The sequence below is a fragment of the Pezoporus wallicus genome, unplaced genomic scaffold (genome assembly GCF_028554395.1).
Source record: "Pezoporus wallicus isolate ANWC-B61680 ecotype Strahan unplaced genomic scaffold, APGP_CSIRO_Pwel_v1 contig_13859, whole genome shotgun sequence".
Classification (NCBI taxonomy): domain Eukaryota; kingdom Metazoa; phylum Chordata; class Aves; order Psittaciformes; family Psittacidae; genus Pezoporus; species Pezoporus wallicus.
The window spans coordinates 13963-158141 of NW_026637614.1; the positions used below are offsets into that span (position 1 = coordinate 13963).

The following is a 144179-nucleotide window of genomic DNA, read 5'->3' on the forward strand; positions in this document are numbered from 1 at the left end:
CTGATAGTATCTTCTACTGTCACAGTCTTTACTTTGTGACTATGAATAACTCTGGAAAGACTCAGGCACATTACTGACCTATTGCTGGTTATGGGTCACATTAGGAACACAACCAGTGTGTCCTATCTGGGGCTTTCCAGTTCAGAAAAGACACTGGCATGCTGGAGTGGGTGCACCAGGATGGTTGAGGAAGCTAGATCACAAGTTATACAAAGGGAAGCTTAGACAGGAATGCTTGTTCAGACAAAAGGTGGAGGGAGATATTATGGTCGGAAACTACCTAAAGGGAGGAGGTAGAGAATATGAATCCCAACTCTCCTCCACCCAGCAAATGAATGAGAGGTGGCAAACTGAAGCTGTGGCAAGGAGCACACAGTTAAAGTAAATTGAGTCTGGGGGGGAAACACTTCATGTTGGGGATGATCAAACACTCTAACAGGTTATCCACAGAGATTGTAGAGTCTCCTTTCTTGGACCTATTAAAAACTGGACTGGAAAAGTCATTGTGTGGCCTGAACTGCTTGGCCTTGCTTGGAGCAGGGTTTTGGACTAGATGTCTCAAAAGGTGAACCAAGTTTTATGTAGAGCTCTCCATCTGAACTAGTCACTAAAAGCTTCCTTTAGAGATAATGAATGTTGGATTTTGGACATAAAATCCACTGGCTGCACTGGACAGCCCTCCATTTTTGGGAACTTAAGATGTTTAGCTCAAACAGAGGCAGAAAGGCTATACGGTAACCACCAAATACTACAGAAAAAAACCTCATCCTCTATTTCTGTTCTCCATTCTCCCTATTTTCTATTCTGCCATCCTTCACTTTTTCAGGGATTCACAGCAACCTCTCCCTCCTTATTCTGTCCCACAATCTTTCCCTGCTCCACAGAAGCACTTAAAATCTTCCTGGCCCAGTGTTTATCAGTGTTTTGGTTTTAGGGTCCAGTGCATGTGCTCATGAAGGTTAAACATTAGTTTGTGCCACTACTGCTGTCTCCTGGGATGATTTCACTACAGCAATAGTTGGAACAATTAATGTAAAAACATTTATTATCCATTTGCTTCTGTCACTCTGCTCATCTCATGATGACTTTTCATCTATATAGATGGAGAAACAGTGTCCACTATGAGGGGACAGAAGGAGAAAAAACTCTGCTCTGAAACTCCATCCAGGGTGAGTATGTGAGGAGGGTGAAATGCCTGAAATAGATACTTCCCTATCTGCCTAATCTTAGCCAGACTTGGGGTATTCTCCCAACTACTCATTTCAAGCCATGAAGCCACAACAGAGGAAAGCTATAACATGCTGAACTCCTTCTCCTAGTACTGACTACGTTGGCATTTTTCTTTAACCAATGATTTAGAGATTAATAAATGTTATTAATCTCTACTTACTACTAAGAAACTGAGGCACAAAGAGTGGGAATCATCTGTGCAGCTCTGCGTGTCTGTAACTTAGTTGTCTTCATTTGGCTAAATGTCTTCATTCTCATAGTTAAAGATAACCCAGTCAATGAAATGAATGGAGTTTAAGGTGTGAATCACCTGACAATGTGCATGTCTAGTTTAGGATGATCTAGATCTCTACAGAGTGACTGCGATTTGATTGCCCAGGCACCAACGTTTACTGAAGCTTTAGGCAATGTCTTATACGTCTACAAGAAATCTGGAGAGGGGCTTTTTTACAAGGGCATGTAGAGACAGGACAAGGGGGAATGACTTTAAATAGAAAGATGGGAGATTTAGATTAGATACAAAGAAAAAAAATCTTCACTGTGAGGGTGGGCAGACATTGGCAGAGTGCCCAGAGAAGCTGTGGCTGCCCCATCTCTGGCAGTGTTCAAGGCCAGGTTGGATGGGGCTTGGAGCAACCTGCTCTAGTGGTAGGTGTCCCTGTCCTTTAATTCTACATATTGCTGGTCAACAGGACAGAGAACCAAGAGGAAACCCATTCCCGCCTGAAACCCATGCAAGACAGTTTGAAACACCTATCATAGTGGCAGGAACCTATGATCAGGTCAACTGACTCAGTAGACTACTTCTACAGTGATGATAAAGAGCCCTGGGAGCTTAGCTCAAAGGAAAACCTCCCAGATTTTCATGCCATAACTTTGCTCAAGCTAACTCCAGTACCAAAAGAGACTTAAACCATGTCTTCCTAAGGAAGCTGTGAATGTTCCATCCCTGGCAGTGTTAAAGGCCAGGTTGGATGGAGTCTTGGGTAACATGGTTTAGTGTGAGGTGTCCCTGCCCATGGCAAGGGGGTTGGAACTGGATGATCATAAGGTCCTTTCCAACCCTAACTATTCTATGATTCTGTGATTCTACCACAGAGTGTACTATGCTATTCACTGGTCCCTGTGATACTTGAAGGGTCTCTGAAAAGAGGGGTATACATCTGAAAAAGGAATTGCCCACCCCTTCACTTCATCACTCATTACTACAATTGGGTAGGAAGATTGAAAGAGCAAAACTGCTCAAAAGCTTCCAGGTTTCTGGCAGGCTGTCACTCAGTGTGTGGCTGTCTAGACTGCTAGCACAAGGCACTTGGATGTCTGTTTATTTGTATTATTTATTAAGCAAATGATTTCTATGCATGACATCTGGAAACACGGCATAAATAAAACACAACAGAGCCTTAAATTTAACTGCTACTCACAGACAGCCATACAAATGTCCCTCACATTTCCCTGCGCTGCCACAGCTTACCTCTGTAAATAACATGCAGAGTTTACAATCAGTGCCAAAGGACAGATGAATTGCAGAGCAAGTTCTGCATCCTGCCACCGTCTGAAGGAGGCTGAGAAGAAGTAACTGATGCCAAAACCCCAACTTTGCACCTCCAGGAAAACCTTTATAATAATGAGTGGTGTACATGAAGAGTAGATGTTACCTTCTGTGGGGATTGAGCAGATGACCTCTTAAGACAAGTGCCATCTATCTTGGCCTATCTTATAAATGGCATTGAGCAACGCTCTGAAAGTAAACTTTTCAGATAGGGGCAATTTCCTAAGGAACCAAAATCTGTATGCACACCAGGTTCAGGTCCAGACTGAAGTCCAGGCTCATTTGCTCTGCACCAGCATTGACTGGAGTATTTCACAATCAGAGCAAGGAAGGTCCCCAGAAGGGGGAGATTTTGAATAGGTTTCAGTCCCATCAGATGAGCCTAAGTTCATTTATAGTCTTGATGAACCAATAGGAGCCAAGCAGACTGCAGGCTAGTTCATCCTAAGCTGTGCTTCATAAGAGTTCAGGTGATGTTCCCAAGGTGTAGAAGTCAATCCTCTGCCCTAGTATATTGTTTGAGTGAATCAACTAACCAGCTACCCTGCCCTAGACAATTCTAGGGTATGATATGGGTGAAGGAAGTTTGTACAAAATCACTTTGGGCTTTGGCATAAGGTCACTGTATGTCAGTGGTCCTTAAAGCCGGAGAACAGAACTGGCTTAATAGAACAGCCCAAGTGTAACCTCTAAGCCTGAGCAACTGTGGCTGACACCCCAGATATATGGGCGAAAATGGAAATATTATGTCAAGGCTTAAAACAGCTCTGAAAACCATTCCTCAACTTATAATGGAGCCCAGAAGATACAGATCCAAGAAGGGTGACCTGACCCAAGGGGAAATAACGACAAGAGAGTTTGTTGTTCAATGGGCAAATTCTTCAGAAGTTTTGGACCTATAACATGACAGAAGAGACAAGCATAGAACCATAGACTGGCTTGGGTTGGAAAGGACTTCCAGATTGTCTAGTGACGGCCCCCTGCCATGGGCAGGGACACCTCACACTAGACCATGGCACCCAAAGCTCCGTTCAGCCTGGCCTTGAACACTGATGGCGATGGAGCACTCACCACTTCTTTGGGCACCCTCTCCCAGCGCCTCAGCACCCTCACAGTAAAGAACTCCTTCCTTATACCTAACCTGATCTTTCCCTGTTTCAGTTGAAACCCATAATTTATGGCACAAATAGCATGCCACGTTTCACCTGTCAGTGCAGCAGAAGGCCTGGGTGAGAAAAGGGATGCTCCAGGGACTTTATGCATCAGCCCTCTGCCACAGCAGTTATGCACAAAGCCAAAACGTGATGTTGACTGGAGCCGTGAATCTAGTAGCTCCAGGCTCTGTGGGACAGGCACTCTGCAACAGGTACTTTAATAAACCCTGATAATCCACTAGGACACCTGTTCTGTCCTCTCATAGTCGCACTTTCTTCTGAACTGGGATTGCTGTTGTGTGGCTCATCCCCTTCCACTACCCCTCCTCTCCTCCCAGCCGTAGCCCCAGGGAGGCATTGCTCATTCCTGAGCTCATTATGTCCAGGTATAGTTCAATAGGCTCAATAATTAACAGCCCTCTGAGGAACCAGGACTGCAGTCAGACTGAGGCTTCTACTCAGTGCAGGAGTACCACGGCTTGAAGTGAAAGGACCCGTAATTAATGTCCTCTAAAACATGCAAATGAGGTTTCCTTGCCCTTAGACCAAAGGCAACTGAATTAGTCAAACAAAAAGGGAAGAACAGGAGACAGAGTTTAAATTAGAGAACAGAGTGAGGATGATGCTTTTATTCCACAGCAATTTAGATTGCAAATCCACTCTCCCCTGGACCAGTGAGCATTTCTGTCTGCTCAGTTGCCTAATTTGTGCTTGGCTCAAAAAAGAGAATGTTATTTTGCTAAGTTTTTTTCTTCTCCTCTACAGCTTGGAATAGAGGCAGCTCTGGGAAGGAATAGCCAGGTTCAGAAAGCAAAGTAAGACAGCAGAGCAGTAATCAGTGAGGTGATCTCTAGAAGAAAACAGGAGCTCCTGGGATTCCTTCAATTAGGTGGATTGGGGAAAATCTTTGAGTAGAGGTAAAAAAGCATCTTTTGCAGTTGAATTAATTCTCTTTGTTCAAAAATCATTACAGGGGGATCAAGAATGGAGTAAGTAATCACCTGAGCAGGAAAAAAAAAGAGGATGCATACACTAAAGCCATCAGAAAGGGAGGGAGAGTATTTAGAGATACTCAGAGATAAAAGAAGACAAAAAAAGAAAGACAAGGATGTAAAATCCACACAGTGGGGTCCTTGAAGAAGGAAACTGGGCCTCTCTCACTTCATTGCATTACTTTACCATTGGTTTTGTCCTTTACGTCTTCAGAAGTCTGCAAAACTATGCTAAGAATAAGGTTCAACTCACGGCATCAGGCTGAGGCTCTTCTCGTCTACTCCACTGCAAAACGTTGGAGGACCACAGACCTGCAAATCCATCCTGCATTCAGCAATATTCCATCTACTGAGGTCAGGAAACAGTCCAATAAAATATAGCAGGTAACTATGCTAAAGCTTGCAAAGATCTTAAGCTAGTAGGTCTGAATGCTCTGGTCCATTGAGATGGGTTTCATCTGGCCAGATGTTGACACATTCACCCATATAAATGGCTAGAGGTGGGTATTTTTTAAGGAAATGGAGAGAAATAGGCGCTTTTGGGAAATGAACACCTCATGCTAAGGAAATTGTCTAAACTAGAGCCCATTAATCTAAAATGGTTTTTAACTATAGCAAGCGCAAGGTCCTACACCTGGGTTGGAGCAATCCCAGGCACAGCTACAGGTCGGGCAGAGAAGAGATTCAGAGCAGCCCTGTGGAGAAGGACCTGGGGGTGTTGGTCCATGAGAAAATGAACATGAGCCGGCTTCAGTGTGTGCTCGCAGCCCAGAAAACGACTGTATCCTGGGCTGCATTAAAGGAAGCATGACCAGCAGGTCCAGGGAGGTGATCCTGCCCCTCTACTCTGCTCTCATGAGACCTCACTTGGAGTATTGTGTGCAGTTCTGGTGTCCTCAACATAAAAAGGACATGGAACTGTTGGAACAAGTCCAGAGGAGGCCACGAGGATGATCAGGGGACTGGAGCACCTCCTGTATGGAGACAGGGTGAGAAAGTTGGGGCTGTTGAGCCTGGAGAAGGCTGCGTGGAGACCTCAGAGCAGCCTTCCAATATCTGAAGGGGGCCTATAGGGATGCTGGGGAGGGACTCTTCATCAGGGACTGGAGTGATAGGACAAGGGGTGATGAGTTAAAACTCAAACAGGGGAAGTTTAGATTGGATATAAGGAGGAAGTTCTTTACTGTGGGGGTGGTGAGGCACTGGAACAGGTTTCCCAAGGAAGTTGTGAATGCTCCATCCCTGGCAGGGCTCAAGGCCAGGTTGGACAGAACCTTGGGTGACATGGTTTGGTGTGAGGTGTCCCTGCCCATGGCAGGGAGGTTGGAACTGGATGATCTTAAGGTCCTTTCCAGTCCAAACTATTCTATGATTCTAGAAAGCTATGAGTGGGCAACCCATATTAGTTCTTTACAATCTAATGTCCAATGGAGAAACATTGCACCCTTTGGTCCAATGTCACACTTTGCCTGTAAGGTAACACTGCTGGTTTTTGTCTCTGGTTATGTAAAATAGGTCCATATGTCTCTCTTAGAACATTTTCTTCTTTTTTTTTCATTTGTGGGTGATATTCTTGTTCAGAGAGCTCAGTTTTCCTTCCAAGCCTGTTTCCACTTGAAGTCATTACTGAGGTTGTAACTCCTTCAACAGAACAAAACCTGCTTTTCTGTTTGTATGTTTGGGGGGGTTCGGTTAGTTTTGGGTTTTTCTTCTTCTTTTTTTCCTGGGGATCCATATAATTCTCCTTTAATCCCATGCCTGTTTTTCTCTGGGCCCACTTTATTCTGTGTTTTTCAAAGGATTCCTCTCTTCACAAGTGACCATGCCTGGCTTGCCCACTAGGTGTCATGAAACCATGAGCTCTCAAAGCAGTGTGAGAAGGGGACTTTCAGCTGCTTCGTGGTGAATTGCTGGAGTTCCTCCTTGGCCATCTGCTTTCTGGAGGTAGCCCACTCAGTTAGGAACTGTGAGCAAAAGCATCAGCTGCTGCCAGCATCGGCCTATTTTCAGCTCCAAGGAATCACGATTGTTGGCTCTGCTGCCAGGAACAGAAGCTCTTGGCATTTTCTGTGTGTCGGCGGGTAAAGGAGCAAACCCAGAGAGAGATGGGTTTGGCTTCATCTGACCCAACGGTAGACATGGACAGTTCTGCATCCCTTCCGAGTCTTCATATCTGCTGCAGGAAGAAATTTGCTCCCCTCATTTGCAAATTGCTTGAAGAAGCAAGTGTGCTGGAAGAAAAGAAGTTGTTCTTGGGGCTGGTGAAGAAAACCTTGCCTGGAAAGGCACATTTGACTCAGAGAGAAGAAATATTAAGTTTGCAAGCTGGGGACATGACTCATACTCAGATTAATGCAGGCTCTATACAGTTTCATATACAAAGGTCTTCAGAGTCTAAGCGTTTCTTAATAGGTTTTGGAATCTTCCCATATTTTTCAGAACTGACATTTCATTTTTCTTTCATTTTTCATGTGATCAGTTACCATTTATTCACTTGCTTCTCTTCTCTTTTAAAGAGCTATCTTCTCTTTTAACTTGCGTTCATTCAGAGGCTTGAAGAGTGCATAGGGTGCTTCATATTGGTTGCTTGGCTTAAGAGAAAATGATTTCAGGCTGGATATAAGGAAGATGTTCTTTACTGTGAGGTGGTGAGGCGCTGGCACAGGGTGCCCAGAGAAGTGGTAAAAGCTCCATCCCTGGCAGTGCTCAAGTCCAGGCTGGACAGAGCCTTGGGTGACATGGTTTAGTGTGAGGTGTCCCTGCCCATGGCAAGAAGTTGGAACTGAATGATCATCAGGTCCTTCCTAACTCAAACCATTCTGTGAATCTATGATTCTATGATTTAATCAAGTTGCCTTCCATAGAGGTAAGCTTTGTGAAGGTGAAAGCCAGGTTTGTGAAGGTTTGGGCATCACCATACTAACATGAGGGATAGACAGCCAATGGATAACCTGTCACCACAGCAGGACGCTTTGCCCCTTTCCTCATGCTGTATCGGTGTACCACTTCAACTTAGTCTCTTGGATGAGGCCACTTGGTTGGGAAGATCCTCTTCCAAAGATGATGGCATGTAAGCTAGAGAGCAAGCACATCTTCCAAGATACTCATGTTAACAGTTCAGCAAATGTGTGATGTTTCTGAGCCAACAGTTTGTCAGACCCAAGTAAGATTTCCACATTTCCTCTTCCAGTGTTGGAAGCAAATCTCTCAGGATGTTCTGAAGAGTTTTTGCCTTCCCAGCCTCTCTCTGTTGGTGCTCTGGCCTAGTTTATAAGTTAGCTCAGGCCAGAGATAAGTCCCAAGAGGTGCTAAGGATGTGAGGCCCTGATTTGAGGGTGAAATAGAAGGGGAGAGTTTGTCCCTCTTGACTAAATCTCTGTTAAGACACTGGTTCAGGAATTGAGAACAGATGCCAGCTCTTCATTTGATCTTTTGACCTTGGCCTGAGGTTGTAGGGATTCAGCAACAAGGGAGGAGAAACCCAGAGAGGAAAAGAGACATGTTCTAGGGCAGAGAGTGGTTTCTAAATCCGATGCTGCAAGCTTGTGCAGTCATTATGAAGCCCCACTGCCTGACTTCAAGCAAGGCTGTGCAAGGTGAAAGTGTTTTTGATGAGGAACCACCTGCAGCCCCTGTTCCCCTCTCTAGGAGGACGCTGGGAGACCACTACAGACAGATCCTGCCATCCTTGCAGTGACCAAACCACTGGGAAGCAAGAGCTGGTGGGCAGGTACCCAGTGACTGTGATGTATTTGGATGAGCATCTTCAGGCAGAGCGGATGAGACGATTTGTGAGATGAGCAGCAGCAGGCAGCATCTCCCATCTGCCCTGCATCCCTGCACACCCTGCAGCCACCTGCATCCCTCCTGAGCAGATTTCCTCTGGTTTTATTTGCTTCGAAGCCAGGAGAGGGCAGCAATGCTCATAGACAGCCAAAGCAGTCCCAGTGCTGTCCCTCGATCCTCTGCATGCCTCACAGTAGCGTCCCAGCACCCTGGGCATTTTCGGATGGGCAGCAGTGTAGAAAGGTGCCTCTGGCCTTTCTAGCTCAGGTGGAGCAGTGTGGTAGAAGCCCCTTTTTATTTCAAAGGGAAACTTCTCCTCTTCAGCCTTGTTTTCATAAATCTGTGATTTAAAGACCCCATCCAACATTACAGGCTGTGGCCAAGCAGCCTCTCTCCTGTCTTTTCATGCAGGTAAGGCTCTGGAGATGTCTTAACAAGTGTCTTTGACTTAATTACACTTCTTGATGAGCACTTAAAGTCCTCTACCCACACCCAAATAATGAATGAAATAAAGTTTTTCTCTTAATAAGTGTTAACTAATTAGAGACACGTATCTCTGCCTAGCAGCGGGAGAATGATTTGAATGAAGACTTACCAGAAGGAAGATCCATCTTACAAAGAGACCTGGGCAAGCTGGAAGAGTGGGTAAGTTAGAACTGTATGAAGTTTAACATACAAGTGCAAGCTCATATGCATGAGCTATAACCAGTGCAGCTGGGAGCAGCCTTGCTGAAAGGGACCTGCTAATCCTAGTGGACAACAAGCTGAATGTGAGTGAGCAGTGCACTGCTGAGGCAAGAAAGGTAAATTGGATCTTAGGCTGCATCTGCAGGATATTGCTAGCAAGGATGGAGGTGCGATCATCCCGAACTATTCAGTGCTCGTCCAGTTGTGGTCCCCATAATTCAAGACATGGGCAGTCTGGAGAGGGTCCAAAGGAAGATAATGAAGGTGATCAAAGGGCTGGAGAACTTGCCCTGTAAAGAAAGACTGAAGGCGTTAGGTTTATCCTCCCTGAAGAAGGCTAGAGGGAACCTAGTATTTGTATCACAGTATTTCACTACTTAAAGAGCAACTATAAAGAAGATGGAGGCTCTCTCTTCACAAGGAGTCACATAGAGAAGACAGGAGGCAACAGGAACAGGTTGCACCAGGACAGGTTTCATCTTGATATAAGAAAGAGTTTCTTAAAGCGAGAACAATCAGCCACTGGAACAATCTCCCCAGAGATGTGGTGGAGTTTTTAAGATGCAGTTGACAGGGTGTTAGATGATCATCTAATTCCCTTCCTCACAACAAGCTGGACCAAAAGATCTTCCAAAGTCCCTCCCAAACTGGGCTTTTCTATGGTTTTATGATTCCATTAATATGGCAAAAAACTTCCATAGGAGCTGCAGCTCACAAATGGTCCTTGGACCTGTCATCACCAAATTGGCTTCTTTTGACTCATTCATCATTGGCTTCCTACTTGCAGTTGAGTAGCTAAGATACTTCCCGTGTAGAAATAGGATATTTTTGATCAGTAAGATTAGTTTGAGGACCAGAACACATCTGTGTTATCTTCGTGTAATGCTGGGGGTTCCTACAAAAGTAAAATTCAATAGACCCTACCCCTAAAAAGGTAGCTTCTTGCTTGAACCTTCCCAAGCTGATAGAAGGTAACAGTCTGACACTCTCAGACTTACAAAGTCCTGGTCATCAAAGGAGAACCCCAGCTCCAGCCAGCATGGATCTCACACAGGATATGAGAGCTGTGGCCTCTCTCTTGATTTAAGGTCCCTCCTGCTGGACATGGGATGAGTATTTAAAACATACTCTATATTCTCCTTTGATTGATGTCACACATAGGACCCTGGACCTCTGAATGTCATACACAGGACCCTTGAACTCTGAATGAGTGCCTCTTTGTGAAGGAGTTCTCCTCCAAGGTGCCTGACCTTAAACTTCATCTCTGCCCTTGCACTTGGTAGGTGGCGGCTGCTTTTACCCTCTAAACCCTTCTGAGTTTAAGCCTCATCTGCCAGCATAGGCACCAGAAACTTCCCTCCCTCCTCTCCTTTCTCCAGCCAGGATGAGCCAATGTAACATTAGCTTTCATGATCAAGCAAGAGAGATGCATAGGCATAAAACCTGAGCTGTGGAGCTGTGCCAATCCAAAGGTGGGCAAGGTCAGAGGGAAATGGCAAATGCCTCACTGATTTCAAAGCTGCTGCACGATGCTGCTTGTGAGCATGTGAAGCTGTTATAAAACCAGAAGAGTAATGCTTTAAAAGAACATAGTGTTGACAGGAAGTTGGCAGGTTGTTTATTCTCATGCAAACAATACAAATGTAGACTGGTTACCCAATGGAAACTCCTTGGCATTGTATTTGCTACTCTGAGCCTCACACAGATCATTCCTTTCCAGCTGGAGCTCTGCAAAACACCTTTTTGAGTCACCAGTGTTCCCCCACATCCAGATGCCACCAGTCCTCTCAGTGCTTGAGGAGCATGGGTTGAGGAGCACAAAAGTCAGCATCTAGGGCCACTGACTTGACTTGCCCTCCTGCTCTTTTACTCCTTATCTGTATCTAACAAAATGCAGAAGGAACATTGTTTTGGTGTTATGTTAGTACTCAGTTCCCTGGTGTTTGAATCCTTTCTCTGGCACCGTTGTCGCCCATGACAACAGGTTATATCATTAAGGCCATATCCCTGTGATGGGCAGTGGTAAAACAACGCTTTGAATACATCAAAAGCACAAAGCTGTGCACTTCCAGTACCAGCTTTGAACAAATCTCCTCTGTCTCTCAACACAACTCATTAACCAAGGCTCAAGACCATATGAACCAAGCCATGTAACAGCTTTTCCTCAGCCAGGAATGTGGGCAGAAGCAGCTGACAATTAGACATCCTGAACCTGTTTCCTTACCAGTCTGGAGAATTCTTTAGCAGGATAAAGTTATTAATGATGCTGAAATGTTCCTTTATAATAGTATGACTATAAATCCTCTGTAATGGTGTGTATATATGTATATATATATATTTATACATGTATATAAAACTAATCAGGTGAGGAATAAGAAAGGACCCAGGCTATATCAGACTACCTCCAAACCTTCAGCCATGCCCCTATAACTCCTTAGCACCTCAAGTCTTTCCTTGTCTCTCAGCTCCTCTCTTTTGGGCTCTGCTTTTGGGCTGAGATCCTCAGGGTGGCCATGCTTAACTCCCAGCCCTCTTACCCTCTGCCTTGAATTCCCTTCTTTAAACATTACCTCTCCTTGAACCAGCCTGTGAAGAACCTCATCAGTACCAAGGACCATGCAATAGCTTGTTATCACTGAATCTCCTCAAAATAAGATGCATAAAGAGGAAAACTTATTTTGCACGACTTTTTCCTTTCTCAGATATACTTTATTGGCCACTCTTCTTGCTCTCAAAGACTTATTGCTTATTTCAATTTCTCTGTGTATAAACCCTCTTACTTCATGTATTTCCTTAGCTCCCTTTCTGGTCCCACCTCAGCTCTGCCATTCCTCTGCTGCCTCTCCCAAAGACAATAGATGGTCTTCCTCAGAGCATCTGTGAGGAGTTGCTCCCAGCTGCACTAACCTTTAGGTGAGAGGAAAGCCACCTTGCTTCACACAGACATCAGCTCATGCATATGTCAGTGTCAATTCATCCAGACTGTTGGAAAAATTCCAGCATTTTATGTAGGGAGAAGAAAAAATGGGGGCGAAAAAAAAGAAAGAAAGAAAGAAAAGGAAGTGACAAGAGTAAAAGAAGATGCCAATTTTTGGTTGTGTTTTTTTTTCTTACTCTACTGGTTCTTTTTATTCTCCTTCATTGTGTCAGTTTGTGGTTAAGCCACGCTAACCTAGTTACTCATCTATTCTGCCATGTACTGATGGGTTAGCAAGCAGAGGACTGCCAGCCTTAAACCAGCCTTGCAGAGCTCTCATCACTGGCTTCATCACTGAATTCACACAGCCAGCACATAACAGTTCAGGCTGTTTCTTGTTAACCAGGCAAACTGCAGAAGAGAGCTCTAGCTGCCCAAGGAAGTGGTCTTGAAGGACACTCCTGATGCAAGACAACTTGCTACCCTCCTATTGTTCCCAGTGACATGACAGGAAATGAAGCACAGAAGTCATCTTCAGGTCTAAACAAGACAACAGGGCGAAAATGCAGCATAGAATAGTTAGGGTTGGAAAGGACCTTAAGATCATCCAGTTCCAACCCCCCTGCCATGGACAGGGACGCCTCCCACTAAACCATGTCACCCAAGGCTTCATACAACCTGGCCTTGAACACCGCCAGGGATGGAACATTCACAACCTCCCTGGGCAGTAAAGAACTTCTTCCTTATATCTAATCTAAACTTCCCCTGTTTGAGTTTTAACTCATCACCCCTTGTCCTATCACTACAGTCCCTGATGAAGAGTCCCTTCTCCAGCATCCTTGGAGCCCCCTTCAGACACTGGAAGCTGCTCTGAGGTCTCCATGCAGCTTCTCTTCTCCAGGCTCAACAGCCCCAATGTTCTCAGCCCCTTTTCATACAGGAGGTGCTCCAGCCCCTGAATATCCTCATGGCCTCTTCTGGACTTACTCCAGCAAATCCATGTCCTTCTTATGTTGAAATTATTGAAAACATTGCACAGATTTACCTGGCTAAGCTGAGACATGGGAAGTGGCCACATACACATTCATTGGAAAGGGAAGTACAAATAGGTAACTTAAACCATACTAAAGGTTTTCTTTCTGATGTAAAGGACAACCAGTGTTGACCCAAACACTGCGTCTTTGGTGAAGCATGGTAACCAGCTGAGTACTGACCACTCAGAGTTACAAGCTCCTCGTGGTCATAGTTTTTCACCTTTGCAATCAAATCCCAGGTATTAGATTTCTTTCACCATGCATTATAAAAACCAGTACCAAACCTGTGAGACCCCTGTACCTCCCAGAAAAAGTAAGGAGTCCATCAAAGAAGTGTTCACTGCTGTGTAAACACAGCATGGAAAAACAGTTTGTCTTGAAAGGCAAAGGAACTGCATTGGATGAATCATCCCATCTTTACTTTCTTAATAAGTACAATGCAGCACACTCTGTGCAGGCTGTGTCCATCCCCTATTACATGGCATTACTGAAGAAACTTTTATGCTGAGGGGAAGGATAAAAAGACAGAGCCGCTATTAGGAGAGTGGTGATTCTCATTCTTTGAGTTAAAAAAATACTTATTTTAGAATCTTAGAATCATAAAATGGTTTGGGTTGGAAAGGACCTTAAGATTATCCAGTTCCAACCCCCCTGCCATGGGCAGGGACACCTCACACTAGACCATGTCACCCAAGGCTATGTCCAGCCTGGCCTTGAACACTGCCAGGGATGGAGCATTCACAGCTCCCTTGGGTAACCCATTCCAGTGCCTCACCACCCTTACAGTAAAGAACTTCCTGCATATATCCAATCTAAACTTTCCCTGTTTAAGTTTTAACCCGTTGCCCCTTGTCCTGTCACTACAGTCCCTGGTGAAGAGTCCCTCTCCAGCATCCTTACAAGCCCCTTCAGATACTGGAAGGCTGCTCTGAGGTCTCCATGCAGCTTCTCTTCTCCAGGTTCAACAGCCCCAATTTTCTCAGCCTATATTTATACAGGAGGTGCTCCAGCCCCTGATCATCCTCTTGGCCTCCTCTGGACTTGTTCCAACAGTTCCATGTCCTTTTTATGTTGAGGACACCAGAACTGCACACAATGCTCCAGGTGAGGTCTCATGAGAGCAGAGTAGAGGGGCAGGATCACCTCCCTGGACCTGCTGGTCACGCTCCTTTTGATGCAGCCCAGGATACGGTTGCTTTCTGGGCTGCAAGCACACACTGAAGCTGGCTCATGTTCGTTTTCTCGTCGACCAACACCCCCAAGTCCTTCTCCGCAGGGCTGCTCTGAATCTCTTCTCTGCTCAACCTGTAGCTGTTCCTGGGATTGCTCCAACCCAAGTGTAGGACCTTGCACTTGGCATGGTTAAACCTCATGAGGTTGGCATCAGCCCACCTCACAAGCATGTCGAGGTCCCTCTGGATGGCATTCCTTCCCTCCAGGGTATCAACCAAAACACACAGCTTGGTGTCATCGGCAAACTTGCTGAGGGCACACTCAATCCCACTGTCCATGTCACCGACAAAGATGTTAAACAAGACCGGTCCCAGCGCCAATCCCTGAGGGACACCACTCATTACTGGTCTCCAGCTGGGCACTGAGCCATTGACCACAACTCTTTGATGGATGGACCAGTCAGTGGATAAAGAACTGGCTGGATGGCTGCACACAAATTGATGTCATTCCAATTTAGAGACAAGGATGTCACGTGGGACAGTGTCGAATGCTTTGCACAAGTCCAGGTAGATGACATCAACTGCTCTACCCCTGTCCATCAGGTCTGTAACCCCATCATAGAAGGCCACCAAATTGGTCAGGCAGGATTTCCCCTCAGTGAAGCCATGCTGGCTGTCACCAAGCACCTTGTTGATTTTCATGTGCCTTAACATGCCTTCCAGGAGAATCTGCTCCAAGATTTTGCCAGGCACAGAGGTGAGACTGACTGGTCTGTAATTCCCCGGGTCATCCATTTTCCCCTTCTTGAAAATGGGGGTTATATTTCCCTTTTTCCAGTCGTCGGGAACTTCACCTGACTGCCATGATTTTTCCAATATGATGGCCAGCGGCTTAGCAACTTCATTCGCCAGCTCCTTCAGGACCCACGGATGGATTTCATCAGGTCCTATGGACTTGTGCACTTTCAGGTTCTTAAGATGGTCACAAACCAGATCCCAGAATAGTGCTGTTGTCCATGCTTTCTTATCTGATGACACATCCAGACTCACTGCACTCACCTATTTTCAAAGAGAGAGGTCAGGTCGATCCATTGATGCCCCCATTGCAGATGTCTTCATTTGAACACCAGCTCTTTGAGAAGAGCAACTTATGCCCCAAGCCTTGTCTCTATTTTGAGATGCAACTGCAACAGCATTCTCAAAATCATAGGCTTTGGTGGACCAGAGATACATGTCCCAAAATAGAAAGGACTGAGTGTATGGGTGTCATCAGACTCCCACTATGGAATCATGCTAGTTCTGAGCATCCAAATGCCAAGCAAGCATTGGTAAACTGCAAAAGATGCTGTAGAACAACTAGAGTTACTTAAAAAGTCAGGAGGGACATGAGATTAAAAGGAAACAATACGCACAATTTGTCTAATCTGTGACTAAGGGGACCTGAGCTGCCTACAGGCATTTGCAGAATGCAAAAACAACGAAGAATTAGAAAGATGGGTTTAGAGTGAAACAAAGAATATTATTAGGAGCAGTGGGAAGTGAAAGAAATCATAGCCTGAATTCTGTAATAGTTTAATGTATTCCGCTGTAGACATTCTTATTGTATAATGGTCTTTTTAAATACTTTATCTTTTTTTTTTTCATGGAGAACTTTGGCCTTTTCCAGAAATATCTGAGGCTTTTTAAGAATCACAATTCATCATTTCCCCCCCTCCCCTTGTTTAGATAGAAATAATAAAAGAATAATTCTGCTTTTGAGTAGATGACTTATAAAGCAACACCATCTGTAGTCTTATTTTTAAGAAGAGGGATTATATAGTAAAAGGCTTTCAGCTGGAGCCCACTCTGCTGCCTGTGTTGCTGTAAAGGCAGGAGGGCTCCACGAGCTCCTTTGGACACATTGAGTCAGTTTTAGGGACACCTCAGAAACAGGACGATAAAGAACAAATGCCAGGGAGTTAATGGCAGAGAAGGAAATGGGTTGAATTCCCCAGAGCAACATTTGCTGCCAGAGAAATCCATCCTCCCAAAAATCTATTCAGTGCCTTACTGACTTTATATATATGTGTATATATATGTATGTAAGTGTACATGGGAATCATAGAGTCATAAAACCATAGAACCATCTAAGTTGGAACAGACCTTTAAGATCATCAAGTCCAACCATTACGCCAGGATTGCCAAGACCACCACTAAACTATATCGATGAATATATATATACATAAAGACACACATATATAGATGCATATTTATACATACACACACATAAATACATATATATGTACATATATATAGGGAACTGGTGTTTCTACATGAAGTTTTATAGAAAATTAATACCATACTTGATAAAACTGGGCTGCAGGAGGTTGGATGCTTTAATTTCTGATGATACGAAGTTCCCACAACAAGCTGATGCAAAATGTTCCAGAAGGCTCTCTGAAGCTCTTGAGGAAAGAGATGTATAGATAGGAAGGTATGTAGGTAGGCAGGTACACAGATAGATAGACAGACAGATGGACTCTGCTTCTTCCAACACCTTTTAAATGGAAATCACCTTGAAATGCTTCATAGAATAAGTTGTTCTTTTTTTTTGATTAGCTTTAACATTTGGATTCACAGGACACCTTTTAAATGGAAATCACCTTGAAATGCTTCATAGAATAAGTTGTTCTTTTTTTGATTAGCTTTAACATTTGGATTCACAGGAATTTTGTGGATTACCTAACAGTGTAATCTCAGCATCTGATACCTGCAGTATGGCCAGAGTACTGTGACTGCTCAAAATACACTGAAAGAGGTATCCCTTCTTAGCCAAAAGACTTCAGGACAGCCTTGTGTCCAAACAAAGTTCATTTAATGGTCTGGTTTTCTTACTTAAAATGATCTAGTTAGCATACAACATGAACATGTTTATCTTAAAACACTGAGCGCTGAGATAATACTTGAGACTATCTTTACCAGGCAGTCAGAGCCCTGTAATGACCAACAAACCAGCTTCTCTCCCCTGAAGGCATGATAACATCCTTAAACCAGCTGAAGTTAATAGTACTCTTCCAATACAATGGTCATCCAGAAAGTAGGTAATGCTGAAGGGTGTAAATAGCATAGATTTTAGGTATTTACAGTGCAGGCGTTGTTTGAACCAGTTGTCCAGACAGTCAAGGGGAGTTCACATGGTCTGCCTGACCACGTCTGCTTGCGCCTTTCTGCCTTACAGGACCTGTTCCCTTAACTCTCTGTGGTGGTATCCATCTAGATTACCTCCCACAGATACTGACTAATTCCTGTTCTTTGCCCAATTACCACATACCAATTCTCCAAGCAAAAGCAAAGCATCTGCACCCACTGAAATGATGGCCATGAACTGAATCCAGAATGTGTCTCCTATTTCCAGTTCTCCTTGTAGTAAATTTGTGCTAGTCAGAGCTGTGCTTTCCTATGCAAGCATATAATCAAACAAGAGATGACAATAAACACACCCAAATGTGCTCCATGTGGAGCAGAGGAGCTGACACAAGAAAGCCAAAGTGATTTCAGTCTCAAGGTTTATTATATGCCCTGTTTAATTGCTTATAATTCACATGAAGAAAACAATAATTTCTCCTTTCTTTCTTAATTGCACTCAAATATGAAGAATCCAACTGCATTTTCCCCTCTTTCAATCATTAGACCACACTGGTATTATGACAGAGGTTTTTCAGTATTATTCTGCTGTTGATTTGCATGGTGGATGGTTTATATTGCTAATTAGCATCTATTAAAGCCATTATCTCATTCAAGCCTTGATGAATGGAGATGAAAAGGAATAAGGCATCAGAATAAATCAGAGCATGAGAAACTGAGTTCTCTTTTTACTGCCCATTGGGAAATCTCTCAATGTTGAACTTGAATGTGTTTGTAGTCTGCATGTGAATATAATATATGCACTTGTACCATTGTTATTATGGTAAATAACATGTCTCTCAAGCATGTCACCCAAGGTATGGATGCTACAGTACATAAAAGACATCATTCTGGGTTCATCTGGAAGGATTTTAGGGGGCTGAAGCGTTCAGACTTTGCTGTCTTCCTCAAATAAACACAACAGTCAAAGCCACTAAAAGATTTGACTGCAAAGAAGATGCACACAGAGGAGTTGGATGATCTTGGCAATCACATGTTTATTTAGTATGTTACAATGAAAACTGCTCTTTCACATGTAACCAGGGTGTGAATCTCCCTTCTACCGGATGTCTGTGGTCAAGATGTCACCAAAGCTTTGACCCGCTGGATGCTGATACCAGCAACCAATGATTCTAAAGCCAAAATTACACTTAACATGGCTTTAGGTAATGCTATTAAACCTCTTTCTTTCTCATAAACCTATTTCAGGCTCATATCAGCATTTTGGAGTTGAAGTAGTGCCCCATAACTACCATTCACAAGGATGCTTTCATCTTCTTGCCAAAGCCTTGCAATTTGAATTTCAGTGAGGGAACTTAATGGTCATCACGGGCAATGCCTGTAGAAAACAGTACCAGAGGAGGAATAGATGATGCACTAAGATCATTGCTTTTTATGTGAACATGGCTGTCTGCTCATCTGTCTTTTAACACTGTTTGCAAACTACTTTGTGCAGGAGCAATCTGTTCATTCAGTCCTTACAGCAGTGGAGTTTTGCTCCAAGTCTGGATGCTTCTGTAACTAAAAGGACATTCATTCCAAATCAGAATAATTTGTAGATTGCAGATTCCAAGGGGTTGAAGTGCTAAATTTAAAAGACAATGAATGACCCACTGGAGATGGCTATCTTTTGATGAATACAGAGAGATCTTGGACAGCCCTACATTGCTGTTTGTACTGACAATCTCCAGTAACTGATTGTCATGTACATGAGAACATCAGATTATAGATGTTTCGATCTAGATCCAAATCCCTTCAGTTTTGTATTACTACAATCCTGGATACTCTGGCAACTACAGCAAACCACAGCTCAGATACCCTTGTGAAAGACAGGCAGAGCAGGAGGCTATCTTTGCTCATAGCCTGCTCCAAGTATGTTCTTTAAGTCCATTACTGAGGGTCTGATCTACCCTAAACTGGTTTGAACTGGATTTCCTATGGGTTGACGTGGTTGTTCTGTGTGTGTGTTGCCTATTCTGATTGTCTTCCTTTTGTGCTCACTGTCTCAATTAAAACCAACCTGGCAAAAGAGCAGAAATCTCAAAGGTTCTCGGAGGTTGTATTTCCACATGCTTCAAAATCAACGTGACATAAGTCTATAAGGAAATACGCTTCATTAATTTTGATACTCATGATACCACTGTTTTACTCTTGGCTAAAAGGTGTGTAAGATCATTTACCCCTTCAAATAAGGATAACAAGTCCTATTTTACACTCTGCCAGTCAAAGAATAGGAGAGTAAAGCTCTGACCGCTAATCTCGGTACTATTCAGTGAAGGACTAAGAACTGTATTTTCTTTGACATACGTTTTCCTGAGATGAAATGCAAGTCTCTAGTCTCTTCTTGCAGGTCCTAGTAGGAACCTAAGTGCATAGTGAGGGTAATGCACATGTTTATGAATGTAAGAGCAGATAGTTTCTAGGTGTGGATGATTGGTTGATCCAGGCTGATCCAACCTGTGGTGTGTACTCTGCAAAGAACTGAAATGGTACGTGGGAAATGGTTGAAAGAAAGCCCATAAATGAGGAGAAAGGATGATACACCATTCTGTATGACTGAATAAGCCAAAACTGAGGGTGTATAAACCAGTATGTGGATAGTTAATAGACAGGCTCAGTTTTAGGTGTCTGAAAGCCAAAAACCACTGCAGCAACACCATGCAAAATTCGTTCTGAAAAACTAGCTGGCTGTTCTGTTACAAAAGGGTATGACTCCCTGGAGTGAAAGAGCAACTCCTGTGTTCCTTTGTTCACGGGGCTTTTGCTTCTTTGAGAGTTTTGTGCAGAGAAACAGGGAGAAAACCAGTTTGTGTGACTAATCCTTGCTGGACAATCTGTCAAAGGAACCTTCCAGTTCCACTGTGCATTGAAAACAAAGATAAAACAGCAGAGACCTGGCCAGGTGGGAAAGTCAAGAACAGCAAAAAACTAAGAAACTCACAGAAATATGTGACCAAGCCTCATGAAGTATGGAAAAAAAAAAGGCTTCTCCATAGGGACCCCAAAATGCAGTTCTGTTGCAATCCAGAAGGTACTGGAAACTGCTGAAATAATGATAGGAGGAAAGGATCTGTTTTCTAAGACAACAATCAAAAGACGTAGTATGGTTACAGGTGGAAAGGACCTTAAGATCTAGTTACAACCCCCTGCCATGGGCAGGGACACCTCCCAATAGACCAGGTTCCTCAAAGCCCCATCCAACCTTCTCCAATGAAGCATTCACAACTTCCTTGAAGATATTTTTGTTTTCAAATCTAAATTTTCCCAGTAAATCCAAAGGTCATGGAATAGTTCATAGAATCATAGAATAGTTAGGGTTGGAAAGGACCTTAAGATCAGCCACTTTAAGCCCCCAAATCTTTGTTTGACACATTTATCTAGCTTGAGTTCAAGAAAGCATACATTTAGAGATGCAAAGACAGCTTAATGCTTATTTCTGTGTTCACTTTAATTCAAGTTTCAGGAAGATCCACTTCAAAACTCTATCTGACTCTAAGAGTCATCATATTGGCACTGAAGAGCATCTCCAAGCTCTTCTAGCTGTCTTGTCACCAGTTCTAACATGTCCTATAGATCATCATCAGGTTGCCTCTCCTTGCTCAGCTGGACAAGTCCCATGCTCTGAGATGTTACCAGCATGATACTATTCAAGTCAACTGTGCCAAGGTTGTTCTTTGTAAGCCTGGGACAAAGGGCAAAACAGGAGGTATAGAGGAGTTTTAAGTGTCAGGATAGGAATGCAATTTTGGTAGCTCAAGGATAACTCCCAACATTGTGGAGTAGGGAAGATGGAGGGATAGCTGGAAAAGCCTGCAGGGATAGTGTTGATACAGATACTAGACTGTGCCTTAAAGTTTGTAGGAAAAGCTATATGTTTGTGAGTTTATTTCTATGACTATCTCCATAGACCCCAAATAACTTTGTACAATTGTGTTGACTCTTCATTGGTAGATTTTGTGGGCTTTGCTTTTTCTTTCTTTAATTTCTATTGTGTTGTAATAGAGACTCATCTGTTACATGATCCAGCTTATGCAAGATGCCAGCAGGTGAAATCTGCCCTTTGGTCTAATGCAAAGCTAATGTTTCACTGGAGTAATTGTTTTAGTTCCTGCAGTATTATAGAAACAGCCTTTCCTTTCAACCATAAATCTTCTCTCCCCTTCTCTCTTCCCCCCCTTCTCTCTTCCCCCCCCCCTTCCTCCTTTCCTTTCCTTTCCTTTCCTTTCCTTTCCTTTCCTTTCCTTTCCTTTCCTTTCCTTTCCTTTCCTTTCCTTTCCTTTCCTTTCCTTTCCTTTCCTTTCCTTTCCTTTCCTTTCCTTTCCTTTCCTTTCCTTTCCTTTCCTTTCCTTTCCTTTCCTTTCCTTTCCTTTCCTTTCCTTTCCTTTCCTTTCCTTTCCTTTCCTTTCCTTTCCTTTCCTCTCCTCTCCTCTCCTCTCCTCTCCTCTCCTCTCCTCTCCTCTCCTCTCCTCTCCTTCCTCAGCATCCCCTCTTCAGAAACCCCCTGAAACCAAACCTAAGTCATTGCTTGTGTCAGGGTTTTGGGAACTGGAAAAGATTATTTAGTCTTAGGAAGTGCAAGTAACAGAGATAAGATAATGCATTCCTGTAAAGGAGACCTCTCCCTGTAAACCAGAGCATTGCGATGTGCAGGTGATGGCATCCCTGCAGCAGGCAAATGAGAATGACTGTAGATAAAGTTTTTAAGTGGTGGCATACATGCCATATCCAGGCTATGTTAAATAACCAAATCATCTGATGAAGCATTGTACATATGGAGGACAAACATACGGAAGGGGGAGACTACTTGTACTTCTGAACATGAGATTATATCTACCAGAATTCCTTCTCAGTCCCAAATGGCACTCCTTAGGTAGCTTCTGTGTGTATTCCCAAACACTTTTCCTCCCTAAAGAAGGTGGCTATATCCAAACCATCTACTGGACATAGTCCTTAGCCTGTGCTGTTCCCCAAACCATACCTTGGGTTGTCCTGGGTGATCTCTAGATGCTTTTAGCACAGACCAAAGCATCCCAGAATGGAACAGGATGGACCATCACAGGCCAGTAGTTGTTTATCCTGGGTTCAGCTGTAGCAGTTATTTTTCTCCTTGCTTGTAGCTGGTGAAGGGCTGAGTTACTGGCTGGGCTTAAATTGCATTGTTCTTATGTGCACCTCTCTGTGTTGAGATCACACAAAGCGTTCTGTGGAGCTGTTCATAGTCTAGATTGGTTTCAGTGAGCACAAATAGTGTTCAAAGAGCTCTCTTCTCCATGTTCATTATTGTAACAAGTCTAACATTACTGTAGTTTGACAACCAAAGATCATATCCAAGAGTACTGATTACTCTCACAGTACTGTGTGCCTAAAGATGCACATTCAAAAGTGACTGCTTAGAGAAAACAACATTATTGTAACGAGTCTAACAGTACTGTATTTTGACAACCAAGGATCATATCCAAGAGTAATTCACACAAGTAACAGGACATACTTGGCTCAAAGAAGCATCTATTTCTTATGCTCTCATCTTGCTGCATCTAAGCATGCCCTCTGTCAAAATAAGCAGCAATGTTCCTACTCCAATTTCATTCTACTCCTTCACTGGTCTAGCAAAACAAACAGAAATACCCACATGGTTGCTTTGCACAAAAGACTAAAAAGGATGATATTTTCAGAGACTTGGTATGTCCTTCCTACAAAGAAATCTGGAATTTATCAGATACTGCTATTTTCAATGATCCCAATTCTGTTTCTCCTTCTTTGTGAGTCTTTGACACCAATGGGTCGCTATCGAGTGGCAATTGTGGCTGTGTGCACAGCAGCATAAAACATATGACCATGGTAACTGCTGTACCTCAAGATGTTTTGATTTACCCACTCTATATGTATGTATTTGATTACTCTCACAGTACTCAGTGTACCCAAAGATGCACATACAAAAGAGGCTGATAACAGAAAATAACCTGTATTTCCCTTAGTGGCTTGATGCTTTATGGACTTCTCTGTTTTATGCCAGGGAATTGAAACAGAACAGCCTGAATTAAACATAGATGGTCTAGGAAATGTGTCAGCTAATAAACACTACAGTAAACAGGGAATCCCACCTGCTTGCAGGTGTCTCTCTTGATCTGTGGGACAAGAGCAATATGTTTGGGACTATTATACCATTATAAGTCATTTCAATGAATTCCTGAAGTAGAAAACTGCCATGGTGCAATAGACGTTGGCACAGATTTCTCCCAGTAGAGTTCAAAGTGGAATAGAAGGGTATGAATCAATGTGCATAGAAGCTAAGAAAGTCGGGTTACATTGTTCTTTGAAATAGAATCATAGAATTCAGCATACAAGAAATCACATTCCCTGAAACTTCACATGAGCCAGCTTCAGTGTGCGCTTGCAGCCCAGAAAGCCAACCGTATCCTGGACTGCATCAAAGGAAGCGTGACCAGCAGGTTGAAGGAGGTGATCCTGCCCTCCTACTCTGCTCTTGTGAGACCTCACTTAGAGCACTGTGTGCAGTTCTGGTGTCCTCAACATAGAAAGGACATGGAGCTGTTGGAACAAGTCCAGAGGAGGCCACGAGGATGATCAGGGGACTGGAGCACCTCCCGTATGGAGACAGGCTGAGGAAGTTGGGGCTGTTCAGCCTGGAGAAGAGAAGCTGCATGGAGACCTCATAGCAGCCTTCCACTATCTGAAAGCGGCCTATAAGGATGCTGGGGAGGGACTCTTCATCAGGGACTGTAGTGATAGGACAAGGGGTAATGGGTTCAAACTTGAAAAGGGAAGTTTAGGTTGGATATAAGGAGGAATTTCTTTACTGTGAGGGTGGTGAGGCACTGGAACAGGTTGCCCAAGGAAGTTGTGAATGCTCCATCCCTGGCAGTGCTCAAGGTCAGGTTGGACAGAGCCTTGGACAACACAGTGTAGTGTGAGGTGTCCCTGCCCATGTCAGGGGGTTGAAACTGGATGATCTTAAGGTTCTTTCCAACCCAAACCATTTCATGATTCTATGATTTTAGCCAATTTTTTTCCACTGTTAATAAAAAGCCTCCCAAAACATAAGCATGTTTATTCTTAACAACTTTGAGGGAGATATGGAAGGAGTGTTGCTCACTCGCCACCAGATTTTAAGAAAACAAGAAATAAAAACCAATTTGGTTTAGGAAACTTCACATTTTTTTCTAGTTATTTCCAGCTACCTGTAGTTACCTGGGAGAATTTCAGGGATGATCTGAAAGCAGTTCAGTCTGGAAATCAAAAGTTGTAAGTACTGATACTAGGAAATAATAACACCTTTGAGAGAGAGAACTAGCAGGCAGTAGAAATCTTATTGATGGTGGATGCACTAACCTAAAACATTGTAACTGCAACAAGCACCTACCATTTGTTAATGGAAGGAAGACATGTTAATATTTTCCATATATGGGTTATTGATTTCCTAAGCTGGGAGAGCTAAAAACATGAAGCGTTTTAGCTCAGTTATACCACTGTGATTGCTCTGCTTTCTTATGTACTGCACTCACTTACAGTGACTTTTTGTTCAGGCAGAAGACTGGATTCCTTTGCCTGGACAAAAAAACAGCTCAAGGCAAAAAAAAAATCCATAATTCAGAGCCTCTGGGCAAAAAACCCCAAACCCATAATTAAGTACCATCACCAGTTTTGGTGAGGAAAACAGGCCTTGCTGCGTGCCAATAGGGCCTTCTGTACCTATCAGCTCTACACTGGGATGAGGAAATTAAATCTCAGCTCTTATAGGCGTGCAGTATAGAAAAGTATTTTGGAAGACTGAGACTATTTAAAGCTCCACGGAAACCAAGGATAGGATTTGATAATAAAATTCACAGAGATGGAAAGGACTTCCTGAAGTCAAGTTATTCCAGGCTTTGCCATGAGGCATGGTCAGTTCCACCTTGATCTACTTGTGTAGGATGTGCTGTCATTCTTCCCAAACTAAGCACTTCTCACCCTTTCCACCAGTCAATCCCTGTGCTTCATTATTCTTCCTGATAAAAGGATTTTGATAACTTGCAAGCTTATGTCCCATGTTTGTATGTAGTCTTTCATTCCCTGGGCCATCTCCCACAGACCTGCACTCTGGACTATTCCCTTTGTCCCAGCAAAATAATTTTAGATACCTAAAGACTCTTTTATCAGCTCCTTTTATTAAGCCTCACCACTAATGACACATTGGAAAGTTCTCCTGTTCATATTTATTGGCTAGGATTTGTGTGAGGCTTTGAACTGCAGATGATGGTGTGTGAGCAGTTAGCACAGCCCGCAGTACACTTGTTACAGGCCTGGAAATTCGGCTTGCGTCTCACTTTCAGATAATGTAAATAGTGTGTGCTGGGCATTCAAAGGAATGTAGACCTTTTAATAGCCTTTGGTGGCATACAATAAAAAGTCTGGGCCATCGGTCCCCGAATCATACACTCATTTCAGAGAATCATAGAATGGTTTGGGTTAGGAAGGACCTTAAGAGTATCCAGTTCCAACCCCCCACCCCCCCAAGTAAGACAAGTGGATTAGAAAAGTCCCTGTAATAAGGAAAGTGGATTTCAGAGAAGTGCAAACACTTTCCTTCCTTCCCTCTGGAAAGCGCAATCCATCACTCAGTGATCCCCTTTGATCAACCGAGGTCAACTTCAGTGTCTACAAGCTCCTCCTGCAGAGTTTTCTTTCTTCCTGACCCAAAGGATTATCCCCAGCATGATCCACAACTCCTTGGGCTGCCTGTCGTGCTGTATTACATTGCTCATCCTTCCCTACAGAATCAAACTCCCCTTTTCCGCTGGGACCTCTTTTCTGCACACTGGTTACTCAAAACCAACAAACCCCTTCTCCTCCTTCCTACTACTTTTTCCTGATGAACAGGCTCTGTGATACATCCTTCAGACAGCACCATCCCATCATTCTTGACCAGGATAACATCACCCAGCTCCCTTCTGACTCATTACCCAGCCATTCATCCAGCTTGTCTCTCACTTCTTGCTCAACTTCAGATTCACACTGAGGCCATAAATAGTCTCTCTGTACATATATGTATATATATACCAGGTCCTCCCTCCTTCCTCTACCCAAAGCTGTGCATAAGTGTGGGAAAACAAGCCTGACCTTTGATTGACTGATTTCCATCACACTGATGAATCACAGTGATGGGTAAGCACAAGGAATCCTAATACTTCTGATTATTCCTCAAATTGGAGCTTAAGAAGCTGTCCTATTCTGTTTCTTCTTTCTCACAGTCACAATTTCCCTCTTGCCTCTCAGGAGAGCAGTGCTGCAGGACCTGGTGCCCTATGGTAAAGCTCAAAGCATCCATAGGCATCCGTACTGATCCTATAAACCTTCCTTCAACTTTCTCTTTGTAGCCTGTTTGGTATTTAAGACATTTTTAATACTTTCACTATTCAGAAAACTCCTTCTCGCTCTTTTGAGAGAGGATTTCTCTTCCATTGTGATTTTCAGGCACTTCACATTAATACCCCACCATAATTCTCTTGAATGACAATGTGCATAGAGCGACATTTCATCATGAAAGCTCTTCATTAACACAGAGATTGTTAAAGTCCTAATTAGGAGCCAGAAGAGTGATTCATTACAGTCCTTTCAGGACTCCCCTTCTCTCACAACTTCTGCTGTTACACCTTTCCCTCTTCCATTTTATCCAGCACAAGTACATGACATCAGCTTTTCCCAATATCCTTATTTTCAGAGTTTATGTGGTATGGAGGTATCTACCTACATTTTCCACATGATGAGGAAGTGAAAGGTGTCAGGTCAAAGAATGAGTGTGATGCTTGAATGACAGTGATGTCCACAGCTGCACATCAGACCTTATTTTCTGATGTGCCATCATTTCCACAGTCCCTGGGAGTTATTTTCCATGGTCTTGAAGCACTTCTCATCTTGGCTATTTCTTCTTATATAAGAAGTAGAAACTCCAGCAACACAGGGAAACTGGAAATGGGATACCTGCCGTTTTCCTCAAGCTTAAACACTAATGCATCTTATATCATGTAAGATGCTGCGATGGCTGGAGCAGCTCTGCTCTGGAGGCAGGCTGAGAGTGCTGGGCTGGTTCAGCCTGGGGAAGAGAAGGATCCTTAAGGGGGGATGTTAGAGCAGCTCCAGTGCTGCACAGAGCAACCTGTGCCAGCACCTCCCCACCCTCACAGTAAAGAACTTCTTCCTTATATCTAACCTGAACTTCCTCTATATCAGTTTGAACCCATCACCCCTTGTCCTACCACACCAGTCCCTGATGAAGAGTCCCTCTCCAGCATCCTTGTAGCCCCCTTCAGACACTGGAAGCTGCTCTGAGGTCTCCACACAGCTTCTCCAGGCTGAACAGCCCCAGTTGTCTCAGCCTGTCTTCATATGGGAGATGCTGTAATAGGTTCTAGGTAGATAGGAGGTACTCCTCTAGATAGGAGGGGCTGCGTATCAGCTTGGCATAATATGGCAGGGGGACAGATGGCACATCCAGAAACCACCCATTCCTGTTGCCTTCTCTCCTCTTCCGGGGAGTTGAATGGGGCACATAGGGCTACAGAAAGAGATGGATGCAGGGAAGCTGGTGAGTGAGTTAGAATGAACTGTATGAAAGCTTAACCAAAGCATAACTTCAGCCTATGGTGTTAAATGGTTTTCCCTGGGTGATAGGTGGGTCAGTAAACCTCCAATGGCTCAGGTAGGTCTTGCACTTGCAGTTCAAACCAGATCTCATTATTTCTTTCAGAAAAGTGACTGCTTTGGCTGGTTTAAAGGAGTGATATTTCTCTGTGAAATGTCTCCTTCCAGGGGATTTGTCTTTTTTAATAAACAACAAAACCCATCCTTCCTTCCCCTTCACTCCAATCCCAAACCATCACTTGACATTTTTCAGTCTCCTACCAAAGCCCTTTACATTTTACATTTCATCTGAAAAAGGTGCCTGGTCTGAAGAAACTCTGAAATCTTTTAAGAGATACAGAAAGAAATAATGCAACTATTTTCCATGCAGTCTTGCTTGTTCCTTTAGGCTCTGTTATAATAAAACACATGAGTTTTTCTTGGTCAGATTCTTAGAGAATCTTAATGATGTGGCCAGCAGGAAATCAATTCCCCACTCGAGTCTGCTGAACAGCTTTGTGTTGGCCTTACCACTGTTGCTCCTCACTTGTACCACTGAGAGAAGAGTCAGACGCTGAGGTTTTGGCAGGGGGTTGGAACTGGATGATCTTAAGGTCCTTTCCAACCTTAACTATTGTATGATTCTATGATCATGGTGGTCTTGGAGTGACAGGGACTGCCACTATGGGATCTGCAAGGCTGTTAGTATGTGAGCACATGTGTGGGTGCACATGTGTGTTATTCTGTGATTTCACGTAAGCGTGTGGCCTTGCTTGTGCATATCAGTGATCATGCTGCTTTCACACAGCTCCATGTATGCTTATATCTGTTAATGGAGATGAGTGTCTGAACCTCTGTGAACATGTATCCCCACATGTAATTTTGGAAGGTTAAAATTGTCATGCTATGTACATAGACCTCAGAGCAGCTTCCAGTATCTGAAGGGGGCTACAGGGATGTTGGAGAGGGACTCTTCATCAGGGACTGGAGTGATAGGACAAAGGGCGACGGGTTCAAACTGAAGCAGGGGAAGTTCAGGTTGGAGATAAGGAAGAAGTTCTTTACTGTGAGGGTGCTGAGGCACTGGAATGGGTTGCCCAAAGAAGCTGTGAATGCTCCATCCCTGGCAGTGTTCAAGGCCAGGCTGGACAGAGCCTTGGGTGACATGGTCTAGTGTGAGGTGTCCCTGCCCATGGCAGGGAGGTTGAAACTGGGTGATCTTAAAGTCCTTTCCAACCCAAAGTACTCTATGATTCTATATGCACTGTCCTGTGTGTCTCTGTGTGTTTTTCATGTTGGCACGCTAAACTTAAATCGTCCATGTGGTAAGCATCACTTTCCATGTGATTTATACACTCCAACCTTGTCAGAGATAGACATCTTAATAAGAACTGGTGGGACCTATGAATTCAACTTTCTTCCATAAATTCTGTTGAGTTACCAATTGGTACATGGGAGGAATACAGTGCGGGTCATGATTTGCCATGTCATAGCAATGCTCTGGTCTTTATAGAAACAATGTTCATAGCTACCGCGCTCTTCATTACTGAATTAATACATTAATCTGCAAAAAGAAGAGGATTTTGCAGCATTTGGTGTCATGGCGATTCAGAATGTCTCTATATTTATGCTGCATTATATTACAGAGCATTTTAACATACGTTAGGGTGTCATTATGTGCATGGTGAATTACAGTTAAGGCTCATTTTGCACAGCATGGACGGCTTACCCGGGAGACCTGTCATTATGCATATGGTGGATTATATCTAAGTCTTCCTATATGTTCACTGCCCTGTACTATTATTTACAGCTAATTACTGTACGGATTTCCATTCCATAACCTAGGGATTTATTTTTACAGGAAGTGGAAAGAACACTGGTTTGTTTTCTTTGCTAATTTGCTGCTTTTAATGCTTGTCAGTTAGATTTCATGTCTGCAACTACACAAAAGAAGGACTATGCAAATCCAGCTTGAATTTTTGGAGGTTTCCCCATATCAAAAGGATTCAAAATTCTAATAATAAAATGAGAGAAAAGCAGAATTAATTTTATTTAGAACTCAATTATACTTCAGTATTTCTTTACATAGAATTCTTAGTTTTCCATTAACACCCCGCCCCCCCCATAACTCCTTACTTTTTCCACCCAGAATTCCCACTTGCAGCACTGTGTGCAGTTCTGGTGTCCTCAACATCAGAAGGACATGGAGCTGTTGGAGCAAGTCCAGAGGAGGCCATGAGGATGCTCAGGGGCTGGAGCACCTCCTGTATGGAGCCAGGCTGAGAACACTGGGGCTGTTGAGCCTGGAGAAGAGAAGCTGCATGGAGACCTCAGAGCAGCTTCCAGTGTCTGAAGGGGGCTACAAGGATGCTGGAGAGGGACTCTTCATCAGGGACTGGAGTGACAGGACAAGGGGTGATGGGTTCAAACTGAAACAGGGGAAGTTTAGATTGCATATAAGGAAGAAGTTCTTCACTGTGAGGGTGCTGAGGCACTGGCACAGGGTGCCCAGGGAAGTGGCGAATGCTCCATCCCTTGCAGTGTTCAAGGCCAGGTTGGACAGCGTCTTGGGTGACATGGTCTAGTGTGAGGTGTCCCTGCCCATGTCAGGGGGTTAGAACTGGATGATCTTGAGGTCTTTTCCAACCCAAACCATTTTATGATTCTATGAAAATGTCTTCAAGTTTTGGAAAACCAAAGTAGGTTTTTGGATATAGCTGCCAAAAATGAAAGCTGCTTATCTTTTAAATTTGAAAATTCCCTCTTTTCATAATCTTCTAAATGTAGTTCTCAAGCTTTCTTATTTATAATTAAAACCTGGAGAGTTCTGGTAGAACTCTATGAATGAAATCTTTGACGTGATAAAAAAAGGTATTTCCCATCCCTGAAGTTTTATCTTTTCTTTCAGCAGTGCTTTGGACTCACAGATGAGGCAGGATCCCTCTTACTCAACACTGCAAAAGCAAAGACAACTTACATGCATAGAACCATAAAATCATAGACCGGTTTGGGTTAGAAAGGACCTTAAGATCATCCAGTTCCAGCCCACTGCCATGGGCAGGGACACCTCACACTAGAGCAGGTTGCTCCAAGCCCCATCAAAGCAGGCCTTGAATACTGTCAGGGGTGGAGCATTGACCACTTCTCTGGGCAATCTGTTCCAGTGCCTGGTCATGTTGTTATTTGTTGTTCACAGAAAGGGAATGTGATCTGTATTCCTGCATCACATACAATAACGAAAGACCTCATTGCCCTGTGTATTTTATAACACACTGCAGGAATTAGTCATGTGCCCCCCAAGTGTGCACCCTAAATAGAAAGAACAGACAGTGCCTCTGCCTTTTTCCTTCCCCTATTTCGTGATGATGAATGTGAAGCTTTGGGCAATGAAAGACTCTATCAAAAACATTTTTTTTCCCCTCAGTAAACAGCAAGTAAATTTAGGAATATAAATCTTGTTCTCTTCCCCTCAAACATAACAGTGTTTGAATAACAATGGTGGATGCAGTCTTTGCACAGAAGACAATGACAGCCAAATGACACTGTTTTTTCACATAGAGAATGACTTTTGCTCTGTCTACCCCATCTTTTAACTGTCCAGGTTTTACTTTTTAGCTCTTGCAGAGGCTTACCCCACCAATCTGATGAATTGCAAAAGACTTCTTGTCCTTCTGCAAGTGCCATGATTGAAAAGCCAATTTACCTATAGGAACAGGGTAGTGTATTAACTATTTCCACCTTCCCTAGATTTGACTCTTGTTATTTGGGATGATGTAGGTCCAGCATGCAGAAGAGCATAGAGTTCTGGTGTCCTCAAAGTACAAAGGACATGGAGCTGTTGGAGCAAGTCCAGAGGAGGCCATGAGGGTGATCAGGGGCTGGAGCAGCTCCTGTATGGAGACATGATGAGAACATTGGGGCTGTTCAGCCTGGAGAAGAGAAGCTGTGTGGAGACCTCAGAGCAGCTTCCAGTGTGTGAAGGGGGCTACAAGGATGCTGGAGAGGGACTCTTCATCAGGGACTGGGGTGATAGGACAAGGGGTGATGGGTTCAGACTGAAACAGGGGAAGTTCAGGTTGGAGATAAGGAAGAAGTTCTTTACTGTGAAGGTGCTGAGGCACTGGCACAGGGTGCCCAGAGAAGTGGTGAATGCTCAATCCCTCACAGCTTTCAAGGCCAGGCTGAACAGGGCTTGGAGCAACCTGCTCTAGTGTGAGGTGTCCCTGCCCATGGCAGGGGGTTGGAAGTGTATGATCTTAAGGTCCTTTCTAATCCAAACCAGTTGATAGTTCTATGAAATGAAAGATACTTTGACTGTTATCTTTCTTGAAGGAACTTTAGAAGTGCTCGGTTTGCAGAGCTTAAGTTTTCTAGTTAGAGATTTTGCTGAGCCTTATCTTGATGCTCCCCAAAGAGACATACCTGCTGTGCTTCTGAACAGCAGGAAAATGTTTACTCAAGCCTCGCACCAAGAAAGAAGGGTTTATTGCTGTCATTGCTAATAGCATTCTTGGAATTTATAAATGGACTTTAGATTACATTAAGAAAAAAAAGAAGGATGAAAAACCAACATTATAAGAATCCTAATAAGAAATGATGAAACTACTGACGCAGTATTGTTTCCTGTAAACAGGCAAGTTTGTGAATGGACTTCAAATGTTTATAAGCTGCAGATAAACCCCTCCTTGTATTTTCACATCTCCAGGAATTTTGCAAAGGAAATTCTTAACCTTTACATGTACGCACCCAAAACTGAAGTGCAGCCTGACCCTTATGACTTCTATGGGAATGAGGAGGACAGGATGGGCACCTCAAGGCTGTCCCCCTCTACCCCACTGGGACAATGTAGGGTGGAATGCAGAATGGGTGGAATAAGACCCACAATGAATGCAAAGAAAGAGAGCAGGAATGATACTAGAGAGAATTCCCAAATCTTTGAGGATTCTTCCAAAGCATTTCCAAGCAGATTTGGCTTACACATCTCTCTCAGAGAGACATAGGACTAAACAGTCTTCTGCACCCTGAACTCTATGGCTTTTTCACCATCCCGCTCACAAGTAGATCACATACCTCCTGAAACCTGATGGGTGCTTCGGGAGGCTCCTGCAAAACCTACTTTGGCTTCGATGCTTAGAAATGTTTGCATTTGCAGAGAGCATTCATTTGAGTTTTTAGCTCTTTGACTCTGTGCCAGCTTTATCCTGCAGCAAAAATAATTCTTCCTACTCCCTGCTGCTTGTCTAGAGGAAGAGTCTGTAGACCAGGCATCCTCCCACTCAGCTTTCAGTTCAAGCCAGGCTGTTCTAGTCTTTTCTATTAAAAGGAGCTCTTCTTAGCTCCAGCAGTTCTTTAAAACTTCTCCTGCATGCATTTCATGCTGCATCCATCTTGCCTGAGTGAAGATGAATGAGCTGGTTTGTGACATTCCCAGTGAGCTCTCAGCTTACATATATGTGAAAGCTTTGCTCTCTTTACAGCAATATTCTCTCCCAATACAGTGATACAGCATCGTATTCACCTTTTTCACACCTTTCAACACGGTTATGGTTCAAAACTGCCCTGAGATGAATTTGTAAATCCAGGTTTTCTCCTCCTCCTATTCAACTTGTGAGCCATAGAAACAAGGTGAGGAAGAACCCAGGGGAGTGGTTTAACCTACTGTTTCTTAAACAGATCAATAAGGTTCAAAACAGGATCTACAAGAGAACTGCAGAAAAGAAACTCTCTTCTTCCTCTTACCCTGCCACACACATTCAAACCATACTCACAAAGAAGCAAATACATAGGTGAAGGTAAATAAAAACAAATGACCACCATACTTAAGCCTAATATACTTAAAAGTAAATTAAGTCAGTTCCTCATAAGACAAATCCTGATTTCGATGCAAAGCCTGTCTTTTGTTTTGAAACCAAACCAAATCTTGGAGGGTCAGTCTTGTACTTCAGAGATGGTCATCTCTTCCCACTCCAGCATGAGAGCTTTCAGTCCAATCTCCTCCTGAAATGCTCCACTCATGGAAGCTCATCTCCTTCCCCACCTATGCAGTGATTGAGTGTTGCAAGGTGTTTCCCCTCATGTCTCACCTCCGTTGCTGCAGTTGAGGTTCGTGTTCCAGGGAAACTTGCACAGTGTTTGTGTCCCATCCCTTTCCACACACTTAGGATATCAAAGAGATGGCAGTTCTATGGCGTCCATGTCAATGGCAATATAATTTAATGAGAGCTTTGTTTTGTGAGGCCAGCCCAAGACAATGCTAAATTAGGATCTGAAAATGGATAGAGAAACAATAGAAAGGATTAATCCCTGTTACTTGCCCAAGAGATGCTCCTTACTGTAGCACTGTTTTGGGACACTTCCTGTTGTGCAAAGTCCTTCTCACAATCTTAAATACATGGTTTAGAAACATGTATAGAAACATGTTATAGAAACATTTTAGTGTGAGGTGTCCCTGCCCACAACAGGGGGGTTGGAACTATGTGATCTAAAGGTCTTTCCAACCCTAACCATTCTATGATTCTATGAGTCTATAAATATTTCCTTTTTGTGATTTTACCTGTATATGCATATACCTCCATGTTTTGGACAAAGAGTAGCCTTTTGCTAAATCTATACTTAGAAGACTAAAAAAAGCTAGTGGGAGTTGCAGAATGTTTTCAGGTTGGTGTTTGTTGATGTAACTGGTTTATCAGTCATTAGTGACTCCTCTTTTAACACCCCTGAAACCAGCCAGCACACACTATTTCATGGAGAAGATCTCAGGTCATGGACAGTCATATCACCTGAGGCCCAAGGTCCCACATTACCCACCCTTTCTATGTGTATGAGCCATCTCCAAAGTCCTTCTGGCTCCTTGCTTACAGCATAATAACAACTAATTCGTGCAGGTAACAATCACCTATTTGCCACTCTCTTCTGTGTGGAGGTACCTATGCAGTGGCCACTGAAAATATGTGGGTAAAGTAGAAAGGGAAGAGATGCCAACAGACCGGTATGTGTCAGATACCCCAAAAACCCTGAGGAAGTGAGACAAAGACCTCTCCCCAAGACTTCTTGCTTGGCAGCAGGTCACTGGGTCTCTCTGTCCCAAAAGAGATGAGCCCATAACATTTTGTCTCAAGCTCATTTGAAACCTGCCTTTTCATTAGGCAAGGGTTTTTACAGAGGTGTTTTGGTTGCTGTGTGTATAAGGCTGAATCAGGTCATGATTTTTTAATGCCACAAGAGGAAAAAGAAGCCTTTCACTCAGAAGTGACATTTTCCTTTCATTTTGTCTTTTGTGACTAAGATAAATGAAAAAAGCATTCCAATTTGAGACTAAAGTTTGTTGATTTGCACTCTCTTCCTCCAGAAATGACCCTAAAGGAGATTTCTTTTTATTCCCCCCAGGAAGTTCAGCTTCTGTGAAAACAAACATCTTGTTTTTTATCATATCACATGAGATATGACTGTACAATCACTGCTGTTCCTCAGTGCTACCCCTCAGAATGTTCAAATGCCTCATGACACACAAACTTGGCACTACAAGACCATTTCATCTGGGTCCCATCTAATGTGGCTGGTGCTTTCAGTTCTCATTAGCTTGGGATTAGGTGAGCAATGGGCTGCAGACACCAGAACCTAAGTACCAAGACATTTCAAGCTCGTAGGCAAGCCAAGCAAGTATGTTAGAAAGGTTTTTTAATATTGATGTTTAAATTCTGCTTACTTGGCTTTTTAGGTACACATCAGTTATTTTTTATCTTGTTCTTTAACAAATCAGTGCCTCAGTTTCCTCTCAAGTTAATTGGGGATAAATAAGGTCATCACTTCAGAGAAGGAGGGAAGGAGGGAGGGAAAAGGAAACTGATCCTCCACAAATGCTCTGAGGCCCACAGAGATGAATATTCTAATTTTATCCATTCTCTAAGAGTTCTTATAATCAAGAGATCCTGTTCCAAGATCTCAGGTCTTTGTTCTATGTGATTCTTCACCTACAGATTGACTCTTTGCTGTTGAGACATGGAGATGGAGGTATAAAGTACAGTATAGAGACTCCAACCCTCCATCGGGGTGAAGCTGTAGACATGAACCATGAAATAAAGTCAAATCTAGACATCAGTGCTGAGCTGAAACTGAATAGTTTTGTACTCTTTGCAGGAAAAGATACTGCAAACATGCAGCTTATTCCTGCTTTCCATCAGTGGCACCACAGAAAGACCAAGTGCAACCCCAACAAAGAATGGAGGAACTGGGAGGGCAAAGAAAGATGCAGCAAGGGCAGACTTAGGGTGGGAAAAGGTAGGACCTGTCTCAGTCCTCCAAGAGACCCATTGTTTCCAGCTGCTATCTTCTTGCCAGTAAGAAAGCATTGCCAGTCCATAAATAAAACTGTGATGGGGGAAATCTAACCACCATCAAAAATCTTCCCCCCATTCCCTCTTCCCAGCTCTCCTTTGACCCCATTGAAGAGATGCAAGAAATGGCCAGGGCTTTGTGATGGATAAAAGGGGAAGTGAGATCTGACTACTTTTCCCAGTGGAGAGACCTGAGATGCATCTGAATTTGCTTTTACAAATAATTATTTGAGAGCAGTGCTTTCTTTCAGGTTCCAAGTGACCCCTCTGGGCTTGAATTGTTTTTCAAGGGCAAAAAAACAGTAGCAGCTTTTTCATAACCAGAAAGGAGAGAGGCTTTGTGGAATTGTCCCTGCCCATGACAAGGAGTTGGAACTGGATGATCTTAAGGTCCTCTCCAACCCAAAACATTCTATGATTCTATGATTCCTATAAAGATAGGAAGGGGCTGTAAATACTGGGGAAACAAACCAGGGCTGGGAGATGCTTCACAGGCTGCATCCTTTGTTGGTGAAGAGGAAGGGAGAACATTTGCCTGGGTGTAAAACAAGAAGACCTGGCCAAGAACTCACGTTATTGTTCTTGGGAAAGTCAAGAATATAGGACCAAAAGAGCTGCTATGATAGGCTAGAGCTGTGTTCTTCCTTCTTCAGAGACTGCAACACATACACTGGAGAATGAAACGCTGTCCTGAGCCAACATCCTGCTGGAGGAAGTCTTCTTAGGAGCTACAGATAGATAGTTTCAGGAGGTGAAAGCCTAGAAAAGACACTTCTTGTGTATGATGGTATTGCCTATTTATAAATGCAGTGTTACCAACAGGAATATATATGCAGTCTCATGGGTTTTTTTATTTTAATGATGGCCCACAGCTAAACATTCATATCTGTGGCATCCAGTGAATATAATTTTCTATTAGCTACTATAAATCATTTCCTTAAACTACAAATTCAGTTTCATCTACAGAAGTCATCCCTTGTCTTTCCACCATCACTGGTGAGAGGGATGCACTAACAGAGAGCCTTTCGATATGTCATGAGGACCCAGCTTAGGAAAATAGAGCTGGTTTCTCTGCAAGGATGGTAGAAGGAATCCGTATTATTTATTATAACATTAATTCTTCTTAGAATAAAGAAAAATGCCCTTTCCCACTGCATTTCATATATCCATTGCTGCATTTAAGTTCCAGAATGAAAACCAAAGAGACTCAAACAGTTAAAAATGAACCTACTCTTCATTAGGCACCTCATTAAGCAGTAAACTAATGTTGGATGCTGAAAGTAACAGACCTCAGCCCACATACTGAGCAATCCTCGTTTGAAAAGCCTTTTTCTCTTCACTATCTCTTCTATTTTGAAGATGCAGGCTGGGAGAAGAGACGAAGCCCAAAGAAATATGCTGATGTGCATGCTTGGGCTAATGAGGGTCAGAGGCTGAGTGGGTGGATGAGGACTGTAGCTGCAGATGAACCACAAAAAGAGCTTGGGTAAAGGAGGAGAGGGTGATGTTAGCAGCAGAGCCAGGGAGTCAGCAGGGATCATGTCCCTTTTGAAAAGCAAAGGGGTGAGGAAGCAGGAGGGAACTGGAAGAGGGAAACCTCTATCCCTGCTCCTTCTGGTTCAAGCATGGTGACCCCAGAAAGAGCAGGATAAAGTTCCCACTGCCCTGATGGTGTTACCTTATGTCTCTAATTTCTATGTAAACCTTTTAAAGATGGGTGGATTCAGTGTGTGGGAGCTGACAAAATTGTCCATGTTAACCCTGTCAGACTTGTTCCAGGAAAGACATCACTCAGGAACAAAGGTCAAGGTCTCCATAGAACCCATCCAGTGGGTGATAAAGGTGAAGAAAACATGATGATAAGCCTTATTCCAACTCATACTCCTCCAGGCTGGCCACAGGGCAAAGATTAGCATATAGGATAGCATCTGGGATGACTGGCACTGGTGGTACCTGGAGGAGTGGATTCACTTTGCAGACCTCATGGTCAGGTTTGTTTTAACCCTGTGCATTGGCTCCTTGTGTTAGTAACAGGCATCCACCCTGTGGAGGTGAATGTTATGAGCTGAGGAGCAGGTTTCTTCAGAAGAGGCTTTCAGTGAACAAGAACATGCAGAAAAAGTGCTTTTCACTTGTGGCACTGGGCTTTGTGTGCCTCTGTGATGACTCTTCAGAGACCAAGAGACACAGACCCTTACATAGTGAACATAAGGGCATTGTCACCCGTAGGTGAACTCAGTGAAGTCTGCTCATGACCACTACAGCTCCTACCCAGAAGGTATTAGCCTCTAAGAAGTGAATCACAATGGGATTTTGTTGCTCAGGATAGAAATAAGATGTGGATTTTTAGCTCTAGAAGTGGTTTTGTTGTCCAGTTCCAGGAATATACAGACTTGTAAGTCCTCAGCATCACACTGTGCCATTCTATGTAGAATACCAGAATAGTGGTAAATGATGTATTGATCTCTAGCTTCCTCCTAGAGAAAAACAGAGGGAAATTTGTTCATATTCTCCTACACTTCTGTTCCCATTCACACAGTGAAATACCACTACAGAGCACTTTGATCAGGAACTGGATGAAGATCTGACTGGCAAGACTCAACTGCTAATATGTAAGTAAGATAAAATGAACACCAAACAACCTGAAACCTCTGGAAGACTGAAAAAGACAATGGATCACCCAGACAGGCTGTAAGGTGAAGGGATGAAATACTGACCTCAGACATAGGACTGTAGCACAGAGTGTAAATATATCTGTCAGGGTGGTCAAGGATAGATGAACAACACACAGTGAGGCAAAGCCAGGATGTTTGCTGGGATCAAGCAGACATTCATCTGCTAGACCTTTATATGAAGCTGGGTGAATCTTTGCTAAACATTAGATGAAATACAGATCAGATCTTTAGGTGCAAAGGACAAGGATATCAAGGGTGATTCTGAAGCACTGAAATGATAACAAACAGCACTGTCTGAAAGTCTTGTCTCTGTTTAATAGGAAATGCAAAATTAAATAGCTCTGGACCAGACTGACCTGATGATATCAGAAATACATTCTTGAAGGTGAATTTCATGAGAAAGGATCTATAAAAGGACACCAAGAGAAGCACCCTGAAATAATGCTGTGAGAAGCTGATCTGAAATCAGACTCCACTGTCCGTCCTCTCAAAGACTGGGTGTAAGGAGCTGAAATGGGACTCCTGCAATCATTGCCTCAAGAGATGGGTGGGAGAAGCCGAGATGAGTCTTCTATCCATTACCTCCAGGACTGGTATGAGTGGAGCATTGCTGCCCATTATCCCAAGAATTTCATGGGCACATTGACATGTACAGTTGAAGACCTGGCTGCAAGACCAGGGAAACTGGTCCACCAGGAACATGTAATTTGTGACATTAAGAACAGAGGTACTCCCCTCAACTCATTGTAAAAGGGGGAAAAGGTAATCATCAAGAGAGACATCGCCATGAGGACAACTCCAGTAGGACACCTCCGTGAGGACACCTTCCACAAGGACACCCACCTCTGATGGCTATTACGGACTCTTGGGGACACATTGCTCCAATACTGACTACTGATCCTGGAGTCCTCCCATCACATCCAACAAAGCAATGGACCCCAGGGACACTGCTGGATCCATGGTGGTGGCTATCTCTGTCTCTGCACCCCAAAATCTTGGTTCATTTCTATTCTTTTCCCAATCTGTCCTATCTCTATCTCCCTTTTTATGATAATACCCACTGTTTTATAATTTCCCTTTTTATAATCACTGTCTTTTTCGTAATAAAATAACTGATCCATTAGGGTACTTCGACCTCATTCGCCTCTTAATTTCACTCTTGGGATCACTATGGAAACACAGTCTGACGCTGGGGTTTTCTCCAGTAAGACTCTGAGGTTAAATTGGTGTCAGGGACAAGATCCCTTGCAGTGAAAAGTACTCTAATGTCACGTAAAGTGTGAGGTATTACCTCTCAAGGACATAAAGAGTGTATTTTGTTGGAACAAAACATGCTGCCTCCCTGATTGTCCCATTCAGAAATGAATAGCAGTGAAGCTGCCTCTCAGAGCAGAGATGCCTGGTATGGTCTTTTGGAGAAACATAAGGCTTGCCCCTATCTGCCAGGGATAGAATGGCCAAGAAAAACAGGCATATTATTGGCATATAAGTAAGTGTAACAGACCAAATAAGTGCCCTGCAAAAGGATGCAAAAAGGATGCAAAATAATGCCCAGAAAGGGTAAATCAATTGTCTGCTGTACTAGGTGCCAGCTTGGCTGCTGTAGGAGAGGCTGGAGAACAACAACAGTCAGCTGAATGTCAGCTCATACAAACTTTACAAGACCTGGTTTGATCCCTGCAGTTAACTTAAAAGAAGCTAGACAAAGAGAAAAATCAAGCTAAATACTTGCAATTAGCCCTAAGAGAGCAATTCCTTGTAGAGAAAAGCACCTCTCCACTGTATATTGGGAGCCAGGAGTATTTTTATATATTGGGAGCCAGGAGTATTTTTAACCACCTGTGACCACAGCACACCTTGATCCTTAACTCAAAAAGCAGCTTATTGGACTGGAGGACTTAACCCTTTGGAATGGGGAGATCCTGACAAATAGGTAACATCCTTTGCCCCTCAGTCATTAAAATCAGTATTAGGGGTGCATCATCCAGTGCTATTACCCAGTTGTCATCTATTAGCAGAGTGGTTTTGTAAAGTTCACCTCAACTTTAGCACCTTGATGGTGACTTAAGCTATTATATAGTAAAAACACACCTAAGTCTGACTCAGAGCACAAACAGAGTTGGGTACCTGGGCTCAGTCAAATTAGAGCTGTTAGACCATGGCAAAGAGACCAACCATGGAGCACCTGATGACCTGCTGTCAAACTAGGCATGAAATTACCTCTTCACTCATTAGTGTGAGTCATTTCCAGCTCCCATCTATTGCCAAAGGTTTTGGATCAGTCATTTGTTAAGGGATGTAAATCACTTGTGGGTTAATTGTATCATATAATTGTCTATAGTCAGACCTGAAATGGGCACCCAGTGCAACAAGATTAGGTCTGACCTTGGCTTTTCTATCCATCTGCTTCTAGATACACAGCTTTGCTATCCATATATGCTGATCTCATGCTCCCCACCAGAATTTAATGCACTTTATATTTAAAACCATACTCTGGTCACTTACTGCAAATGGTTTATAGATGTGCAAGAGCCTAGTACTGTGTGTAAAGTTTGAGATGGAAGAATGAATCTGCTAAAGAGAGAGGTCAGACCTTGAATCCCTACTCAGTAGGTACAGGCAGGCGTCCCATGGCAAACTGTTTGAGTCTGGTCCTTACTGTTCCCCACTGATTGTATGGTGCAGAGCAGAAGATTCACTTTTGCTGTGCTCTCCTGATCAGCTTTTGCAGCTGTCAAAGCTATGTTTATCTGAAAGGTTTCTTGAACCAAAAGGTTTATTGAAGCCAAAATACTTCTCACATATTTTTTTCACAGGAAGGTGTTTAAGGAGATTGCCTTGATTAGGTTGACAGTGAAACACCTGAATCACAGAATCATAGAACAGTTAGGGCTGGAAAGGACGTTAAGATTATCCAGTTGTAACCCCCTGCCATGAGCAGGGATACCTCACACCAGACCGTGTTGCCCAGGACTCTGTCCAGCCTGGCCTTGAACACCTCCAGGAGTGGAGCATTCGCCACTTCCTTGGGCAACCCATTCCAGTGCCTCACCACCCTTACAGTAAAGAACTTCTTCCTTATCTCCAACCTGAACTTCCCCTGTTTCATTTTGAACCCATCACTGCTTGTCCTATTGCTACTGTCCTTGATGATGAGCATCCTTATGGGCCCCCTTCAGACACTGGAAGCTGCTCCGAGGTCTCCACGCAGATTCTCTTCTCCAGGCTGAACAGCCCCAATGTTCTCAGCCTGTCTTCATACAGGAGGTGCTCCAGCCCCTGATCATCCTCGTGGCCTCCTCTGGGCTTGCTCCAACAGTTCCATGTCCTTTTTATGTTGAGGATACCGGAACTGCACACAATAATCCAAGTGAGGTCTCCTGAGAGCAGAGTAGAGGGGCAGGATCACCTCCTTTGACCTGCTGGTCACGCTCCTTTTGCTGCAGCCCGGGATACAGTTGGCTGTCTGGGCTGGGAGGACTCACTGCTGGCTCACGTTACGTTTCTCATCAACACTTATCTGTTCATTACTCCAGTTACTGAAAATAGAGGAGCCTTTTAGATGGGCCTCTCACTACAAGAGAGATACAGAGATGCTGATGTGGGGCCAGAGAAGAGCAATGACGCTGATGAAAGTTCTGGAGCATATGTCTCATGAAGAATGACTGAGGGAACTGGAAGTGTTTAGTCTGGAGAAGAGAAGGCTCAGGGGGGGACCTTATCGCCCTCTACAACTGCCTGACAGGAGGATGATTGTAAAATGAACAAATGAAAGTTAGAGTCAATATTGTTTTAATTTATTTTCAGATCTTATCATTTGTGAGTGTAGGGGGAGAGCAGACTCATTAATGACTGACAAAGCCTGGCAGTACTGCAGCCCAATGCTTACAATTTCATTTCATTTCATTGCAGACAGCTGCCCCATCTCTTGCTGCACTCTACATTTTGGGCTATTATTGCTGTGATGCAGAGGATGCAACAGGCACCTTCCTATTCTTCCTATGCTTTTGTAAAGGGAGTGATGTAAAGACTGAAATGTTGCTGGTGATGAGAAGTCAAATCCCTCTTTAAGACTGGAAAATCAAAAGTGTCCTAATACGTGAGTGAGGGTTGTTCTGATGCAGCCCATCTCTGGGTGTATTTATAGATGAAGGATGGAATGCAGCTTGGCACCAGATGCTGACTGGCACTGTAGTCTTGCTTTATAGTTCGTGAGCAGTCACTAAGCATATGCATATTCATAAGCAGCGTGTTGAGAACGGTGATAAGAGGTTCAGAGAGATTCATTCAACAAAGTCCAGACCACACTTTCACCAGCCCAAGTGTGTGGGTCTGAGCTCAAGTGAAAGAATCATGGTGGGGGAGTAAAGGGAGAGCTAAAGTGGGATAACTTGGCACAGGGAACAACAGAGTAAAAGAATGGTTTAATCCAAGCAACGGAGTGAATCCCAGAACAGAAACATAATGGCAGTGCTGCAGTCAAACAGCACAGTTGCTTGTAAATAAACAGTAGTTCAGGGAGGACTTTCAAAGGCATAAGCAAACAGAAGAGGTGGATTTGGGCTCAGTTCATGGAGCAAGTTCATGTGGGAAGGAAGGAGCTGACAAACAAGTGTGTTTTCACCTCCTGCGGAGGAGTAGTTGTGCTCACATGGTGGTAGCTGGCGATACCTGTTGTTGCAACAGCCTAGGCACAGGTGTTTGCTCATGGCTGCTCTTTACACCCATGTCCCACAGATGAGGCCCCACAGACAGATGCACCCAACTGAGGCAATGCAAAGACTTAAGAAGTCCTTTAATCATAGAATCATGGAACGGTTTATGTTGGAAAGGACCTTAAAGATCATCTGCTTCCAATCCCCCTGCCATGGGTAGGGACATCTTCCACTAGACCAGGTTGCTTAAGCCCCATCCAACCTGGCTTTGAACACTTCCAGGGAGAGAGCACATTCAAAATCAAGGAGAAAAGCATCACCTGCTTCCAACACACTTGACTCCTCAGCAGCAGTGAGCAGTGCATCCTGTCTATTACCCATGGATAAGATCCTTGTGCCCAGAAACATGTCATCTGTTATGGACAAAAACCTTCGGGGAGAGAAGGTGTCCACCTGCCCTTTAGAAGTCCTGCAAAACCCTAATGAACTTGTTCAACGCAGGCTCTAAGCAATGCCTGTATTTTGTGTGCGGATCACACTGCACACTCTCCCAAGCTTTCTGTAAAGGCTGCTTCAGCGTGAGCCTAAAGGGGAATTCAAACATGACCAGCCACAACACTGAGATATCAGTCTACTGCACCGGGAAGACAAATACACAGCTTGCACCCAGCAGCAGCTTCTCTTTATTATTATAGATATTACAGTAACATTTAGCTCTGACTGGGGCCCTGTTGTGCTGGGCTCTTCCTATACGTGTAATGAGGCAGTTTAAGGGAGATTTGTCAGACAAATAGAGCCATCTGTGACAGTCACCCTGAACTCCCTTTACAATCAACAGTCACTTCCAGAGGGTAATTCCTCTCCTGCTGAAGTAGTCAGCTAAAAGATGAGAGATGAATCATGCTTTAAAATGCCTGGGTTTCTCTTTCTACTAAGGGGGCTATCTAAGGAATAGAGGCCCACAGTGCATTTCTTTGCAAGTATTAGAGCTGAATCACATTCCTCTCCTTTCAGAGGGGCTGAATTAGGATGTGACAGCATTTGCTATAGGCCACACAGTGAGTAAGTGGCAGATGATTGTTTTGCTGCCTATTCCCAAGGTGTTAAATTCATCCAAAGCTGCTTTTCTTCTCCTTGGGAAATATTTTCCATTCAGGCTACTCAAAGCAGTCTGCAAATGTGAAATAATTATACTCTGTTCCTCTGGGGTAGGCACTTGGTGCAGACTTACAAGGAGATTTTGGCTCTGTCCACTTGAATAAGCAAGCAGAAGTGGTTATTTCCTATAGCCCATCTCTCTGGTGAGCACTAGAAAAAGCAAAGGGTGCGAATACGGATGTCTAAAAGCTCAGATATCTAAAAAGCTGCAAGATCCTCACTTGCAGGTAGGTCAACAGTGCAGTTTGACGTTCTGAAAGCAAGCAGGGTAGTGGTGTAGGAGAGCAAGAATTTAGGAACAGTGTCCTTGAAGGCAAAGAAAAAGAGCTCTGAGCACTGGCTTCCCAATGGGAAAGTCAGGAATAACAGTTACTGGGCTTGGGCAGGATGGCTGGGAGAGCTGCAAAATGCTTGAGGGTGCTTTGAGCAAAAGCTTGGTGTGGACAATAAGTACTGTTAATACCTGGGCAATCCCCTGGCCTTCCTGGTAGAGCTGAGGTGCCCTTTTATTGCATTCCAGTGGCACATTTTAATGAGAAATGGCTATGTTAATTGCTTGGAAAGTTCCTTCCTGACAAGTCCCCTTCAGAGCCGTTTGGTAAATGGGTGTCTTTTCAGGCCACACAAACACTTTAAAACATCCCCAGACACTCACTTGCTGCCTAAGGAGAAATCCACTACCCCAGCTGCATGCTAAAGAAAGGCTTCACACTCTCTCCTAACATCATTGCAGCCCAAGAGCACAATTACATAGTCAAACAATCACAAAAGTATCAACAATAGCACCAGGGAATCTCACTTGAGGATAAGTCTTTGTCTGAGGACCCTGGGATATGATGTGAGCCTAATGAAGTAGAGAGGAAGGGTGTTAACATTTTGCATGCCTTTATTGAGTTGACCTGATTAGCCTGGTTAGTTTTGTACCCTTGTCTCTCCAGAGTAGGAGAGGTTTCCTTCAAACTCCTTCAAACTCTCCAATCTGTAAGTTTAAATAATAGGGAATTATCCATAGGATCTCTTAGATTACATAGACATATATATAATTTTATCTTTCCTTGCAATTCTTAATAGCATCACAGTCAATTTGCACTAAGACTTGGCTGTAACTGGAAAGAGAAGAACCTCCTTCACAAGCAGCTATGGGCTCACTGTCTTTTCCTTGCCTTTTGCTATGCACTAAGAATGGCTTTCCTTAAAGGAGCTGAAAGAGAACATATATATAATGCTGTGTAGAAAGACGCTTTCAGTCTAGAATCATAGAATCAAATAGGTTGGAAAAGACCTTTAAGATCATCAAGTCCAATCTTCACCTCAGGACTGCCAAGCCTAGAGGAATTTCAAAGCATGTGCCATCTCAGTTTCTGAGTCCTACCTCTTTGCAAACCCGTGTCTGGGCTGTCATTTACTTTCGTCTTCATTTCAGAGCCTATGGAAGGTGCTGTGCTGTGGTTTGAGTCTGCAACTTACTGTACCGAGGGTGGAAAAATACCACATCAAAGCTGTCATTCCCTTTGGCAAGCAATTGTATTACGGATGCATGAGGTGTGCTCTAAAGTCTCTCCCCATTTACTTCTCTATCTTCTGCCTGCTGCGGGTTTCTCCAGAGCTCATTTATAATGAATTCTGCTGTTTCATGGAAATGACCCATGTTAGGCTGCATCAGGATGGCGGTGTCTGCTTGGATTACCTTTGGGAAGGTGCAAATGAGAGATGGCAAGGCTATTATGGAGGTGAGCAGCTCTGGGGATGAGCTATGTTTCAGCTGAGCACATATGGGATGCCCAGAGCTGACAGTGATCACATAATGCAATTAAAAAGCAAAGTTCAGGAAGTGTCAAGCCGTGCAGAGTTTGGTCTGTGAAGCATCCAGGACAGCCTCCTTCAAATCCCATTTACTGTGGGAGGGATATAGCTCAGGAGTGACATCCCTTTTCACTCACCTGCATTACCCCATTAGAAATGGGATGCACAAACTGAAGGCCCCTCTAACCGACTACAACTCCTGCTAAACAGTTCCAATGATATGTAATTAGTAGGTTTTCCCATTAACTTTTTACTCTAACTTGCCTTAGGAAGTGTTGGGAGGTGGGGAAATGGTCAGTAATTTAATGGTAAACTAGATTTAAGACAGGTCCTAGTACAGCTCAGTGGGGAGAGGGATCTTTCATTTGTTGCATAAAGTAGGATCCAAAGCCAGGGCTTGGAAGCCAAGCACAGATGCAGACCAAAAATACAGTACAAACATAGGTTATTAGGATAAATAACCATGGGAATAGGATAGCTTTTCTATCAGCTAGATCTTTCTGAAAAGGCTGGGAGCGTTCCGAAAGGTAATTATTACAGAAGCACTCTCTGTTGGGTAGATATAGGAATTGTTGGGAGAATTTAATAACCTCTATCATGAAGTAGGTCAGGCCCAAAATTGAAAAAGTTAGGAGAGGCTGTTCTGAAGTCAGCAAGTCTTTTCCAGCTTTGCACTTTCCTTGGCCTGGATAAAACCAGTTCATATACGATACTTTTTAACTGAATCGCTTCAAAATGACCCTGGTCTTTGCCAAGACCTCTGCTAGTGCAGATGAGTCAAATCCAACATTTTGGTCAGAAAATGGAAATCAAATCCGTATTACACCAACACCCTGATTCATCACTAGAGAGGATGAATTCACCTTTACTGAATATTACAGCTGAGGTGAGCTTAGGTTTTATATATTCATATTTATTATATTCATAACTGTTTTGTTACAGTCAGTAGAGAGTAAACAGTTGATTCAGATGTCAGTTACCATTTAGAATACCAAGGATATTGTGTTGCCCTGCATTTGCTAGTCAAGAAGGTCGTGGGTGGCAACGGAATTGACTCCCTAGAGTGAGCACTGATTGCTTTCTGCAAGGAAAGCCGTGGATCAGGGACTTTTCCTTGTAACTGCCAGCTGAGCTCACCTTCACACCTCAGTTTGGAGTGAAAAGCTAGTGACAATGACATGCCATCACCTAATGTAAAATCAACTCCAGTTCTGTAGTTGACTTTCCAGAAAGCTCACTAGTTAAAACAGGAATAAAATGATGGAGCATGACATGGCAGAGAAAAATAATCAAAGCATTTTTTAGGGAGGAAAATCTAAAGTTCGGGTTGGAAATGGAGTGCACATTATTTGCTTAATTTTTCCTCTGAGATCTGTCAAATTTGAAAAGGCTACAATAATAATAATTTGCTTTACTCCCTTCACTTGTACCAAACAGTCCCTATCTGTCCATATGCATAAGATGCCAGCTGGAAGTGTGTGTTGGGTACTGACATCCAAATTATTAGCACAACATGTATTTTTCTTTCCTTAAGAATGTCTATATCCAGCCTGGAACAAAGTGTACTATTCCTTTCTCTTTTTCTATTTATCTCATTAGTGCACTTTCATGTTGACTGTCCTTCCTCCTCAAGAAAAAACGTTACAGGGCCAGAGTCTCACTTTTTTTCTTTCTTTTTGAATACAAACCTTACCCTTAGGCACATTTTCCTATAATTTACGGGAATTAGAAACCATTTCATAAGTATGTATATCAATTGTTTTCAAAACATTCTGATTCAAGGTTACATGCCTTTCACTATGCACTACCAATGACTTTCCTTAAGGGAGCTGAAGGAGAACGTATATATAATAATGTGTAAAACTGGGGGAAAACTCAGAAAGCAACAACTAGAGTCAATTTTGATTAGGATTCACCCAAACATAATATTCTGGCTAACAACAGATGAGTTTACACCTCCTAGCTCCCATGCTTTTCCTTTTCCTCACCCATTACATTGAAATGCCTCTTGCAAAACAGGTCCCTTTGATGCTATATTAACCATACCAATACCCAGCTGAGCCTGGCTACGTTGGCTGAGCAAGAAGAGATAGAGAGAGAGATCATATAGATACAGACAGATGAATAAAAATTGCCTTCTGAGTGAGTCCAGCTCTGCAGTCAGAATCAGGCACAGTGGCAGGCATTTGTATTGCAATTTTATTTCTTTCCAGAGGGAATGTATAGGAAAGGGAGACAAGATAGGAACTTTGTCTTAATTTTCTTCTCCTCTCCACCAAAATCATGTTAAAACCAACGTGAGCTCTTTAAGTATTGCATACTGAGCTCTGTTGGGTTTTTGCTACCTCACAGTCTGTCTACTCACTGGAAAGTCATTCTACTGCTTCCAGGTAATTCCTGTACACACCTCTAATAATGCCAAGTCTACTTTTGTTGTTTGGTGGAGGTTTTATTCCTTTTTGCCTTTTCATATCAACATGTTGGTGAGAAGCACCAGAGCTAACACATGTTCAGTCAAGGGCCTAATGCTTTCCCTTATGACCCTCAGCTAGCAGTTACTCCTTTCACCAAGACACTGGTGGATAAGACTGCACTAAAAAAAGCCAACACTGGGTGTAAAGTTAAATGGCTCTGGATCAAGGCAAGGACAACAAAACTACTTCTTTTTGTTGCTTTTTACAGCCACAGAATTTCTTTAGCTTTCATTACCGTAATATTTAAGCATCCCTGCTGTATCTGATGGTCTTTCAAGTTACAGTAATAGCATTGATGCTGGTGGTGTTGCAAGACCATCCCATAGCCCATCACAAAATGAAGGCTCTGTTGGTGCAGATGATGTGCAATGAAAAGGCCCTCTTTGCCCTACAGAGCCATTGGAATAGAAAAGATGCAGGGAGTAAATGAAGACCTGAGGAATGAAGTGTTTTGCCCAAGGTTTTGGAGCAGAGTGGCAGCAGGGCTAGCAAAAGAGGCAAACTATTCAGCTCCTGCTGCACTGGCCCATATGCGTTCTCATGCTCAGGGAAGGTTTGCCTGTTCCCTCTGCAGCTCCATCTGCTCCTACGCTGCTCTTTCTCTTGCCCAGCTGAGAACAAGATGAAACTGGGAGACAAACAAGGAATGCTGGGTCTGGGCCTTGGCCTGGAGACGTCCAAGGCTGTCAGATGACATCATTTATCATCTGTTGTTGCTGCTCTGAGGCTTTATGCTAGGAGATGCCCAACTTAAGGGCATCCTTTGGGCTGTCCCTGCTTGATTTTGGCCTCTATCCATGTTGTAGAACACCTCTGAAGGGAAAAGTTTCTAGGACTGGGGTAAGACCTTGTTTCTCTCATCCTGATCTCTTTTCCCTTTTTGTGCCAGCCCTCTTCCATGTGGACATATCCAATTAAATACAGAGATGCTTTTTCATTAACGGAGCTGAACTAATGTTGCCTGTATTCCCCTTTATTGCTTTGTTAATCTCCATCTGTCCCAGAGGGAAGGAGGGAAGAGTTTCAGAACATAACGATGAACTGCTGGAGCAATCAAAGAAAGAAAAGCATTAAAAGGCAACATGTACACACAAAAGAAGAGAACTGTAAGGGCAGGGCTTAGTCATGGTGTTGGTACAGGCAAGCTGGGCAACAAATTACAGACTAGTGCTCTGTCTTTGCATGAGGCCACTAATCATGACTATTGCCTGGCTTGATTTCTTTTTAGTTTGCAGTAAGCAGGCAGTGAGAGAAAGTGTTCAGGCTTCACATATGCCAGGCAGAGAGAGCAGAGTGAGATGGGAACAGGCAGCAGACGGTGAGCTTCAAAGGAACAGACAAATAAAAGCCCCCCTGAAGCGAAGAATGCCTCAGAGACATAAGGGGAAGCCTACAGTCTGCAATGCCAATCGAAGATGTTATTAGTGGGCTGTAAGACTCCAAGCAGGAGAGTTGGGCTGGTCTGTTTCAAAGGGATATAGAGGAGAGTTTTAGGCTACCTTAGGTAATCCTCAGTCCCTGCCACACTAGGTGTTTGCCATGTTGAAGCCTCAACCGTATTGGTTTTGTCTGGCAAGGAATACATCTATTCACACTGAAGAAGCAGTGAGATGTTTGCAGTCACTTTCCATTTCCCAGTCCCATGTAGACAGGACTGTATATTAGGTATTTGTAGAGTGACATCACTGACTCCTATTTTGGGTTGCCCACATGCCACCAGTTGACCTAACCTCAGCCTCTTCTAATTTGTCCCTGTATCCACTGAAAGCACATAGAATAGTGTATCTTTTGTTTCAGGAAAGCTGTAAAATGCAAAATGTTGTGTATATATATTTATTATATTCACACACATATATATATATGAGCTCATATATCTATATATATCTCATATCTATATCTGTATCTATATCTATCTATATACAAGCTCACAGTCTGCTTAGACTAAGGTAGGTTGGATAAGAAGGGAGTGGGGTTTGTTTCACCAAGAACCAGTTCTAGGAATAGGATTTCTTCTCATCTGGGTTTAGCTGCTGCAAAGCTGAGAACTTGATACCTTGCAAAACTTACTGCATTCTTAGTGAGCATTGTGAGGTGGGACAGAAAGTCCTTGGGAGATGCCTTTCTCTCTCTGCTGTCCCGAGATAAAAAACAGAATGTCTAATTTACATCAGCTGGTTCACTTCTAGACAAATTGCAGCATCTTTTTACAATTTTCTTTTACTCTTTTTACATTCTTTTTATTACCCCATGTAGGTAGAGGAAGGAGAAACCAATGATTACATGCAGCAGCTCAAGTGCTGTTCAAATAAGGCTGCAATGCAAACACACAGGTCTTAGCTTTACTTACCCGCACTAACAACAGAGCTGATTTGGTGTGGGGTTGCAGAATAACTTAAATACCCAACTTTGGAGGAAAGCAAACCACCAGGAGCTTCTGAGTCTTGCAGAGCTGTGCAGCACCCAGTAGCCTGCCCATCTTACTCCTTTCCCAGAGCTGGGAATATTACAGTCTCTGCTCTATAATCCACCCATGAAGATTCCCCCTTCCATCAGAGGCTTGCAGTCTGTATAGTAAGGCTCTCAGCTCCAGCAAGTTGTTGTCTGGTTCCTACTCCCCATTTATGCTGCAGCTGATATTTTTATCTAAGGAGATAAAAACACCTTGGTGCCCTCCATTGGGTGAAGGTGTGCTGCTATTAATTCTATGAATTCAGAGGCACATGTCCTGATTAACCATAGGCAACCAAAGCAAATTCAGCCAAGGTAAATTATCAGCATAGCCAGCAAATGGAATGTCCTAACCCATCCTTACAGCCCTGTTTGGTTACTATTTGGGGTTTATTTGGAAACGAAGTAGGTTGTTTTCAGCCCTGTGCTAAGACTACTGAGGATAAACAAGTCACTTTTACTGTATTTTTCCATCCCAGAACACATGACTTAGAAAAGAACAGGTTGAGGATGAGAAGAGCTGAAGGAGACAGCAGATTGCCAGCCTGGGTGCTGTGATTTGAACACAACTTTCTCAACATCACTGTGATGCTGAGTTCGTAAGTAGTCAACGTGCTTGGAGTCTTCTCCGCATCATTTTCCCAGATTGGAAACCACCCCAGTGGATCAACACTAGGAAAGGTGTGTGATTAACAGGTTAACAAAGCAGCATCTCACATCAGAGTAAACAGGCAGCAAAGTGGTTCAGAGTCGGGTGGGGAACCTGGGGTTCCGAGCCAAAAAGTCCTGTCTACAACTGAGTTGTCATGACAGCATTAATGATAGGAGAGAGAGTCAGGGAAATAATGAGAAAATGCTTTTACTGTGTCATTAGAGAAAAAGGGCAAAACGCAAATATGACCACTATGGCTGAGAATTAGAGGTGATAGAATGGATGTTTGATTGAAACTCGGAATCCAGGCAGGCAGGAGCTGCAGAACAATGCATTGTTTTTCCTCGGAAAAATCCAAGCCCAAAGCAAAGATAAATACATACATTAGAGTTCGAAATGCTTTCCAAGGGCAGCTCTGGACTCACTTATTAGAGATGTTTTAAAATGCTCAGCATGTCCAGATAAGTGGAAAAAAAACCTAGAGAACGCACTGTTAACATTGATAGCTGCTGTTTCTTGAAGACTTTTGAGCTGGTCTAAAGGCTGGTAACAGCAATAGAATAGGAAAAGACAGCCAGATGGATCTGAGGGACAGGACCCTTTTGGAAAGACCCCTTACAGAGATAAGTTCTCTGAGGTATGGAACCCCCTTGAGATGCAGTTCCAGGTTTGAATTCCTAAGTAACTTCTGTGCACTCATGTTGCTTCATCTCCTACAGGCAGCAGAGCCATACCTGCCCTACATCTCTACTGAATATTGAGCTGGTATAGTCAGTCCCACACCTATACACATGTGTAATGGCATTTTCATTAGTGGTAGTGAAGGAGAAGAGCCTTGACCCTGTTGCACACAATGTGAATCTTTCCATTGTTGTGTATAAGGTTCTGGAATGGAGGGTAAACGTGTAGAGACCTTTTGTCCTCTTCAGCCCCCCAAGTAGGTCAGGGTTAAAATGCCTCTCTGGGAAGAGTAGAAAAGGCAGGAAGCCCACTTGGATGCAGAGATGCTCAGTTACCGACTGATATATTTGCTGCAGAGACTCTATCACAACAGCACCAGTGTGGAAACTCCCGCTTTATCAAAAGCATGTGAAAAGAGCTTTGGGTTTGTTTGCCTGTTGGAGTCTGTAAAGGTATTTTCCCTTTTAACATTCTGGTTCTGTCTTTCTCTCTCCTCATGACTTAGTATCTAGGAGCCTAATTTCTAAAGTAGTTAATGGTTTGGGAGTCCTCATCATGCAGATGCCAAGGAAGCAATCTCCTTAGCAACAGCAGCCATGCAAGAACTCGGATTTGATTAGCTCTTCAACCCATTCATGTCCCTTGCACTCCCAGCAGTGTCCTGCCTGAGGGATAAGTTGGCCTCTTGCATTATTTTACTTGTCTTGCGGTACAGGTTATTCCCTCGCTGAATCTTTGAACTCACCCCAATTAGAAATCATTCAGTTTCCCCGCTGGAAAACGAACCTGTTGAAAACTTAGTTCAGTGTTCAGAAAAAAAGACACAGCAAAGATATGGAAAGAAGAATATTCTTTAATTATGCAGAGAATAGATACAGGGATATTTGCAGTGGTGGTCTTCTGTAGTGATATAATTCCCCCCCCTCCCAAAATTCATTCTTCGGAAGGGAGAAGCTTATTCTCTGAGATCCATTTTGACTCAAGAGGGGTGTTGGCTGCTACAACAGAGGGATTTGCTTGTAGGGTGTAGACAAATACTTTCCAAAACTATAGCTGATATATGCTGCCAAATGTTCTGGCAGCAAACTACAGTCCCATGACAGTCCCTGTCTCTGGCTACTGACCTATTGATGAGACCTAGAACAGGTCTCAGTGGAATTGAGAGATGTAGATAGTTTAAAGGATGACATTACTGGGTGTAAAATAAGCCTGGTGAGTGGGAAGACAGACTAGACAAGAAAGGGGTGTGCAGTAGGAAAGTCCTGGTGCAGAAAGTATGTTTAATGAATTAATAAAACCCATCTGAAGAAAACAGATTGGATCACAGCAGCAACCCTATTTAAAGCATGTTCCCATGGACAGTTGCATGAGTGAACAGAGAAGCAATGAAACTGAGCCTCCTGGATCTGGAAGAGAGTGTCAGTCGCAGGAATGTGAGAAGTTTTTGCAGCAATTTTTGCCACCCAAATTCCCATAATCTGAAGCTACACCCTGAGAGTGACAGAATCATAGAACGGTTTGGGTTGGAAGGGATCTTTAAAGATTACCCATTCCAATAGATAACAGGCTTAAGCAGCGGCATCTTCAACAAGACCAGGTTGCTGCAAGCCCCGTCCAACCTGACCTTGAACATTTCCAGGGATGGGGCATCCACAGCTTCTCTGGGCACCCTGGTCCAGTGGTTTACTACCTTTATAATATAAAATTTCTTCCTTATATATAGTGTAAATCTACCTTCTTTTAGTTTAAAACCACTACCCCTTGTCCTATCATTACAGGCTCTATTGAAAAGGCTGACTCTACCTTTCTTATGAGCCCCTTTAAGTATTGAAAGTCTTCAGTTAGTTCTCCCTGGAGCTTTCTCCTCTTCTGGTTGAACAACCCTAACTCTCTCAGTGACATGAGATCCCTTCAGTACAGAAAAGGCTTCTGCAAGCAGGAGAGGACTGCCATGGGAGTGACAGCTCCTGCTTGACTTGCAGTCAGTTTTGGCAGGGATTTACTGAGTCTGTGATGAGCAGGGCCAAGGTTTTAGTGGACAGACACCTCCACCTTCACTGCATGGCAGGCACAGCCACTTCACACTGCTTTTTATCCCTAGCAGCCTGACGATTGTCCCTTTGCTATCTCCCATTCATGCTCCTGTTGCATTCCACAGTCCTGCCCCCAACATATTTACTATGTGGGATCTTTTAAATTTGATTATTTGACTCCAATCTTTCAACCCTGTGCACAGCCAAACTTCATTTCAGATCACAGGCTCCACAATGGCAAGCACAGAGAAATTCATGAACTTCCAGGGGCGAATTCAGCTCCCCATGTTGAGCTGAATATTGAATAATTCACCAATTTCTCTTTTCCTATAGCCCAGGAGCAAGCAACTGAGCAGCAAAAGAGGAAGGGAAACCCCTCACCATCAGAGCAGCACTGATGGCTTTTTTTCCTGGCTGGCTTATGGCAAGAAAAGCAAAACAGTAGCAAAGGAACAGTGAAAGGGATGCTCTTCTGGGTGATGCTCAAGATGAGATGCTGGAGGGCGCTGAGGTCACTTACCTAAAATGCAGTTTTGTTTCAGAGAAGCCAGGGCTGGGGGCAATCATGATATTCTCTATACTCGGGGAGACTTCTTTATCTCGTCTCCCACAAATACATACACTGCATTGAGGGACCCTGTCTACTCCGAAAGCATCCCTTCTGCTTGTACCTCCTTGTTTAAATCCATCCCAGAGGCTGCAAATCTCATTACATCCCAGTGTCCTCTAGGGAGGGGAATCCATTAGATTGATTTTTCACCTACATCAATAATTAAATCATTTATAACAAGGTGGCAAATAAGTAAGACCAGCTAAAAAGGTATAGTTCAGTGAGGCTAGAGGGCAGAGAAGGAGGGAGATGGAACAACAGTGTCACAGGCTGCAGTCCAGGAAAGCTAAAACACTCTTTATCTCTTCCAGAGCTACAGTGGTACTAATGTCTTCAGCACATGTTAACTGTCAGGATGGGAATCTATGCAGAAAACCTCTCAATAGGCACCGTCACCTCCGTCTCGTTTCCATAGAGACTTGGGTTCTTGCTTCCAGCAGTGAAAATCCTGATTGACACTTGGTACCTTCGGAGAGGTAGAGCCTCGGCGTCATAGAAACAAGCTGTGAATGTTTATTGAAGTCCCTCATGGCAGGGGGCTGAGCATTTCAGGGTTTCCTGATTTTATTACTATTTCAAATGAGTCTTTTTCTTTCCCCCAGCTTATTTTATGCCATTAAAAAGGTGCTGTCTTGACAGCTTTGTAGTCTGTGATCACATCTTGATTTCAGCAATCAGGTAAAACTGCAGACAAATGGCCAGCCTGCGTTCTGTGAGAGAAAAGGTTGAATAGGAAATAAATCAAAAGTGCCTTCAAGCGTTGCAAGAGACTCCAGATTAAGCAATGACTTCACGAGCTGTGGGGAGCTTTTGAAGAATCTTCCACAAAAGCACAAAGAGGTCGTCACCTAAAGCCATGACTGTGCAGGAAAGGTCAGACGATTTGATTTTCCTCTGTACCCTATCCCACTGTTTGGGACGAATTAGACTCATTGCGTGGAGCCACTTCATTCATGGATGGTAGATGGGCTTGACGTCTGGTCTCCTGACCCCCAGTGTGATGCTGGCTTTGGACATTAGACACTTAAGTATGTCCAGTTCCTGAAAAGACATCTCTGGGTGAGATGCCTGGGTAAAATGAGTAAAGAATAATACTACCAACCAAACCAGACTCTTCCTATTTGTTTTATTACTTCCAGACCCTATTTCACACTGTATGTTTTTAGCCAGCACAGCTCCACTCTTTTTGCTGCAGAGATTGTCAGACAGTGATTTCTGCTGATAGAGATGACAAACATGCCAGTATTCCTGTGGGTGGTTCCGGAAGAAATCAAATGTACCAATGTCTTCCTGCTTTGCAGAGACCCTTGATGGTGTCCTCTAGGGCCATAAAGTTTGGACTAGGAAAGAACATCTACTAGGGATGATGAAAGGACCCAGTCTCTTTACCTAGTCTTATTTAAGGTAAAAGAAACAAAATCCAGTAAAAATTGTCAAGAAAAATTGCATTTTGCATGATTTTGATAGATTATGACATAGTCTAAAACATGACGTTTGTACTAGCTGTTCAAATCTCATGTATATAAAGCCTACAAAAACAACGTTTCCTGGATTTTCATGGCATTTTTCTGCAATTCCAGATGTTTGGGATGTGCATCCTGTCATGTTCAGTCAGTCTGTGTGTGCTTGCTATCTAAGGTTGAATCTCTATTTCATTTTTTATCATAGAATCACAGAATGGTTTGGGTTGGAAAGGACCCCAAGATCATTCAGTTCCAATCCCCCTGCCATGGGCAGGGACACCTCCCACTAGACCATGTCACCCAAGGTTCTCTCCAACCTGGCCTTGAACACTGCCAGGGATGGAGCATTTACCACTGCTTCGAGCAGCCTGTGCCAGCACCTCAGCACCCTCACAGTAAAGAACTTCTTCCTTATCTCCAACCTGAACTTCCCCTGTTTCAGTCTGAACCCATCACCCCTTGTCCTATCACTCCAGTCCCTGATGAAGAGTCCCTCTCCAGCATCCTTGCAGCCCCCTGCAGACACTGGAAGCTGCTCTGAGGTCTCCACACAGCTTCTCTTCTCCAGGCTGAACAGCCCCAATGTTCTCAGCCTGTCTCCATACGGGAGGTGCTCCAGCCCCTGCCCATCCTTGTGGCCTCCTCTGGACTTGCTCCATCCAACAGCACCATGTCCTTATGCTGAGGACACCTGAACTGTCTGGGAGCAGAATTTGCTGGTGTAGGTTATAGCAGAAATATTGGCTGGGCTTGGATCCTTGTTTTTTCATCAGTTTCTTTACAGAGTCTCAGCCTTCTGGTCCCCTCATCATTCTCTTTGATGGAGAAGGAAGAAGAAACCATCCATGTAGGAAGAACATTTACACAATGTCTCTGTTGTCCCACAGAAAGAGGTTTCAACGCTTTCATTTTATAACTTGTTGGGGTGTCTGCACCTCCCCATGGGACTATCACTTTGGATGGACTGTCTTTGATGAAGTGAATGCTGCTGCTTGTGACTGACAGCCATGGTCCATGGTACTGGAGGCATCTGCCAGTAATTGGTGCCGTACCAATCAACCTGAGCAAGGCTATGGGATACAACCAGCCTCAGAAACCATGCAGTTCTTCTTGGTCTGAGAGGCAAAGAAGTGCCAGATCCATTGTATCTTTTGTCTACACGGAGATGTGCAGGCAAGCTTATGGCTTTGACTCTTACAGTGGATAGCATAGGCTGGCCTAAACACTTGGTGAGTACAACCCTAATAAGGCATTAATCCCCGCAAGTTTAACTCATTTCCAGACATGCCTGTCTGAACAAGCCAAAGGCAAGTGAGCCACAATGCATTAAGGTCACCTTAACAGAGTCTTCCAAGTGATTTCCTACATAGCCATACCTTGACTCAGCTTGGGTTTGCTTTTCTGAAAGCTCTCAGAGGTGAGGGTCTTTGGAACAGGGTAAATGAGGCTCCATTTTCTATTTGATTGCAAGGAGATTTAGGAACATTAAATGGCCATGAGAAACAAATGAGAAGAGATCCAGAGCAGCCCTGTGGAGAAGGACTTGGGGATGCTGGTCGATGAGAAAATGAACATGAGCCAGCAGTGTGTGCTCACAGCCCAGAAAGCAACTGTATCCTGGGCTGCATCAAAAGGAGTGCGACCAGCAGGTTGAAAGAGGTGATCCTGCCCCTTTACTCTGCTCTTGTGAGACCTCACCTGGAGTATTGTGTGCAGTTCTGGTGTCCTCAGCATAAAAAGGACATGGAACTGTTGGAACAAGTCCAGAGGAGGCCACGAGGATGATCAGGGGCTGGAGCACCTCCTGTATGAAGACAGGCTGAGAACATTGGGGCTGTTCAGTGTGGAGAAGAGAAGCTGAATGGAGATCTCATAGCAGCCTTCCAGTATCTGAAGGGGGCCTATAGGGATGCTGGGGAGGGACTCTTCATTAGGGACTGTAGTGACAGGACAAGGGGTAATGGGTTAAAACTTAAACAGGGGAAGTTTAGATTGGATCTAAGGAAGAAGTTCTTTACTGTGAGGGTGGTGAGGCACTGGAATGGGTTGCCCAGGGAAGTTGTGGACGTTCCATCCCTGGTGGTATTCAAAGCCAGGTTGGCCAGAGCCTTGAGTGTCATGGTTTAGTGTGAGGTGTCCCTGCCCATGGCAGGGGGGTTGGAACTGAGTGATCTTAAGGTCCTTTCCAACCCTAACTATTCTATGATTCTAAATGATAGTGATTGCAGAGGGAACTGATAGCTGAGCAGTGAAAGCATGTTGTCTGCATGTTTGAAAAGAGTAGTCACAGGTATACAGTGGTTAGGTATCACTTCAGACTTGTGTCAAAGCCAAACCTTATTCCCTACCCAGAAAGAGGATTATTCAGTTGGAAAATTTAGCCAGCTACTGTGTCAGGTAGATGTGTCAGTATCTATCAAGTCCTTTGGGTACCTTTGGCCATTATTATAGGGGTACAGTAGCCATGCAAGCCCCCAAAGCTACCTAGGCACAGGGCAGTCTTTGAGGTGAATTAGTCTCTGGTTTCTTAGCAGAGCATGGTAGGTGAGGACTGGGTCTGGAAACTGGGTTTTTAGCTGGGACACTGATTTCAAGCACTTTGCTTGGTGTCTACTGTGCCCACCTTCATTGAGGGTCCTTTCAGCTGTGGATTCCCCCTCCCTGGACGTCTTCAAGGCCAGGTTGGATGAGGCTTGCAGCAGCCTGGTCTAGTGGAAGGTGCTCCTGCCCATGGCAGGGTGTTAGAACTGAATGATCTTAAGGCCCCTTCAAACCCAAACCATTCTATGATTCTTTACACTGTTGTTATCTTGCCCTTAACCATGGTTGTGATGCAAGGACCCAACACAGCCAGCTGGAGGGGTGGCTACATGAGTGCACAGGGTGGATAGGACATAGCTGAGATCCTGAGCCAGTGGGACATGGCAATACAAATCCCAATTGCTGTTAGTCTGCATCTGTCTCTACAGCACAACGTTCTCAGCTTTGTCATCCAGAGCCTCTTGGCAATTCCCATTGTTCTTGCTCCCTTTGTTTCTACTTTGAGATGCAGCAGGCACAGATGGACCCTGAGGCAGGCTATAACTGAACATCAGTGTAGACTATATTAAGTACTGCACTGATATCCCTGCCTAAACTGAGGACAGCCCTTGAGGTAACAGCCTTGTTTGACTTCTGCTGGTGTCAAAATTAGCAAGGAATTTGGGCCCTCCAGTGAGTGTATTTGCAGTATTTCCAGTATGTGACATAGGCTCCATAATCCTGATTACAAAGATGGATTGTTCCTTGACCCTGTTGGGAAATTAATTTCATTTTGGGTAAGGAAATGCACCATTCCAATGACACACAGAGAATCCTGCGTCACTGAAATGTGCAGCTGAATAGCATAGAAGCTGTGTCTCTTGCAACAAGGGAAATAATGGAGAGTTTCTTTAGTTGAATAGTTAAATCAGGAGATGCCAAAACAGGGCAAGTCAATCCAGAAGATAAACTCTCCTGATATCTCAATTGGTTAAATTGAAGATGAATAAAGAGATTCCTTCTTGCACCAACTGAGCACATGCCTCTTGAGTCCCAAAACATTTCATTCCATTTCTATTTTGAGTTTTCTAACCTTTCTCTTTTTCCTTCTTTCTTTTGTACTGTTTTTTTTCTTTTTTTTTTCCAAATTGAAATCACTTTCTAAGTGATTCTTTATGGAAACAAAAAGTCAAAAAAGTTCATTTTGAAAATGTCAAGATTCTATTCCTTTAGAAAAGAAGAAACACTTTATGGCAGCAAGTGGGTCTGCAAGCTTCAGGACTAAATGAAATCTGATTTTCTAGGGACTGCTGGTTTGTGTTGCAGTTCTTTTATCTAATTTTGTCTGAGGACAGTCAGTCTATGCCTATGTGGGAGCAATGGAACAACTGTCAGCAACTGTTCAGTAACTCCGTATCAGAAAAAGTAGGCTTTTAGTGACTTTGGGAGTCCCTGTTAACAAGTTAATAGGTTGAAGGCTAATAAACGTGCAAGGGGAAAAGGCTGTAAAGCATATTAACACTGCATGACCACACTAACTTTCAGAAAAGTTAAGTCCTAAAGGCTCCTAAATGTAGCCTAAAAGCAATGAAAATGGCCACCCCTTCGATAATAGTAAGCTATGATTTTTGGTCACCCAAAACTGTTTCATTGAATCATGGAATGGTTTGGGTTGGAACTGACCTGAAGATCATTCAGTTCCAACCCCCTGCCGTGGAAATGGATGCCTCACTCCAGACCATGTCACCCAATGCTCTGTCCAACCTGGCCTTGGTCACCGCCAGGGATGGAGCACTCACAGCTTCTCTGGGCAACCTGTGCCAGCACCTCAGCACCCTCACAGTAAAGAACTTCTTCCTTATATCCAACCTGAACTTCCCCTGTTTCAGTTTGAACCCATCACCCCTTGTCCTATCACTGCAGTCCCTGATGAAGAGTCCCTCTCCAGCATCCATCCCCTTCAGACACTGGAAGCTGCTTTGAGGTCTCCACGCAGCTTCTCTTCTCCAGGCTGAACAGCCCCAGTGTTCTCAGCCTGGCTTCATACAGGAGCTGCTCCAGCCCCTGTTCATCCTCTTGGCCTCCTCTGGCCTTGTTTGCTGAATTGATCCAGATTTTTCACATAGCAACACTCCTTTGAATTGTTAAATGGTTAGATATTAGCATATCATAGGAGATTTGTAGGAAGTACAAATTACTATCAACGAGAACAGGTCTAAGATAACGTCCTACTACATGATCAGAGCAAGAACCCAGAGCTCACCAGAGCATCATATTGACGTGATAAGTGGAGCCATTATAGAGGATTGTGTCAATAAGGAAAGTTTCACAGCCTCCCTAATTACACATTGCTTTGCCGGAAGAAGTGGCTCCAGGGGAGCAGTTAGGCTGTGCACAAACATATGCCTGCCTGAAAAAGTCAATAAATGTGATTTACATGATTGACCGGTGCAATCACTTTGATTAAAAAGGAGACAGAAGGGGGGGAAAAAGAAGACAAGAGAACAAGTATATCATTTATAATGCAATACTCCAAGAAGGTCCATATTAACACTTCCTTTAGCTGTCCTGAATAAGCAAATTAAGGAGCTCCTCAGTGTAGTCAGGATAAAAAGAGAAGGAAAAGAAAAGATTATCAATTAAGTGTGAACTAATGATTCTTTTCTCAGTTCTACAAGTTCTTGATCCTACAGACCTTCCCCTCTATTCATGCCTGTGAATATCTATGCATTTTGGATCATAGAACCATAGGGTCATGGAATGGTTTGGTTTGGAAAGGACCTTAAGATCATCCAGTTCCAACCCCCTGCCATCGGCAGGATGCCTCACGCTAGACCATGTCACCCAAGTTTCTGTCCAACCTGGCCTTGAATACTGCCAGGGATGGGGCATTTACTAGTGCTTCACCACCCTCACAGTAAAGAAAAACACAAGGATGGTTCCTACTTTGCTTTTGGAAAGTGTTTCAACTAGTTTGAGCCAGTTAGTCCATCACTGGGCTGTATCTATCCACAGTTACTCCCTCCTGATACAGCCAGGAGCAGTAAGAAGGCTTTTCTTCATTAAATGAAGGTATAGACCCAGTGACTCCATGAACTTTCATCCAGAACTGTCAGAAAGAAGGTAAATTACAATTACCAGATTCAAATCTGGAAGGTTTTAGAACAAAACTGGAAACCTTCTAAGTTTATCCACCACAGTCGCTAAGTTTGTCTCAGTCACAGCTGAGGTATTTCCCAGCCTCATTACCCTTCCCACTTCCTTCAGAAGGGCATCCCCATCCTGTCCATCTTATTCCACTGTAACTTGGCCATCAGACCTCCTCATGTCTCAGCATTGACCTCTCATTGTCTCTTCTCTCCTTGCCCTCAGACCTTCTCCACTGAAGCAACCACTGATCTTGTACCACTGAGTAGTGGATGGAAGATGATGAGGATAGACTTTTCTCATTATAGCCTCTTAATTTGAATTCCCACAGTGTTCAGTGGAGTTCTGCCCCCCTCTGCTGGAAGAGCTCAGCACCTCCAGCTGAGCAGCTTTACTTTTCATTCTGTATCAGGTTGGTCCTTGGCTGAGACTCAGTCCTTTGGCCATGCTCGTAGGGCATGCAAAGTCTAACCCTGTTCTCCTGTGCAGTTTCTTCTATAATGTCCCAAAATGGGATGACACTGACTACAGCCCTGTTGCTGGTCTGTCCCCTCAGTGCTTATTTTTCACCTCTTTTAACTGATGACAGTAGTTAAGGGCACAAAGACAAAGCTTAGATATGGACCCAAATTACATCTTCAAAGTTTATCACTCTTGATAAGATTTTGTGGTTGAATGAGCTGTAAAAAGCTGAAAATTAGAAAATTATCAGCTGTCCCTTAGGCATCTTTGGCCACTAGACCATGTTCTGCCTTCCCAACCTGAGCTCAAAAAGGTTATCTGGGAGGTTCATTTGTCAGTGCACATTTAGTGCCTGTTGTGAAGAGTCTACTTATTTCTCCAGATGACCAACCCAAGTTCACCTTACCAGTTGTGTCACATCCTGGACTGATAGTCCTACAACCCTCCTTGCTGGAGAGAGACCAGGGACAGAGCAGGGAATGGGAGCTAAATCCATCTGAGTTCAAAACCTTTGTAGAAGAGCAGAGATCTGTAGAGGCAGAGCAGAATCCTGTATTCCCATAGACTGAATGTCTTTTGGTCCAGATCTTTGAGCCCAGCCAATTTCAATTTAAAACACCCTGCTATGTTTCCTGTCTCCAGCCCCAATGACCCAGGAGTGTTTTATAGGTAACTAACCCAAGAAATAACCCTGCTGTATGGGAATGCATCAAGTAGCAAAGCACCAGCCTAATAGTAGCTCCCAGCTTTCCCTGCTGCTGAGTGCTGCTCTTCTGAATTCTGAAGTGTCTTTGGATATCAAATAGAGCTGATTCAGGCTTAACGTTTCTTTTACCTTGCCCTGATTTGCCTCTGCTCTTCCATGAATATTATCTCTCAAGCATGGATGAGAATGTGATTGCTCTCTGTTTCTCTTAGCTGTACCCAACAAGAGCTCTGCACAATCCACAGTCCAACAAAGAACTGTTTCTTTCAATCTTGTGGGCTACATTTGACTCAATCTGAGATGCTAAACAACCCCCTTAAAACATCTCCATATTTTCTATATCCAAACCCTCTTCTTCAGAGGCATGGTATATCAATCATCTAGTTTTTGCTGAGAAGCAAGATTTCATAAGTCAAATAAGCCCAAGAACAACTCTTCAGAGAGCAATAGACACTTGAGTCTCCCACAACCCAAAGAAGAAAGACCAGAAAGCAAGGCACAAAGCAATTGAAGCAGATATGTCAAAGATTTATTGTATAAATCTACAAAAGGTTTTGCTACAATAGCAAATAGAGCGTAGCACTATTCTATTGACAGGTTCTAGTGGCTTGGTGTGATCTTGTAACTCCAACATGACACATGAGGAATAAACTGCCTGATACGGTCAGATCTAGGGCGAGTTATGTCGGCTTACAAAGACCTTTTGGCTTCAACCCCTATAACCTGTAGCAATTCAATGCATTTGCCTTTTGTACAAGGTTCCTTGAATTAATAATATCTCTAGTAAAAATAAAACCTCTAAAGTAGTTTTGTCAGAGTCAAATGTAAAATTGCCTAAGGAAAAGAAAGGAAAAAAAACCCAGTGGTTGAAATCCACTAAAATTGCACAGACACAACACATACACACTTCTTCATTCATGTGCCTTTGCCCCAGGAAAATAAACTACCAGCCCTTCCTGGAGAGGCTGGCAATATAAACCAGGGTGCTACAAGTAAAGCTCCGACCTGCCAGGAGCAGTAATTGAAATAAAATCAGTCCAGGAGATTCAGTTCTGTACACTCCAAAAAGCCAGCTGAAAATGTATAAACCTCAGGACCAAATGAACAAGTAGCACAGACAGGATAATTCATAAAAAAGGCAGGAAAATCTATTGAAAAATAAAATGCCTATTTGAGGCTGCCAAGTCCTTTGTAAGGGATTGTGGAAGTTAAGCACCTCAAACATCATTTTGACCTTGAGAGGATGCTTGTCAAGTCTGCCTTTACATAGGTTTACCCAGTTTTCTAGTCCTGGACATTTTTGCTGAGCATTGTTGGAATGCACATCAGGTCCCATTGGCTTAGTTCAAATGTAACAGAACACCACAGAATTTAGTGAGGTGGATTTCATTGCTCAACACACATACACCTGCACTGACACGCACACATGCATACCCAGGACAGTTGGCTCTGGAAGAGAGAGGAACCAACTGGACCTCTTCAGCTGAGATATGAACCAAAACTGCCTTGTCCACTCATCCAAGCTCTTCCTTTTGCACACTGTTTGCACTCCCTGGGTCTGGATGGAAACAGTCACGCCAAAGCCAGCACAAGAACCCCAGTTCCTGCAGTAACTCTGGCCCATGCAGATCCAGGAAGCGCCTGCTGTCTCACAAGACTATCATTTCTGGCAAGACAGTCGTGCAGGCTCAAGCAGTTCAGACAAGCATCTGGAACTGCAGGATGCTTCTCCGAACCTCCAGAGCCCTTTGAGGTTTGAAACTAATACCCGCATGAAATGAAGCTACCCTCAACTCAGGAAAAATGAGTTACAGCATTAACAGCATGGAGGGTTCGTAGCCTAAGTAGGGTCAGTCATTTGGCAAAGTTAATCAGGAAAGTTTCTTTTAGCTGAAAATCTAAGTGAAGATGTCTATAGGTGAGTCCCAGTGGCCCCAAATTGCAGAGGTATGGTATCATCTCAACAGACAGTCAGCACAAGACCAGCATCCTTGCTGTCCACAAAGCTGAGACTTGGTTCTTCTGCCTTTTGGTTTCTCTTTTCATTCTTAAGGCTTTCTTCTTTGCCTGGAGTACCTGGATCAGCTCAGACTTCTCTTTGTCCTGTCGGAAGTGGTTTCCCCCTTTCATTCTGGCTCTCAGCACCTTGAACTGCATTGTGCTGCATGAGAGGCTCTTTGGTGAGTGATTTGCCCTCTGTCGTCCTGCAGCACTCACTTCTCCCCTGGGAAAGCAGAGCGCTTGGGCACAGAGAAGGAAATGCAGCAACAGCAGCAGGGATCTCTGTTAAAGAAAACACAATGCAATAGCTTCAGTTAGATATCTCAAGTGGAGAACACAGGGGATTTCTCAGGACATGGGGTTAAATTCAGCTATGCCCACTGGGAGTTTGCACTCTGGAGATCCCACTCATATCGGCATCTAAGCATCTGCCAGTGGTCCAGCAGAAAGAAAGGCATGGTGTGCACTGTCCCCAGAGCTTTAATCATTGGGGCTGGTGTTTGGGTTCCTACATCAAGAAGTTGAAATCCCATGCAACCAGGATTTTGAAAACACTGGCTCTGAGGTCTCAAGACCTGGGCTATTCAATATTTCATATGAGGGCCCTGGGGATGCTAAGAAAGGCCCGCAAGGGTAGGATGGGAGGCAATTACCTGTGCCAGGCTTTCCTTCAGACAGTGGATCCAGCAGTCGGTGGCTGGGGATCCTGACAGCAGTTCTGATGTTGAATCCTTGGTTTCGAAGCTTTTTCTCTTTGGCTTATTTTCCAAACCCTGAGCACTGTGAAGTGAGTCCTTCTCAGAGGAGGATCTGAGTGAGTCACTGCAACCAAGAGAAGATAATGTTTGTAATGAGCGGCCAGCTCATACTCAGCAATGACACCCACTCCCCCATCACTCATCCCAGGTCATTAGTGAGAAATCTCCCTTCTCTCTGCAGACACAGCCACTGCTAATGAACTCTGAACAAGCAAGAGAAGATTCTCCTACTGTTCCTGAGACCTACTCACACCTAGTAAGGGTGCAGAGCAAAGATGCATCTCCTTCGAGTTGTGCATGGACCATGGGGCAAGTCCTTGGGCTGGGCTAATGAAAATCCCTATTTCCTGCCCATATTAATCAGAAAGTACAAGATACTGTCCTGTTTGGAAACTTTCCCCACTCACTGTCCTTTCTTTCCCTTTTGCTGGTTCTCCCCCTTCCTCACAACCCTAATCTGTCATTTAAAATGCTTCATGTCCCATTTCAGGTATTGTTTTTATCCTATTGCCAGGTTCCTACTGGAGGGGCTACGGCTGATTTAGGTCTGAGGTGTGTCAGAGAGTTGCCTTACCTTCAGTCTCTTGGAAGGAGGCATGCCAAAAGGCCTTCCAAGCCATCAGTGCCACATGTCACTGCTGTAGTAGTGCCAGGGACATCCCAGGGGCATTCCTGTTGCTGCATCCTTGCTGCTTGTCTGACAGAGGTGTTGCTTATTTGGTCTGGTGGTGAATGCAGGTGCTGCTTGAGATGTGTCCAGCCTCGGGAAGCTTTGAAGAGCCAGACTTCATGAATATGCCTTACAGAAGTGTCATCTCAAAGTCCTATCATCAGGTGTTGGTCAAAGCAAGGGGAATGCTGAGCAATACTGTCTCAACATGGAAAATGTCACAGAGTCCAAGTCCATCTTCATCCACAGGAAGATGCCGTAGAAAGCTCTTTGTGAACAAACAAGGCTCTGTCCTCAGGTGCTCCAGGACAAGGGTGTTGGGCTTTCCAAGAGCATTTTGTATCTGTCTGTGTGAGCAAACTCTTCCTTGTGATGCACAGGCTGAAACTGTGCTGGGACACACAGCTCCTCTCTTCACTTCTTTTTGCTTTTACATGGCAAAAGCTGCTGTTGTCTCCACACATCAGCATGGATTTGATTTGCTGCTCTAGGGGTATTTTGCTCTGGATTTAGGTTGTGTTTGTTTTTTTTAATTCAAAGTATAAGGATTTATTTCCCTTCTCTTCCCCCCCACCCTCTTAAAATAGCTCTGGTGCCTCCTCTGTCCACCTCAACATCCTCTCTTCTCTGAAAGGAAAGAGACTTCCCCTTTAATAAATGAGCTCAGAATTAAATCTGAAACTCTTGTTTCCTGCTGAATGCACAGAATAATGTGCAGGGAAAGGGTGAGATTTTCCTCTGCACTGCAGTGGCCTTGATTAGAGTGAGCCGAAACTAAGGCAAGAAATAAACCAGTAAAAGCCTCTTGAGAGAAAAAACATTAAAGCAGGTATTAGGTGCAGTGAAATGAAAAAAAAACCCACTAAAAATAATCCAGTTCCTTAGAGTTTTCAGTTCCTGAAGTCATAGGAATCCCTTTAAAGAAAACCTTTAAAACATATTTAAACCTTTGGAGCAATAAAAGCAGGAGATTGCCAAGCAAAGAAAAGCCCAGTGATAAACCAGAAAAGGGCAGGGGTCAAAAGAAAGATGTTTCCTCAGGGCAAGGGCACCTCTTCAGAAGAGGGAGGAGAGAAGGAAAGATCCATATGGGTAGGAACCCTCAGCCAATTGCTGCACTCATATGAAGTCCTTGCAAGCTGCCCGTGCTAAGCAGCTGCTTCTGAAGTTAGGAATTGTCTCTAGTTTCTTGTCAGGGATCCCCTAAAATTGTCTGTTCCCCACAGTGGTGCAAGCAGTATCTCCAGCACCACCGTACTGCATGGCTCAGGTGAGGTGGGCAACCACATCCTAAGGTACCCCATCACCTCCCTCCCCCCACAAGCAAAGTTAATTGCTCTGCTATGGGCTGTTGGACTGAGCACACCTCATGTCTCATCTCAGCCAGAACCTCTCCCCAAGGAGAAGCTTCCTAAATAAGCCCCTTTCTCCCTTTCATATAACCCAGACCGCTGCCTCCCATGGACTAGCTCATATGACAGTAGCTGGTGGGCTAGGGGGCTCGGGTTGAGTCCCATTGCTCGGCACGGGACTGGCAGTGGTTGAAGGAGGTGCAGTCTCCACAGAGTCTCCTGGTTGAATCTCAGGGGTCCTCTGTGGGCTGGGCTCCTCAGAGTGGTCCATGTTGCCCTGGACTTCCTTCCCTCTTTGGATCAGCTGCTCTAAGGTCTTGGGCAAGGGGTAACTCAAGAAGCGCTTCAGTTTGGGCTGGAGGGTGCCTACCACATACTGGATAATTTCCTCCTCATCTGCATCTACATAGAGAGTCTGGTACAAGTCCCTCTTGCGCCAAAGGAACTGATCCAGGGGTTCTCCCTCTTTCTGTGGCAAATCCAGCTCCCTTTTGATAGCATCCCTAGTCAGAGTCCCCTCGCTGTACTGCAGGAACTCCTTCTTGAACTCAACCCAGTTCTTGACGGAGTCCTGCTTGTATTCCCACCACTTTTTGGCTGGGCCATTCATGTGGTTTTGGATCTGAGACAGCCAGTACTCCTCTGTTCCACCCACCTGCTTTAAGTATTCCTCCAAGTGGCTCAGGAACTCCCGGGGATCCTCAAAGACCTGAGTCTCCACTGGGGAGGTTGGAGCATCCTCCGACACAGAGACCCACTGGTAGGAATCATGGGCCTGGGGGATGCTGGGCACTTCCCCAGGAGGAGGGGTCAGTGCATACATTTGGCTCATATCAAGGGCATAGTCATAAATCTCACCCTCACTCGGCCTTATCTCTGGGCCTCCCACCCCAACGGACACAGTCTGCTTGCCATGCTCCCCTGGGCAATATTTGCCTCCCATGGACTCCAGTCGGTCCGCCCACTTCTCCAGACGGAAAAAGACCTCCTTCCAAACATTCATCTCTCTCTTGACCCACCTCTCCAGATGGGCAATGGTTTCCTGGCATCTGGCCAGGCAGGCCTTGATGGACTTCTTCCACCTTTGGTTGTCAGTTGGGACGTGGTCCTCTAAGTTATTCTCTAACTTCCCCACTGACTTCTGCAAGCCTTTCAGCTCGCGCTCCACCTGCTTGGAGACCTCAGTCAGGAGGTGCCGGTGGGTCCTCCTGACGTGCTCCAACATTTCTGCCCTGCACTTCCCTATCTGCAGGATCACATTGGGCTTGTTGGCAACTCCACGGTGCCCCTGGAAGGAGTGGATGCCAGCGTTGGTGACATTGTCCAGCTGCATGGCTCCGACCGTGCGAGTGTCAAACACAGACAGAACTGTGTTGTAAAGCCCTGGCACTAGAGCTGGCTCTCAACAAACCCCCACCACAGCACTTCCTGAAAGACACACAGAGACTTCTAAACCCCCCTCAAAGGACTTTTCAACACAAACACAACCAAATCAGATATCACCACAGAGCGAGCTGTTCGGTCCCCGGGGATCCCAGACAGAGTTGTAGGCAAATTCCAGCTGGAAACGCCGGTCTCACGTGCTCAGGGTGTCCCAGAGAGAGCCAGGATCCAGGAACAAGGAGAGAGGAGTTGGCTGAATGTCTCCTGCTACCTGCTTGTCCGGAGTTGAACGTCCGCAGAGTCCTTGCTGGAGAGAAACACAGAGAGATGCACACTGGAAGCTGCTGCTGCAAAAAAAATCCCGGTGCTTTCTCCTCGGGTAAACTTGGATGAGTCGAGAAATGCTTTCACTAGAGATGCAAAGAGCTGCTTCTCTTCCCTGGCTGAACTGCCACTAGTCCGGGCTCTTCCATCTACTTATACCCCACACAGCTCAACATGTGGGTGGTGCCCTGCCTCCTCTCGCACTCTCAGCGCGGCGTTCATTGGAGGAGAAGCGAGGCCGGTGTCTGTGGCAACCCAGATCTTGGCAGCCTCCCCTTGCTTCCCACCCCCTCGCACACACCCCCAGACTCGACGCGAGAAGCACTTGAAAGGTGCTGGAGACAGTTGGGTAGATGGATGAGTAATCGCACCTTCCGCCTTTCAGATTGCAGGGAAAAGGGAAAAGGAGGGAGGGGGGGGATAAAAACCACACTTATTCATTCCACAACTATTTACTCAGCAAGGTCATCATTAGCATGCTTCCCCTGGCAGGACTCGCAGAGGGGGAGATGAGGAGGGATTCAGTGTGTCACACGAAGAGAGACTCCCACGGGGCCCCCGCACACATCTACATCCACACAGTGAGCTCACTGTTTATGCAAATGCTTTGGGAATGGTGGCAAATCAGCAGGGAAAAGAGGGAAAATAAAGAAGTAAAGGGAGGGCAAAGAAAAGAAAGGGGGGGGGGGGGGAGAAGGAGAGGGGGAAACACCCACAGGAGCCAGCCACTTCAGTACAAACTGGACTCTCTACAGCACTGGTAGGTGGGAGTCATCCCCGCTGCCTCATTGCACCCGGCCAGCCTCTATCTTGGGAATATTCACTAAGGGAGGGGGATGGCATCCTGGTTCTTTACACCAAATTAAATCCGCCCATCGAAAGCCTGTTCCGTACTTAGCTTGAATCAGATGCTTAATCAGTTAGCCAACCCACAAGCGCAGATGAAGCTACATTTGTTCTTCGCTCTTAACAAAGCAGGAAAAGCCAACCATAAAAGGAATCCCCGGGTCTTATATAAGCCAGAGATAAAGGATTCCCTAATCTGAGAGAGTTCCCTGCCGGAACATCCTCGGAGAGGTACTGAGGACATCTGGGGCTTCTCATCCTCTCCCAGTAACAGTGGATGGGGGCAGTGGGATGCTGATTCATGAATATTACCTAAAAAGGGGTTTCAAGCCTGTTGGAAATGCCTTGTCTCCGCTCAGGGTGACGGGCATTGTGCCAGGGAGGCTTAGGATGGGTCTCCCACGGCTCCTGGTCGTGTGTTTCCTGGTGGGATTGCAGCCAGCCTGTTAGCAGTGAGGAGACGTGTGGTCTTTCAGCGAAGTCCTGCTGAAAGGAGGTCTGAGTAGCCCCAGGCATTAAAGCAGATTCCCCTTGGAGCAAACGTGGTGATTAAGATGAAGGGGATGAAGGACAGGGGTCAGGACTCCCTTTCCCCCTTCCATACCCATGTGTTGCAGGAAGATGTGTGGCTGCTCCTTACCAGGTGGTGGCACATGGACAAACACTACTGCTGTATGGAAACAGGAGGGTTATTTAGGGCAGCAGCAAGCTGAGATAGAAGGGCTGCGTAGTTTGGTTGTGGATGGGGAGCGATGGTGAGTAGGGAGAGGGACAGAGGCCTGAGAGTGTAAACACAGGATTCCTAATCCAGTAAACCCTCCCAGTGCCACTTGACCCTATACATAACATGATAGGGATATGACCAGCAGAGAGCAATGTCCTCTGTCCTGCTTACTTCTCTGCTTTCACCCAGCTTTCCTAAGCACGAGTGTATAGTGAATTTGTGTTTGAAGGAAGGGTCAAATAGGAATCAAGTAAGGGTTTGGGACAGCTCTGTAGCCTTTTACGCTCTGGTCTCTACACCTCTGAGAGTCCAGCTTAAACCTGCACTGCCAGTAAGAGATCACATGAATTAGAAGAGACTGTGCAGTTTCTGTATATCTGTATTAGTGCTAAGACATTCTTCAGAAAGCTTTTCACCCAGAAATGGCCTTTAGGAGATTTCCAGTGGGTGGCGACAGGTTATAGACTGGATTTAACTTTGCAAGAGACCTCTTTTCAACATCACCTCATTCCATCTAATACCAGCCTGGGATGAACTGGCTATAAAGCCAATCCCATTAAATCCATCTCTTTCTTACTCTCTTAGTTTTCACTGTGGGGGGGGGGAAATCATCAGTCTGAATGGCCTCATTTGGCACTTAGGTCTTGGCACAGTATCCCAGGATTATCGAGGGACCTCAGGAGATTTCTAGCTCAACCTCCTACTCTAAGGTGAGTCAGCTACTGGGTCAGATGAGGTAGCTCAGGTTTTAGACATTGAAAAACCCACGGATGGGTATTGCACATCCCTCTTTGGACAACCTGCTCCACTGCATAACTCTTCTCAGAGGGAAAACCTTTTTCCTTATACCAAGACTGTCTTGTTTCTATTTATACCCAATGTCCCTTGTCCTCTCACCAACCACCTCTATGAAGAGCCTGGCTCTATCTGCTTGATAACCCCCCACAGGTATGGGATATTGTTGTTAGGAACCCCAAAGCCGTTGCTTCTCCAGTCTGAACAAGTCCTAACCCTACACCAGGCACCAGGCAAGTGCTCTAGCCCTGATCATCTCAATGCCCTGTGCTTAACTCATTCCAGTTGATCAATATCCTGCACTAAGTTGCACTAAGTGGGCTAAAGCCAGCCCTGAGTAGAGGGGGATAATCATGTCTATTGATCTCCTGGCTGTTCTCATGCTCCCATAATCAGTCCAGGATATATTTTTGCTGCCAGGACACACTGTTGGATCATACTCACCCTTCTGTCCTCCAGTACCCCTAGGTCTATTTATGCCAATTAGTTCCTGCCAGAGACACTTCCAGGCACAGAATTTGTCCTTTTTGAATACCATAAGGTTTCTGCTGGCCCTTTCCAGGTCTCTAAGTTCATCTTATTCAACAACCATCCCACAGGGCTCTCCCCTTAATCTGTGCACTCTTCTTCTGTGGAGGTGGTGGGGGAGAAAAGAGGAGGAACGGGGGTTTTCCTTCTGGACCTGCTGGGGAATGACTTGCTGATTAAGACAGTGATAAGCATTTTCATTGTATTTCTAATTAAAGTAAGGAGCGTGGGTAGAGGAGGAGAGAGGGGAGCCGGAAGCAAAGGAAGGAGAGAGATGTAGAGCACTGGGAACTGACAAGGAGAGGTAATTTAAGGCAGACAGACAATTTCCGGGCACAGATAGACAGGCATGGAAGGATAAGAGCCATGGACTGGGACAGCCTGGGGGGAAGGCTTTCATAGCCACAGCAGCTTTACCCCAGGGCTTCACAAAGAGGCAGATAGGCTTCTGCTGAAATCAGCTGCCTGGCCTCGGGGCAGCTGGCAAGGGGATGGATGGAGACTGCAAGGCATATGGTCCTCTGGATGGCCACAGGAGGTTCAAGAGGGTGGCAAGAAGAGCCAAAAAGGAGGTGGGAAGTGAGGAAGAAAAGGGTGATCATTGAGGAGGGGTAATTTCCTCTGAAACAGCTAAGCAGGAACAAGGAAAGGAGAGTAAAAAGCAAGAGCCACATCTTGTAGCCCAGCAGGGATAGCGTCAACGTGAGCTGTCTCGCTAGTGCTTCCTGAACAGATTTAAACCACAGCAGGTTAGGATCAGACCCCCCAAAAATGGGGAGACGGAAAGAGAAAAGCCAACTGAGTAATTGTAGGCAGACAGAAGGAGTGTATGGCAGCAAGCAGAAAACCCCTGTGCAGGGAGAGGGACCAGATGAAAGGGACACTCAGTCGTAGACAGCACTGGCACCTTCCCCAGTGCTGTCACAACAGTGCTTTGCAGAGGACATGATGCACCCAGAGCCAGGTGGCATTTACCCCTTGCAGCTATTCAGGACGTGGGCTTTTGCTGCACTTTAGAGCAGATTTGATCGGGTTTGGATTGGGCTTTTTTAGGGTTGACATCCCTTTGACACCTCATCTGGCTGAACGTTTCGCTCAGACCTGCCTTATGTCAAGACATGACACTTCTTGGAGATGAGCCTGAGCTGTGAGCCAGATGAACCTGGTGGGTGAGTGAGAAGGGGGAGATCCCAGGGTTTGGGAAAGTTTATGGTGCAGCTGAGTTGTGCTGTCTTTTAGTGGCTTATAAGCCACTTATAAGGAAGAAACTCTTTACTGTTAGGGTGTTGAGGCACTAGAATGGGTTGCCCAGGGAAGTGGTGAATGCTCCATCCCTGGTGGTGCTCAAGGCCAGGTTGGACAGAGCCTTGGGTGTCATGGTTTAGTGTGAGGTGTCCCTGCCCATGGCAGGGGGGTTGAAACTGGATGATCTTAAGGTCCTTTCCAACCCAAACTATTCTATGATTCTGTGATTCTTATGCTCAGTAGAGCTCTGCTGGATGCTGTATTATCCTATCGTGGTGCCAGGGTCCCTCTCCAATTATGTATTGCGATGCGCATTGTGTTCCTTCTCTGAATCACTGCCTGGAGGACCCTGCCTTTCACCAAGGACTCTATGAAGTGCCTAAAGTTAGAATTTTAAAGGACAGTGTGGAATTAATTCCATCCTCTTGCAGGAACTGATTTTTTCTGCTGGTAAACAAGGAATTTTCTGTGTTATCCTGTATGTGCTGTGCTAGAATTTTCCTTTTCAGTTCCAGAATTTCTTCCTCCTTCTACAAGAAAAAAGAAACAGAAACCACCACAATGCTTCCTCTCTGCTTCCATACCTTTTCAATCCCTATCAATTCTCCTATCCATTACCAGACAAAGCTGGCCAGTCATTTGTTTGGTAGCAAATCCCTTAAGAAAGGAATGAAATTAAGAGAAACCAAGTTGTTGTGCTTTTTAATGCATTAAAAAATAGGGGGGGGGGGGGAATAACACATTTAATTTTACACCATACGTCTCTATTCATCCATCACCAGCACTGGAACACTTTATTGCACTGAAGCTGGCACTCACAATGCAGAGTTTCGCATTCAAAACAGGGTTCACGTCAGTGGCTGCATTGTTCGTGGCCACCCATCGTCCTCCATGGCTGAGGCCCACACGTCACTTGCTGGGAGGGTGGAGGGAAGTGACTGGGAGAATGAGCTTGCTATCAATATTAACAGTAACAATAATCCTAATAATTATTATCAGTGCCACTCCTTCTGGTGCAAGTTCTCTCCTCTTTCATTTTCCTTTTCATCTGAAAAGCTCTACTTTGCGGGGAAGATGGATTGCTTTGTTTCCAGACTAAAAATACCCTCTGAATTTCATAGGGTTGTTTTTTCTCTCTCCTTACTTAATGGGATGTTTATTACTTTTGTTTCCTCACTGGGCAGAGGAAATGTTAATGACTGCCTCCTTGTGCTGCTCTTGCCTCTTCAAGCCCTCCTGAGGCTAAATCAAGAAAGTCAAAGGATGCATCAGTGTTTTTCACGGCACAAACCTGAACTCTGGTGTTTGCTGTCATGACCCTCATGAAGTGAACACAAATAGAAAGACATATCCAAACGAACATCATTTTCCTCCTGTGCACATCACTGGCAAGGTGTTAGTGTATATTTGTTGCTAGCAAAGCAAGCAAGCCCCATGTTGAAGGGCCTGATTCGTACCTGATTTATGAAGTTTCATCTGCCTTTATGCCACATGGCTGAGAGCTGAATCTAGCCCATGTTTGGCCACACATTTGAGTCCACCTGCCCCCCTTTAGGGTGATCCTTTAAGTGTTCTAGTAAGTGTTTCTGAATTTAATGCTTTTTTAGCAATACACACTGAAAATCACAGTTCTGCTAAAGAAGGAAACACAGTGGGGTGGCTGTGAAGCCCTGGTTCATCTCCTGGTGTGGCTTGGTTGACAGAGTCCCACCAGCTCCTCACCTCTGCAAGGATGATGTGCTGATCTAAGGCTTACCTGCAGTCCCACCTTCCCCCGCAGCCCTGGTTCTGCTTTACCATTTCTATTTGGGTTTCATGTTAGCACCTTGATGGCAGTGTGAGATGAGGCCCAATGGTGATGGCAGAGGAGAACTGGGAGATCACATTCACACAGGGAAAATGGGTCATTGTCCTTTTTGGCATCAGATTACTGGGCTATCAAACCATACCCTTGATCATGTAGTAAGATGGAAGAAGCTTGTGCAGCCACATGTCTTTGGCAGTACCAACTACCAACACAATGATGAGAGCGGCTCAGGCTGCTCCATAGCTTACCTGCTCCTGTGACATCATGTAGTCCCCATAGGTGAGGCTGTGTTAAATTGCTCCTCCACCTGTGGGTGCTAAGCACCCACATTCTCGTTGTGGACTATGGGATGTGGGAAGGGTGTTAATGGCGGTCACAACCTGGTTTTCCATCAATGAAACTCATGGGAAGATTTCCAAGTTGCAGATTCCTTATTATGGGCTGTGGGCAGCAGGAATCAATGGGAAACTCCTGAGGCCATTACAGGAAATACTGCTTTGTGGTTGTTAGCAGCCAGAGCCAGTCCCATGGAGAATAAACCACAGTCCATTTTCCCCATCAAATTGCATAGTCTTACCTGCCCTGTGAGTGGCAACAGCTCTGATCCTTGAGGGGAAGTGTCAGAGGAAGCTAAGGAGGGCTCGGATTTGGAGGGGATGCCAAAGCCTCTTTTCACACAATATTGTGGTATATCCTCCAAGAAGTGTAACAGCAACAAAAGCCATGTTCGTTTGGATACCTCCAGCTAACTTTGTCCAAAGGGACATAGGACATTTCCATGGTCACACTGGGACATGATGTTGCTGTTGTCAGCCAAATCCATGTCTCCAGAGCTCTGCGTGTTAATATCTGTCAGTTCCCAGCTAGCTGCACTCACATCCATCATTGCCTTGAAGCCATAAACCAGGCCACAGCTCGCCTGGTTTTAACAGTTCTATCAGTGGTGACTCGATTTACCCTTTTCCAACTTTTGCTTTTCCTCCTTCTAAGCTATTTCTCTCATTTCTGTCTTCCCCGAGCATTGCTGTTAACAAAGGATTACCCCTAAGCATCCTTGCTCTTTGTTGCTAATATTTCTTAGCCACGGGGAGCCACAGCTCGAGTCAGTGTGAAGCTGTGTCCCCTCAGCTCAAGATAACAACAGAGCAGCTGCCTCATGTGTCAATGGGGTGGCTGCAGCACTAATAACAGAAAGGGTAATGTTAAGTTGCTCCTGAAGGGAGGGGAGCCTCATTCAGCGCATCCTCATCCCAGTCTAATTCAACCAGCTTTCCCATTTCCATTATTTAAGTCCCTGTAAATGAGAGATGGGTAATTAGGGACAGCAGGGAAGCACAGAGGAAACAGAGGAACGTGAGAAGCAAGCAGCAGGCTGTACTCATTTCTTCTTTCCAAATGTATGAGGCCCCAAACATCACTAAAACACACATTAGATGAGGGCTAGCAGGAGCTGGGGAGTGAGTTGCTGTATAAAGCTCTCCAGGAGCTTTTCCTTCCACAAAAAATTCAGCACAGTGCCACTGTTCTCTGGTACACCATTACCCCAACACTGAACATGGCTCCTTGGTGGTCTTGGGCTGGAGATCATACGGTGATCCATGGGAGAAAAGCAGTGCAGAGGCTTCATATCTCTGCACTAAGAAAGGTGTGTGTTTGGGAGCATGCAGCGATCGGGGGGTTAGGTGAAGGTGTGTATACAGTGACTGCTTAGAGCTTGAGACCTGGAAGGCCCGTGGGGCAGGGGATGCAGGTCCCACAGGAGATGCAGTCTGCTCTGGAACAACAAGAGGAACAAGGATGGGGGACAGCACCCTTTAAGGACAGGATTAAGAAGGATAAGTGTGGGACAAAAGTGATCCTGACACCAGTCTTCCCCTTGCTAGCATCTCCCCATATGATCATGAGAATTTACTCAATCTCCCTTCTTCTTGTAGAGGTTATCGCTCAAGAAGGCGGGTCCCAGCTGAAAGAAGACTGCTGAGAAGGGAACATTCATCCCTACAGGTGTGTTCAATATCAGCAAGGCCAAAATGGGGGAAAACAGAAGAAAAAAAAAAGAAAAAAGAAAAGGAAAAAAGAAAGGAAGAAAAGGGGAAAAGGAAAAAAAAAAAAGGAAAAAAGAAAAGAAAAAAGGGAAAAAGAAAAAAGGAAACCCCAGAAGCTACAATTGTAGCCAGGGTTATTTATGCTTGATTTCAGTGAAAGATCCCTAAAGATTTAGAGTACTTTCTTAATGTCTCTCAGACTTGACCTAGGGAGAGATGACCTTGCTACAGGACTAAGGGGATGGGATAGGTAACACATCCCTGTTACCGCACTCCCGATTTCAGCCATAGCAGCTCCCTCCCATCACAATAGGATTTAAGCTCTCCATGGCTCTTCGCAGGAATGTTGCAACAGCGATAGGGAAGGATGTGGGGGGAGATGCAGGAGCATCTGTCCAACGGAGCCAGCGCTGCTCTGCCAATTACCGCTGCTTCTCCCTGCTTGACACAGATGGTGGCCTCACCATTGACCTTCTCTAAGAAACCCCATCCCACGCTGTGGGGGAGGACGCAGAGTCCTGGATTTCCCACCTCACTCCCCCGTTTTCTGCCTGTTTCCAGCAGTCGTGTTTGGCTGCAGAGAAGAAGGGGAGGGAAAGGCAGCAGCTCCATGTTAACGGGTTCCCTAATGAAAAGCCTGGCAGAGGTTAGTATCCATCCCCGCGGCTACCTGAGGCGTGCTGAGCCATCCCTATAATGAGACACCGAGGTGGGTGGGTGGGCGTGTGGGGGAGAAGGGATGAGTGGGAGCAGGGAGAGGGGCAGGGAAAAAGATGAGCAACGAGTGTGTTGGATCTGTTGCATGCTCCTGCCTTTTCCCTCCTACCTGCAAACAGGGGAGGGAGAAAAGCTGCCAGGTGAGCTTTGCAACGGGGAAGGGGGTGGAAATGGGCCAGGGAAGTACCCACAGGGCATTGCTGAAATAGGGATGCTGTGGGAATGGCTGCCCAAGTGTGGTGCCTGTTCGTGGGAGGGGGGTTATAGCCATTTCTGCTCCTCACCAGGCTCTGCAATGGAGGTGGGGAGAGTCCCTGCAGTGCTGCTTTGATCAGTGCCAGGAAGGCTCTATGAGGTGCTGCTTAGGGGCTAAAAGAGGGGGAAACACTAAGATTTAGAGCGTTATGGCCCCCACAATGAACACATGCAGACGCCTCCTTGACATCCACTGCTCCATCTCCAAAATCCTCCAGCTTCTCCCCCAAGTTTTGCATGTGATGGATGCGAAAAGCACCATCTGTCTGAAATGTCAAGTCTTGTGAGGGCAGCACAATCCCATCAGGGTAGCCCTGTGTTTCTGCCAGTAGTTGTGCAGGAGCCTCACTGAACATCAGCTGCTACCCAAAGCTCTAGTCTGGGGGGTGTGTGTGCCTTAAAATCCTGTTTCCCACTTACATTACTAACAAGGGGGCTGGCATTGTATAGAATAGTCATGGGGTAGGTGCTCTTCCTGGGAGTTGCTAAAACCATGTTCAAAACACCTCTCTTTTAACTAGGACATGAATTGTGATTTCTTTACAACTGAAGAGCTCTGACCTACACATAGCAAATCAGCCATTTTCTGATAACATTGGATAACTGGTCAAACATCCACCAGACCAGACCAAGGTATAGATTTTCCAGTCTTAAATCTTAGAATAAATGCCCCATGCATCCCATATCTCACAGGATAGCAAACACCATCTCCTCTGTGCTTATTAAGTCACACACAAAGCATAGGGATCCCACTAGGAGCAACCATAGAATAGTTAGGGTTGGAAAAGACCTTAAGATCATCCAGTTCCAACCCTCTGTATCTTGTCCTTACCCAGAAGGGTCTCATTGGATGTTCACCTAAGACACAAGGCTTCAGACCACGAGTTTGTAATCACACCATACGGAACAGGCCATCCCTGTTCACCCACACTGAAAGTGCCTTATTCCTTTGCTCAGCCCCATAAACAGAGGGTTTCCCCATCAAGTCCTGTTAGGTCTGGATGAGTTTGAGTTGTGGTTTGATAGAGTGCAGAAGAAACCAGAGAGGCTCAAAAGCCAGGTTTGAGGCCAGGTTGGACAGGGCCTTGGGTGGCATGGTCTAGAGTCATGGCAGGGGGTTGGAAGTGGATGAACTTAAGGTCCTTTCCTGCCCAAAACATTCTATGATTCCATGATCCTATGACAGGCAATTCTCCAAGGGCTGCCAGGTAGGGTCCTGCTTGGTCTCTAAAAAGACATTTTCTTCTTCATTTGGGGACTGACCGATCAATACAAAACTTTTTACTTTTTCCTTCCTCATCTCCTCTCTCCAAATATTTGTGCAGATTGCCTGTGGCATTTGGAACAGCTAAAATTATCTCAATTAAATGTCTCCACTGTTTTCCTTTGTTCTCTTTTTGCTTTCTGGCTCTTTCCTTCCAGGCAGCTGGAACATGTTCTTTAGACACTCTTTAAAAACAAGAGAATAAAGCAGTCCTACCCCAAACACCCAAAAGCTAGGACTCATGGAGCTTCAGATTAGGCTTTATTTAGAAACATGGATGAAATAGATGATGTGAAAAGTATGAAAAGACTCATTGCTCTAGTATTCATCTGTAGGAAACAGGACAGTACACTTAGTCCACCAAAATCATCCCGTTAGGGATTACAGGTCTACTGGAGGTGTGGGAAAAAGGCCTAAAGGGTTGTGCACTGATTCTCAAGGTACGCCTGGTACCGTGATGTAGGAACGTGATAGTGCTGTTGTGCTCTGGGACATTCCCCCTGTGTGTTCCCATGTTCATCATAACAATATCTGGCTCATTTCCTTGACCTCTCCAGATTTGCAAATCCCCTACCAATCTGTTCTGGGAAAGAAAATTCCTTCCCAGCATCAAATCTGGCAGCTGCCTCATCCCTGTGCCTGACAGCATGAATCACCAGAGTTAAGTAACGAACCCATTTATACAGCAAGATACCATCACTGTCCAAGCAATTCTTATGCTTTTCATAAGAAAACTGTGGATTCTGCCTTATTCCCCCTCTTTTGTTCCCTGTTCTTTCTCCCAGTAACTTCTGGATGTTTTGTTAAACAGAGGAAAACTTCAGAAGGATGCTGCGATGTGAGACAGAGTCAGAAAATCCTTCACAACCCCTAACAAGGGTTGTTTACTACTAATTTTATGAGTTTCTGGGAAACCTCTCAGGGAATCTCACCAAAGCCTGTTTGGCAAGAGCAAGTAGCTTGCTAATGAGGTAGTGTGCCACCTGGTTTGTATATCACTGTCTTACAAACATCCCTACATACCCCTACACACTTTAATACACCTGTTATTTTTACAAATAACACAGTACAAATGGAACTGTTTTCTGCCTTCTTAGTAACCATTTGGTTGCTTTGGTCTATTGAAAGTTATTAAAGAAGTGATTCCCGAATGCATTTGGTTTGTCCTTCTGAAGTTCAGATGGGTTGGAATGGCAGTGGGCGAACCGTCTCGAAAGAAGGCACGGTGCACTGCGAGTTTGTGGAGGCAGAGCAGGAGCTGCAAATGTTATTAAGCCTGGGAAAAGCAATAGGACTTGTGTGCTGAGCATAACTGCAGCACTGCAATATTCAGTAAATGGCACAAAATTGCGTCTCTCAGTGCTTAGCTCCAAGACAAAGCTCTCAGACTAGCTGTTCTCCTGCTGTCTGGTCAGCCTGGGTCCATGCAGGACACAACCAAGGAGACGGTTATTGCCCTCTCTTATCTGCACTGTAGCTGGGATACCCTCCTAAAGCTTAGAAAATTCTGTCTCAAATACCTTCCTTTGTCTGAAAACAAGAATTGGATGAACACAGACCTCTGCTTTTCCAAATTGCCCCATCAGTCTGAGTGAAACACATCCAAGATCAATCAGGTTTCTCTCTTTACATAACAGAGTCACTAGAGCAAACACTGAAACAGAGTTTTCTCAGAAAAAGAGTGATTCAGACTTGGGGTGAACTTAAATGCCAGGTAAGGTTTTGTTCTTCTCTCTGTGTCTCCCTATCAGTGAGTCTGAGGGCATTTTGCTATAGGGCAGACATTGCAGATATTACTTGCATGCAGATCATTTCTCCTAGGCAGCAGCAGGACCACAGACTGCATCCCTCTGTCCAAGGTACATGCTTTAAGCCCAGTGCTCATAGGTGCAGCAGTGCTGTTATTCATAGCTTGGATTCTTAAGAGCCAAACCTTAAAGGAAAGTTTTAAAGAACCCCTTAGTGAGACCCCCCCACTGAAGGATGGGCTTGCAATATCAGCACCTTTTACACATCACACTTAAGGAGGGAGCAGGAAAGGGCTGTGTAGCAAGCACAGTCTGGCAGCCAGGCTTCATTAACTCTGTTTTTCAAAGATGCATTTATGTCTCCAGCATAACAATTGAGTTATCTCAGGCCACATATTCCACCCTCTTTAGTACATCCCCTCACAGCTATTGCAGTAGGTAGTGAGCACCCACAGTCCCCTTTGTGCCATTATTTCACCCTTTCCCTAACATATGAAACTACCATCAAAGATGAGGTTTGCAAACATAGTTTGTTGCCTACTGGAGCCTTACATTGCAGAGCTACTGCTGCTGCTGTTGCATATTTTGTGGCCCATTTTTGCTAATGGGCTCACTTGGGGGTCTGTTGAACTGCAGGGAAAATGGAGACAAGTCAACTTTCCTGCTGGGAGACCTTTGCAAACCTCAAGGAACCTTTTTTTTTTTTTTCTCAGAAACAGGAGTTCCATGCTCTTAATTAGGTCATTTTCAGAAAAGTCTGGAGAAAGAAGAGAAAATAGCGACAGCAAAATAGAGATAATCACTAAAACTGCTTTTCAAGTAAACCAGAAGCCCACTCAGTGTAATGAGACAGAAAAACATCAGGAAACCTAAAGGAGGAACATGTGCTTTATTTGACACATCAGAGCCAAGTCAGTAGGTGAAAAGCAAGAGCATCTCAACCCTGCAGTTTTCTGTCACTCCCCTGGTGCAGATAGCTGGATGAAGAGTGGAGAAACAGGGCAAAATCCCATCAGTGGCATGGTTTGTGCCAGGAATTTTGCAATGGAAGCTAAGATTTGTGACAAATCTGGTGGTGCTGAGTTGGGTAGCAAAGGTCACTCCTCTGCACCTCCATCTGGTTGATGCATTGACCCCCATTTAAAAGAACAGGGCACTCAGCAAGGGGTGATGAACCCACGTTGGCCCATAAAGGCCAGCTTCATGCCTCCTGACATGGCCAGGCACGTCAGCTGTTGGGATAAGCATTCAGTGATAGGTTTCTGCATGGATGCAATGCAATAACATTTGGAAGCTGCATCTGGCTGATGCCAGATGAATACTCAAACAAGCACAGGCAGATCAGCCCTGTGTGATAGGAAAACTGGAAGAATGGGAGGAGGGACAGTGGGGACAGAGTGATCTCCTGCTATAAGTTTGACATGACCAAAGCCTCAAACACCTGGGGGGGGGGGGGGTAGATCAAACAATTGGTTGATGGCATGAATTAACACTTCCAGCACATTGTGCCAATATGGTTTAACAGGCTGACACTTATCCTGATGTCTCAAGCCAGGGCATGAATATAAGGAGGTGCCAGAAAGATGTGTAGAAGCGCATCTAGCTCAGAACCCACTCTGCACCATTTTCCATGAGCTAATACCTGTAAAAGAGTATAATAACAGCAAAAAGTATCTAGTTTCATATCTGCACCCTCTTCATGGATGTTTTTATTCCATAAAACTGCCCAGTCATATTTTGAATGCCTGTATATTTTGGGGCTCTATAATGCCCTGTGGCGGGGAGTTGAATAGGTAACTAGATCTTCTGTGAAGAAACTCCTCCTTTTACTTTGTTCTGAGCTTGGCATTTGCTCATTTCAACTGCTAACCCTTAGTTCCTTCACCAGAAGGAACCCCTAATAACTCCTCTTTAGGTCCTATACTATCCTTCCTTTTAGCCTTTTTTTTTCTCCCTCAAACTGAATACTGTCTACACAGCAATTCCCTGTGCAGAAGTGACTATTACACCCTCCCACTGGTTAGGTTTCACATCCTTCCTGGGTTGAGGACGCCAAACCAAACCAGACACGATTCAAGATGAAATTGGAGCAGGAGTTTTTGAAGGGGAAATGGAGGCAGATGAGAGAGGACAAAAGGGAACTTTGAGTATGTGCAGTCCACACTCTACAGATCCCCTGGTGCAAAGAACACACAAGTGGCGTGAGGAACCCATGAAAAGACCTAAGTGTCATGGCAACAGAGTATTTTTCATAGGGTTATAGAATGGTTTGGGTTGGAAGGGACCTTAAAGCTCATCCAGTTCCAATCCCCTGCCATGGGCAGGAACACTTTCCATTAGACCAGGTTGCTCCAAGCCCCTTCCAACCTGGACTTGAAGACTTGAAAACAGCAGCATCTGCTAAAAGCTGCAATTTTGACCTGACTAGGATGCAACCAGAGCAGTCATCCCAACTTCACTCCATCCACTTCATTCACTCTCCATAGCACAGATATCTATGGAATGCCAGCCCTTAGGTCTGAATTGAGCCAGAAGGCAGGTTTAACTTACTTGCCTTCAATGACAGGAAGTTTAAGCTTCCAGCTTCTTCCAAATGACACGTCAAACTGGCAACAAAAGTCTTCCTCCTGACAACTTTGCTCAGAGACTTTCAGTTGTGATGTTTTCACCATCTGAATAAGTCAACTTCCCAGAAAGTCAGCTTCTGAGATTTCTAATTTAACTGCAATGTAGCACTTCCTCCAAGTCATGTGCTTTATCGGATCCTTCACTTCATCCTTTCCACCAGTGCTGCTAGCATTTGCAAAGTAGTGTAGAACATCTTTTAGTAGGAATTTTGTACCCAGCTGAAGCTTGAGTATTTCCAGCAAGGCAGAGTGGGCTGTCAAATCCCACAGTTCCCATTTGGGATCGTTTCTTCCTGTCTGAGGAAAGCTGGTGAGAAACAGAACTGCTTTGGTTTCTGCACTCTCTTTCCTTGACAAGGAGAAAGCTGGTGAAGCAAAAATGGGACAGCTGGAAGGGTAGAGCTATGTCAGTGCTGAGCCAGGCTTCCAGATAAGTTGACTTGGCAAGTCTCCCTTTCCTGTGAAGAGCCTGCAGATGGCTTCTTGTTGCCCACTCACTTAGAGCCAACAGGGCATAGATGATACAGGCTTTATGGAGTGACACCTTAGTCCAGCCCCTGAGAAAACCTGCTTGGAGGGGTGTTTCTAGTGAAAATGTGGCTCTAAGAATTATCCCTATTTTGTGTATATATTTACTACAGCCATTCTTATACAAAGATTTAACTGTTGACCTTATTGGTCTCTGACAGCTGATGTTTGGCCCATGTGTTTAAACATCAGCTTAAGCATTGGTGATAGATCCAGTGGAGATCTCCAAGTGGAGATGCTCCTTCCAACTTCTTGAATATGGCACAAGGGAATGGACTGCAGCCGCACTCACATGATCTCCTATGGAGCATCTCCCTGAGCCATTTTCAGAGAGAAAAAAACAGACTAGGTGGACCACTGGTTTGACCTAAGAGGGCACATTTTAATTTCTTAGGTACCTGTTGACTGTTAAGAAGCTCAAGAGCATTAAAACTATCATTACAGGGCTGAAAGACATGATATGGGTCATGAAGAAAGGCTACAGTCCTTTGGAGTAGCAGCTGTGGGACAGCTGGTGTAGCCTAAAGCATCACAAGTAGTACTGAATGTATTTCAGCAGCCTGAATGGAGTCCTTGTGATGTGATTGAGACAAAAGACATGGTTCAACCGCCTGCAGGACAACAGACAGGTCAAACTCCACCGAAATACCAGAGGCTATAAGGGTTTTCCTACCCTGGTTGTCACTAGTGTATGGCTGCATTATTTGTGAGGATGTTGCTTCTGCACAGCAGACTAAGATGAGAAACTGGGCAGCAGTGAATATGGAGAAAGGACTACAATGTCAAGAAGAAAATCACAGAATGATATCTCAGTTTCATCCCCCCAGCTGTTAGCAAACTGTAGATTAAAGACTTCTCAATCTAGGGAAGAAGACAGGCTTTAGGGCAACCTGTGTGTAACAATGGTGACACTCACTTTCTGCACTTCTCTCTTCTGCAATCCTTTGTAGTTCAGCCACACACAGTCCCTTGGAATGCCTGGAGAGGGGAAGACTCCTTGTGGTCTTATCAACCTATATAAGTATCTGAAGGGAGGGTGTAAAGAAGGTGGAATCAGGCTCTTTTCAGTGGTCCCCAGTGACAGGACAAAAGCCAAGTGTCCACTGAGCCAGTTTGAAGAGTAAAAGTCTGAAGGATCTCTATATTGCAACAGGTATTGTGAAGATCAGCACCCCAGCAGGGCTGAAGTATCTCAGCTGGGAGAGCGTTAGAGTGAAGATCTAAAGGTCCCTGGTTCAACCCCGGGGCTTCAGCAGTGTTTTCCTGCAGGCTTTTGTGCTTACTGTTGTTTAAGAGAGACATGGGTATACGGGAGGGGGGGCAGGAAGATGATGAAGGGACTGGAGCATCTCCAGGAAAGTCTGACAGCTGTTCATCCTGAAGGAGTATGAGGGGGTATCATATCAATATGTGTGAATACCTGACAGGAGGGTGCAAAGAGGGCAGAGCCAGGCTCTTTTCAGTGATCCTCAGTGGCAGGGCAAGAGACAATGGGCACAAAATCCCTCTGACCACCGGGAAATACTTTGACTGTGTAAATGACTGAGCATTGGCACAGGTTGCTCAGAGATACGAAGTCATCATCCTTGAGGATGCTCTAAAGATGCCTCAACACAGTCTTAGGCAACTGGTAGTTGGTGGCCTTTCTGCCAACTGCAACTGTTCCCTTTGAAACAGGGACACAGTTTTACAATACAAAGTCTTCAGCAAAAATAGTGATAGAAGGGGTTGGGGTTTTTTGTTCCCTCAACCTTCAACTGCCTCTTCTTAGTCCTATGTCATGGCCCGCTCCATAAAGAGGCACTAATGTTGACTCACTGATGTATGGAGCCATGCAGGAAATCAAAACTGTGATTTGGGAAAACAAAAAATACCCTATCAAAAAAAAAGTTAACTTTAGTCTGAATCACAACTGACCTTGAAGCAAATCCTCTCCCTAAAATCTCTTTTTCTAGGCTGAAAAGTTCTGGCGTGTGTACCTATTGTTCACAGGGGAACATCTCCACATCTCTGATAAAGTTTTCTACCCTTTTCTGAACCTTTTCAACTCTTACATTGACCTTTATAAAATGCTAATACTCAATGTGTAGGCATGCCAAAGAGTTGTGCAACTGAGTAACTGTGTTTTGTGTTTGGTTCCCCTTCCTGTTCTGATTAATTCCTGCTCTGTGGAGCCCTTTAGGCAAACAGCAGAGACAAGACCTGAATTACCGGTTGTCCAAAGAAAGAAGTGAAAAGTAGAGAAGCTTTGACTATTGATTTCTCAAAGATCAACCCCAGTAATCATCCGGTCTCTTATTCATAAGAGGGCAGAGACATATTCTTTTTCCCTTTTATTCTGGTGATGCTCTTTAAATTCTGGACATAACCTTATCAGATCCTGCAGCACTTCCTTGTATCTCCCTGCAGGGAGATGACTTCCCTGATCGGGATGTGAATAATGACTTGTGTGTAACTCAAAGACATCTTGATGTGCTTAAGCCTTGATAAAATAGCATGGGTCCCTCTGGTCAAATGATTTTATCAGCCACCACCAACTAACAGGTAGGAACAGAACATGCATTGTCCTTCTGCTTAGTCAGGACAACAGTATGTATAACAGTTGCTCACCCACTGAATCGTAGAATGGTTTGTGTTGGAAGGGACTGGAAGGGACCTTAAAGCTCATCCAGTTCCAACCCCTGTCATGGGCAGGGACACCTTCCACTAGAGCAGGGTGCTCCAAGCCCCTTCCAATCTGGCCTTGAACACTGCCAGGGATGGGGCAGCAACAGCTTCTCTGGGCACCTTCACAGGGAAGAGCTTCTTCCTGATATCCAACCAAAATCTACCTTCTTCAGTAGTGCCCTTTGCAGATCTGATGATGCACTCAGGTAGGATCCTCTACCTCAAGGATGCACCAAATAGAAAACATCTCTTAACTCCTACTGTCTATGCCTGCATCTAAATTAGGCATGAGCTTCCTTGTCCCCAGACTGGATAAGGGTAAATCAGAGCCCCCTGCATGGTCCATATGCAGGATTAAATGATACCAAATTTGATGCATGTCTTGGGCTTCATTTTGTTATGAAAACAGACCTCAGTTCATTGTGTATATGCACATACCAGATATTGCCCTCAGGTTTAAGAACTGTTTACACACTGCCTGTGCTGAACTGCTCTGACCTCATCTACCACAGCAGAGAAATGCAGCCTTGGGCACCAAGGGCAGAAGAAAATCAGATTCCAGGCTCATTAGTCATGAGTCAGGGAGCAGTAGGGTGGCACAGAGTTCAAGCAGTCCTGACAACAAGATTCTGACCTGATTCTGAGTTCATGGTTTAACAAGTGTGCTGGAAATCTAAATAAGGCCAGTGCCTGAGCTTGAGCATTGCTCAGTGCCCTTCCATAGCACTTAAATGGGCCAAGCTGTGTCCTCCCAGGCACAGTTCAGGAAATAGCAGGGAGCAGAAATCATTCTCAGGAGGTGTTTTGGACATATTAGATCTATTTCTGTTAGGGCAGAGAGAGGAAGAGGTTTTTAGATCGTGCCTTAGTCCCATTGAGCAGGACAGACCAGTCGTGTTTGCTACAACAGTCCCTACAGAGGACCTGGTGTTTCCCATCACCTCTCCTTGGTGGTCAGCCACCAGCATCATTACCTCAGGCAGTCTAGAAATGCTTGACACAAGGAGGATGAGCATTTGGAGTAGTTTTATTATGGGCTGCTGAACAAATAAACCAATCAGGTGAGGAAATCCCCTGAGCTAAAACAGTCAAATAGTGAGAAAGATATTTGAGGGTAGAAGAGATCTGTAGGGGGGAATCCGTGTGTGTTTTCCCTGTTCTTATTCCTCACTGGGTACCTGTTCATGGACAGTACTGGAGGATGCTCAGCCTCATGGAAATGCCAGTGGCAGCTCACCCCTAACCCAGCTGCAGCCCAGCACAAGGAGGTAGCTGCAATCAGGTTGCTTTGAAGCCGAATCCACAGCTATAGGAAGGCAAAGGAAAGGCTCCCACTGATGCTAGTAATCACGTCACACTGCAGGATGTAAAGAAACCCCCAGAGACCATAATGCAGCGCTGCCAAAAGCAATGACAGCAGCTTATTTCCCTGCTCCTTCCCCCTGTGACCTCATCCCCTCCTGGCTGAAACTGCTTTGGCTCAAGCCTCAGCGCCAAAACTTGCCAAGTTTCCCTGTGCTTAGCTAAGAGAAGGGTTAAAGCGGTTCCATGCTCGTTGGCGCTTGCTCGTTGGGGAGGCGTGGAGCGAAGGTGCAGGATGAATAACAGCAGTGGGTGGCAGGCAGCGGGGGCAGCTGCCCTGCCAGCACCTTCACCCAGCCCACACACGCACACAGATCCCTCCTCTCGCCACCGTTCAGGCCCCTTCGACACAGGGTCCCCCACGTTGATCAACCAGCGCATGTCAGACCCTGATATCCATCGTGCCCTGAGCCCCTGCGCAGCGCTGCTCCAGCCCGCAGCTCTCCCCCACACGTACTCACAGCTCTCCCAGGGCTCTTCATCTCTGCTTTTCCTAGTGGTTTCTGCCTCTTTCGCTTAATGCCTCCACTCCTGATTTGCTGCTGCTGTCCTTCTCCCCCATCCTCGGGATACCTCTCTCCACCTTTCCCACCAAGAGGACCGGCAGGGATCGGTCCGCATGCATTCACCTTGACCGTACAGCACCAGAGCTGTATCTCACTGCTGCTGAGGTGCAGGAGCCTGCACGGAAAGATCAGCCAGCTAAGCCCAAAGGAAATCCTCAGCAGGAGCTTTGAAACTTTCCCTCCAGAATAAAATGAACAAAACCCCCAACACAAAATGAAACCAGACCAACCAAATCAGGGCGGAGAGGAAAAAATCCCTGCACTGTCACTGTTGTCACTGTAGGAGCATCACTGGGTTTGTTAGTACACCTGGGGGTGTTCCCACTGAAGCTACTGAATGCAGTTACTGACACAGTTGGTTTATGAAGTCAGACAGAGGACCCTGGACCTCTGATTTGCAGTCACTGTGAATCACTGCTGCAGGGGCTATACTGCTGCCCTGGTGAAAAGGTGATGGAGCGAGGCATGAATATTCTCAGCATCGCCTTCTCTATTTTGCCAGTTGTTTTTTCTTACAGTTTGCACTCCTATGGAATGCTTCTGCTGTTGCTTTCTTTTTCACAGACTCATAGAGTCATAGAATTGTTTGATTTGGAAGGGGCCTTAAAGATCATCTAGTTCCAACCTCCCTGCCATAGTCAAGGACACTGTCCACTAGACCAGGTTGTTCAAACCTACTGTAATATATAGGCTAATTGGACTCCGTGTCTTTGTCCCTCTGCTCTTGCTAGCTTGAGGACAAAGCAATTCTTTTATTCACGCCTCAGTTTCCCTCACCAGAAAATTGGACAAAATACTCCAGAGTCCTTTGCAAAGTGCTCTGAGATCTGACAGAGAGAGCTAGCCATGACAGAGACAGAGGCAGCCAACACACACAGACAATAAAAGACATTGCCAGCCCTAAAAATTAGTTTGCTAAATTACATGGCAGCTACAAGATGAGGAAAAGAAAGGAGCATTATTTGCATGCCATGGGAGCAATAATCCTGTGATTACTACTAAAGCTTAAAGATGTTAAGTCTTGGTTCGTGCTGCAGTGCTGAGCTCTTAGAGGTGTAGAAGCACTGTGCCAGGAACAGACGGCTTGTGTGCAGTTGTAAAGGTAATACATGCTTTTGTGCCCTTGTGTAGAGTCCAGACAGTGATGAAGATAACCCATCCTTGCATTAAGAGGTGCACTCTGTAGTCCTTGCATCAGTGGGTAAGCTGCCATCCAGCCCCTCTGACAGCAAGCTAGGTCTGTGCATGTTCATCCTGCCCTTTCTCATCCCATCTCAGCTGCTCTGACACCTTGGCAGCGGAAGTCTGAATCATGCTTTAAGGGACCAACTCTTCCCATTGACTTTAGAAGGAGCCTGAGTAACCAAGGTCTTCACTGCTGAGCAGATGAAGTTCTGCCACGCAGAGCCTCAGGCAGCAGTCTACAACCTTGGAGCTAACCCTTCACCATCCATAGTGGATTCCATCTGTTCCTAACAGCTCAGCTTTTCCAAACACTGAGCTTAGAGATACAGATGCATCCCTGCCTGCCTTTTGCAGCGGGAGCTGCTTGGATTTTGAAAGGCACAGGGTCCTAATTCACATGGCAAATGTGACGTTGCACATGACTTGCACATGGCAGATATAAGGATGGGAGCAATTCTTCCATTCAGGTCACCCAACGAGCCCATGGAAAATGATGAGTTAGGATTTCCTGGGGCTTGGTCATGTGTCATGCTAAAAATAAATAAGAAAAAGACAAAAATTCCTTGTTCAAATGCAGCAAGTGCCCAGGACCTGCTCTGAATGCTTAAACTAGAGGGTAACAAAATATGTTCTGGATCAGCTCAGCTCCTCAGAGGTACTAAAGTAAATAGACAACCAAAATAACTTTGAAGGGTCTTGGCTTTAGTACCTATGACTGATTAATTAATTGCAATTTAAATAGTTATTCGGGTTGTTAACTATTTGGGCTGTTAACTTTGGGGCAACAGGCTCTCCTTTATTATCAGTGTGAACAGCAAAACCTGATTTTGCCTGTGACTGCAGGGTGCTAGTGGAGGAAAAGGAGAGAACAGGAAGCATTGCTTGGTACAAGTGGAAGCAGGCTATTTAAATGTGTTCAGAAAAGAGCCCAGAGAAAGAGGGTTGTGGAGCTCTGCTGTCACTTAAGATATAGGGAGATTTTCATGACCATGCCCAGAGTGGGACTGAGTCTGGGTCAAGAGGGAATACTCTTCTTTCACCCTTTGGGAGCACCTAGGATGTGGCAGATTGAGGGGAGTTCATTAGTCCACGAGGAAGAGGACGTAGATTTCAGTTTGGTTCCCAACAAGCATCTGCAGCACATTAGATATCCTCAGCAAAGCTCTGCAATTCCAGGACAGGAGGTAATGTAAAAAAGAACAAGAATCCAGTACAGGAGTGATATTAACAACTAGATGGTATGTAAGGCTTTAAACTACATTTAGATCATCTTTTTAAGCTACTTGACTTGTGCCATGTGAGTTGGAAACTTCTCTTTTGCTTTAGTCTGCAGAAATTCCACTGTGTCTCATAACCCCTCATTACAAGCACTTGGAAATATCTAGAAGGCGATTGGCACATTGTGTTTTCTCATGGATAAAACTCCCAAATCTGGGAACACCACGAGTCTCAGTCAAGCAGTAAACAGAAGAGACCTGTCATGGTCAGAAGTCCATGATCCAGCCATGGTCAGAAGACGATGGACAGGTCTCTCATTCCCCAGGAACCTTGGTGGAGTTGATTTCAGGCTCCCATTCCTCTCACCCTGACACGGGGAAACTCCTCGAGTCATTTTGAGTCAGTGTCTCTGCCTCCGATATTTTCCTGCCAGCCTGGTTACGTGGGTGATTCTCTGCTCTAGTTTTCAAGCAGAAGTTCTCACAAATTGATGAAGGAGGCTTTGGCACCTCCGCAGGAGGAAAAGAGAGAGAAGAAGAGAGGGAGAAGTACATGGAGGAGGAGGAGAAATGAAATGGGCTTTTGAAAACCATCAAGTTAGCATAGAAAACGGAGGCAGCTATTCTTTACTCAGGACTGAGTGGGGCACAGCTCAGTTTCCTGATGGTTTTAAAGCCACCCCATTAAAGATCTTGCTGGGTGGCCACAGATGTTCTGGGTTGCCTGTTGCTTAAGGGAAGTCCATTTTGCAGTTACAGTGTCAACCTGAAGGCTTGGAAAAGCAGAGTTCAGACTCTACCTTGGTTACAGGTTGGCCATGGAACAAGCTCCTTAGAGTTGGAGGTAATGATGGTGATAATAATAACAGTAATAGTAATAATAATAATGAAAATAATAATAGCGTATGCAAAGAAAATCATGACTACAAGACCTGCAAAGTCAATGAGGATGTGTTTCTTTTTCAGCCCAAGAATTTTTAGTCCTTAAGGTCTTAAATCATCACTTCTAGCTTTAAACATTTAACTGAAGTTCTAAGTTAAGAGCTCCTTCCCCCCCCCCCCCCCCCAGCCTTTCAGTATAGTCAGAAGAGGTAAAAATCAGCTCCTTTGCAATTCCAGTGCTTTCCTAAGGAAAGATTTGTTAGCTGAGGGTTTGGTTGCTTTCCTCACTAAATAGATTAGTACCCCTTAGCTGCCTAATACTTTTGGAGCTAATGCGAGGTACCTGCACACAACCTTAGCCTCACCATGGGCCCAGGTAACACATGTTGCCTTGAGTTTGTTGCAGACCTCAATTCCTAGGCATGCAGCTCTTGCAACTCAGCTCATGTCAGTGCTTGGTTTGTAAGCTTTGTATATCTGTATCTGTATATATATAAATATACACACAACCTTTTGGGAAGGGTCTTGGCATCTGGGAAATATAAACCCTGACACTGACAACTCTCTGGAACTGAAAGCACTCTGGGAACAATCTTCTAAAACCAGGCTTCCAGTTCTCTTAATCTTGGCCATCACCAGCTATTGAATCTGTAACAGGATAAAGGGCATGTTTGTTTCTAGCTCAGGACCAAGTCCTCATCAAGTTCATTGTGGTCACCCACCAAGATGGGAGAGCTTCTCTTTTCTCAGACCTTCTCAGTTGTGGCTGGCTGAGAAAGTGCCTTTTCCTGCCAGCCCTGTAAAGGTTCCTGCATCGGTGCATGAGAGGGGAAACAGTGACACAGCACAGCAAGGCAGCTGGAGCGTGGAGCTGCAGGCTAGGACCTTCCCAAAGATGTCTTTCTATGGGAGCAGGACCCGACATCAAGAGCCCATTCCCCTAGAAACGTGATGGATCAGTTTGTGCTGATGAGGAATCCAAGTGACACATGTGGGAATCTTGTACCAGCATCCCTGTGAGACCCTCGGCCACGAGTGGTGGTGTGGGACGTGAACCATGACTTCCCCAGGTGGGTCAAAAGTGTCCTCTTGGAGGAGACTGAACATAAATAAGGCAAAAAAAAAGTGAGACAGGAGGTTTCTCATTAAGGATCCATTCCCCTAGAAACGTGATGGATCAGTTTGTGCTGATGAGGAATCCAAGTGACACATGTGGGAATCTTGTACCAGCATCCCTGTGAGACCCTCGGCCACGAGTGGTGGTGTGGGACGTGAACCATGACTTCCCCAGGTGGGTCAAAAGTGTCCTCTTGGAGGAGACTGAACATAAATAAGGCAAAAAAAAAGTGAGACAGGAGGTTTCTCATTAAGGGCATCACCAGCAGAGAGAAAGAAATCACTGTCCCACTGTACCCAGTGCTTGTCAGGCCACATCTGGAACACTGTGTTCAGTTTTGGTCCCTGCTATACAAAAAAGATGTGGACAGGCTGGAGAGAGTGCAGAGAAGGGCCACAAAGATGATCCAAGGACTGGGAAACCATGTGAGGAAAGGCTGAGAGAGCTGAGTTTGTTCAGCCTAGAGAAAAGAAGGCTCAGGGCAGACTTTATCAGCATATTCCAGTATTTAAAGGGTGGCTACAAAGAAGATGGAGACTCCTTTTTTACAGGGAGTTGTGGAAAAGATGAGGGCTGATGGGCACAAGTCACTCCTGGGGAGATTCCAACTGGACACAAGAGGAAAATATTTTCCCAGTGAGAACAATCAGCCTCTGGAATAATCTCCCCAAGGAAGTGAATGATTCCCCAGCACTGGACACCTTTAAGGTTCTTCTGGACAGGGTGCTGGACCATCTGGTTTAGGTCATGCTTTGAAAGGAAAGGTTGGATCCTTGAGGTCCCTTCTAACCTGGTATTCCCTGATTCTGTGATGTCAGAAGGCGGTAAAACACCACAAACATCTCAACGCTTGCAAATATGCCTGTAGCCATCTGCAGCATTAATCCTCCAGCAGTGCTGGGAGATCTGTCCCATTCCAGGGCCGGCAGCTGTCTAGATAAATAGTTAAATGACAGCCTCGCTCTAGCCAAGTCAAGCACTGGTTGTGAATGTAGTAGGGAGTTTTCCTGAGGAATATGCAATAGAATCATTAGTTTAAATGAGCTTAGCTTTCAGGACTATCTATTCCCCTCTGTACCACATCAGTAAGGATGCTAACACACCCTTGTCCTCGTCCTCCACCTGTCTCGTGTACTCCAGGATCATGTTCAGTCCAGAAAGTCCCTCTCGAAATGCAGCCCTGGTACTTCACAAGATCCCCCATTCTCCTCTCACCTCCCCCAGGGACAGATTGCTTTCCCCTGCAGATGAACCTTTCCCTCGCTGCTGTTCAGGCTGGCTCCCTCTCTCAAGTGGGTGTGATCAGCCTGGAGCTGGTGGGCCCCCCCCGAGCTGAGGAGGTGGACAGCACTGACAGCGAGCAAGTCACTGTTCTCTATACGTGTTACTAGTTATTCCTATTCCCTGCTAGAGGGTTTCTGCTGTCATTCCTAGAGCCAAGACATCCCCTCCATGTCCACCTCCCCCATGGCAGCCACCCTTGCCAGCCCATTTTAATATCGTGGGGGACAGAAGAACAGTTGGGAAGGGGTGGAGAAAAGTCCAATGTAGAGTTGAAGAAAAGCTGAGCAAAATTATATTACTGGGTTTTTTTTTTGCTCTATGCTGGGTCTTTTCATGAAACTTCTGGCTTTGAATGACATTTTCCACAGGCTACTCTGAAAATCTGAGATACCTGAGTTAATATGAGAGCAGATTTGCTGCATATACACACAGCCTGCCCAGTGAGCATGCATATAACTGGGATTCAAGGCTGCATCAAAAGGAATGTGGCCAGCAGGTCAAAGGAGGGGATTCTCCCCCTCTACTGCACTCTGGGGAGAACCCCCCCCCCCTGCAGTCCTGGTCCAGCTCTGGGGCAACAACACGACAGGGACATGGAGCTGTTGGAGCGAGTCCAGAGGGGGCCATGGAGATGCTGCAAGGGCTGGAGCAGCTCTGCTCTGGAGCCAGGCTGAGAGAGCTGGGCTGAGGCAGCCTGGAGAAGAGAAGGCTCCTGAAGGGGAGACCTGAGAGCAGCTCCAGTGCCTAAAGGGGCTGCAGGAAACCTGGAGAGGGGCTTGGGACAAGGGCCTGTAGGGACAGGCCAAGGGCAATGGCTTGAACCTGCCCGAGGGGAGACTGAGATGAGCTCTTAGGCAGAAGCTCTTCCCTGTGAGGGTGCTGAGGCGCTGGCACAGGGTGCCCAGAGAAGCTGTGGCTGCCCCATCCCTGGCAGTGTTCAAGGCCAGGTTGGACACAGGGGCTTGGAGCAAGCTGCTCTAGTGGAAGGTGTCCCTGCCTGTGGCAGGAGGATGGAACTGGGTGAGCTTCAAGGTGCCTTCCAACCCAAACCATTCTATCATTTTATGAAATGTGGGTCACTGTGAATACAGAAAAGGAAGAATAAGGGCCTTAAGTCAATTCAGCTTGCTGGAGATGCATTTGTTGGCAATTCTATTTTGTCCCTGCTTCCATGTGATGGCCACTTCTCTTGCCAAAAGGAGCAACGGCACCAGAAGTATCCACAACCAGTAACAGGCACCACCAACCAACAATTGACCAGGAAAGTTTTCACTGTTTTAGGCAAGATCTCCATGGACAGATACATCAGGGTTATTAAACATGGCAGCAACAAGGCAACAGGCAGCTGAAGATGTCTCAGCACCTCTGGTTTTGGCATCTGGGATAACCAAAGGAAAGGTTGTTCCATAGCTCCCTATTTCAGAGGTTTTCTCACACCACCTTCTGCTGATTGACAGTCTGGTGGACTTGTGTCCATTTCATGTCACTGTCTGCTATGGTCATGGGCTGATGCCAGCCAGAGTCAGGCATGATAGTCCATTCTAAGTGAGACTAAGAATTTATAGACAATAACATCCTTTGTTGGTCTTCTCTTCCAATATCCTCTATGTCTGCTGTTGCTCTCCAGACCTTTCATCTTTGTCAAGGAGGGATGATAACATGGCAGTTTTCATGGCACGAATTAGTTTCTGGAAGCTGGTACAGCTGGATGCTTAAAGGTAAGCAAGCAGTATCCAAGGAGTTTGGGACTATAACCTCAAAAGCAAAGAGAATTACAAGAACTCCAAAAGTAGGTGAAAGCCTAGGTGGTTCCCTGGGTTTTGTGGCTTATACAAGACCTCAGCTTTTCGTTAAGGAAGATGATTAAGAAAGTTACTTAGGGAAGGGCAATAGAGAAGGCTTTGACTCATCATGACCAGTTAGTGATGCATATTAAACCCCGAGTATCCTCAGTGGGATCAGATACTGTGGCAACAGATAGCTGTGCAACAAAATGAGACACAGGGATGGGAAGGTGGTTCTCAGCCACTACATGTGGTAAAACCCCTTTTGTAGAAGACCCCCTACAAGACTTTTCTGGCACCAAGGACATGAAAGAGCTTGCTGAGAGATGCTGTATTTTGTTTGATAGAAACCTTTGAATTTACAGCTAGTGCACATCCTAAAACAGCTTAAATCCATTACTTATAATGCTGACTTCTAGCTCAACCATATATTCTTCATCCTTGGTGTTTATCTCCTCCATGACAGGCAAAGTGTTCCAAGATTTCCTCACCTTCATCTATCTCCCTCACGTTCATCTACTCTCCAAATGAACCCCAAAGTCCTTCTTGGCCATTTAAAATGGTTTGTATCAATGCTGACCTTCTGTAGTCTCGTACATCACCTCCAGTCCATCATCCTCTTTCCTGTGCTGTTTCCTCATTGTTTAAGTCATCTTTCATTGTTGTTCTGAGATGAGCTGTTCTTTTCTTTCTTAATGCTTCCCCCTCCCAATTTCCGATCCAGTTTGAGGTAAATTCACCTGAAAGTGATGGAAGTTCCTAAGGAACAGTCTTTCCTGAACACGGCTCTGACGCTGATGCCAGCATTATGAAGGCTGTGTTTTCCTGGATAGCATGACTGTTCGTCGGTTTTGCAAATAAAAGGAATTAGAAGAGAAAAGAGGACTTGAAAGGTGTGTGAGTAATACAGCATCATCTGCAGGGACACATGCAGGGATAACACATGAAAACAAGCTGAGAACACAGAGTACTTACACCTGCAAGTTAGCTTTCACCACACTTAGGGAAGGTAAACGTGTCATGTGGCACTGCTACAACTAGGGAAACTGAGGTGCAGCGATGCAGCTTGAACAGGTCATTCAGCTGGTTTGATGGGCAGCCTAAGCTAAGGCTGCTTATGCTTTGTTGTGGGTTGCAGCTCTCTGAATGATGCAATAAGGCTTAATTTAATTGCACAGTAGGGACTGTAGTGATAGAACAAGGGGGAATGGGTTCAAACTGAAACAGGAGAAGTTCAGGTTGGAGATAAGGAAGAAGTTCTCTACTGTGAGGATGCTGAGGTACTGGCACAGGGTGCCCAGAGAAGTTGTGAATGTTCCACCCCTGCAGTGTTCAAGGCCAGGTTGGACAGAGGCTTGGGTGACGTGGTCTGGGTGAGGTGTCCCTGCCCATGGCAGGGGGTTGGAACTGGATGGTCTTAAGGTCCTTTCCAACCCAAACCATTCTGTGATTCTCTGAACAGCATCAAAAAGGACACAGAGCAATTGGGTGTTCCAGTGCATTTGGACCATGATGCTCTCGACTTGGCCCTTCCTCACCTCACTGTTCTTACCCTCATTAACAGGCAACAACCCACTGAAACCTCTTCCCCTTCTTGCAACCAAATATGACCTAATATTGGCTCTAGTTCTTCTGTGGGTTGCCCTTGAGTCTGCTCCAGGACCACTCCTGGTTGACCACCAAAAGCAGCCTGCAACCCAAGGACTCTGCCACAGAGAAGCGATCTCCACTAGCACAGAGCTGGCATCCTTTCCACCCGCTGACTTTTCCCACCTCCAAAGAAAGCTGCAGCTCAGCGAGGGGAACAAACATACCATAGAAGGGAAGCGATCCCTGCCAAGCGCTGCAGAAATGGGACACAGATGGTGTCTTAAATGAGAACGGAAGTTTATTTGGGGGCTCTGCTCGTGACGTAGGGTTGCAGATCCTGCAGCAGATGACAGACACTGGGATTTCAGAGCGGGTGAGGAGGAGAATTTGAAGCATAAAGCTATTTGTCCATAAGGCTATTAGCTTCTCTGGGGGGGAAAAATGATGTAAAGAGAAAAGGTTGAACCCAATAAAGGGGTCTGTAAGAATGAGAATGTATTAACCTGCTTTTATTTAGACGTTGGTCGGGAGACTTGGTCAAGTGTGAGGCATCCCTGCCCATGGCAGGGGGTTGGAACTTGGTGATCTTAAGGTCCTTTCCAACCCAAACCATCCTATGATTCCATGATTCTATGATTCTGATAAGCAAATCTTAAGCCCAGATGTTTGTCAGCCCAGATGGTTGTGCTGATTGGCCAGATGGCCACTGCTTATGGAAGTGTATAGGCTGGCATTAGCTTTGCTTTTCCCTGCTTTAGACATACACTTTTATCTTTGTCTTCTACACACAGACTAGTTGGAAGGGTCCTACTATCTGGTCCATCTTCCTGCTGCAGCAGGACCACATCCAGGCAGCCTTTGAATGTTCCTAAGGATGGAGACTCCCCAAAGTCTCAGGGCAACCAGATGCCAGGTCTCTCATCCTATTCTCATTTGAGGATTGTTCCAGTCCCTTCATCATCTTCCTGGACTCTCTCCAGTACCTTCATGTCTCTCTTGTACTGAAATGCCCAGCAATGAGCACAAAAAGCTACAGGAAAACACTGCTGAAGCCCGGGATTGAACCAGGGACCTTTAGATCTTCAGTCTAACGCTCTCCCAGCTGAGCTACTTCAGCCCTTCTGGGGCACTGATTTTCACAATACCTGTTGCAATATAATTACCTTCCAGCCTGTTCAGACAAGCTCATTTGACATCAGCTGTGAGTCAAGTAAGAGATTTCACAGAACAGCACACAGACAAGCTGAGCTCAAAAAGCAATGGCCCAAGGCAACCAACACAGCCTCCCTGTCAATGTAAGTGGCCTCTTTATATATGTAAGACTTCATTAATAATGTGGCTCTGGAGGATGTAAAGAAGTGGAACAGGGAAATAGAACAGCTATTCCTGAAAGACTGACAGGAGACTACAGTTACTTTGGGACTGAAGAGGAGCTCTGTCACTCAAATCATTGCAAGGGAACTAAGCAGATGGAGGTATGTCTCCAGATGCAAAGCTACTGATGAGGAAGCGTGACTGTGAAGTGACAAGGGTGATGGAGGATGAAGGCAAATTCATTGTATGGTGGATTCAAGAAATGACTGTGAATGGGAAGAGGGTAAAAGGGGAAGTCAAACACAGACTGCTTTCTGTGCTTCTGGTGTTGAAGACAGTCTTGTCTCACTCCTCAGACCTTTCCTTTTAGCTCTGTTCCGGGTTTCAGACTTGGATACCAGTTGTGTTGACTAATGTGCTTCTCTTCCATAGGGTTTGACTCATCTGGGATGCCACAGCCATTCCTTGGTTCAGGGCGCATGCTGCTTATTGTAGAGTAGGGATCAGAACTGAGTGGAGCTGAGGTGTTTGCATCCCTCTCAATAAACCAAGTAATAGCATCAGAAATGCTGATTGAGTTTCCAAACTGGTCTGATTGATATATCCAAAATACAACCCCCCCCTCCTCAGGGATAGGTTTGGGTCTGCTGGTAAGAAGCAAGTGGGGCTCCTTGCTGTACCTAAAGACCAAGGTCCATATCATAAACCAGAGTTAAACTCGGGTTACACAGCAACTATGATCAGAGGACCAGCCAAGAACTTTAGCGTAGAACAGACATTTCTAATGTATTTTCACAGAGCCCACTGAAGAATCTGGAGTTATCCATGGGGCTTGGCTAATCCTTTCACATCAATCTGTCTCTCTCCAGCTAGGGAATGGAAGGCAGGCATATTCCTGTAGTGATATGGGAGATGTTTGCCCAGCCCACCAACTTATTCTGCAGATAATTCTCTACCAGGACCGATGATCTACCATCTTTCACCAGCTCCAAATTCACATCTCACCAGAATACATATGGGAAATGCACAGTAAGTTTTCTATGTCTGCTAAAAAAAAAAAAATCAGTAGTGAAAGGTGTCAAAAATACATTCAATCTGGGTTTGAACATTCAGCTTGACAGCAGCAGATATTTCCTCACAGAGATTTATTAGATAACAGTTCCTGGTATTTAGGGCTCCCAAACTAGGTTATGGAACCTCTTGCAAAATTCAGACATCAGGATTGTACCTTAAGTGGGTTTTCTTTCTGCAAAGCCACTTCGGCTACTGGACCCCAGTGGTGATCCTGCCCATGGCCACTCAGGAGCTGATCACACATACGTGGCTGAGGGTCTCTTGTTTTGTTAATGAGGTGGGAGCCTCTTTGCACAGTTGAACACTGTCACAGGGTTTCTGCTTTATGTCCATTTGCACTTACAAATTGTTTCATATATGTGACCTAGAAACATGCTAGATCCAGTCCTTGAAAGCTGTGGTGCTGAGAACAGGTGTACATAACAGATCCAGGGCATCACTGAAGACCATGACCACACGACTACTAACCCAAAACGTTTCTCTGTTGCATTCTGTGTCTGGTAGAGATGCTGATATGAGAGGAACCTAGGATATTACTTAGGGATTTTGAGCCACAGAAGAGTGTTTAGGTCTCAGACCTGAAGTGGAAATGAGCAATCCCATTTTACCTATCCTATTGACTCTCTCACCTTCATCTAGACCTCAGGATCTATAAGAAGAAGGTAGTTGGTGAATGGCCCTAGTAAGTCTTTCCAGTTATCCATGGAAGAGGATGAAGAAGAAATCTCCCCCTGCAAATCATCCACAAACTACAGCTGCATGTTCAGAGCACGTCTGGTTATATTTATCTACAGAAGATGCCTATAGGAGCAATTTCTTGAGCTTAGTGACTAAGGATCGTACAAACACAGCTTGGATCAGCCTGCAGAAACAGAAAGCTCTTTCTGGTATGTTTTTCCTCATTTGAATGCTGAAGGCAGTGAGAAAAAGGACTGCAAGTCAGTTGATTTATTAGATTATTATTGTAGGGGTCCATCATAAGTGTTTATTTGTATGTAAAGCTTCGTTTTGAAGAGTTACTAATGTCTGGACTGTGGACTTGCTCCAGGTTTATTTTTTTCTTTAAAGACTCTGTCTATTTGGAATCATCAGTGCCTCTGATTCTGTTGAAAGAGCATTGCTTTGCTCTTCCCTGAAGAGCTGTGACCTATCTAGTATTACCAGAACTGTTGAGGATAACCAGATTCTTAGAAGGCCACATGGGGACATTAGTCTAATAGGTAACAAAGACCTGCTGAACCTTGCAGGACTTTTTATCTGCAAAACTTAGCAGTTTGGAAAAGGTTCCTGGGCTGGGATTCATCTTACCTGAGTTCTCAAAGGGCAACAAGGCAAATCTTAAACCTGACCTAACTATTACAAACAGTCCATAGAAATCTCGGACACTGGTGTTGAGTTTCCAAATTGAATCTCTTCTCAAAATCCAAACAAATAGAACCAAATCAAACCAAACCAAAAACTGCACATGGACTCTGGAGGTCTTTATATAGCACCATGGATGTTATCAACACACGAGTTTGACAAGCTAAGCATCCTCTTTCTAGCTGAAGTTCATATATCCATCAAAACCAACACTGTTGCGAGTTACAACTCAGCTCTCTGTACCCACAGCAGAAATTATAATACCCAGTGACAATGAGAAAAGGAATTTTCCATCACTGATTTCAGCTGAAGCATTGGTTTTCCCTAGAAATTACCCTTGTGCGAGCACTCTGAGAATGGTGGTGTCACTACATGAGCATTTTGGTTTGCTGCCCACCAGCTGCTGGAAAGCTGCAGTCTGCATGAGCTGTCCTGAAGCATTTTATGTACCTCAGGGACCAGCTCAACAGCTTTTCTGCAGCTTTAATGAAGCCATAACAGTTTTTCACCCAAAAAAGCCAGGTTATGGAGTCACTCCATAGGGTTTTTCAGAATCTGTGTTATGCCCATTGCAAAGATAGGGTCCTGTCAGAAGGTTTCCTCCAAATGTACTTAGAACTAACAGCCCATCTCACTGAGCCTGCACAAACACCATTCATCTTTCAACTCCTCCTGAGCTTTTGAGGTGTGTGGGGTCTGTGCATTGGGATTTAGGTCTATCTGGCATGAGGGACTCGGAGCAGAGAAAGCAGTCTCAATGCCAGTGGTGCCATCTAACGGGAAAATTCCCAGGGAATTAATTTCCCGGAAGTGAAGTCCTTAATGGGAGTGTTGCTAGGTGACGTAGAGATGGGAATCAGGAGCTCTGATGTAAGTCTCTCTTCTCTGCTTGCTTTACGACCAACCCTCCGTCAGCCTATTCCCTTTTCCCCAGTCACATATGAGACCGCCCCAGAAAATGCATTCTGTTTCCTGCTTAAATCCACTCTCGGCAATCCCTGAAGCCACTGAAGCAGGGTTTTGGTTTTTTTTTTCACCTTCTTTGTGCTTAGAGTGTGTCTGGAGAGGAAATTATCCCAGATTTTTGGATTATGAAGAGCCAGGCACAAAGCACGAGGGAATGGGAGGCTGTGAGGAACCGGATTCTGTGGGTTCTCTCCTTAGTTCACACTTTGCAAATGAGAGGTGAGACAGGATCTCTGCATTGCAGCCTCCACACAGTATTGCAGCTCAGCAGTGTCTGGAAGCAGATTGTAGCTCTGCAAAAGAAGTGATAATGTCTTAAAGCAGTGCCTGACACAAGTTCCCACTTGGCAACCCCTGCAAGCCCTTCACATCATTAATAATCAGGAGAGTGGGCAGGAATGAGTAGTGAAGCCTGTCCTGGTGTCAAGGGATGACTTTATTCCCTGACTGTATTATTTTCCCAGCTCCTACACCTATTTCCTCATCACAGTCTTGCTCACTCCTGCTGCCTTTTGTTTGCAGGAGCATTACAGTGGTTAGAACAGGGTCTTGGTCTTTCTTCGATCTCATCTCAACTTTATCATCGATGAATCACGGGTTTTAAAGTGTCTCAGTCAGGCTTGCTTTATTTCTTTAGTTTCTCTGAGGCTGAAAAGGTATTTCCAAGATTCTTGCCCATTTCTTCCCGAGATAAAGACAAGTGCAAGGGTTGGCAGTTCTTACAGGTACCCAAAACCACCAAAGAAATGTATGTTATGTGATGCTGAAGCATTGTTTCAGCTGTTCGTGGGGAGACAGTGCAAGTGAGGGTATGGGGAGATCTGGTCCCACTTTCAGTGCCTCACTGAGCTGAAACATCACCACAGGCAAGGTGGCAGCTCACAAACCCCCTGTGCAATTTCATGGCTGAGACAGGGATTAATATTCAGGGCAAAAGGGAGAAACCTTCAATTAAGCAGGTTTGAATCATTAATCCTAGCAAGGAGCTAAGCTCTGCTGGTAATGATGACTCTGCAGCAGTGGCTGGTGCTGCTCAAAGCCTCTGGCAGAGATGGCCAGGCAGTGGTAATTGTCCTCAGAGCTTTTCCAGCAGCTTTTCATACCCAAGGTCAGGTTGGATGGGGCTTGGAGCAACCCGCTCCGATGGAAGATGTCCCTGCCTGTGGCAGGGGCTGGAACTGGATGAGCTTTAAGGTCCCTTCCAAACAAACCATTCTGTGATTCTATGATCTCTTACATTGAACCCAAGAGTTCCTGCACAGGGCTTTGGAGAAACACCCTGAGGAGCTAAGCAATAAAATGCTGAGCCCCAACATGCCTTGAAGGAGTGATCGTAAGGTGTGCAAGAGTCATGGGAAGGTGTGTCTGGCTCTCACTTTAGCTTCCTGGGCTCTTTTTATTAACGCTTCACTTTGTAGTGACTCCAGAATTATTCAGACCCCTACAAACAACACCACCTGAGGCATGGGAGTGAGGAGGCAGGATGGGTATCCAAGGACAACTAGATGGGACAAGTTCAAATCTCTTAATTGTCACACCAGTAACCTGCAGGCAGGATTTACCTTGATCAGCACTTTCCTCTGCCTCTCTCCTCTAGCCTGGGAGCTACGTGGTGTTGGGGAAGATGAACTGAGCATCTTCTATCTACACACTGCCTACAGACCTTGGTGGACCAGCTAACTTGAGAGGATGGATGTATGGCGATGTGGATAGGACTCTGCAAGCCAAGACAGGGACAGCCTGAGGAGCTGTGGGGGTTTTTTATCAGATGTTGGGATCATTAGCTGGAGTTTGAAGCAGGGACAACATGTGTTTTACTATCTGACCAAAACGCTGGCTGTTTAACCCTGTCTCTGTTAAAGTCCCCAAAGAGCACAGGAGCCACAACATATAAACACTGTCTCTCAAGTTAAGCTCCTCCAAGCACCTCTGCTAGTGGAAAGGAGGAGTCTGTGTCAGTGGAAACCATTTGTAAACCAATATTGCCTTTGCCTTAGTGCCCAGATGCTGTTCCTCTGCACCACTGCTGTTTCAGGCAGGATGATACCAGTGCACATCACATAGATCTGCTGCAATCACAACATTAGTCACTCACAGCAGGGTGAGTCTTATTTCTCTGCATCCCTGTCCTTCAATGTGAAGCTGTTCAGCCCACTTCCATCCATGGGGAGATCCTGCTGACACTCCTGTAGCTTAGACTTGTGTACTTTGATGTCCTCTGGCACACAGCCTACTCCTGATTTCACCCTTTGAGCTGTGTTCCCATCCAGAGATCACGCAAGCCATGCAGATGTGTGTTTACCATCTCAGAGCTGCGTTGCTAAACTCCTCTGCCTTTCCTGAGCTGAACATGAGTGTAGAGAAGGGGCTATTCCACAACCACAGCTTTAGTGCAACAACTCTTTCTCCCTCTCTGGATGCAGACTTTTGGGAGGGGACTCCTGCCTTTATAGTAGGAATCCATGATGTTCCAGATGGCTAAGCTGACAAATACGTTTTCAGGAGCCACTTTGGTATTTGCTGTGTTTTCCCCAGAACTGCTGAGCAGCAGCTCAGTAAAACAAGGGAAATAAAACAAAATGAATCCACTGGTTCCCCTGTACCTCAATTCCCCCATCAGCAAAAGGACCATCTCTCTGCTCTAGCAGGTGAGAGCTCTCAGACAGCTGAGATAGGAAAACACTCGGATCTAAGAAGCACTGTCAGCCCTCAGTCTGAGCAACAAGTGGCTTTTTAGCTATTCTCCATCCTCAAAAGCACCTTGAAAAAACATGTGCTCATAAGCACTGATGTTCTGAAACATCAATATCTTTTCCTGAACATCTCTTCCCAGCTCCCCTTACATTTAGCCTGTTAGCTGCAGTCTGCCCTGATTTTCAATCGCAGGAAAAACATTGGGCAATGAAAGAATAAAAGTAAAAGAACTGCTGCCCAGACACATAAAGAAGCTGAACTGGGATGGTTGGTGGCACAAGCTCATTTAATGGCTCTTTCAATGGTGTAAAGCCCACTCAGACTCATGCAGGAAACATCATGGGGTAAGTGACCGACCAAACAACAAAGCAAGAGAGAAAAAACACCAGGAGAACACAGGCCAGGAGCATCCTTTCCCCAGAAATGAGAGAACCCAATGGGTTTCTTTGGTGGAGCACCAGCTGGGAAGCTGGCATAGAAAACAGACTTGAGAACTTCAGTTCTCTTGGCTTATTATGCCGTATATTGCACCATGATGTGCAGTTGTTTGACTAGACTTAAATCACTCTAAACTACACAAATTACCTCCAGTAATCCTTCTTCTCTCCAAATGCTAACGCTTTCTTATTCCAAAACACAGCAATCTTACTATCTTCCATATAATTGTGCAACATATGTAGCTCATCACTGCCTCTTAAATAAATAGGAGTTATGTTCCACAGTATGAACCTAAGTCACACATAATTTTCTCTGTCTTCAATTGCTTTAAATAGAAAGGCAGTTAGAAATGACTGGAGGGTAAATCTGTGCTTAAATGTAGAGGGTTTGGGACCAAAAAAAAAAAAGAACAATTTCCGAATCTGAATGTTAATTTTTATCACAGTCCCTGGAACTGGAAAGAACAAGGTATATATTGTTTGGTTATGCTATTGCTCTGTAAATCAGATCCAGCTCCACAAACAGCCCTTGTGCGGGGGCTGTTTCAGAGGTCTCTTAAGGGATCAGCCCTTATCCAAAACATGGGCAAAAGCTACATGGTGAGTGAGGGTGGATGTGAGTATGTAGGCAATGGACATCACCAAGATGAGGGGTATACTGGTTATACTTGGCTTCCTTCAGCTCAGAAGGAAAGCAGAGCCACCACAAAGTCCACCTAAGCCTATAGAAGGGTCCTGCAAAGCTCCAGAGTAAGCATGTTGAGACAGGGGATAGAGCCAAGTTGAATGGGGCTCTGAGGTTCTCCTTCAGGAACCCTGGAGGACTTCAGCTTGCCTATCTGAATCTGGTTCACCATTATTAAACACCCATTCATCATGTCAAGCTTTAAACCATTGCTTTATCTTGATGCCAGAGATGGCCAAGGAATAGATTTGGGGTCAAAGCTATTTCATGAGCTTTCCAAGGAGATCTCCCCTGGTGGGACCCTTACTTCACAGTCAGCTATGGGCTAATGCAATGGTTTCTTGGCAATCAAATCCATTTAGTCCATGGCTTCAAAAGGAAGGACCTCAGTTAAGTGCAGAAAATGCTCTACCCTTGCCTAAGTGATTCCTTCAAGAGTTTTCTGACCAGTGATCTAGCTTTGTGGACAAGGAGTCAACCCTTGGAAGTTGTGAGTGATACTGGCCTCCAGCAACTGTGTTCAATGAGAAGATCAGGCTGGAGGATATTCCAGGAGAACATGGACTGGATCAAGCCCTGCAGAGAGCATAAGCCTGGCAAAGACCCTTAGTGGATCCAGCTCCCCACCATCATTTTGGACAGTGAAACATGGGAATAACTGAACTTTTCTTTCACTAGGGTGTTAGAAGGGCATTGCTTTAAAGCTAGGGAGAGCCACAAGCAGTAAACAAGATAATGACACTAATAATCCAGCCCCAATTGATTTACCATGGCTAATGCATCCAGCGTGAAATGGACCTGAGTGACAACTGAGTTTGATGGGAAGATTGACAGGTTAAGGCATAAAAGCACTGACCCAAAGGGACTCATGGTATATTATCTGTGTGGCAGGACTGACATTGGCGGTGTTGTCTGGGATCAAACATCTGGAGGCAAAGAAGCCTTGTTCTTCCCTTTACCTTTATATTTCTCAAGTTGACATGTTACTACTTTCTAGTACCAATAAACCCTATGGATGGGCTGGATGTGAGGATGCAAAGTAAGAATGTGCATAGCACATCCCTGCTTCAAGTGAGTTTTTCCTTCCACCTTTCCCCTTCTCCATCTCCCGGTTTCTCCTGCAGACACCAAACTTGCAACCTTCATCAGGAAATGGGGGAAAACCCCATAAAGTATTGTTCTAACCACAAAATAACTGCGCTGTGGCTTTCAAAACGTGTCTTTCCCCCCCCCAGGTGGGAAAAGACAGAGAGAAAACCTGTAAACAGAAAATAGCACAGCATCTCCCACTCACCAAAGCTGCTGCCTCTCCCTCCGAAGGCAGCACACAGATGAGTCACGACTAAAAGCATCTCTCTGCCAGCGGGGCCGGGGCTCTGTCTTTGCCCACCGTCCTTCCCCCGCAGAGCAGGTGGGTTGTGCGGTTCCCCCAGGCACTGCCTGTGAGTCAGGAAACCCCGAGGAGTTAGAAATGTCCCCATGTATGGGGTAAAGCCACCTGCCGGCTTCTGCTCATCTGGCATGCAAAGGATATCTTATCCCAGCAGGGTTTTAGAGAGGTGAAACATGGGCAAGAAGCTCCAATCAGTCTCCCTGTGGCTCTGGGAAGTCTGTGATACAGAGTCCTTTTGGGGGTGCTTGCTCAGACAGAAAAGAAGGCGCCAGGGAGACCTTAGAGCAGCCTTACAGTAACTAAAGGGGCTAGGAGAAACCTGGAGAGGAGCTTTTAACAGAAGCATGTAGGAACAGGACAAGGGGTGATGGGTTCAAACTGAAACAAGGGAGACTTAAGTTGAATACAAGGAAAAGTTCTTCCCTGTAGAGGATGCTGAGGCACTGGCACAGGGTGTCCAGAGAAGCTGTGGCTGCCCCATCCCTGGCAGTGTTCAAGGCCAGGTTGGACACAGGGGCTTGGAGCACCCTGCTCTAGTGGAAGGTGTCCCTGCCTGTGGCAGGAGTTGGAACTGGATGAGCTTTAAGGTCTCTTCCAACCCAAACCAGTCTGACTCTATGATACTGTGCCAAAAACCTGAGCCACCTGAGGTCGGTAGGAAGGTGGTCAGACCTCCTGATACATCGACAGTTTTTCCCTATATAGAAGTTATTTCAGGATCAGTGGTCAACCCAAGAGCAGTGTGAGGGGGAGATTTCAGGGCTTTAGCTACAGGCCAACATTGCTGAGAACTATTACGCAAATAGAGCTAAATCTGTGAACAATCTTTGTCCATCACCATTTGTCCCTGGTTTATTTGTGCCTACACTAATCCCTATGGCTCTGACTGAGAGCTGTCCCCATTGAAATGCCTTAGAACGGCAAAGGGTTGTTTTGTGTCACATAGCAATTCAGACTGTCACCCCTTCTCTAAAAGAAAGGAAAATATTTGGACTGAGGGTTTCCATATCTAGAAAAAGGAGTGTAAATATAGGGTTATGAAGAAAAGGGTTTCTTTATAATTTAATATATATGAAATTGGGGAGGGGTGGGGGATGGAATATTTGGTCCTCAGTCTAAATTTGCAAATTATTTCAGCACCAAACCTTATATTTCTATATATAACCCTGTATTCCTGTTAGCAAAGTATTTTGCCCTAGATTAAAGGGTGAACTTCAGTTGTAACCCCAATAAATGTCCTCCTGATGGCTAACAGGACCGAGCCGAGGGAAGAAATACCCCCTCCCCAAACTCACACTAACTGCAAAGCTGTGTGTGTATTACATTGTAAAGTTATTCCAAACATAGAATCATAGAATCATGGAATGGTTTGAGTTGGAAAGGACCTTAAAGCTCCCTCAGTTCCAACCCCTTGCTGTGGGTAGGGGCACCTTTCACTAGACCACGTTGCTCAAAGCTATATCCATCCTCGACTTGAACACTGCTAGGGATGGGTCAGCCACAACTTCACATGCAACTACTGATCACCCAGAAACAGCCAGAGGGGATGGATAAATAAAGGGGAAAAAGGATGTTATTGAAAAGTTTCGGAAACAAGCAAACTGTTTTTGCTGAGTCTTTCCCCATCTGCTCCTCTCTGCAGTGGGAACTGCATTCGCTGTTGTGTTTCGTTCTGTTCTCAGAGTCTTAAGTAACAGGCCCCAACTAACTGCAGAATTTTGCCTTCCTGTTTTTTTTTAGCCCACCTTTTAAGCTGTGTTCTTTAACACCTCTCCAAGATGTAGAAAGCCCCTAATTTTTCCACCATCCTAATGCAATCAAAAGTGATTGGCAGGGGGTAGTTTTGTCCATTAAGGCTCTCAGAGCCAGAAGACTTGTCAGCTCCTATCGACAACAACTATATCTCCCCTGGATGGCAAAGCATAAGAGTGAAACACATAAAACCTGAACAACTCTACTTGGGATTTCAGGCCTCATCCTCAGCAGGGTGCTGTTTCTGCAGCTCTGGGAACGACCCAGCATACCCAGTGAGGATGCTGTGGATTCTATGGAGCATTCACCATTCACTCTGGGTGGCATGGGCAGTACAAGTCCACTCTCTCCCTTCAGCAACACAGAAATAGCAACCTCCTGCTGACTCAGCCTGTGAGAAAGGGACTGGGCTTTCAACTGAGAGCGTTCTCCTCCCTAAAATGGCAGGCTACAGGCTGTTATCTAATGACACATAGGGATTATAAAAAAACAACCTTCTGTTGTTGAAGTGCCTGAATCTGAAAAATGCCAGCCAAGTATTGTATGTAGAGAGAGATACTGTTGCACATGCTTAGAGGCAGCATTTTATTTTATAGCTAAAATAAAACTCAGTTTTTTTTCATGAAACACACAATTATCTGTAAATCTGTGGACAGATTTGTGGAGAGATGATATTTTCCCAGTAGCAGGGGGAGTCTCTTGTTGGCTGTCATGCAGGACATGCCAGCACATCTCTGTATCGCACTCACTGTGACAATGTGAAAACTAATTGGGATAATACCCACATGCATCTCCTGGGCTTCCCCCAGGAGAAGACGCAGCCCACGCGATGGTGTAGGTGGGTACATGAGATGTAGGTCATGGCACACTGCTTTGCTGTGCGAGGGCAACCTTCCTGGTGGGTGACTGACAAGTGTTTCCCTCTGCAGCTGGAGCAAGTCTAACAGACACCGTTATCTCCGAGGTTGTTTAGTTATACCCGGTGTGTTAGGACAAGAAACAAGAGGTGAGTCTGTAAACCTCAGAACTGGGTAGTAAATTAGGGCATAGATTCCTTCCAGTTCTCACCTACATGGTTTCTTCAGCTCATTCTGGGACGTGTATGATTCCCAGCATGCCAAGAGCCTCAATCATGATGGGGAAGGTCTTTCCCATAGGTAAGTGCATTGCTGGTTCATTTGGAAAGGCACTAATGCAACTGGAAACCTGCAGGTGGATTTTGGTTATAGATCAATGGTGAAATTCAGCTCCTGTAGAAGACACCCAGGTGTGACAGATGCCTGCTTAGAAAGCAACTTTAAGCCTCATAGAGGATTTCCATTAGCAATGATCTTGTTGGTCATTTTACTCCTAAGAGTACGACTGTCCAGATACAAAAAGACAACAGGGAAATAAGTTATGGCCTTCCCTAAAGATAGAAATGTGGCCCCTGCTCCCCATTTCTTCCTTTTGCTATGCAGGCTGGATGCAAACTAAGGCAGGACAGAGGTGGGTGAAATCCTGCCCAGCCTGAGAAGTTCCAGCTGCGTGTCACAAACCCCTGCCAAGTCCAAAGTGCTTTAAACACTAGACCAGAGGGTAATGTCTGCAATGTCCCATCATTGTCATTTGTCTGCTAGCCTGGCTATAAAACCAAGGATAAGCAAATGCTTGAAATAACCATCTGCACTTATGCACCTTTGATTCTCTTGTCTGCCACAGTTGACTGAGCCCAGATACTGAACTGTTGCACATACAACAATAAAGTCCTTAAAAATAAGAGTTCATTGCTGAATGAGAAGCTTTCAGGATTTATAGGTCAGGGAGGAGGGAAGGAAGGAAGGAAGGAAGGAAGGAAGGAAGGAAGGAAGGAAGGAAGGAAGGAAGGAAGGAAGGAAGGAAGGAAGGAAGGAAGGAAGGAAGGAAGGAAGGAAGGAAGGAAGGAAGGAAGGAAGGAAGGAAGGAAGGAAGGAAGGAAGGAAGGAAGGAAGGAAGGGAAGGAAGGAAGGAAGGAAGGAAGGAAGGAAGGAAGGAAGGAAGGAAGGAAGGAAGGAAGGAAGGAAGGAAGGAAGGAAGGAAAGGAAAGGAGTGATCTGGTTGTCCAAGTTCAAGTGTTTCTGGAAATAATTATAAACCTAGCAACTCCTCCATTTTGGACAACAAAGTTTTAACCATTGAGCTACTGCCTTTGACGGGAAAGAGCTGGCACTTAGATGTAAATGCTGGTCAGCTTGGATTCCATTGCTAGGAAAGTATTGATCATCCCACAGAGCCAGTTCTCTCTGCTGAATTAAAAGAGAGTCCCCATAATCAGCACAGAATAAATGCCATGTAGTTGGATGGCTTCACATAGACAATGAATCCTTCCCATTGAAGAGTGTTTTAAATATACCTCTCCCCTTGATGTTAGTGATGCAGAGACACTTTTACCACCACCACCTTTACTTACAGTTGTACAGCTTCTGCCAGGCACATGCCAGCAAATAACTGCTGTGACTGCCTTCCTTCTCTGTTACAGGACAGAAGTCTGGTGCTATAAGGTTGCCTTAAAAGTCCAGACACATTTTAGGGCACAAGAATTGTAGGTGCCAGTCCTGTTTCTGGAGAAGTCCTCTTTGTCCAGAGGAGGAATTAGAAACCTATCAGTAAACAGCAATCAACAGCCATTATTTCAGAACCATATTCCTCCTGGGGTTTATAAAAGGAGAGTTCCAGGAGTTTAACAAGGAAACTTGGAAGCTGTTTCTTTAACTTGAAATGTCCTTCCTGCTTGGTTTGGGCAGTGGATTGAGTCCGTTCTGTTTAGTGCAATCAACTGCTAATCAGATGACAGAATTTGTATTAAAGCTGGAACAGCAGATAATTTACATTTAGAAGATGCTCCAAATGATCCTTCTTTGACTAACTCAATTGACACAGAGCTAAGGGCACATTTAACTAGAAGGGCGCCGTATGGAAGACAACTAGCTGCAAAAGCCAGATTTAAACTGCGGATTTTAGTTGTAGTGAATTGGAGTACAGACTGTTTATTCATGGGTTTAATGCTGGAGTTCACAACGGTATAGCCAACATGCTATTGGGAGTTGAGCCATCTGGCTTTAATGTGAATCACGGAGATCTTTAAGGGTTACATCATATCTCTGGACTGTAGCTTGATCCTCGGGACACTATGTATGTGTAAATTACAGGCCTATCTATCCTTTTATCTCCATCTTCTACCTTCAGTTCTTGCAGAGCAGAAACTGAGTTCCCGTTTATGCCTCCCCAGATGAAGAGACTCATAATTAAAAGATCAAATTCAGTAGAGAAATGACTGAGCAAAGAACATGTTGCAGCAAGATTTCTTATGTAGCTATCAAAGACTTACTGGAGCTTACTAAGGGCAGAGCATAGACCATAGATTTTAATTCCTGAGTCCAATTTAACATGGTAACACATTTAACTAAGGCATATTTTAATGGCAGTTGAGAGTTAAGATTTTTTTATTCATAATGTAGTAAAAACCCAACACTACATGCTAGACAGACTGATGTCTCTTCATCAGGGACTGGAGTGATAGGACAAGGGGTGATGGGTTCAAACTGAAACTGGGGAAGTTTGGGGTAGATCTAAGGAAGAAGTTCTTTACTGTGAGGGTGCTGAGGCACTGGCACAGGGTCTCCAGAGGAGCTGTGAATGCTCCATCCCAGGCAGTGTTCAAGGCCAGGTTGGACAGAGCCTTGGGTGACATGGTTTAGTGTGAGGTGTCCCTGCCCATGGCAGGGCGTTGGAACTGGATGGTCTTAAGGAACTTTCCAATCCAAACCATTCTATGATTCTGTGCTTCCATGATTTAGATCCTGCGTTTTCATTTCTGATACAGACTTTTTGCAAACAGATGATAACCTCCTTAATGTGAGAGCTGTGTGGAAAATTGATTTGTTATTTTTCTTGTGGCCTGCAGCATTTCTGGGCAACAAAAAGCCCAATAACATATTTCATATAGAGTCTGATCAAACATTGTTTTTCTCTGGTGAACTGAAGAGTAGATAATGCTTTCACTCAAAAGGAATGTTTCAATTCAGTGCTCAGTTATTTTTTTTCTGTTAAAAACCAGTTCTTATTGTACAAATGTCATTTCTAATCAGCAAATCAAAAGGTTTTATTTTTAAATGAGATGCTTTTTCTACCAAGGATCTTGTGTTTCCTGCTAAGATTTTTTGTGAGTCTGAGAGCAAATAATTTGTGAAACTAATAAAAGCTCAGGAATAATTTCTAATTTACAAAACAGACAGTTTTCATCTGTTTTCAGTCAAAGTTTTAGCATTAGTGGAATCCTTTAGAGTGGATTGAACCCTTACATGAGGTGTTCTCCGGAGCTGTGACCTCCACATAGAATCATAAAATCATAGAATGGTTTGGATTGGAAAGCACCTTAATATCACCCAGTTCCAACGCCCTGCCACAGGCAGGGACACCTCACACTAGACCATGTCACCCAAGGCTCTCTCCAGCCTGGCCTTGAACACTGCCAGGGATGAGGCAGCCACAGCTTCTCAGGGCACCCTGTGCCAGCGCCTCAGCACCCTCACAGTAAAGAACTTCTTCCTTATCTCCAACCTGAACTTCCCCTGTTTCAGTTTGAACCCATCACCCCTTGTCCTATCACTACAGTCTCTGATTCCGGGCTGCATCAAAATAAGCGTGGTGTGACCAGCAGGTCGAAGGAGGTGATCCTGCCCCTCTACTCTGCTCTCATGAGACCTCACTTGGAGAATTGTGTGCAGTTCTGGTGTCCTCAACATAAGAAGGACATGGAACTGTTGGAGGAGGCCAGAGGAGTCCACGAGGATGATCAGAGGCTGCAGCACCTCCCATATGAAGATAGGCTGAGAAAGTTGGGTCTGTTCAGCCTGGAGAAGAGAAGCTGAGTGGAGACCTCAGAGCAGCTTCCAGTATCTGAAGGGGGCTACAAGGATGCTGGAGAGGGACTCTTCATTAGAGACTGTAGTGACAGGACAGGGGTGATGGGTTCAAAGTGAAACAGAGGAAGTTCAGGTTGGAGATAAGGAATTTCTTTCCTGTGAGAGTGCTGGGACACTGGAATAGGTTGCGCATGGAGGTTGCGAATGCTCCATCCCTGGCAGTGTTCAAGGCCTGTTTGAGTAGAGTCTTGGGTGACATGTTTTATTGCGAGGTGACCCTGACCATAGCAAGGAAGTTGGAACTGGATGATCCTAAGGTCCTTTCCAACCTTAACTATTCTATGATTCTATGATGAAGAGTCCTCCTCCAGCATCCTTGTAGCCTCCTTCAGACACTGGAAGCTGCTCTGAGGTCTCCATGCAGTTTCTCTTCTCCAGGCTGAACAGCCCCAGTGTTCTCAGCCTGTTTTCATACAGGAGGTGCTCCAGCAAAATGGAGTTCATGTTCCTTTCACACATATTGAGAAAGTTTCCCACTTGTAGAAACTATTTGGAAACCAATTACTCCCTGGAACATCAGTATTCAGGGTGGTTAGCAGTTCATTTCAGTATTCCCCACACAGTCCTTCATAAATTGTCTGGTCAGCTAGCATGATGTGAAAGCTGCAGAAAATACGATAGCAAGTCAGTAAGGTAGGAAGAAGACATTTTAAAGTAACAGTGTCTTGCCGCACTTTTTCAACAAGTTCCTCAATATGTGCATAATTTCTAAAGTTGTGCTCTGCAGAGATAAAATTCCCAGCAGAGATTTATGGAGTGGACTTGGAGGTGCTTAAGGAACTAGGATTTGTGCCTTCTGAAAGCAGATTTACAGGCGTGCACACACACACACCACTATTTCTGCTTCCTTTCTAAGCAGAGCACGCTCTATACATACACACACACGAGGGAGGAAAACTCATCCACATTTCACAGGCACACCAGGGAATGTCAGAATCCCATCTGAAGAGATGGGAAGGGCTTTGTTTGCATTTTTAAATGTACACAAAAATAGCTAAGAACAGGTACTCGCTTTATTAATTTAAAATAGGTTCCTGAGGGCTGTCTGGATGGGGTTTTTTGGTCTTTATGAGCTTCAGAGCATGCTTCAGGAGGGGAAGAAACTATTTTCTTTATCTAACTTGGGTAGTGGGATTTTATACCCAAAAGGGTAGCTTCTGTTCTATGCTGCAGATCAGAAAATCAAATCTGTGCCTATAATGCACTACGTAATAACAGAAAAGCTGAAACTTCCTTGTTGTGGTGCCAGGCATATTTAAATTAAGCTTGAAGGTGTTATTTGATAGTAATCTAGTTTCTTTGCTCAACCCCAATAAATAACAAGTGAGAAACATCTTTATTTTGCAGAGCAGTTTTCATTGGAAGGTACTGTAAAACTGATAGCCAAAGGAATTCTGAAGGCATTTGTCTCTTCTTGCTTGTTTACATGGCCTTCCTCATTCCTGGAAGAAATCAGAAGTCTAACCTCAAAGAGCTTTGGTAATGGAGACTGCAGTTTGGGGGCAATTTATTTCACCATTGGACTAAGCTTAGCATTAGGAAGCTTTGTCACAAAAGGTTCCTGCAGGAAAAACCTGTGGCTTCTCATGGCACTTAACTGCAGTCATAGAATCATAATCCATAGAATGGTTTGGGTTGGAAGGGAACTTGAAGACCACCCAGTTCCAACCACCTGCCGTGGCAGGGACACTTTCTGATAGACTGGGCTGCTCCAAGCCCCTGTGTCCAACCTGGCCTTGAACACTGCCACGGATGGGGCAGCCACAGCTTCTCTGGGCACCCTGTGCCAGCGCCTCAGCACCCTCACAGGGAAGAGCTTCTGCCTAAGAGCTCATCTCAGTCTCCCCTCTGGCAGGTTAAAGCCATTCCCCTTGTCTTGTCAATACATTCCCTTGTAAGAAGTCTCTTTCTGTTGCCTAGGAAAGTCATCTTAATACATGGTGACCATCACAGTCTTTGCACACAAGCAGACTTAGGATAACTTGCTGAAGGATGGAAATTTGTCACCAGAGAAGAAAATGGTGTCACTGAAGAAGAAAATGTCACAGCAGTAGCCAGTAGTGGGCACATAGGGAAAAGTGTAAACACAGGGTTTGTAATGGAGCAACACATACTCCTGCAACCTGCAGTTTGACTCTCTTTTCAGAGCTTGGAATAAACCTGCATTTGCTTGTGTGCAAAGAGTGTTGATGGTCACCACAAGCTGGTACATATTAAGATGACCTTCCTAGGCTACAGGTTTACCAGCAGCAGTCTTGTATCTCCCAGTATAGTAAGAACAGAGACCATCAAGATCTAAAAAGCAGAAAAGGAAAAGCAAAATATTAAATGTCTAGCACTGAAATCACTGTCAATGCACAGACTCAACTTGATTTTAAGGACTGCATATACAGTAAAGCAGTAAAAGCAGCTACCTGTAATATTCAAAGAGCTGCTTTAGCTTTCTGTTTGCATTAGTGACTGGTAGCTCTTAAGATGACAGTATACATGTAATACATGTAACTTGTTCAACCTGACACCTACTGAGCAATGGAATGTGTGTCTGGGACATTCTCTATTCTTTTTCCTTATTGTTCCCTCATACATTTCAACAGGTTCACAGTAACTTTGCCTCTTTACTTTCCTCACTCCTCTCCCCAGGTTATTTTCCAAATGGAGGTACTGCTGCAGAAAGGGCAAACAGATGAAGGAATTCAGAGCTCCAGTGTGCCAGTAAAACTGCATCTCTCTCTGCACATGCAAAAGCAACAAGGGTGAAAGGGGCACAGCAGTTAACCTTTGCTCTGCCTTCTGGATCACGGGTACATGACAACAGAAAATAACCACTCACTTCTGGTCTTGCAGGGTATATTTGAGTATTCTGGCTGCAGTATTTCCTCAGCCACCCACCTCTAAAGAACATATCATGGAAATAACAGTATATTTTTATCTCTCACATTTTACTAGGCATGATGTGTGAGCCACTGTTGGAGACAGAATACTGCCTAGGCAGACATTTGGTCTGAGAAAATGTAGCCGTAAATTCTTCTATGTAGAAGAAGAAGGGCTATAACACCTAGATGCAGCAAAATTCTCCTCTCATTTGTGATCCTAGGGCTATAACCAAAATATATCAGCTGCATAGACAGTGAGTGTTGCAGCGTTCTCAGTGCATCCGTATTAATGAATCCCATTACAAGTGTCACACAGTATCACAGTATCACAGTATGTTAGAGATTGGAAGGGACCTCGAAAGATCATCGTTCTCGGAGCAGGAACACCTAGATAATGTTACACAGGAATGCGTCCAGGCGGGTTTTGAATGTCTGAATCCCTGGGCAGCCTGTTCCAGTGTTTACAAGTTTCCCAGTAGATTTAAGGTGACCTGTAAATATTTCTACCAATTGAGACAGTGAAATATTTCATAGAATTGTAGAATAATAGAATGGTTTGGGTTGGAAAGGACCTGAAGATCATCCACTTCCAACCCCCTGACATGGGCTGGGATGCCTCACACTAGCCCATGTCACCCAAGGCTCTGTCCAACCTGGCCTTGAACACTGCCAGGAACGAAGCATTCACAGCTTCCTTTGGGCAACCTGTTCCAGCACTTCAATGCCCTCACAGTAAAGAACTTCTTCCTTATATCTAACCTGAACTTCCTGTTTCAGTACTTCTGCAGAATGGAAGATGATACTCCAACTTCTCATTAAAATCTACTCAGTGTTTGGAAGCTGGTTTGGGATTTTACTGATTTGAACAAATCCTGTAAAACCAGAGACCTTTCCAAAGACTTGAGGGCTTATTGACACTTAATGGAGTTAAATTCTGGACTGTAGAGACTGATCCTCAGCAAGCAAAATCACTTCACTCAGAAGTTCATCAGGAAGAAAATCTGAAGTTAAAAATATCACTGCAGCACCAGATGACATTGTTCCCTGGAAAGTAGGTCTTGTCAAAGAAACCTGTTATCTTTTCAAGGAGATCTCATGTCTGCTTGATAAAGAAAGTAATGCTATTATAACCTAGTTTGGTTTCGCTAGATCTTAGCCTTGTGGATTGAAGCTGCTGCGTATAAAGAAGCAGAAAGACACATATTACATTAATTAAAACCTCTTTCAGTACATTAAATGCTATTCTCAGTGGGAACAGAAGGATTTTCAGTGAATTGTACCTATGTTCATTGTTATCACCCTGCCACAGAAAATATATGGACTCAGTCAGAGATCAATATGATCAGACAAAAGCCGTTTATTACAAAGCTTTAACCCCTTAAATACTATTTCTTACATGCACTTACAGTGATTTGGCATATTATGATTGGATACATGTCTTGAAGACCCTTAGTGACTAACATATAATTGGTTAAGCACAGGTGTGAGAACTTGACCTCAAAAGCTTGCCAACAGTCCACAGTTCTCATTAACTCAGTGAATTCCAGCTTCTTCTTATCTTGCTTTCTTAAGCTTCTTTGGGCCTCTCATGGCCTTGCTGTATCTTTCAGGATTTTCAGAGTTTATGTACCAATTATCCATTCTCCTGTGAGAACACTGTCTCCACATCACCCTAAAAATAGATTTTGAGCAATCATTATTCAATGCTTGTTTTTCATTGATTGTAAATGCTACTTTTTGTTGCTTTGGTTAGTGAAAGCTGGCATAAAATGTAGAAGTGATTATGTCACAAATAACAAAGAGGACAGGCTGCAATTACAAAGATATCAAATACCACTCTGAATGGTCAAAGGGCACTGAAGACAGCCAAGTAAAAGAGACTTTTACCTCTGAAAACAGGGAAACTGAAGGGATTAGGAAGTTGAGCAGGTCCCAGGAATCATTGGAACAGATGTATGACAAGTTCTTAAAGAAATCCTCTAATAAAAGCACTAAACCAGTCCCCCAAAGTGTATTAATTTGATTTATTATTCATCGAAATCACGATGTACAATGAAGGCTGTTACTAAAGTATATTCCACCTTCACTTGAAGTGTTAAAATAGTGCAAGCTCAAGTTTTTCACAGAAAGGGCTACACTGTATGAACTTTAGTGTGCAAAATTACATCAGTTCATTAAAGTCAATGAGAAGTAGATTTCCTGTGTAGTTTTTTATTATTTAACAGGTTGCTCAAAGAAGTGGTGAATGCTCCATCCCTGCCAGTGTTCAAGGCCAGGCTGGACAGAGTCGTGGAGCAAACTGCTCTAGAGGAAGGTGTCCTTGCCCATGGCAGGGAGTTGGAACTGGATGATCTTAGGGTCGTTTCCAACCCAAACCATTCTATGATTCTGTAATATCTGAAGTATCAAGGAGGGCAACTTTTGTAGTTTTGGGTCTTGCAATAGAAAGGTATTCCTCACTCAGATAAATGCAAATGTAATGTTAGTTGGATTTAACCTTGAAGTAAGATGGGATTTCCAGAAAGTGGCAGCAATTATACTTCAGGGTAATTTAAAAGTGGAGGAGGTGCTCTCAGCATTCCCTGGAATCTCTGAGACAGGAATAGGCAGGAGAATCAGCTGAAAATCATGTTTTATGATTTGCTGCTCTTTTGAAAGAGATGTTCTTTCTCTAAATGGGGAAGAAAGCAAAAATTCATCCACGTTTCCATGGAACTGAAAGTTCCCAGATCCCAGAGGTTGCTCAGCAAATCTGACATTCTTGTACATTTCATTACTAGCTGGCAATCAGCTAGCCCATTAAATGTTAGTTAATGAGAATGCTAATTTCACTGAGCAGCTGCAGGTGGCTCCCAGCACACCCAGTTCTGGGGCAGATCCTCCATCTCATTGCCCAAGGCTGGGAAATATTCATCTTCCAAAATCACCAGCTTTAGGGCATCTCCATCAGAGCCATCTGCTCCAGAGCCAGAGAGGGTACAACAGCTAAAACACTTGCCTATGGGTAAACCCAGCAAGGGACTAATACAATGACAGAAAAACAGTGTTTATGGCTCACCAGCCGGCCCACTGAAACACAGCCTTGGACTTGATCAAAGTTCATGGGACCTGAAATATTTCAGTTATTTCTGGTCCATCAGACTGGCATTTTCACGTGCTTCTGCAGCAAAAGCAGTACAATACGAGTAGCAAGGTCACGAAGAGGGAATTGTCAGTCCTGAATAGGGAAAGAGTGAATCCCACTAGTGCCTGATGCAATGCATGACCCAGTGTACGAGCACTGGAGAAGACAACTCAGCCATCTAGCGTCTGGATTGCAAAGACAGTCAGGGTTTTAGCAGCTTTTCTTCTGGAAGGTCTCATGCTTGTGGCTAGTAGCTCTAGTGATGAAAAATTTGGGCTCATCCCAGGTATCCCCGCTTGAAAGATTTATACAGCTGTGGCAACATGTGGAACTGAAGGTACAGATAAACCACTGCACCTTTTGATGCTAATTCAAGCAGAACCTCCAAGTGATGAAAGTTCAGCATCATTATTAGCATGAAAACCTTTGAACGCAACAATACACCCCCAGCCCTGCACACCACACACCATTGTACTTACTTTACTTTTATTTCTTCTAATTACAAAGCATTACTCACAAGAATGACAGAATTTATTACTCACTATTATACAATTTCTTTCTTCTCCAGTCCTAACCAAAAGAAAGTACAGAAAAAAAGAAGTTATTTGAGAAAAAGAAAAGAATCTCCCCAATAACAAACGACTTAATTTTAAGAAAGGATTTTTATGCCAAGACATTACTTTGCTGAATATGCCAATTTGGTTAAAACTCTTGCCATGTTTGACTTGTCTAATAAATGCCACATGAAGTAATTCTGTACTTAGCTTAAAATTTGTCACTCATGACTAATTCCTTTAAATTAGACTTAACATATGAGGAGAAAAAAAAGAGATGTCATAAAAAGATGTCATCGTTTAAAGTGAAGTCAGGTAATGTATCGATTAGATGAGGATGTAGCAGCAAGCATAAGTAATCTTGCAGAAAGTGATACTGGTGAGCACATTTTTGATTTCAGGCAGTTTTCTTTCACTCTCCTGGGTCTTCCTGTGTATAACACCTCATGCTACAATCCTTCCTGGGGTTGGACTTGATGATCTTACAAGTCTTTTATCCAACCTTGTTGATTCTGTGATTCCAGATTTTCTGTACATGCACACTGAGAGCTGCACACATACATTAGGCAATTCTATTCATACAGTCAACTCAACATGTGAAGTAAATGTTTAACCATCCAGTAACAAAATGAGGCATCTAGAGGGCATCCAGAAGGGAAATAGCCTCCTTATCCCACTGATTTTTGATCACGTTTGATAGGTGGTTCTAACAGCAAAGGCAAGAGCAACGGAGTTTTATCCCTAGGTAGCCTAGGAAATAGAACCTGAGAAGCCAGACTGTTGACATCACCTTTGAGCCATGTATCCATGACATTGTTTGGATCCATCCTGTGGCACTTCGCAAAACTATAAAGATGTTTGCAAGACTTTTCATTGCTTAGGTACAAGCATCTGAAAAACACCTCTTCAGGTGTTAAGATGAAAGCTCAATCTTTGTGCAGCTCTATCGAGTCTCTATTCAGGATTTCTCTCTTTTATGTGATAGCTGCCTACAGCCTAAGTGAATTTCCTAAAATAATGTCATCTTAACACAGATTTTTTTTCCATACGTCATTGAACTTTGTGTTTATTAGCATCATGATGGCCTTGCTATCAACTACAGCAATGTACTGTCATTGTAGGTACAAATATTTGCTTGATCTCCTTCTCTTCTTCTTCTTTTTATATAGGAATCCTAATGAAAACTTACTGGATTGTCACTTAAGATAGCCTGAGGAAGACATATAAATCCTATGAAAACTAACTAGATTAAAGCTATCCTTCCACACTTCCAGTGCATAGACCCTTCTAAGGCAAAATAGCCTGGAAGGATGGCTGGTGAGCCTGCAGGTTGTTTCAGAAACTTTGAGTAATTCCTCACATTTGTTTGCATCCACCTAGTCCATTCTAAGCAGTTTGGGGCTTCAGACAACTCTTGAGAAGAGGGGTAGGAAATTTAGCAAGGTTGAGAATTAGGTCTTAGATTTCTTCTCCGCCTTTCTTCCTTCTGAAAGTGCTGAATGATTAGTCCTGTGCTAATGAACATCACTGTTAACACCTGAGTGATCTCTTGAGTTACATAATAAAGCAGTACAATTGGCCCCTGTGTGCATTGGCAATAGTTTCTTGTAATGTGGAGGACAAAGGTGATGGTTCTGCTGCTGATATTTTCAGTACTTATCAGCCACCATGACTTGCTCGCACTGCTAGCACATGTTAATATGCACATAAAATGCAGTCTATCAAACAGCTATTGCAAAACTTACATCCTGGGTTCTCAAAAAATGACTGAACTGGCTGGTTTTATCCATGTGAAGATCCATAGAAGAGTCTTTCTACTCTAAACCAACCAAAAGGATGCTCTTGGGAGAGATGGTGGTAATGTACTGCTGGAGATGTTTTAAAGCCACTCTCAAGAAAGTGCGTAATGCTCTGGTAAGGTAAATAATCCTCTGGAAGTAACTCTGAAAGCTAACAAGTCTTTAGCTTTTACACAGTGATTCATTCACTCCAGTGCAGAACAATTTCCAGCATAACCTTCTGCTCAGCCTCTACTATTCAACAGGCCTTGATTCCTTCTTTGCTAAAATGCTTCCTACGGGTGCTTTTACTCTTCAGTACACTCCTGGGAATGCTCAAATATGAACAGAAGCATCATGGAGAGGCTACTGAGTGGTTGTTTCTTCTCTCAAATGTCCACACAGCCATTTGAGAGTTACTTCTCCTGGAGAATCCATCAGAAGCAGGTGTCCTTTGATGAACTCCAGGAGTTTTTAAAGCTTGCCATAAGCACATCAGGAACGACAGGAATTGGGGTGAGCCAGAGAAAGGAAAATGTCATCCTTTTATGCAGATGGTGACAATGTACCATTAGCAAGCAGTCTTTTTGTACCTATAGTGGTTCTGTGTCACACCACAGATCTGTGTGGAGACGCAGCCATAAAATCCGTGGTAATTTTCAACCTGCTAATCATCCTTGGAGGAAAACAGCTGAATGATGCTCACCACCACCAAATGATGAGTTTTATTATCAGCATCTTGTGCTGTTTTCAAGAAGTGGTAAAAAGAAAGTTTTCTCAGGCATTAGTTTGCAACTCATCAAGTATGGCAAAGAAAAAAGGCCTTGGCAAAAAATAGGACACCAGGAACTGATGAACCTATTCTTAGAATCATAGAATCATAGAATAGTTAGGGTTGGAAAGGACCTTAAGATCATCTAGTTCTAACCTCCCCTGCCATGGGCAGGGACACCTCACACTAAACCATATCACCCAACGCTTCATCCAACCTGGTCTTGAACACTGCCAGGGATGGAGCATTCACAACCTCCCTGGGCAACCCATTCCAGTGTCTCACCACCCTAACAGGAAAGAATTTCTTCCTTATATCAAATCTAAACTTCCCCTGTTTAAGTTTTAACCCATTACCCCTTGTCCTGTCACTACAGTCCCTAATGAAGAGTCCCTCCCCAGCATCCTTACAAGCCCCTTCAGATACTAGAAGGCTGCTATGAGGTCTCCACGCAGCTTCTCTTCTCCAGGCTCAACAGCCCCAACTTCCTCAGCCTGTCTCCATACAGGAGGTGTTCCAGTCCTCTGATCATCCTCGTGGCCCTTCTCTGGACTTGTTCCAACAGTTCCATGTCCTTTTTATGTTGAGGACACCAGAACTGCACACAATGCTCCAGGTGAGGTCTCACAAGAGCAGAGTAGAGGGGCAGGATCACCTCCTTCGACCTGCTGATCACATTCCTTTTGATGCAACCCAGGATATGGTTGCTTTCTGGGCTGTGAACGGACACTGAAGCCAGCTCATGTTCGTTTTCTTATTAACCAGCACCCCCAAGTCCTTCTCCATAGGGCTGCTCTGAATCTCTTCTCTGCCCAACCTGTAGCTGTGCCTGGGATTGCTCCCACCCAGGTGTAGGACCTCACACTTGTCATGGTTAAACTCCATGAGGTTGGCATCAGCCCACCTCACAAGCGTGTCAAGGTCCCTCTGGATGGCATTCCTTCCCTCCAGCGTACCAACCAAACCACACAGCTTGGTGTCATCGGCAAACTTGCTGAGGGTGCACTCAATCCCACTGTCCATGTCAGCGACAAAGATGTTGAACAAGACCGGTCCCAACACCGATCCCTGAGGGACACCACTCGTTACTGGTCTCCAGCCGGACATTGAGCCATTGACCACAACTCTTTGTGTGCGGCCATCCAGCCAATTCTTTATCCACTGAGTGGTCCATCCATCAAATTGATGTCTCTCCAATTTAGACAAGGATGTTGTGTGGGACAGCGTTGAACTCTTTACACAAGTCCAGGTAGATGACATCAACTGCTCTACCCCTGTCCATCAGTTCTGTAGCCCCATCATAGAAGGCCACCAAATTGGTCAGGCAGGATTTCCCCTTAGTGAAGCCATGCTGGCTGTCACCAAGCACCTTGTTGATTTTCATGTGCCTGAGCATGCCTTCCAGGAGAATCTGCTCCAAGATTTTGCCAGGCACAGAGGTGAGACTGACTGCTCTGTAATTCCCCAGGTCATCCATTTTCCCCTTCTTGAAAACGGGGGTTATATTTCCCTTTTTCCAGTCATCGGGAACTTCACCTGACTGCCATGATTTCTCAAATATGATGGCCAGGGGCTGAGCAACTTCATTCACCAGCTCCTTCAGGACCCGTGGATGGATCTCATCAGGACCCATGGACTTGTGCACGTTTGGAATTTTAAGATGATCTTGAACCAGATCCTCTCCTACAGTGGGCCCAAGGTCTTCATTCTCACAGTCCCTGCATCTGCCTTCCAAGACTTGGGTGCTTTGGTCAGAGCCTTTGCCAGTGAAGACCGAGGCAAAGAAGACATTCAGAACCTCAGCCTTCTCCAAATCCTGTGTAGCCAGTTTTCCTGAGAGCTTCCTGAGGGGGCCTACATTCTCCCTAGTCTGTTTTTTATTTGCTATGTACCTGTAGAATCCCTTCCTGTTATCCTTAATACCCCTAGCCAAGTTTAATTCTAACTGGGCCTTAACTTTCCTAACCTGGTCCCTAGCTTCTCGGACAACATCCCTGCTCTCTTCCCAGGCTGCCTGTTCTTCCAGCCATTCTCACCCTCTTTCTCTCTGTTGTGATTTGATCCAGACTTCTGATCTGAAGTTAAAGGACTGAACTGGAAATAGTTCTTAATAATGTTTCCTTTCCTAAGGACAGTGCTTTCCTGAAGCCCAGCAGTTAGAGCTTTATGTCTCAGAGCATGAAGGTCTGTGTTGCTTCTGCGTAAGATCTGTGTTCCTTCAAATTCCTTCATCTCTTCATCTTTAGATTTCCTGATTCTGTACCATCTTGCTGTACATCTATTTGTATCATCCACCATCCCGCCAAATAGCTTCATAACTACTTGCCAAGTTCAGCTAAATTTGATAGAATAGTAGAAGAGCTAAAAGTATTAAAATCTTACAATAAACTGATTCTGCAGGTTACGTGCATCTCCTCCAAAGGCTTTTGGCTTTGTCCACTTGAAACTACGAGACAGTGGGTACTATTGGCACATTCACAACCAAAACACAGGACCCTGCTGGCCATTAAACACAGTAGAGAGCTGACTGGCTGCAGCACAGGCAGTGTTTTGCCCTGTTGGCTGATGTAGACAATGAATAGAAAGAAGCCATAAGTAGCTTTGATTATGTTTCTATGAAGAGAGGATGAGAGGACTTGGAGGAAACGTTTTGGAAGGAACAGAGAGACATATGAAGGAGCTGAGGAAATAATAAAGCAGGTATATGCAATCAATCTTTTATCTCCTGCTCCTTACAGTGATGATGAGCTTAATCTGTGCTAGTAATAAATGGACAGCTGAAGATGGTTTTCTGGGATGCTGAACTGCAAATGACCTGAGGAGGTATTTAACAATTAAATTTAAATATCTAAATTATTCCATTAATCTTGTTCCATAAAAATATCTGTGGGCGAGTAATGGGAATGAATTCATGAAGGGGACTGAGTCTGAGAAAGCTGCATTCATATTTGATCATTATTGGATCATTTAACTATGTACTCCATGCCATACAGTTGTGTGTTTGCCTGGCAATGTTGAGTGATACCTCCAGGATTTCATTGTTGCCTTTTCAGCATCCCATAGAGGTTAGAGTTCCTCCAGGCTGTGAAGAAGAGACATTATGGAGGGATGACAAATGAATTCTCTTCTGGAAATCTTAGATCCCAAACTCACTGTCAGACTACTGGCAGAAACAAGTGAATAGGAAGGATAAAAGCCAAGGGGCGTTAAGATGCAATGCCTGTGTATAATTAAAGGCTCCATTTGATTAATGAGTTCACATTAAATTTACAGCTTTACGAGAAACGGGAAGGATTTTCTTAGTCATCAGTACAAGTCCAACTGCATCCAGAATCAGGTCGCACTTTGTGAGCTGATGAATCTCAATTTTCAAGCCAGCTCAGATCATTTTGTACCATGTGTTCCCTCACAAATATATCCTTAGCCTGAGGATAACGTGAGAAGACCTTCCTGAGGGCAACATCAGCTCCTTTAACACAGAACAATATCAGCTCCTGGAAAAGGGGCTTGAGGGGTTTCATGCATTTGGGTGGTTTTGGTGAAGGGTGTTTTGGTATTGTCTGCCTGTTTGTTTTATAACTGTGGACAACCAGCTGCTTCCCAGGAAAAGAAGATGCTGTGACAGACCGCACACAGCAACATTAGTTTCAGCAATGAACAACAGTTCTGTGATATCCTTAAGATGCCTGGTAAAGCCAAAGCAGCTTTGGCACTGAATCTGAATGAAGAAAAAGCACTGCAGGGAAAAACAACCCTCTAGAAATGGCAGCCTTGTGAAAGGATCCCTCTGCTTGAAGATTTCCATGAATCACATGGGATTATGCCAGTCATGGGGCAACAAACACACAGTCCTTTTGAAATCAAATGGGCTATACTTAAAATGCTGGGCTGCAAAGGTTGGGGTCTGAATTTGACTCAACTCAAGATGGGGAGCAGCAAAGCTCCCCATGCAGAATTGACCTCCTTTCTCTGCTTCCTTCTTATGCTGGATAGGTGATGCTTCAGTGGAAGACCATACTATGACTTTCATGGTCCATTCAGCCTTTGATGCTCTATTTTCTCTTCCCTAGTAGGGAATGGCATAGATTAAAAATAACAGCAGTGATGTGTAGTCACAGTGTAATGAAGCATTCACGGCCCAGCGATCAGGGCATCACTGTCATTGTCAGATTGTTCACATTTTCTGGGCATAAAAGATTGACCTGGACATGGGAGCACTTAACATGTGAGTTGACTTGTTCCTTCTACCATGCTCGGCTCACAGAGGTGTTAGGGCATATTCAGAGGACATGAGACAGGAGTTTAGTGCCCGCTCAAAGCATCAAATGCATCCAGGATTTGAGATATCGATCCCTCATTCTCTCTAACGTTTTGCTTAATACACCATAAAAAGAAAAACAAAAATAAATAATATAACACATACTCTTTTCTTCCCCTCCTCATTCCTTCCTGAAAGGGAAGACTCTCCAATCTACTCTATGTCAGCAGAGAATCATCCTTGTAAGAATAAACAACATATAATCATCTAACAAGAGAAGGGAGCAACGCACTGCTTTCTGTCTGCATTGCCAGCAATTTGTCTGGGGAAGCTGCTTGCTTATTTACTTAAATGCTTGATTACTTGAGTAGTGTCTTTCCAAGACACGCAGAATTGTCGGGAAGGAGACGGCATTCCTATCACGGAGCAGACGATCAGACCTTTTAACCTAATAGCTTGCTTCTGCTAGTGGCAGGGTTGGAGGCTTCCCAGAGCACGTGTAACATCAACCTCTTTGAAATTTCTCTGTGAGTTTCCTTAGTCACAGTGTGACATTTCTGCTGCATCCCAGTTGAGGTAGCAGGTGTACTCATGATTGCTTTCTCTCAGCTACTGTAGCTGCTGAGTTATGTTTATTCATGTCAAAATCCAACTGATTCTCTTCTACTTTCCTATCCCCTAGTCCCAGCCTTCTTGAGAAATAAAACTGAAAAACATCTCAAGAGAAAGTTAGTTTATGATACTAAGCTGTGTGGTTTGACTGACGTGCTGGAGGGAAGGGATGGGATCCAAAGGGACCTTGACACACTTGAGAGGTAACTAATGCAAACATCATGAAGTTCAACTAAACCAAGTGCAGGGTCCTACACCTGGGTCGGGGCAATCCCAGGCACAGCTGCAGGTTGGGTGGAGAAGTAATTCAGAGCAGCTCTGTGGAGAAGGACTTAGGGGTGCTGGTTGATGAGAAATGGGACATGAGCCGGCTTCAGTGTGTGTGCTCACAGCCCAGAAACCAACTGCATACTGGGCTGCATCAAAACCACATTGAAGGAAGTGATCCTGACCCTCTATTCTGCTCTCGTGAGACCCGACTTTCAGTACTGTGTGCAGTTCTGGTGTTCTCAACATAAGAAGGACATGGAACTGCTGGAACAAGTTCAGGAGGCCATGAGGATGATCAGAGGCTGGAGCACCTCCCATATGGAGCCAGCCTGAGAAAGTTGGGGCTGTTCAGCCTGAAGAAGAGGAGCTATGTGGAGACCTCAGAGGGAGACTACAAGGATGCTAGAGAGGGACTCTTCATTAGAAACTGTAGTAATAGGACAAGGGATTATGGGTTAAAACTTAAACAGAGGAAGTTCAGGTTAGATATAAGGAAGAAGTTCTTTACTGTGAGGGTGCTGAGGCACTGGAATGGGTTGCCCAAAGAAGTGGTGAATGCTCCATCCCTGGCAGTGTTCAAGGCCAGGCTGGACAGAGCCTTGGGTGACATGGTTTAGTGTGAGGTGTCGCTGCCCATGGCACGAGGTTGGAATAAGATGATCTTAAGCTCCTTTCCAACCCTAACTATTCTATGATTCTATAATCTGAAAAAAAAAAACACACACAAAAAAAAAAATCAACCAAACAAATCTGTGCTAAAATCCTGGCAAATAATTATTTAAAAGGACATGCCCAACAAAGCCTTTAAACAAACTACCCTAATACCCAAGAAACAAGACCAATTAGCAAAACTGCAATGCATTAACCACAAAGAAGAGAAAAGATTCTGAGGTTTCATATGATCTTCTGATATAGGGATGCTGGGCACGACATAACACCAGCCAGGAGAAATATGAGCTTTTATGTGCAAAAAGACAGCAGGAGATGAGAAAGCAGCTCCTCTGATGGATTTCCTGATTGCACTGAGCGCCTCTGAATGTAAGGATTGGTATTTTTATTGTTCTGTCCAGTCTCTTGACCAGAGATTTAATGGATGTCATTTACAGAGATGATAGGATACTTAATTTCCAGCACAGATTTATTTCAACTTACTCTTTTTCTTCTTTTAACTTTATCTTATATCGAATCTTCACCAATATACTAGTATATTGAAGTAGTATAGAATATAGAAGTATATCTTTCTACAACCTGGTCAATGAAAAGAAAAGGAATCCCCAACAATGAACTTTAAGCAGCATTAAAGAATCTCAATGGTTCTACAATGGAAGTCCTGCCTCCTGAAGTCTTAAGGTCAATGGCTGAAGACTATGTGACACTTCAAGAGATGCTTTTCCAACCTGATTTCCTGAGGAAACCAACTTAGGATTTTTTTTTGCACATGTGTGCAACTATAAAATAGCCCAATCATAGAAACACGGAATGGTTTGGGCTGGAAAGGATCTTAAGATCATCCAGTTCCAACCCCCCCTGCCATGGGCAGGGACGCCTCACACTAGACCAAGTCACCCAAGGCTCTGTCTATCCTGGCCTTGAACACTGCCAGGGATGGAGCATTCACATCTTTCTTGGGCATCCTGTGCCAATGCCTCAGCACCCTTACAGTAAAGAACTTCTTCCTTATATCTGACCTAATAATTGTCACCTGAGTCTGACAAGGAGGCAGATTTTCCAAATTATATTGATATTTTCTGCTGTAAAATTTCTTATCAGTGGTGATGCCTTGGCAGGGGCATTGAACAGGGAGGAGATCTTTAGAGTTCCCTTCCAAACCTAATGATTCTGTGATTCTCTGAGGCACTGACACTGAGGCTGCCAGAGAAGCTGTGGCTGCCCCATCGCTTGCAGTGTTCAAGGCCAGGTTGAATGGGGCATGGAACAACCTGCTTTAGTGGAAGGTGTTCCTGGCCATGACAGGGCATTGGAGCTGGATGAGCTTTAAGGGTCTCTTCCAAGCCAAACTAGTCTGGGATTCTATGACTCTATGACTCAAAACTACACTGGAAATCAGTGCAGTGCTGCTTATTTACTATCATAAAATTAAATTGCATCTAGAACTCACCAAGGAAAATTAAAAAGGGACTGGTATTAAACATTGTCCATATACATTAGCAAAGGCTGTCAGTATGTCAAGCATTTGCAAATGAGGAACAGAAGGTGGATAAAGCATATGAAAAGGAACCTTTGCTGTCTGTGTTTTAATGATAGTCTACAAGGATAGGAACTATTATGTGATTTTTCCAAGGTTGTAGACTGAGAGTCAATGGGGAAAGTGACAACCATGTGAAATTTCCTAACAACCAGTATCAAGTAGGAACCTTTTTTTCTCACTTATGGATTTAGTTTTCCATTCCAAATGGGCTTATCAGAATGAATTACAGATCTAGCTAGCATGTTGCCATCTAGCACCCAAATCTGGTTGTACGCTTTGAAGATGTTCCTTTAGCAGCTTGTACACCTCTTCTGAGAGATGAGAGAGATGAAAAATAACTCTTCCTTTTCCGCTCTTTCCCAATTCCGTGGGGGTCTGAGCTGCAGACTCCAGGAACTCAGTGCCTGTGTTTGCCAAGAAGAAAAGCAAAGCACATAGCAGCACGATTTCCTTTTTGTGTTCAGCTAACAGACACTTGAATTGAGCATTTCCTGTGCTTAGCTTTTGCAGGGAAAGGATGTCCCAGACAGCACCAGCTTCCAGTGACACCAGTTCAAGCTCCAGGTTTGATAATAACACATTGACTTGAATGGATTGGTGTCTAGCCCCACAACCCAGCAAACATCCTTAGCTCAGCTCTGTTGCTTATCACACTCAGTTGGGGCTACAACCAGTTTATATCCTGCAGTGTGGACACTCCATGGACGGGTTATGAAATAGAATAGGCTGACACCTCCAAGTGGAAACATCTCCCATCACAATTCTACTTCATCCACATCTCTAGTTCACACTACTTAATAACCAGAGGGATAGTAACTATTATTTTTCCTCACCATAGAAAAAGCTGGATGCAGAAAAACTATAATGCGATCAATATTCAGGGAGCAGGGAAGGGAGAATGGGACAGTCACAAATACATGGTGCTGCTCTGTATTGATTGCTAGTCTGGTGCCTGTCATAAGTTATTTACCGAAAGGCTCTGTTAGCTAAGCTGTTACCAGCTTGAAATGCCAAATATGAAGACCACTGGGGTTACTTCAGCTTTAGCATTGAAGTAATAATGCTGGGGCAGAACAGAGCAAGGCAGCATTTCCCTGATGAGGGGAAAAGAAATGAAGCTGCTTCACTCTTTAGTCTGTCAGAATGCAGCAGGTTAAGTGAAGATGAAGGCCTCGAGGATGAGGAGGAAAAAGACAGCATCTCTGTATTGTGTTTTATGACTGCCCACACACTTGGGTGAGGGATGTCTTGTTTTGTGGCAGGTGGCTCAAAGCAGCTTCATCACTAGGCAGATTCTAATAGTCTAACAGTTGTTTCTCAGGCACTCAATAGATTTGCAGCATGGGGCCGTGTAACAAAATGTAGAACACCAAAACATGTTATTAGTGATGCACTTAATGATAAACTGTCTCTTCAGCTGAATCAACCTCTCTGCCAAATGCCTTTCTCATTTGATAGTCTGGAAATTACTTTAGTTACTGCAAGATGGAGCTTGATTGTATAACCTGAATGTTATTGTTCTTCATTCCATCTGCATTGCTATCTCAGCAACAACATGAAAAGCATAAATAATAATCACAGACTCACAGAATGGTTTGGGTTGGAAAAGAACTTAAGATCACACAGTTCCAACCACCTGCCATGGACAGGGACACCTTCCACTAGAGCAGGTTGCATCCAACCTGGTCTTGAACACTGCCAGGGATGGGGCAGCCGCAGCTTCTTTGGGTTATTTTATGTTTAAATACAAACACACACCTGGTTTTGGCTCATTCCCTCCCTTCCAGTTTCCTACAGGGAAAAAATAAAAGGGCCATGCTTTGTACCATATTCTCTTCTTCTAGACTTCTAACAAGTCTTGTTCTGTCAGCAAAGCAGAAGAAGCGAGCACATTTTGCAGATGGTGCAATATGAGGAATGCCTCTCAATTCCTCCTTCAGTGTGGAAGATGTTCTCTGAGGCAGACTGTCCCACTCCCACTCTTGGATTTCAAGATGGTTTGGTCTTATTATTATACTTGCTAACAGAAAACATTGGAATGGATGTTTTTGACCACTGAAAAAAAGAGAGTTTCATCCAAATGTAAACATTTAGATAAATCACACTCATTTCAGTGACATTTTCCATTTTGTTAAGAAAAACATTCCAACCAGCAATTCAAAGAAGACTTTTGCAGCTTGTTTTTCCTTTGCAAAAGCTGTACGTTCCCACTTCTCTTTGATTTTCTCACTTCTCAACTTCACCCTCTCTGTTTGCTATGGAAATTCAAGAGAAGAAATGGAATGAAAGTGGTTTTTATTACATTTTGTCAATGCTACTTCTTTCATTTTCACTCATTTTTCAGGGGAAAAGACAAGGGTTAATTAAAAAATTAAGAGAAAATTAATAGCATAGCTTTGAAATAAATGTTTTTTCCTGTGGAAAAACTCAACTACCAGATACTTCAAAGAAAACCTTCCTCTGTTTGCTTGTTCTTGCCTGAAATCCTAAGGAAATTAAACTATTCATGATCAGCTGGCATGCATGTTTACTTTCTTATGTTCCATTTTTACTAGCCTCTTGTTTATATGTTCTTCCTAAGTGGTACAGCCAACAGACAATTTCAACCTGATATGTCAGGAGAGAGAATTATTCAAGTCCTCCTAACTTTCAGTGATGTAAGTGGCTTGAAGAAAGCAAGAAAGATAGAGGTTTGAGAGGGTTTTTTCATGAGAACATGTAGTGATAGGAGAAGGAAGGGTGGCTTTAAACTGCAGGAGGGCAGATTTAGATTAGATATAATGAGTTCTTCCCTGTGAGGGTGCTGAGGAGCTGGCACAGGATGTCCAGAGAAGCTGTGGCTGCCCCATCCTTGGCAGCGTTCAAGGTCATGGTTGACAGGCCTTGGAGCAAGCTGCTCTAGTGGAAGGTGTCCCTGCCCATGACAGGGGCTTGTAACTGGGTGAGCTTTAAGGTCCTTTCCAACATAAACCATCCCATGATTCTCTGATTCTATGAGATGGGTCTTACTTTCACAACCCTGACTTGATATCAGAGTATCCACATTGGTGCTAAACCCCCAGACAGGAAGCCAGGGATGGGTTTGTCTGATTTAGGGTACATATTTCTGATAAACATGTTTCAAGTTGATAAAAAAAAATGCTGGAGGATCCTCGTTCCACCTCCAGAGATCAAGGCAATGGAGTCAAAGAAATTCAGGGCATGATGTCTACTCAACACCTGCCCTGGGCGAGACAAACAACATCTGACACTCTTCTGACTTGCTTGCTGAAGGTTATTAGAACAGGGAGCTCAGTGTGCCACGCCGAGATCTAAAGTTGAGCGATCAAACACAGCCCTGGGCTGGCTTGGTTGCCTTTTACAAGTGTTTTGTTGCTTTCTTTTTGGACACACTGCAGGAAGCTAATTACATCAGGGATTCCTAGAGGTAGTTCCTACTTAAAAAGCACATGCCTTCTAGCAAAACATCAAAACAAACCACCTCCCTATGACTAACACATCTCTGTAATTACATCCTTTAGCGATTCCTTTACTGGTTTGTCCCTTTACTGAAGGCAAGAAGCAATTCAGCCACTTTCTCTCCCAACCCTTCCTCTTCTCTGACTCACCACAATGGAGAAGCTTTGGCACCAAGGTCCATCCCCCCGGAAGTGGAGCGCTGTCGCAGATACGCTGCCTTTGGGAATGAGTCAGGTGGGAGTAGGAGGCACGTCATTGTTCAGCTATAATAAGAGAGACACTCCCAATTAGTAGGTATCCCACTCTGCAATCAGCTGTGATGGGAACAGAGGAACAGGAAACATTGTCAGAGAGATGATGTTATTACTACCTGTGCACCTCAACATCTAATTAAACCCACAGTTCTCCTTATGCGGCATTATCATACGGATGTCAGAGGTCCAGAAAAGGGTGGAAACAAGATGTGAAGATTCTGACAGCTCCCCCAGCCAGCTCTGCTTCTGCCCTAAATGATGTATAGATGTTTAAAGCCATAATGACCCCATTAATTAGACTTCTGTATATCATTCTTCTCCTGGCAATCTATGCAAGAGTCATGTCAAGCAGTGTTATATCATTTTACATTGCCAGAGATTTTCAGGGGGATTTCTCATCAGCTTTGCTACCTGTATATTGCAGGTAGAATGGAGCAATTAATGCACCTGAGAACTGAAACAAAAACCAGTGTGTGTCAGGGAAATCCCCTCCATTGTCACTGCTCCTCCCAAGAGGGAAAAGTAAAAGGTAAAACAGCAAATCAAATAGGTCTAAAGTATTTCTTTCCAATGAAGAGCTTGGATTTTCTTTAAGTTACTTAAGCTATAAATAAGAACAACCATTTTTTTTTATACAAAGAGGTCAATTTTTCAAACTAGAAAATGCCATTTTGAAATTAAGCGTGAAAAGGTTTAACTAAGAAATACGTCAAAACTAAAGAGTTTGACATTTCCAGATGAAACTTTTCATTTAGAAAATGTAGCAGAGAAATACAGTGACATTTAAAAACAATATTTCCACATTACTGATTTGCAATTTTTGGTTAAAATGGTTGCTAAATTTAACCTAATTTTGTAAAGATTTTCATCCTTCTAAAATTTATTTTTATTTGGAACTATAATGCAATGAAATGAAGAAAATTCCCCCATATTCACTCTGAATGAATTTATAACCAGTTTTATATCTACCAAGGATTTGATGTATTGGAATCCTACTTAAGGCTAAAGTAGACCCTTGCATTGAAGCTTGCTGACCAACCCAGAAGATACGCAGATCATATTGAAAACCATCTATACCAGTCTCACTTTCTTATCTGTGATCATGGAATCATAGAATGGTTTGGGCTGGAAAGGACCTTAAGATCATTCAGGTCCAACCGCCTGCCATAGGCAGGGATGCCTCACACTAGACTGTCGCCCAAGGCTCTGTGATGACCTGTTAGCTTCTCATACACATGTATTAAATAAATCATTTCAATGATTTCAACTCACATATGAAATTTTGGCCAAGGTGTACAACCACTCATTACAAATAGCCACTGTTCACAAAGACTGAAATAACTATTCTAATTCCAAACTACAGTAACAGGATAATAAGCAGCAGACCTTCTTTAGAAAGTCTTGGATATTGCAGTGTGACTCCCTGGCAAATAGAGTCTGTAGTAAAGAATGAGACTACATGTATGGTAAAATATGTACTTCTGGAAAAGAGTCAATATGTCTCTATAAAGGGAAATCAGTCACAGAACGGGGAGGGTGAGAGTCCATTGGAAATTCAGTGGTAAAACTGTCTGGACTTTCAAAAAGGCTCCACAGAAAAGATCATTAAATAATATGGTTGAACTTGATGAACTTGAAGGTCTTTTCCAACTTAGTTGATTCTATGATTTTCTATGATAATATACCACAGGATTGGAGAACAACTCCTTTCATGGGCTGGCATCTGTTTCAAGGTGAAAGTAGGACTGAATCATCACTTCTCAGGATGCAGAAGAGTGGAGTGAAATGCCCCAGTGATGAGCTCCAGAAGGACTTCACAGGATTGCATGAGTGGGCAGCAAAGTGGCAGATGAGCATCAGTACAAATAGATGTTATGTGTCTAGAGAAATTCAATCTAAACCATGCCTGAATGCTTCTGTACTCAAACCTGTCAGTTAATACCCAGGACAGATAGCCTGGAGTCCTCACCGGGAGTTCCCTGAAATCACTGGCTTTGTGTGCCATGACAGCCAAAAATGATGGTTGTCACCAAGAATCTTTTTGAAACAAGACAGAGGAAGTGATTTTGTTGTCACACAGAATTTTGATGTACTCACATCAAATCTGTGTGGTTCTGGACTCTGCCTCTCCAGAAAGCCCCAGTGGACCTAAAGGAAGGTCCAGGTAAAAGCAAGTAAGATAATCAAAAGGGTGGCTGCCTTTAGAGGAGAGACTGAAAAGGCTGCAGAGATTCTGGAGAGAAGAAAGCTTGAAACCATGAAGATGGATAATAAACCAAATGGGGAACTGTTTTTCAGCAAAATTAGTGGATCAGAAAACAAGCCAAATTGATTTTTAATCCATCAGACAGAATGTGGTACTCACTGCTGTACAAGGCAGTAGAGTCAGACAAGCAAATTCAAGCACAATAGTTACTCAAAACCAATTCAAAAAGGAATTGAGAAAAATGTCCCCTCTACTTTCTCTGATACTACAGCTATGGATGCATGGAAAGTAATTAGGAATAAAATACATAAAGTGGCCAAGGTTTTTCACCCCCCAGCATGGCATCTTCTACTCCCTAATTCCAAATATCATTGCTGGAAAAGGAAGCCTATGCTAGAAGGACCAGAGATTGACCCAATGAGTCATTTCTTTCATCCTTATGCAAGCACCAAGCAACAGCATGACATGCAGATTTCCCACTTACATGCACATACTGCTGTGATTTGATGTCAAGATTTCCCTTTACCAATTTGAATACAGCTTATTTTTAAAACATCCTTCCATCTGAGCACTGCAGTGACCCAATTACAACAATGGAAATGTTATAAACTCATCAGTATCAAGTGTATTCAATTATTCTCCATGGTTATAAGAAGCCACTTTGACTCCAGGACCACTGGTGAAATATGTATTAAGCCATCTATTAATCATTATTACCTAAGCTATCTATCAGTCATTATTACTTCTAGGTAAATTTTTTATATATATCAGAATAAATGACCTGGATTGCAGTGGCTCTGCATTGATTTTATGCTTTGGGTCCTTAAATTGGGGAAACGATGGATTTATCAGCCCACTTGAAAAGTTCACATGGATTTTCTTGAATTGGATTTTGTGTTATAGAAGCACGCTGTACAATTTCAGTGTCTCGTTGTTGGCTTTGTCATTTTGAGACTTTAATTTTGCAGAAAAATGACCTAAAGGTCAATCCCACTGATACCAATATTTTCTATTTGCTTAGAAAATGCATACATGGAAATTCAAGGAAATCCAAATGAACTTTCTAAGTAGGTAAATGAATCCACATCAACCCACTCTGTGGCGCTTTTCTCACCACCTCTATGAATGTAATCCAATTAATCAAGTCACTCTGTCCATTTCCAAGCAATGATTATGCATATCCTCTAACAGCCAAACAATTCTGCCCAAATGTTTGCTACCATGGGAGTCCAGACCTTAGGAAAACCTAGCACAGGCTATTTTGTGCATGGTCTGGATTTCAGCTAAATCCCAACTCAGATGGACCTAGGACTGATTTTGCTGTTGTGTGTGACCACCAGCTCATGTTCACAAGTGCAATGGGCTCAACTCAAGCCTCCTCAATTCGATCTGAAAGAGAATTAAACTAAAACAAAACCACTTCATTGTTCAATAGGTTTAAAAACTTCCAAGTCACTTCGATATGAATAAAGCTCCTGATTGTGCCTCCCATAAAAGCTCTTGCACATAATTATATCGCCCTGAAACTTGTATAAATTCCTTATGGCAGTTTCCTCAACAGCAGGATGTAGATTTTCTGTCTCTGTGTGTCTCACTCTCCATCTAACTCATGGCCTGAGACAGACGTGCTTCCAGATGGCAAAGACTTGCCTGGGTCATGCGTCCAACTGTGACAGCGACAGCAACACTTCCAGTACCTCCATATTGACAGGAGCAGGCATTTAACACAGTCCCACGCTGGGACAGGCAACACATCACAAATCTCCTCAGCTCTGGGTATTATGAACAGAGGTAGATGCAAAGACCTTATATTTTTCAGACCTGCTTGGGGATGACTGGGCCATTGTATTTGTCAAGGGCTAAGGAAATAGCTTCACATTGGGAACAATGTTCATGTGGGAGAAGAGACTTGCACAGTATGCAACTTTTTTGCCCTATATTCCTCCTGGAGAAGTCACTTGTTTCTGTAAAAGTATAATAAAGTGGCCAATAATAAACCAAAAGGCAATTAAAGGATGGTGATAAACTAGAGAAATACATGATTGTTTTGGCTGTATTGTGCAAGGGGAGGAATATGACATCTAGATGTCAGTTTAGATGGAGAACAGTCAGTTGTGCAGCCTGCTAACCTAGGCTTTGCATAGCCCAGATGGTGACAAGGATCCTGAAGCAGCTGTTCAAAGGCTCCCTAGTCCTTTGGTCAGCTTTGTGACCCTTCTCTGGACCATCTACAGCCTGTAACTCAACTATCTCCTGCAGAAACCCCAGAGACTAGCAAAAAACATCACCTGCTTGGAGAAGTGAGGATTGGAAGTGAAGGTCAAAGAGAAACACACCAGAAAACATATGGTGATTCTTCAAAGCAGGTATTTTGTTGCTCTCCTCCTACAATAGCAACACTCAGAGTACAGAATGTTATTTCCTCCCTAAGTATTTAGGTATTCTCACATCAAAAGCATCTCCAGATGTTGTTCAGACAGAGAGTCACGATAACGTGAAGAAGGAGAAATATTCCTTAGGTGAGAAAAAGTTCATCCTTCCCCCAAAGGATGCCAGTTTTCATCTGTGCTGCACTGTTTATTCCATAAAAGCAAATTAAAAGGCCTGGAGCTCTTCTCTGGTCCTAACTCTAATTGGAATGGCATAGCTTGACGCCATGTGTCTAACTCTTCTCCATAAACCAGAGTGAATTGATCCCAACTGTCTTTGCCCAGCACATCTCCAAACAGCAATAACAGGTCTAGGAATAAGATCGAGATCGCCTGAATCTATGGCTATTGCAACAGCCATTAGGAAGCATCACAAATGGATCATGTTCCAGCTGCTGGAAATGGCACAGACATCTGAGCAGCATCATTCCAAGGAAGAATGGAATGAAGAATTCATTCTTGATACTGAGTGGTGCCAGCATAGACCAAAGAAACGTACATTGTTACTGCAGTATGTAATAGGATACTGGAGTCCCAAAATGTATTTGTGAGCTTACATAAAATACCCATGCGCCTATGCTCAAATCCGTAAGTAAAACTGGGTATTTCCAGGGGTGCTCTTTGGAATTGTCTCAGCTCTCCTAGCCATTGAATACCTAAGGTGTCCTGGGTTCAGCAGTAGCAGTTATTTTTCTCCTTCTTAGTAGCTGGTGCAGTGCTGTGGTTTTGACTTTCAGCCTTGGAACAGCGCTGGTAACACCGATGTTTTTAGTTGCTGCTCAGTAATGTTTACTCTGACCAAGGACTTTGTGATTCTCATGCTCTGCCAGGGAGGAGGGGAAGCCCGGAAGAAGCAGAGACAGGACACCTGACCCAAACTGACCGAAGAGGTATTCCATACCACAGCACTTCATGCCCAGGATGTAGAACTGGGGGCAGTTACCTGGAAGGTTTAGATCACTGTTCAGTCGGGCTGGGTACCAATAGGTTGGTGGTGAGCGGTTGTATTCTCTTCCCTTGTTATTTCCCCTATCATTATTAATATTGGTGGTAGCAGCAGTGGTTTGTGTTATACCTTAGTTACTGGACTGTTCTTATCTCAACTGTGGGAGCTACATTCTTTTGATTCTCTTCCCCATCCCTCTGGGAGCAGGGAGGGAGGAAGGCGGGGAGTGAAAGAGGGGGCTGCGTGGTTCTGAGTTACCGACTGGACTTAAACCATGACACTAAGAAATGTTTCCTTCAAGCTGTAGCTCCATCTGAAGTTTCCCAAGGCTGATTAGAATAAATCTCAGCTGAAATTTTTTATCCCTAAAAGCAGTGAAAATCCAAATTTCATTTTGTTTTCTGAAGTCCTATTTTTCACCTTTGAGTTGTATTCTCATCTTTTGCAGAGAGTGGAACCTCGGCCAAGCTCTTTGGCCAGCTCTTTAGCCAGAAAATTAGCAGATTCAAGTTATTCTGGAAACACCCTGAATTACATGATCTAAAAGCAAAAGGAAAACTATTTTGTTAGTAATATATAAGGCTTTCAGATAAGTATATTTTCAACAGCATCACAATGTCTGTGGTGGTCCATGATGCTTTCAATGAGCAGTAAGAATTCTGCATTATTTAAATCACCCGCAGGCCCACAGAGAAAAGTGTTAAAGGTTTGCGGGTGTTAAAAAGGGTGAGGAAAAACTGAACTGGTTTCATTTCACTTTATGATTTCTAGTTGCCACAAGCTCTTTGCAAGTTGTTGGGGGAGTTGGTGTCTCAGGAAGATCAGCAATGACACACTGTCGTTTGCTAGTCATGTTCAATAGCCATGTGGAGATATAATGGAGCATGTTAAAAATCCATCTTCTGTGCTACCCTTTATGTAGAAGACGTAAGACATTTTTGTCCAGCTATTTGAATGTCTGCTTGTAGAAGGAAACCACAGCAAGTGCCAATCCCTTCTCTTTGTGATGAGTTTGCAAGAGCTCTGTAAATCTCACTGCATAAATATCATTCACGGTAATTTCATCCTGCAGCAGGGTACGTACCAAATTACACTGTGTGGGTTAGCACCAAATTAGAATGGAAGCCATACCTTGCAATCAAAGACCTCGAGCACAAAGGAACTGTGCAAATCTTCCCCACTGTTCTGCTCTCAGTAACAACCTGGGAGATGTTTTCTACCTTCTTGTCACATAACCCTTTGAAGAGCAAATTTGGACAACATAAGTAGTCTGCTAGTTCAGGACAAAACCTAGTCGAGATAAAACAAAGTGTTTTAACAAGTTTAACTGGCTAAATCAGATATCTTATTACCCTGGCTTAGCAGTGCCCCCAGTAAAATCACATGGGCTCTGCCCTCCAGTCAGAAATGAGTAGTTGGTTCCTCCTGTGTCATGATTATAGAGCAAGTGTTGATGTGTGAAAGCAGAACATGTTAAGTAGATTGGTTAGAAATGGCCTGCTGATTCATTGATGAAGGAATATTTTGTGGGCTTTCATTAAATGTCTCTTTGAAAAGAGAAAGAAGAGCAGTGTTCCCATACAGCTGAAACTTCCTCTCTGACCTTTCCAGAAGATATTATTGTAATTCCTCATTTCCAAATGACTTTTGTTCTTATTTTCCCCTCCCTCTCACTGTATATTCTGTTAAATTGTATAGAATGAAAGTAAGAAGCAAAAAATCAGAGGAGCTCACTTCTGCTTTAGTTAAATGAAATGTTTCAGTTAACCCAAGCTTTTGGCCTCCAAAGATTGTAGGATGCCTTGGCACTACCTGGTTTTCTTCCAGGTAGTTTCAAAATGAAGTGACAAGAGAATGCTAGACAAACAGAAAAGCCATTGTCTGTCTAGTTCTGGCAAAGAGGAAAAAAACAGTCACAAAATATGGTTTATATTCCCATGGAAGACAAATTCCTGAGTGGCAAGAGACCTGTTATAATGTGGATGTGTACCACTACCACTGTGACCACTCTAGGACACTTTTCCAGTGTTCCTAGAAATAGCAAATGAAAGTGGCATTTATTAGTTTCCTCACAGCAAAAGGTCCAATTCTGTTGTAATTCAATACTGATGTAGGATGGACCATCTTCTGAAGCAGGGCTTTTTACAGCTTTTTAGATGTTGTATATTCAGATAGTTCAAAACCACCATTGTACGATACGCCAGAAACATACCAGCAGAACCTGGAAGTACTGTTACCAATTAACATCTTGCTAGACATCTTGGATATATAATTTCCAACCACTTGAAAGACTTCCTTTCTGGTAGTAACAACCTATGCAGTTTCCCAACTGACCCATGTGTTTTGCCCAGTCATGTCCATTTTAGAAAGCAAGTAATGGCTCTGAGGACTTCACCCTAAAAGTTCAGTGTTCTCTGGCAC

At 44.3% G+C, this 144179-nt stretch overlaps 1 protein-coding gene, 1 long non-coding RNA gene and 2 other non-coding genes across 4 annotated transcripts; 2 read left to right on the forward strand and 2 right to left on the reverse strand.

Moving 5' to 3' along the window:
* Nucleotides 1–64630: 64630 nt before the first annotated feature.
* On the reverse strand, nt 64631–90432 carry ARC (activity regulated cytoskeleton associated protein). Its single transcript, XM_057406670.1, has 4 exons — nt 90231–90432; nt 67457–70594; nt 66778–66946; nt 64631–66406 (listed from the first exon to the last, which is right to left on the reverse strand). Exon 2 carries the CDS (start codon nt 70235–70237, stop codon nt 69023–69025), a length of 1215 nt encoding a protein of 404 aa, XP_057262653.1. The 5' UTR covers nt 70238–70594; nt 90231–90432; the 3' UTR covers nt 64631–66406; nt 66778–66946; nt 67457–69022.
* Nucleotides 78981–119127, forward strand: LOC130597804 (uncharacterized). The gene is made up of 3 exons (XR_008971862.1): nt 78981–79247; nt 118655–118726; nt 118859–119127. It is a non-coding gene; the product is annotated as an uncharacterized LOC130597804 (long non-coding RNA).
* TRNAF-GAA (transfer RNA phenylalanine (anticodon GAA)) lies at nt 86922–86995 on the forward strand. The gene has a single exon. It is a non-coding gene; the product is annotated as a tRNA-Phe (tRNA).
* On the reverse strand, nt 100439–100511 carry TRNAF-GAA (transfer RNA phenylalanine (anticodon GAA)). The gene has a single exon. It is a non-coding gene; the product is annotated as a tRNA-Phe (tRNA).
* Nucleotides 119128–144179: the final 25052 nt, after the last annotated feature.

Excerpts from the sequence above, each read along its gene's own strand:
- ARC (XM_057406670.1), bottom strand. The coding sequence starts at position 70,237 with ATGCAGCTGGACAATGTCACCAACGCTGGCATCCACTCCTTCCAGGGG.